The sequence below is a fragment of the Denticeps clupeoides genome, chromosome 4 (assembly GCF_900700375.1).
Source record: "Denticeps clupeoides chromosome 4, fDenClu1.1, whole genome shotgun sequence".
NCBI lineage: Eukaryota > Metazoa > Chordata > Actinopteri > Clupeiformes > Denticipitidae > Denticeps > Denticeps clupeoides.
The window spans coordinates 16009345-16112695 of NC_041710.1; the positions used below are offsets into that span (position 1 = coordinate 16009345).

Genomic DNA, 103351 nt, shown 5'->3' on the forward strand with positions numbered 1-103351 from the left:
TGGACTATTGCCCCCTCATGTTCAAGTGTTTTCTTCATTGGCAGCAGAATGGGAGAGTCACACCCTTTTTAACCGGCCATGATGTGCTTTACAAAAGCTGCGAGGAGAGAAATCAGACAGAGAATTATGCACAGTCAAACAGTCTGCTTTTCTTTTAACATTTCACAGTTACAGCTGCTCCAGTGTTTTTCCAGAGAGAATTCAGCCCATGGATCCTCTACACATTCATCAAGGATTAGCGTCCCAGTCCTTTTAGTGCAGCTTAATCCATTTTCACCATACTGCCTAAGAACACCTCAGATGAGGACAGGTCACCCTGAGCTCAGCTCTCTTCTCTTTTTAGATTTATTGCACCGGTTGTGATTAGTCATTGCATGGTGCCACTTACCCTCATAATTTATGCAGCCATTGGCATCTTCCTGTCCGGTCATCAGCTGCTCAACCTCAACCTCCTTCATCTTCTCACCTGTTACACAAATATGACACACATATCTAGAATGCCATGTGCCTGTCACATCTCCATTTCCATGGTAATGACGTGCCTGGGGTGGTCTGCTCTCCTATCTCATGCTGATAAGGCCTGAGCTTCCTCTTGTATACATTTACCACGCAAGTTAATGAGTTTTTCGCTCTGTGTATTGTTTGTGCCTTTAAAGCTCACCAAAAATTCTAGGTGGTGCACAATCACATGATCAGCAGCAGTGACTGCAGGCAGAAATACTAATAACTCTGGTACCATTTCATTTCGCTTTAATATCAACCCGTAGAAATCTGCCCTGAAAAAATGGTCCAGAGCTGCTTTACATAAACCTAAATTCACAAAACAAGGCTCCAGCAGGTGTAGCCTGGGCGGACTGAACATTTCTGACTTTCACACTCATTTTAACTCTACTTATTGAACAACACCATCTCTATGTAGAATTTAATTAACATTATAATAGCGTAATTGACCTGGCATTGTGATTGAGAGTACCTTTGTCTGTTCTATCATTCTTTAAATGCCCTTTCATTCATAATGTTTTACCATATTTTTCATGTTTCTAAAGTACTTTGACTTTCCAGTGTATGAAATATGCTATTTAGATCCACTTGCCTGGCCTTTTTAACATTTACATTTTATTAATATTCTTTTTCATGCTGCCATCAAGCAAAGTGTTGGCACTATTGTGATGACCTCATCTACATCACACAGGAGACTCTGGTGTATTATTGCTTAATTATTGTGTCAATGCTCTGAAATAAATAAAATAAAATCTTTTATTGGACAAAAGGCAGCTTGCTACTTTAATCTACAAATCACCTGCCTCAGGCCAAGGCTTGTACCCAATCCTCAGTCCTGTCACCATGTGAGCAGAACACTTAACCTTGTGTTGCTCGAGGGGTCCCTGCACTGAGTGGAGGACATCTATCATTTCAGCTCACCGAGGGTAGCCAGCACGTGTCTCAGCTCAGCTCCCATGACTGTGCCGTTGCCTTCCTTGTCGAACACCCTCAGGCCCTCAACAAAGTCCTCAAATGTGCCACGGTCCTTGGCCTTGCAGATATGCTGGTACATTGGCAGGAAAGTATCAAAGTCCAGCATCTTTGAGTTCATGTCTGTTGACAGAAGACATCTGTCAGATGGAAGTACTTCCTGTAAATTTCTCATCTCAAAAACTTTCAATCAGCTGTAGAAACTGGTGTTCAGTGAATTTAATAATGAGTGCCATGTTTCTGCTTATGAACACTACAGGAGCTCACCCTCAGCCTTGGGCTTTCCCAGGACATGCATCACCTCGGCATTGGTGGGATTCTGACCCAGAGCTCTGATCAGATCACCACACTGGGCGTACGTAATCTTCATCTCGTTGGTTGGCGTTCTGTCGAACAGCTGGAATGAGTCTTTGAAATCTGCGTTCAGAGAGAGACAGTCCGGGTGTCATTTGTATTACTTGCACATACCACATTTTCAAAGGCCCTACTCCCAGCATGCATTGCAGCCTGAAACCACTTGCTCCCAGGAGCGCCCCAGCAGATTGGCTTTGCATATGAGAGGGGAAATCAAAGGCTAGGCCTGACATTCTGCACTCCATAGCGTAACCTGCTCTGGTTATCTTCAAAAATATCATTAAGTTGCAAATGCCATTGCCCTTCATTCCAGCAGAGTCTGCTAAAATTAAACCAAAAAGCAAATGTTAATAAATGCCAAACTGTGATTAATTTGTTGGACCTAGGTGGAAAAGAAAGCTGTTTTCAACAGCTGTATTAAACAGTCGGCTTTTCTTTATACAAAGACATTATTACCTATGTAGAAAAATTCTACATTATTTATTAATTTATTTGTTTAAATAAACAAACAAACACATATACACATATACAATACATATTTTCATAAATATTCAAAAGATTAACTGAACTGCACAAGTAATCTGCACTCATGTTATGCTGACAGGATGTGCTGAGTATATTACTGAAATTTAATACTGCTGATGTGTGGGGCATACTTAATTTTTCTGTCTTAAACACCTCCTTTTTAGCACTGGGTCACTTTTGTGTCTTTGTTTTTCTCTGTCTGTCCAGCCGTCCATCTGTATGTATGTATCACTGCCTGTCTGGACTGTAGAATTATATAAACAGTCTTATAGCCCTCACTGTTGAAACTCCCGCTGCCGCCCTGATGCTGGAAATGTGGATTCGGTCAGAAATCCTCTGAAAGTGCCCTAGATTTAGCGGTGTGAGTTTGGTTTTGTTGGGGGAAGAAACCCATTTAAAGCTTCCGGAGGATTCCATGGCTTACCTTCAATTTGCTCCGCTGTGAATTCGATCTGAAAGGGAGGCAGAATAGTTGGAATCATTAGGTGCTGCTTAAGAACAGAGGTTCCAAAAATAGACACATTGTTTACGGGTGGCTGGCTGGGCATGTGGAAGAGCTTAGGCGCCCCCACCCCGGCCTTGTGAGCTTGACCCTGGTGGGGTACACCACTTTGTCAGATGGCTCGCGGATCAGGTTACACACATCCTATGCTCAGGGCAGATTTATGAGTGACCTTCAGCTGCGAAGCCATTTACACGTGAACCCCTGCAGCCCCCTTATTTTGCCACCTTGGTGCAGCAAAGGGATGTTAGTGCCGGTCATGAAGAATGGAAATTTATGTAATTCCATTAATACCGTTGACCTCAAACAACTATGAACTACAGTGTGATGTTAAATTCACCTATATTATGTATTTGGTTTGTTAATGGGATGATTTTTTAATTAGCTCAATGACATCCAAACTTAAAAAGAAGAGACTACTGGCAAATTTCCAAAGTGATTCGCTCCCTAGATGGAAAACTAATGAAGACAAGAATAGCGTAATGTTCCCTCCTCAAATTTTCTCTATAACAACTGCGTTGTTACAAACAATATAGTGAGCAAATTCTAATTAAAAATCTATACTTTTCATCTTGCAATTAAATGAGGCCAAAACTGTATCAAGTCAAATGCACTCTGAGATATTAATGAGGGAACAATGTCCACAAGCCAACGGGGCAAGAGCTGGGGCTGACAATAATGCAAATGTATAAATATTACAAAAAAGTCTGTTTCAGCAGTTTTCCTTTGGTGAGCGGTTCTGCCAGTGGGTGGTCTTCGATGGAACAGAGTAATGAAAATCACATTGTGTGGCTTTAACCTCACTGCTCTGGAATAGCTATGGTGGCTTCCGAACCCGGGGAAAATTCCATACCGTGGAAATGAGAGGGGGGAAGGCGACCATGAGAATATCTTTTGTTGCTCTGGCCTCTTGAAATGTGAACCATGTGGTTCGGTTCTCTTACGCTGACCATAAAAGCAGAGAGTTGCGCTGCTAGACACTTGAGGGCAGAATATAATTGCAAAGCATTGCAAAAACTTTTGCATATCATCTAGATGGTTTTGCGAGGGGGTTTTAAGACTCTGGTGGTGTTTGGCAGCATGCACTACACAACCCCGTCACATGGGGTCTCTGAAGCTCCTTTTAAATCAGTAGGAGAAAGGCAATTTGACGCTGCTCGGTTATCTACATTGACCAACTTTGCCTTCAGGTACTGTGACTAAAATCCCAGGCAGAAAAAACTAACAAGAAAAATTGAATAATCGACAGTCAAATGCCAGTTAGATAACAATCGGTTTCAGAGAACTCATCTCAAACACTCGTCTCTCTGGCATTGTCATTAGAGTTTGATTTTCAGTACCTGCACTTCCTTGGGGTCGAACTCGGGCTCCTTTGGGGGCTCAGGCTCTGGGGGCTTGGGAGCAGCTGCTGGTTTGGGCTCTTCCTTCTTCTTGGGTGCCATGATGAACGAGCGAGGGTGATGCTAGCTACAGAGGACAGGGAGGAGTGATGCAGCTGGAGCTCACACAGACTCTGGTGACATGGGCCTTATATCCACGCCCGACCAGGTGTCCCCCCCACCACCCCCACTGTGACCCGAATGACTGCCAGCAACAAAAGAGGAGCACTATAAAAGGACATTGCTGCTTGTTTCTATTTGAGAACATGGCTGGCAGGCTGTGGTTTCTGTCAAGGTGCATAGTTTAGACACTGAAGCGACTAATTTTGGTAGAAATATGACGCCAGGGCAGACATCACTTAATTAACAAAGCCAGAAGCATCACACTGACCATTTTAATTTATGTGTGTAATCAAGTTACGTTTTGACACAATCTGCTTTACACCAAAACAAAATGACAAAGAGACAGGAGTATTTTTGGTAATTCTGTAATTTTTCCTTAATTAGCACACTAGTGGTGTCAACAAAAGTCAGATTACGCTTATTTAACATGCTTTTGCCAAATTGTATCTGGTACACACCAGACAAATTCAACTTTTTACTCATCAAATATATAGCCACTGCACACAGGTCTGATGGGGAATGGTTCTGGCGCTGTTCCGGTGTACATCGACACTGCAGACTTCTACAACTCCACCTTCCTGCAAAAGCTCTCCCATGTCTCTGCAATAGTCAACCTAATGACTGATAGGGATGACAAGGAGTTCAAAAAATTGACCTGGGACTTTGTGGACTGTTGTCATCAGAACTACCATCAGATCAACACAAAATTAAGTAGACTTCCACAGGAACAAACATATTCCACAACAGCCAGTGAACTTCTAGGGTACAAAAATTAAGAATGGGAAAACCTAAAAGTACCTAAAGGCGGTCTGATCAATAAACTGTACTGGCATCATAACACAAGGGCAATCTGCAGAAAGGGCAGAGCTGTACCTGCTGTGGACGCTCAGGTCTTCTGTAGTGCAGAGGATACTCCTAAGGATTTTTTTATGATTTTGTGGTGGCATCAGCCATCTTTTACGGTGTAGCTGATCCAGAGGGCCAGCTCTGTTCTAGGCCCAGTGGAGGCAGTGAGTGACAGGAGAATGGTGGCTAAGCTGCCTCCCACCCCATGCAGGAGACTCATGATGACACTGAGCAGCTCCTTCAGTGGTACTGCAGTGGCTCCTGCGTCCACAATGTTGGAAGGAGAGATTCAGAAGGTCTTTCCTTACAACCGATGTCAGAATCTACAACAAAGACCTTACATTCACTGACTACCTAAATAGCACAAATCTTTTTTAATACACTCATCCACAGGTTATTTATTTGTGTAGTGTATTATTATGCTGTTGGCATAGTTTTTATGCTGTTAATTTTTGTTGCTTAAATATAAAAACATATCAACACAATCAAGATATGTAACAATGATAAGGCACTGGTGTTACTTCATAATGAGAAATATGCCAGTGTTGTGCCATTGGAAATCTGAAGATTTCATTATTGTTAGAGTTAATTCACCAATGTGATGAATGTATGACATTTTGAATAAAAATTATGTAATTTTGCAAGGATTAAACTATATCTAATGTTTACATAAACATGCAAAAAGGGGCAAGTTTTCAGATTTTGTATAGACTAGGTGTGTTTGTAAATTCACACATCTAAGAAATAAAGATTTTCTACAATGTGGATGATTTTTGTTTTCAGACATAATGCAAGTGAAGGCATAAACATGATGTAAGACTAGGAGATCTATACCTGAAATGATTTCATGGATTAGAAACCTTTGACCCCGGTTCATCATCAGTTAATTAACCTTTGCCACAGAGGACCATGCACAGCAGAATTGATCACTTTGGATCATTAGTGATCACATCATGCGTGAAAGGGCTTGACAGGTTTAGAAGGGCTTGAATCCCTGCTGCTTACATTACATTACATGGGGGTGTTACTAGACTGAAATGTCACATTGATTGCTTCCACCCCAACACAACCACCATAGATCATTTTGTCTACTGTGTCAGACCGTGTCATTAACCCGTGACAGAGTTGTGACATTTCCTTTACAATGGACTGGATGATCTTTTAAGTCCATATGATCATAGAACATATATTGAAAAAGGGCATTATCTTATTCAAAAAATTATGATGTATAATTCAATGTTAAAATGGCAATGACAGGAATGCACAACATAGGTTTTTATAAGATAATTTGACCGGTTTCAAAAAGCAAATAAGACAGGTTTTAATATTTGTTTGTAAAGCACTTAGTTGTGATGAATGAATGATCTTGATCCAGTGTGCTATTAGTCAAACATGTCTTATGCTGAATGAAAGTTCAGAATTGACATTTAACATATACAACTTTCAATCTTTAAGATGTCCAGGCTTGGGGTCACAGTGCTGCATTATTCATGCTCATTTTCCAGTCACACGTTTGCTAGACTGTAGCTCACGTTTGATGGGTGGTCACTAGTCTTTTAACACTTTTGACATTATTCAATCTGATGTCCTACACACATCAGCAATAAGCACTCAGATAATAAACTACTCCTGAATAATAGATCAGAAGAATCAAATGCCTTCACAGTCAACAATGGAGCACCCAATACCATTGTGGTCTTTTTACAAGAATGATGATCTGACTTTACAGTATTCTTCAGTGTGATCCCACAAGCAACATCATTCCACTACAGCAACATTATTTCACCACAGCAATGTACTGTAATGTACTGTAACTGCAGTGTTTATCCATACCCTGATCCATGTTTTGTCATTGTTATGCTAATAAAACATCTCAATAAACTCAGCCAAACATGATCAAAGCCTATTTTTATTTTACAAGGAAGCTAGACGCCTCAAGGAAGCAATTTCCTCAGTCTGGCAACTAAAAAAAGAAAGCTATTGCCAAAAGCTATTATTCAAATACAAAAGCTAGTGCTAGAAATGAGTATTACTGAGCATATGATGTATTGTTTGCACATAAAAACAATATTTTTTGGTTTACAATGGTCAGTAACTTATTACCATTATAATACACTGATCAAATGGTATTATTGGGGCTGGCAATGGATGTATACAGCTCCAGATACATGTGGCCATTATAATAAATAATTAATTACTCACCAAAAAAGGAAAAAAGTTTCTACAGTTCACTCTAAATTCACTTTCTAAATTCAGCTATATCAGAAGCATTTCCTAATATGATACAGACAGCAAAAGTGCTGTTGAGATTAATTTGATCTTCAGAATTTTTCGGCCCCTCCATTGTTCTTCTTTGTACACCCATGCTATCTGATTTCCAGTGAATTATTTCAGCTGGGACACAAAGTGGAATTAATCCCTTGTGAATATTTTACCTTCTTTCAATCTGCCACACACACACACACACACACACCCTCATGCACACAAATGGAAACATTGTGTGTGTGCCAGTTGGGGTATATATGGTACAGAGCTTGCATAACAAAAGCTCTCTGCCTAAGACTATATCAGGTGATTGGACTTGAATGGACGATCACAAATGTTCCTGTCGTGAGCTCCCAAAGGGAAGGCTTGTCAGCCATGCAGGACCTGTCTAGTTCGCTATTTTGGAGTCGGCCTGTTGTCTGCTTGGTATGTGGCCTGGGGTGTGGGGATGATTTACAATGCCAATTGTTATTTTGTCCCTTTGAAACAAAACCCAGTCCCAAATACAACCCAAGTGCTGCAGCTCATGGAGTGATTTGCAGTGATTAAATAAATCATGAATCTGGTTACTAAATTTGTGCTATTTTTCTTGAGAACTGACACCAATTAAGAACTATGGGTGAAATTATAGCTTGTCTATAACCCAGTGTATTATTTTAAGTCTACATGCTAGGACAGAGGTGACATTGAGCTTTGCAAAAACTTTAGCCAGCCTTTATACACCAAGGGTGGACTCATTTCTTTCTCCATGGTAACCCAGATTAATTATAAGGAATGTAATATTAGACTACATAATCATTGAATTGTAAAAATAATGAATACAGCACGAGGAATGCAAAAAAAGAAAAAACAAAAACTGTCTGCTGTCTGTAATGTACTGAAGTGCCTCACAAGAGTTGGATAAGGCAGATGAAGATGAAGAGTTGGATAAAGCAGATGAAGATAAAGAGCTGGATAAGGCAGATGGAATGGTATCACCGATGCTTCTTTTTTTTTAAGGCAAACCCCTGTCTGTCTGGTGTATATCAAGGATTAACATAACACTTCTATTATTTGTTTTTAACCATCTGAACAGCATCACACACATTTTATTAGTGCTATGCTGCTCTACAAATTAATATTGTTTTTCTGCAAGCATGGCTTGTATCAATTTGACTTTAGGGGAACAAGATTAGGACCCTGTTTGCTGTTATTAATTTCCCTTGTTACAGTATTATGGGTTGTATGATGCTGAGGCAGCATTGCCATAATTAGCCAGAGCCCTCTTATCGACAGTGAAATGTGCAGTCAGACTGTTGGGTTTTGATTTGACCCTCTGGAAGATTCCCACGCTAAAGTGTTTCATGTCATTTTTTGTTCCACTTCTTAATTAAGAGTATTACACAATCAAACAGTCACAAACAGAACAGCTCCCCCTGGGCTAAATGTAATATTATTATTTATATGCATTAAATGCCCAATTCTGATGATGTACAGAGGTTAATTGGGTTGCAGTCATAAGGGCAATGAGGATCCAGCTCCAGCATGTATATTGTGTTGTTTTTTGTTTGTTTATGTATTTAAAGAAAAAAAAGATTACTACAAGTGGCTGCTAATTAGCTAAATTTGGAATCAATCAGATAGCCAATGATTTATTGAGATCTCATTGTGCTTGTGCAACATAGTGAAGTACGTCAGATCTTGAAACAGTTGACTTGTGATTTTAGCAAGAAGCACACAGCTGCTGTTTTGACAATTGCCAAAGGATCCTAAATGTCAAGACCAGCACTGACAGGAGTGTGTGTGTGTGTGCATGTGTGTGGGTGTGCGTGTGTGTGTGTGTGTGCGTGTGTGTGGGTGACCCCCTACTGGCACATCAGAAATGGAATTCAGAACATTATTCTGTTAATATTTGATTATAAAAAAATGTCTTCATCTCCTTCTTTCATTTATTAGCTGATTAGTGGGACTATTGTCTCCAGTTCCTTTATGATTAATTTCCTCAGACAAGCTGGCTTCAATACCTACAAAGACAGGAAGGAAAAGAAAATGTAAACATAAACATGCAATCACAAAGATGACATATATTATATTGCAGTACCTGCTGCGCACCTGAAACTAACTGGTGCTCACCAGAAAGTACCTGGTGCTCAACCAATTAGTACTTCCCGTGGCAAAGGTATTTAGGATTCTTTGGCTCAGCTGACAGAATTTCTTCTTACAGACTGACACCAGTGTCATAGACGTTATGACTGATGAGGAATTCGAGCAGTGTTTTGTAAGATATGTCCAGCATTCAAAGCTATTGACATGAATAAGTCTTCATCTTGCATGCTCTTCATAATGTGATTAGACTGGACTGTCTGGACTATGGTCATGTCTGACTGAGCTCTGATTGAGCCCACTGTGCCATGATTGCACTTGTGGATTTTATAAACCCAACACTGATATCTAATTTTCAGACTTTATTAACCACCTTCTGTTCAGTTGAATAACTTTCAGACTTAAAAGTTCAGACTTTTAAGACTTTCATAAAGTGTAATTTAGTATAGGAATCTGCATATATGAAAGCAGCTCTTGGATTATGTTTGTAGCTCTTGGATTATGTTCACACTCACCTAAGAAATTAAATTGCAGTTTCCCTTTTCAAAATGCTTATTTCTTTGGACCTGCTTTTTGTATTCATGGTAATGCTGTAAAAATCTAAGCAAATTACAGACATGCTGTCAATGCGTTATTATGTAAAAGTAATTAATGTCATGATCCGGTCTGGAAGGGGTTACTCCGGACCGGAGTTTCACGTTAGTCCTGTGTAATCGTTTTCACCTGTGTCTTATTGTATAAAGCTACCCTGTTCGTTTCGCTTCTTCCTCATCTTCGTCGTCATCATCTCCGTTCACCTGGCATGATGGTTAAATGCAGAGGACACATTTCACTGTGTGCACCGTGTGCTGTGCTGCTGTGTATCACAATCACTTCACTTTAAAAAAAGGTGATTGCGGATTTAACACCAACCTTTTAACTCGCCGCGAGGTTCACGCCCTGCTTTTCTAAACTCTGTTCTGTCTCCATTCCTGCTTTGTCAATTTGCCTAATTTTATTGGTTGCACTGAAATGAATCACATCGTGCAGCTGTCAAAGTTCTACAAATATCTACCACTACTGCCCGGAGCGGCGCTTTACTCATATCAGGCAGCCATAGTCACTACCAGCACTACTTTTTAACATCAAAAAATTGAACAGCAATGTTATTATGATATAATTGCACTGCATCGGTGCAGAATTGTCCACATCGGCATCGTGATGCATCGATTATGTGATTAATTTCAACACCTTAACATCTGGTCACCCACTTAGAAAAATTAGATGCTAGATTTCGTGATCTGCAAACAAACACTTTGTGGGAGTTACCGTTTCAGGACCTATGCAAACAGGCTATGTTTGAAATTCCTTTTAATGAGACTGCCAGAGAAGTTAACATATCGCTTTTTTTCATGCCAAATAGGAAGCAAAGTTCAGTTAGTAGCCTACAACAATACACTGCTAAATTACACAGTTTTTTAGCGGATTGTGCTAGGGTCATGGTTAAGATGAGGGTTAGGGCTGTTCTGCCATGATGTGATCGAGGTGTTTTGTGTGTGTTTCACTTTGTCTGTGTGGGTTGCGCTATTCTATGTTTCTGATAAATGCTGTAAATGTAAATGTAATGTTTCTGATTATGGTTCTTTTTTTTGCAATGTTGATGATGGATTAATTGCAACGTTTCACACTGTGATTAATGCGGTAGAAAATATTGAGTGTGAGTCTTAGTCAAGTCTTAGTCAAAATCTTCTTCAGAAAAAAAGACTAAATCTGAAATAACGGGAGTCAAGGAGGTGCAGCAAGGTTCTTTAATACAGAATTCAGCAGTCGTGGTCCCGTGGGCGTGCGCACATTGCTCATCCCAGCATGTGCCTTAAGAACAACATTAATTTGCATTACTAAGTCCCCCTGGGCCCAATCCCCCAATATTCAGACCAATTCATTTGTCCGAGATCATCAGTCCATCCCTTGTTGGGCTGACCACCAACATTCTTAAGCCGTGACTGATGGTATGAAATCTGATATATTTCTGTGTGCTCAAGTTGCATGTGTGTGAGTTCTTTCTGCATGTAAGGCTTAATCACAATGTACTTGACAGATCTATCTTTTGCTCTCAGGAACCCGTGTACAGCCAAGTCATAACAGAATGGAAATTTTCCTCAGTGAGCCTCCATTATGTGTGTGTGTGTGTGTACGCACTATACAGGTCTCTCTGTGTGTGTGGGTGTGCTCACATTCTCAAAGGCATACAACAATTGTCAATACATGATACACTTCAATACACTTCAACAAATGATAGCGCTCAAAAATACAAACTGCACCCAGCTGTGACTGTTGGGCCGCCTTCTTCTGTGCATTCCGAACCTCCCCATAATTTATTTAGCTTTGCTGGGCCCTGCAAGTTTTATCTTGGTTCTTCCCATACCTCCCAAGCCTTGGACTCAGAGTAGAACCACTGCTCCTCCACATCAAGAGTAGCCAGTTGAGGTGGTTCGGGCATCTAGTCAAGATGCCTCCTGGACGCCTGCCTAGGGAGGTGTTTTGGGCATGTCCTGCTGGCAGGAGGGCCCCGGGGTCGACCCAGGACACTCTGGAGAAATTATATCTCCAGTCGGGTCTGAGAACGCCTTGGGGTCCTGCCGGAGGAGCTGGTGGAGGTGGGCTGTCTGGGATTCCCTATATGAGATGCTGCCCCCGCGACCCGGACCTGGATAAGCGGAGGAAGATGAGGACGAGGACGAGGAGGATCTCATTTATTTTTTGTATTCTGAAGGAAAAGTATATAAACGTTTTTAATTCTGGTATTTCCTAATAGTAATAATCATTTATATGTGTTAGCATTGATCTACAAAATAATAGCTAAACAATAACGCTACAGAAAGTCTACTTATATCTAGTGTATGGCACCATTAACAAACTGTTTTCAAAAACTAAAAGGGTCTATATGAAAGACTGGTATTCTGTATCCTTTCTATAACCTTCACATCTGCCATTTTCCATTGCGTGTCTGTGCTCTGTGATGAGTTTGTGCCATGGACTGCCACCCAGTTTGTGTGTGGTCATGTGATTGGTAAAATGGTGTCATGTGAATATTGTTACTATGTCTGAATGGTGAAATTTGTTAGATCTACTGGCAGCGTCTGTCTGGCAAAAACAATGTATCATGTAAATGGTTTTAAAATGTAACAAGTCATGTTTTGCCCAATGTAGCAAGTAAGAGTACTGTCAGGATCCGGTCCGAAATGGGGGTTACTCCGGTCCAGGATCCGGACCGGAGTTTCATTGTTGTCCTGTGAAATGTTCCCTAATCGTTTTCACCTGTGTTTAATTGTATAAAGCTGCCCTGTTCGTTTCTGTCCGCTGTCAGGTCTTTGACGTTATGTTCCGTGTTCACCAGTGTCTTCGTCTCGGATGTCTCCCCTGTCCTGTGATTCACTAATTAAACCCCTGTTCCGTGATGTCAGGTGAAAGCGTCCTTCATTCCTCGTCCTCCTCTACGTTCACCCGCCGCATCATGCCCGCATGGACGTGACAAGTACAGCTTCTAATTCACAAATGTACTCAAGTAAAAGTAAAAAGTATTTTCTTGTAAACCTACTCAAAGTACATTTTTATATACTCAAGTAAATGTAATGAAGTAAATGTAACTTGTTACCACCCACCTCTGGGTTTTAACACTGTTCTGTACCATTGTGTTCTGTTTCCGTCTGTGTATTTTTATTTTATAGATCCCTGTTTTGTTAGTCCTTAGTTTTCCCCCCATGCCTTGATGGATTCTGACATCACATCAAAATAAATAGAACATTTTCAACTACCCTCATATTTCATAACCCAGTAACTTTATTAACAAAAGTTTATCAGTAAATGTTAGTCCACTCATCAATAAATGGGAGGAAGCATATTCTGTAAGTCCCTCTGCAGCCCACCCCTTCAGATGTTGTCTGCCGTTTAAAACCACAACTTTTTTGCTGCTTTTTTTTTTTTTTTTTTTTTTTACCAGTTAGCTGGTTGTATGATTACAGTTTCAAGTAAGTGGAAAGCAACAGTGTCAATTTTGTCATGATCTGGTCCAGAAAGGGTTACTTTGTCTGTTGTCATGTGTAATGTTCCCTAATCGTTTTTACTTGTGTCGATTGTATAAAGCTGCCCTGTTCGTTTTTGTTTGCCGTCGGGTCTTTGATATGTTACATGTTCAACAACGTCCCGGAAGTCTACCCTGTCCTGTTCTTCACTAATTAAACCCCTGTATCGTGACGTTGTGCGATTGCGTCCTTCTTCCTCGTCACCTCTTCGTCCTCCTCTCTGTTCACCTGCCTCGTCCTGCCTAAAGGTTGTGACAAATATATGGGGAAGCCACACATCTGTCTAATTACAAAAAGAGTATTCTGATTGTCCTGAATTTTTCAATTTTACTTCAATTTTTCCTTCATACAAACCCAAGGTTCAGTACATTGTTCAGGGACATGATGGCAGTAAATTGAAACTGAACACATGACCCTATTGTTCAACTAGTAGCGAGTCTACCAGACAAGATTAACACATCTGAAATGCTGAGTACTCACTTGTCTTGTAAAGTTCTAGTGCCTTTGGGCCACCAGGTGGCATTATATCCTTGTTTGTCATGGTCTTAGTCCCAATTAAACATGTGTTCTTAATATCCCAATTAGACTCTTCTATTTAAGCTCCAGTGCTGCTCCCTTGTTGCTCATCTGTGCTGCATGTCCTTGTATGTGATAGCTGTACCATTTAGTTTCACACTCAATTGTGATTTGTGGCCCACATGCCCATTTTATGTTGTATTTTGTGCAAAATCATAATGAAACTAATTAAATAATTAAATTGTGCATTTGTGTCTGAGCTGCCATATTGCAGTTTAGAAATGAGCACTAGAATGCATTTTCTGTATCAAAGCTGGTGGAGCATTATAATTTCTTCCTGACACCATGAAATTGTTTTTTTCTCCTCCGGGAAAAAAAAGAAGACTGAAAAGGAGTCTACTTATCTGGAACAAGTGCATGTTAATCGCATTTCTCTGTGTGGACCCAGGGACATAAATTGGACCTTCTCAGTGAATAAATCTATGTACCTGAGGCAGGACCATGAGAAATACATTGCAGGTAGGTCAGGTTTAAAAGTATCAGTTAGTGAGGATCACAAAATATTGGCTTGGGAAGGGCTTCATCTGCTGCCCCTACAGGTTTGCTATAAATTCACAGCCTGTTACCTAATCATTTCAATTTATCAGTTTCCATGTCTTCCCTATGTTAGAGACTAATTGGCTAGTAATTTAGTAATTAGAGTAAGTGAAACGATTGTCATTTTTTATTTTTAGTAATTAGTGAAGGTGAAGTGATTGTCATTGTGCAGTGAAACACTGCAGCACAGCACACGGTGACACAACGAAATGTGTCCTCTGCTTTTAACCATCACCCTTGGTGAGCAGTGGGCAGCCATGACAGGCGTCCGGGGAGCAGTGTGTTGGTACGGTTCTTTTCTCAGTGTCACCTTTGCGGTTAGGGGATTCGCTTCCTTTCCCATTAGACCACCGCTGCCCCATGTTGTATTTTTACAACATGGGACAATTATTGTAATTATATATTATATATATATATATATATATAATTTTCTTTACCCAATCACAGATTTTGTGCTTTTCTTGACAGCAAGTGCTACAGCATTTTCATTCTCTCATGGTCAATTAATGGTCAAATACATAGAAAGTAAAACCTTTGAACTGTAATATAGGCTCCCTTTTAAAAAGCTGTAGTCAGTTGCTGCTGTGTTATGTACAGTATGTACCAGTGGCAGCTGTGGACAGATTACCCATCTGTACCATCTGCAATAATGATAATAGTTCTGCCCTGTTGGGTTCTGAATGGGTTTGGGATTATATAATGAGATTACACTCACTAAAAAAAGCAAAAAGAAATATAGTCAGCCCACATTGCAATATGTGATTAGACATCATGAATAAAAATTTTGCTCTTAACATGAATAATGGTGTAGTGATCAATAATGCAAATAAATTGATTTCTGAAGTGTGAGGACCACTAATGGAGGGATTTCCAAGTAGAAAATTATAGGTATAGCTATATAGACCCATACAATAATACTTTTTCTTAATGTGACAGATGAGCTTATTTGGCAGTTACATTTACATTTACAGAATTTATCAGACGCCCTTATCCAGAGCGACTTACAATCAGTAGTTACAGGGACAGTCACCCTGGAGCAACTTAGGGTTAAGTGTCTTGCTCAGGGACACAATGGGAGTAAGTGGGGTTTGAACCTGGGTCAGTTAAGTCTTAGGTCAGTTGGAGGGAACATGTTATGTGGTCAGCCCAAATAGATGTCACAATCTTTGTTTCTCATACTGGAGTTTTGTGTTAACCAATCTAATTGTTCACTCAATACTTCAGCTTTGTCCTAAAATATTAATACATCGGTAGAACAATGCTGAATGCAATGTTCTGCTGGGAAACCTTGGGTCCTGTATCCATCTGGGGCAGTGTTGGTCTAGCAAGTAAGGAAGCGATCCTGTAATCTGAAGGTTGCCAGTTTGAATCCCTGAACCTCCAAGACGCCACTGAGGTGCCCCTGAGCAAAGTACCATCCCCACACACTGCTCCTGTCATGGCTGCCCACTGCTCACCAAGGGCGGTGGGTTAAAAGCCAAGGATTTCGTTGCTGCAGTGTTTCACAATGACACTTCACTTTCATCTGTATGTTACATTTGAAGTATACCTCTTCCTTTACATTTTTTTTTTTGTAATTCATTTACCTACTGCCATTACATGTTGCTCATTACTCCAAAACATTGAATCTGACATACCATGCATTTGATCTCTAGACTAGGTTATGTCAGTGATTTTTTTCGTCACGTTCTTGTTTTTTAAGATTCAGTGGACATCACAAACAAGAGTTCTTGTGACCACCCCCACTACCAAACTAAACATGCTTAAAAACAAGCATTCTGATGTGTGAGATAGTGAATGTGACATTTTTTGCTCCTCGAAATGGGAGATGCTGATACTTAGATTGTCCTCAGAGACATTTGAGTGGTAAACTGTCAAAGAAATCATTGTTTACTTTATTGACCCTAGTCTGACTGACGATGTTCAGCCTTTTGGATTTGATTCAGCAACCCCAAAAGCCACAGAAACTCTCTGGTCTGTCACAAAACTGCTAGTGGGACAGAGGGAAGCAGCTACATGGTCATCCAAGCAAAATATTTTTTTTCTGGCCAAGCACTAATCTGAGCAGAGATTTAAATAGAAACTGAGATAAAAATTATTGGTTTTATATCTATTTGCATTTTGGTTATTGGGTCATGTTGTTTGCCCTGCATGACCTCCAGGTAATGCTATTGATGGAACTGTCAGACTATCTTTGCTTGAATCTATATATGATTATTAATATTTGCCATCACTACAGGCAGTTCTGTCTACTTTCGATAAATAAATAAAACAATTAAGAAATTTACTGACAAAGCTGGACATGCTGAAATTATGTCTTTGACCTGAGTTCAGTGGCACGTGCCTGTCTGTCAAGTTTGTTTTGAGAAAATGTCTCACAGATTGCCCCAAGCACACATGAACCACAGAAGTAAAAACCAAGGTTTAATAAAAACAGTATTTTTTTCTGTATTTTCTTTCAATTTTTGCTATCTACCTACCAAACTGAGTATTATTTCACAGTTTATCTGCATTTTATGACTTGACAAATGGTTTAAATTGTTGCACCATTGGCCTCATACAATGGACCTACCCACATGCAAGAACACATAAATAGGTCTGTGTAGGGATAATCACGATAATAATCACAGAATGGCCAGTGAAACTAGATGTACTGTGCATCCTGAAAGTATTCACTGTGCATCACCTTTTCCACATGTTGCTATGTTACAGCCTTATTCCAAAATCTATTAAATGTTTTTTTTCCCTCAGAATTCTACACACAACACCCAAAAATGACAGTCGGAAAATAAGTTTACCTGATGTTTTGGCAAATTTATTAAAAATAAAAACCAGAGGAAACACATGTACATAAATATTAGCAGTCTTTGCAATGAAGCTCAAAATTGCATTCGGGTGCCTTCTGTTTCCCCTGATCATCCTTGAGATGTTTCTACAGCTCAATTGCAGTTCACCTGTGGAAAAAAACGGTGGAAAGGCACACAAACCGTCTATATAAGGTCCCACAGTACACAGTTTATGTCAGTGTACAAACCAAGCATGAAGTCAAAGGAATTGTCTGTAGACCTTTGTGTCATGAGTCACAAATTTGGGGAAAGTTAGATAAAATCCTTTGAAGGTCCATGAAGGTCCCAATGAACACCCTGGCCCCATGATTCATAAGTGGATTCATAAGTTCAAAACCACAGAGCTCTTCCTAAAGCTGGTCAGCCACTAAAACTAAGCAATCAGGGGAGAAGTACTGTAATCAGGAAGGTGACCCGATTGTTGCTCTGTTCGATCTGCGGACAGAGGAGAACCTCTTAGAAGCACAACCATCTCTGCAGCAATCTAGCAGTCATGTATTTATGGTTGAGTGGCCAGATGGAAGCCACTCCTAAAAGGCACATGGCAGCCCACCTGGTGGCACCTGAATGACTCTCAGACCATGAGAAACAAAATTATGTGTTCTAATGACCCAAAGATTGAACACTTTGGTGTGAATGCTAGGCATAATGTTTGGAGGAAACTAGGCACTGCTCAACACCAGGCCAATACCATCCCTACAGTGAAGCATGGTGGTGGCACCATCATGCTGTGGGGATGTTTTCCAGCCCGGGCTCTTGAACTTCATGGATCATCTTTCAGCAGGACAATGACCCTAAACACACAGTCAAGATATCAAAGGAGTGGCTTCAGGACATCTCTGTGAATGTCCTTGAGTGGCCCAGCCAGAGCCCAGTCTTGAATCAGATTGAACATCTCTAGAGAGACCTTAAAATGGCTGTGCACCATTGCTTCCCATCCAACCTGATGGAGCATGAGAGGTGCTAAAATGAGGAATGGCAAAACTGGCCAAGGATATGTGTTTGTTGTTTGTTACATCATATTCAAAAAGACTTGAGACTGTAATTGCAACCAAAGTAGCACTGACAAATAATTGAGCAGAGGCTGTGTGTACACGTGATTTCTCCATTTTCTTTTATTTTTTATAAATTTGCCAAACCTCAAGTAAACTTTTTTCATGTTGTCATTATGGGGTGTTGTGTGTTAAAAATTAATTTAATCGATTTTCGAATTAGGCTGTAACATAACAAAATGTGGAAAAAAATATGCGCTATAAATACTTTCCAGATGCACTGTATCTTATGAAGTATTAGTATACAACCAAAACTAGCAGCACTACCATTGTATAGCTTACGAGTTACAGTTGTGGGTTGGAATGTAGCAGTCATCTATACTCATTTCTACATTACAATCTTACCTTCATGACTATTGTGCTCATAAAATGCTACACATAAACATCACAGTAATAGTCGACTTGCAGTATTCAGATCAAATTCAGGTCAAGTACAGAAATCTGTGTTGCTGTGCCTCATGCTTCTGAGGCCAGGGGCATGAACCTGAGCCCCGTTTTTTAATTTCCATCTCATTGATCATTGCCCTCATGCTAAAGGGAGATTGCAGTGGTTAAAGGTATAAATTCTACTTTTCTCAGAGAGCTGACTGATAACCTGCAATACCCTGAAACAGTGTTCTTCCACATGGGAAGAGTTTTGAGCTCACAGGTTCCAGGTTGTGTCTGGTATATCATATTCTAATATTGGCTGGGATTGTGGTGACATTGTGGTTAAAAGGGGGTCAGTGGTGGCCTGATTAAGGAAGTGGACCCATAATCAAAAGGTTGCCAGTTCGAATTCATATTCGCTGAGGTGCAACCTAGCAAAGCACCATCCCCACACACTGCTCCCCGGGCATCTGTCATGGCTGCCCACTGCTCACTATAGGTGATGGGTTAAAAGCAGAGGACACGTTTTGTTGTTTGCACCGTGTGCCGTGCTGCAGTGTATCACAATGACTTTCACTTTCACTTAAAAATAACATTTACAATTAAAACCATTTGGAGAAAGCCATAAACAAGGTTCTTTTGTCCTTTTAAACCAAATCAACATTGTTTTCAGCAATACAGCAATACAGTTCACTGATATTTGACAAATGCATTGGGACACTTAACACTTAAACCAACAGGGAATGTAATTTACATTTACATGTATATTTAATACCCAGATGCCCATATCTAGAGTGACTTACAAACTGTAGTTTTTTTTCAGTAGTTTTGTGTGTTCCAGTAGTTACAGGGACAGTCCCTCTGGACGAACTCAGGGAACTCAGGCAATGGTTCAGCTGTTTAGGAGGGTGATGGTGAGGGAAAAGCAGATAAAAAAAAGTCCAGGGTGTGAGGCATCTGTGATGATCTTCTCTGCCCTTTTCCTGGTTCTTGAAACAGGTCCTGAATGGAAGGCAAGGGGACTCCGACGGTCCTTTCTGCTGTTTGTACAGTCTGTTGTAGTCCGATCCTGTCCTGTTGAGTGGCTGCTCCATACCTCTACAGCATTTTATCAGCATTATCAGCATTTGTGTCATCAGCATTTATCAGCATTTGTGTCATCAGCATCAGCATCAGCACTGTGATGAAGGAGCACAGGATGGACTCAATGACTAGAGTGTAGAAATGGGTCAGCAGCTCCTGTGGAAGACTGTACTTCTTCAGTTGTTTCAGGAAGTACATCCTCTGCCTTGTCTTTTTGACGATGGAAGAGATGTTGGTCTCCAAGAAAATCTCCACAGAAGACACTGGGCTGTCTGATATTGAGAGGGGGAGCAGTGTTGAGGGACGCCTCCTGAAGTCACTGTCAGTTCCAAGTTGTGCCAAACACAACCAAACCCAGGGTTGACCATCTCACTACCAAACAGAATCATGATTTGTCCCTTGATAGAGCATTTTTACTGCTCCACAGTCAGGTGGCTGAGTGCTTTACACTACTCTTGACTTTTTTTTCCCCAAATGGCAGATATATAACTCACAGTTTACCATGGAAGATCCAGCTTGTATGAAATCTCAAGAATCATCTTATTGTGAAATTGGCATTCTATTTCAGCATCAAGTGAGCGCTTCTGAAGAAATGTTTTTATAAGGAAACTGCATTGATTAATTAAGAGGAGTTTGCCAATAATTTTCCAAAAAGAGAAGCATTACCTCGGTGTTAACATCACACAGGACCTGTCATGGTCCTGTCACATCAACACCGTAGTGAAAAAGGCCCGGCAGCGTCTCTACCCCCTCAGATGCCTGAGAGACTTCAGACTGCCCTCCAAGGTGCTCAGGAACTTCTACTCCTGCACCATAGAGAGCATCCTGACGGGAAACATCACAACCTGGTTCAGGAACAGCACCATGCAGGACAGGCGAGCCCTACAGAGGGTGGTTCGATTAGCTGAACGCATCATCTGTACCAAGCTCCCTGACCTTCAATCTATCTACAGCAAACGGTGCTGGACCAGGGCCAGGAAGATAGTGAAGGACCTCACCCACCCCAACAATGGACTCTTCTCTCTGTTGCGATCAGGGAAGCGGTTTCGCTCCCTGAAGTCCAACACAGAGAGAATGAGGAGGAGCTTCTTCCCGCAGGCTGTCCTAGCTCTCAACAACAACAGTACATAGAACTCTAGCACTTTCACCTTCAATCACTCTGGACTCTGCACAAATCACTTTACACAAAATCACTTTGCACAAAATCTTTGTGCTTTTTACTTTACTGTTCTTTTTTTTTACGGCTCTTTTCCTTAAACATTGTCTTTCACTCATTTGCACACTTTCACCCTACCAGTTACACATATTTTATGTTAAAGACGTAATATTTGGTTATGTTTGCAATATTTGCATATTGGTTCATTGTATACTTGCAACATTTGCAATACTGTGGTCTGCAGCAGTCGCAAAAAGCATTTCACTGCATATCATACCGTGTATGACTATGTATGTGACAAATAAAATTTGAATTTGAATTTAATAATAATAACAACAATAATTATTATTAATTAACCACTGTCACCTCTGAAAAGAAAAATGGCACTGATTCTGTCTCTACATTTAGATGTTTTTAGGGTAGTTGTGGACAAGGTGTCAGGATATACAGGAAGCACTGGTCCTTCATAAGATGGCAGCTTGATGTGATAGAATTTCTGCAGTCGTGCATGCTAAATTTGTTTCCAGATGGCGTAAGTACACAGATTTCACCTCTATCTCCTCTCCTGCATGATTGTCTGAAGAGAAAGAGTGGATCAGGACTGGTTCAGCTGTTAGGGACTTCAGCAGACTAGTGAGGTCATCAAAGCAACAATCTGTCAATGGTTCAGGTGGCACTTAGTGAGGTTCAAACATGGATCATTGTTCAGGTAGACATAGACAGCACTGTCTGTGTAAGAAGAACCTTCTTTCAGGACCTTCTCTGTAATTCACTAATTTATTTTATCACAACAAACGCTGCCTCTCAAAACCAAAAAAACAGAAAGATTGTAATGTGTGTATCATGTGACTATCCACCCACCAGCCCGGTCCACATTTGTGTCGATTGTTTTTGTGACAAAGCTATTATGCTTCTTGTTACTTTTAGTCTCTGGATTAGTTCCACATCTACAAATAAATGGAAATGTGCAGCTTTGACATTTATGAACAAAGCTGAATTGCTCAAAATTCCCAATTAGCCAAGGACATCATAATGAGGCCGATTTAGCTGCCTAGCAACCTGTTTGTCTCCTGTGTATTTGTCCATGCATTTAAATAGTGCAGTCCTCCAATTAAATGAAACAGCATTGAAATGCTGTAGCTTGCATATACTAAACAGGTTCTGATGTCGTTTCTTTTGGAATCAGAAAGAGCCAGTTGACTCACTATGAGGATTATGTGAAGAACTGGCATGTTCAAGGGTGGTAGTAGCCTAGTGGGTAACACACTCGCCTATGAACCAGAAGACCCGGGTTCGAATCCCACTTACTACCATTGTGTCCCTGAGCAAGACACTTAACCCTAAATTGCTCCAGGGGGGGACTGTCCCTGTAACTACCATTGTGTCCCTGTAAGTCGCTCTGGATAAGGGCGTTTGATAAATGCTGTAAATGTAAATGTAATGTTCAAAGTTCAAAGTTAATGTATTGCCAGCACAACTTTATACATTTACAAAGTGTGATAAGACAATGTTTCTTCATAGCCTCGATGCAACAACATGTGATAACATTAAGACAAACACAAACATAACATTAAGACAAACACAATACAATGCAGTGCAAAAATGACAAAATGCAAGCATATACAAAAACTATTAAATAGACAGAAGAATGAATACATAACACTCCAGTACTTTTGAAGGTGGAGAATGAAAACCTTGGTGACTGATATTGCACATGATAATTATATTTCCCAGGTTAGATATAGAATTTAAGACATCACTGGAAGAAGGATGAATTTGCAAACTCAATACTATACAAAATTTTATTTTTTCTCTTGTGAATATCCAGTTATTGTGAATAACCATTCAGAATTCACTTAAAAGCATGCAAAAATACACCAAAAGCCATAAAAAGAAAAACATCAAATGAGTTGCAAAACATGGCAAAGTGATGAGAACCTAGCTTAGCACAGTTAAATCCCCAGGCAGTCAAAAACTCAATATGAACATGTGGGATTTAGCTGTCAGGATTAGAGTGCGTTTCACATACGGGCCTTACAGGCACCGAAAGGCTCGCTCGTGTGTCCTTCCCATGACTTCCTCTGGTTCCTTGTCTAATTTAAAAATGAACAGCTTCCATAACTTAAAGAGGCTTAACACAGGCATCATGTAATGCTCCCTCATCTGTTTCGCTGCCTGAGCGCGCTGATGGGATATGGGCCTTCACAGAGCTTTTCTGTAGGTGGATTCTAATGTGGCCAGATGGCATTCAAAAGATCAGGCTGGTGAGTGACAAGATAGGACCTAATGGGTACGGATGAGAACAGTGGCTTAGATAGAACAAAGAAGGTTCACTGGCCTTCGTGTGTCACATCTGTGTGTTCGGTTGGAAAAGCTTGAAGAGGTCAAATATTTGACTCTTGACAAATTACATGAATTGATTATTTAAGAGGAGCTCAAACAATAACATACATGAATGAAATGATTGTAAAAGGCCATGTCAAAATGCTGCTGAGGGAATGGAACAGGTTGGTGTATTTAACACGTCCGATTTGCATGAGGTGTCCAAAGCAACTATGCAAATTAGGATAATTGTTCTTAAAACAGCTTGACTTGTGATTTGTGATGCCATAAAACTGTGACAAAGCAAAATAAAAGTCACAAGAAGTGGTCAAACTTAGAGAGGGGCAATACAACAATAAAAAAATAACTGTTAGAAGAGGCAACTCAAATGGTTGCTCAGGATGAGGACAAAAGGTGAAACTTTAATGCACGTGGAAAATAAGAGGATAGACACAAAATTGACGTCCCACAGGATTCAAATGAAACACACGTCAAAAGTAGGTCATGTGGCCTGTGACTGCATGTAAAACTTTAGGGAAGAATGTGGGATAGAATGTGATGCACCTGATTTCCATAAATGATAAATAAAGAATTTATAACAGAAAAAAGAAAGCTAATTCTGAGGAAATAGTGAGGTGAGGAACATTTCACTTTATATGGCGTTGTGGCTTTGCACCTCAGCTCAGAGGCTTAGCCAGGAGTTCTACTACACAGGACTTCCCAAGATAGACTCTTTCATCTGTTGTATGAGCATCACACGTCCTTATGGTTCTTATAGTCAGGTATAAAAGCCTTCTTATCACCCTGTTACTGGCAGAGTCCCAGATCACAGCCTATTGAGAAAATGCGTTCCTCTTTTTGGGCTTAGTGGCCTGTTTACTGCTGCATTGTGCTTGTAAGATTGTGTATAATGTTTTTTTGGTGAATTGTACCAAATAACAGCTTCCCAGAATCAGAATGTTTTGGGATTCCATCTTTTGGTATATATGAAAAATACCGAACTTAATTTCATTACTTGTAGTGTAAAAAAATGCACTAAATGATAGAATATAATGTTATTCATAGACAATACACATTAGACAGGTTATATACACAATAAAAATAATAATTTAGGGCAAACAACGTGAAACCCAGTTAATAATCAAAAAAAGAAAATACCTTTAGAATACATCTGCTGATACTTTCAGAAAAAAATTAACTGATCTCATGAATCACATTTTCTTTAAAGGTATGTGAGTCACTTGTCTGGGGAAGAACCTCTTTATGGAAGAAGACAAGCTAGTGTAATGCCTTGACCAATTTTGTGCTACAGTATGTTATGCTGGATAACCTTTGTGCCAATGTACATGGTAAAAAATGCCGTACAAATAACAATTGATTGATTGAACCTTGGGTCCTGCATACTTGTGGATGATACTTTGAAAGATACCGCCATTCATTTAGACAGTATTCTCTCATGCATCATAAATTGCCCTGCCCAACAACAAAATTGGTCCAGGAATAGATTGAGGAACACAAAAATAAGGTGTATACCAATAAAGCTTAATCTAATTTGCTAAACATTGCTGTATTCTAATTGCATATTGCACTCTGGCAACCCATTTAGGTTTACATAAAGCACCATATGAATAAATTGTATGAAGGTTAATATCTGTGCTTTTGATGCCATTGTGATGTGATTTAGCACTGATGTTCTGTTGATCCTAAAACATCATTTACATGTATGCAGTTTTGTTGTGAACGACTGACGGTAATGATTTCAGTGATATCACGATGAATCCTTCTGACCTGGGTATCACGCCAATTAAACATGACACATGCCTCTGTTGCAAATACCACTACATACACTGCTCTGTGTTCTTTTCTGGCAAAACCGTTTGTCCCTCTCTCTGAAAAATCAGACACACACACGCTTTCATCCAGACAAAAGGACACAAACACACCCTGGGCAGGAAGAGGGAGAACCAGGGGGTGTGAACTGTGACCCCTATAATTCCTCACATGATCAGAGGAAACTGAACTGGCAATCCAGTGGCTACAGCTCGCATAATGTTAACATTTGGAAACCACTGAAAAATAGCATGAAAGGGAAGTAAAAACTAAATGGTTTAGCACACACTTCCCTTTCTTGTTGCTATACAAGATTCATGTTCCTGTTTCCTATTTGGTAAAAATACATATGTGTGGACAGACTGCATGCATATTAGCAGCAATTCACTGTAGACCAGATTAGAGAGTCTAGACTCTCTAGTCTAGGGCCTGTGAGTGTCCTCTTCTGGCATCAGGGCTGAGGAGGCTGCTGTGTGGACTTCAGCATCTCGAGTTGAAGTGGAAGTGCAACTTGGAGGTTTACTGGTCAGCGGTTGCTGTTTGGTTTTGTTTGTTCACAGCAACAGCTAATATTATTTATTTGGCTCACTTTGTGTTGCCCTGGTGTGCTGTGATGATGGGCAGCAGCAGAGTGTAATAGACGTGTGTGTGTGTGTGTGTGTGTGTGTGTGTGTGTGTATATATATATATATATATATATATATATATATATAACTTGTCATTGTAGATATTATGGAAAGGAAACACGTTCATATTAAATGGTCCTGAACACAGTGATAAATTCCGCTTCAGGGCAATGTAATGTGTATGGGATGACCCACTCCATCAGGGTTTACATTTCATTGTGATCCCTTTGTGAATGACAGCTGTGCTCACAAAAAAATTTTATGCAAAAAAAAAATAAGTCCCACTCTTAGTAGACATCAGATGCTGTAAATGCTGTAAATCAGATATCTTTGTCTATAAAGGCTTTGAAATAAGGTTATGGTAGACTTTAATGTTCAGAATTTGTAGTGTACAGAGCCTCTGAGCTGAACACACCTCAGCTTCGACTGAACTGTTGGCCTCTGAGCAACACTGACCGCTCTCTCCAGAGGATCACCTTCAAAATTGAGCTGCAGCATGAAATTTCTCCTTTATAAGAGTGCAAAGGAGCCAGCAAAGACCTGCACTGCTAAGATCACAAGTGAAAAAACTGCAATGCTTAGTTCACATTGTATTTGCTGTGCCACATATTGGGATCTCTGCGTTAATTCTATTCTGTTCTAGTGTAGTCTTTGTTCCTCTCTTATACTTGAATATTGCATATTGAATATGTTCTGTTGGAAAATGTTATTTTCTATTAGTTAATGATTCCTTCAAATGATATGGTGCTCTAAAGTCTCTGATCCAGCCAGCCAGGTTCTGCCAGGTGGCTACTCTGACGTGTCAACTTTCCTCAAGTCCATTACTTAATTCTGGCGCATGACACATTTATACTCATATCCACATCAGGTGTAATATTTGCACAAGTAAAAGCAAATGTCACTCACCATATCTTGTTACTTTATATTTTTAACATCCTGAGATTGTTGCCACCATGAAAAAAAAATTCTTTATTGCTTCTCCCCAGTTGCTGCTTACTGATATTGTTTGCACCAGAACGCCTACGCTCAGTTCAGGAGTTACAAAAAGATGTTGCTGTGCATTTCTAGTGTTCAGAGGGACCCACAGAGGCTCGCTGCATTTTCAAAGCCCACCTAACAGATTCAGATTTCTTCTGTGCTGAGACAGGGTGAACTTTTGCATCTTCACACAAAAAAGTTCCATTAGAATATTTTTAATATACTCTCCTTTTATAAACGAGGCAAACTTGCACATTTGCACAAACTCTGGCATGCAAGTTACAAAAGGATATGCTCAGTGTTATATTGAAAGGTCATAGAAGAAATAGTTTCATATTTGATTATGCGTCTATTGAGAATATGTAGTATTTTATTATACCAGCATTTGCAGTAAAATTATTCAGGAAGCAAGCTCTCAGTTGGATAAAGTTAAAATCATTACCATTGAGTGTGATGATAAACAGTCTGTGTTAAACTGAAGCTTCTTATGTGGGGAAGCAAAACACACATATACACAGTAACATTAACACAATAGAGCACATTATGAAACATTTTAGAATCCCGATCTGGTTGTTTGTACCATTTCATGCAATAAAAGCATAGCTAAGCAACAATGATACTGAATGTGCTTACCGCAGTCATTATCCAGGATGAAGAAGCCCTGTGTCAAATGATCGATTTATTTAAAACAAGAAATCTACTTTTCTTAGCCTGAGCCTTTCCATCCTGAATATAGCACAGTGCCAGTTCTCTTCTGCTCTCGCACAAACCTCCCAGATTACTTCAGACGTCTCCCTGTCTGATGATTCCAGTTTCTTGCCTGTAGAACGGTTGGGGGGAAGCTTCAAACCAGTCGTCTCTAGGTATGGAATAACAACTGGCGCACATTCAGAAGGATTTCCAGTAGCACCACATATCAAGGCAATTTTTCTCTGAAAATAACTGAAGGTAGAGAGTGAACAAGGTTCAAGGTTTTATATCGAAATTCTGAGTAAGAAGCTTATGGAAAATATGGAGCAAGGATTACTTTTGGGAATTTGTAAAATAGAAATTGTACCCTACATGGCCTCCTTGTAAAATGACAACAATATATATGTGTGTGTGTGTGTGTGTGTGTGTGTGTGTGTACATGCACACACACACACACATGTGCATATGCCATGTTAATAGTAGGATGTGTGTGTGTGTGTATAGTTGCTTGATATAATTCATATTATTATAACTAATACATATTGCTAAATATGCTTTTAAGTCACTAAATGTCACTAAAAATCAGTGTATGCAATGTTTAAATATTAAATATGTATCATACGCATAGAAACGCGAGTGTAAAAACACGGGGCGCCCATTTAAAAAAGCGGTGCTCCGCATTGTATTTACATAAATTCATTAGTTACACGCATCAAGGAAACAGCCAGTTCACTGACGCGCTGCCAGCGGCCAGCCCGGCCGCTGAATGTGGAGATTGTGCGGAGGGGGCGGGGCCACGGCGACGCGCAGGAGCGGCGCGGACCAATGGCAGCGCTTCACGCGGGCCCGCTGATACCTGCCTCCTTCCATCGATATCGGCCGCGCCGCCGCGCCAGCTGTCGGCCACATCTGGGCTGGAGGCGTCCCGGAAACTTTACGTTCGGGCTGCCGCGACGCCGACTGAGGGGGTGGTTGTTCTAGAACTTTTTTTTTTTTGTCCGTGTTCGAGCGCACCGTAGCCGCCGCCGCCGCCGCCGCGTGTTCCCACCGCCACCGAGCACGACCGCTTGTTATTAGTTGTTAAAGTCAAAGTTCGGCTGCTGAATGAACGCTTCTCGTCAGCGTGTGGCGCCTGTACGGAAACGTGAAGAGGACCGTCAGGTAGTATATTTAACTTTCGCTGCCGAACACAGCCGCGTTTCATCTGCCACTGAAATAGGAAAAAATCGAGCTTTTTTTTTTTTTTTTTTTTTTTTCAACTTCACCCCCTCCTCTATTCAGGCTGGAAGGACCCCAAAATAAAGCCCCCCGGTTTCTACTCCACAAAGAATCATTTGAACTTCTTACCGCAGCAGCAGAGGGACATAAATAGTTGTGACATGTGGATGTAATTTCAGAAAGAAAAAAAAGACAGATGCTGAGGAGCAAAAGCTCGGTGGCGGCGCGCCGAACGATGGGGAAGCAGCGGAGACGCGGCGACTGAGTCTTGGGGCGACTGCGGACCGCAAGCCTTCTTGGTTTTTTTTTTTTTTGTTTTTTTCTGAGACAGATTGTAGAAGTTTTCAGATTTTTTTTTTGTTTTTGCCTGGGCGGGCGTGCGTGTGAAAGTGGAGCTTCCACCGGCTTCTCGGGATGGGATTCACCTTGCTGATCCACAACCTCTCCCTGCTGCTCTGCGTGTCCCTACTCAGCTTCGTCTACGGCCTGGTAAGTTGTGGCTCAGTGTCACCCGAGATGACATTAAAGGCCATTTTCCAGTGAGTTTGTATTGGAGTGTTCCACGTTAAAGGTGCTCCAGTTATTTTCACACTCGGTGTCCAGCTATGAAGTGCAGCTAAGCCTCTTAATTCATTCAAATACGCAATCATGTAAAATATAAATGGCCATTGTTAATAATAAATTTGCCCTGCTCCCCTTCTTGCATCCACTGAGTCGGGACATTGAGACGCGCTGTGACTTTGCTGCTGTAGATGTAGAAATGGCATCTGGTAAATCCACATGCCGCGTGTGATGGTCTTTATTTCAGTTTAGGGTGTGGTGGGGTCTCTGCACGATCCCATCCATTGATGTGGCATCGCGGAGCGGTGCGCTTCGTTTTTTGCTCTGTGGATGCCTTGCTTATTCAACAGGCAGCGAAGCCTGATAAGTGGGGTAAGGCGTTCGTGCCCAGTCAGTCATGTGGTGGAGCAGGGATGTGGCACAGCTGGCTCTCAACAGAGCCCTATGGGTGTGGGAGTGACTGGAGTACAACACACCATTATTATTCTCTTTTTTTACAATAGATTCAATCTGCTGTCTGTCGGTCATTACGGCAGTCATGGGGTTGTCATTCCTGGGGTGTTACATAAAGAGTTACTATGTTTTGATAAAATTCCCAAATTTGTTGGTTGGCCGTGGTTAATTTGGCATGTTCAGGCTTTCTAAGCGGTGTTGTTGCCACTGGTCTGGAGGCCCCATTTTGTCACCCGTGGAGTATTCTTTGTCATTTTAGAGCACAATTGAAGCAAAATAGCTTCATGTACTGTAGTCAGAGACACATCCTTTTAAGCCAGTGTGCGGCGGACAAAAATTGGGAACGACCGCTGCACTGTTGTCCTTCATGAGACGTTTCCCTTAATCAGAAGTAAGTCACATGAACACAACTGAAGATAAAACATCAGGCACATACATCTGGTTACCTGGAAGCAGCCTGTGTCCCTTTTTTATGATCAAGTTCCACTTCATTACCGTTCAGTCACAGCAGCTGCAGAGCACAGTTATTTGATGTTAATGCAGATGCGTTTCTTTCATAACAAGCACAGCAAAGATTAAATGGGTTGCAAAAAAAAAAAAAAAAGATGTCAGTGGAGTTGAATGTCAAACATTTTGCAAATAACGATTCTCATATGCGATGATAGCTATTTTTTTTTTTGGGGACCATAACAGTGATTCTCCACACTGTTATCTTTTTGAGAAGATTTCTGAAATGCCAGTATAATATAATCTCTAGGTATAATCTCTGAGAAATATGGTTTGCGCTGCAGAGTGCAACGCCGGCAGAGGCCTTTGATATTTGGTCTTTAAACTACATGTTTACTGAGGACGCCACAGGCAACAATGTCACTTATGGTTAGAATACCTCCGCATTGGAGACTTCCTTAGGCCTAAGCAGCTGCACTACCGCTTGCATTCCCTTTTCACAGCGCTTGATTTGGTTGGAAAAAATGCACAAGGTTCCTCACACAAAATGCCATATCCACACAGCACAGGCAATCTGTGTTGTTAGTGTAACTTACTACGCCAATTCAACTATCAAGAAAGAAATGCCGCTGTGAGGACCCTTAGTGTGGCAGTGAATAGGAATGTTTCGCATTTGTCATCAAATATTCAAATCACTAACTGTTCATTTAATCAGTAATTAAGTAATCAAGGACGCGCACATTTGCTCTTCGGCTGTGTTACATTATTCCATTTTAATTTTTTGATATCTTGTGTATAACAGCTGTTGAGATTGCTAGGGAGAGAATGGAGCGTTCAGTTTTTTTCAGTTTTCTGTATGTTTTCTCTTATTTGAAGATTTGGAGGTATTCATGAGTAAGCATGAATATCCTTGTAATTGCTGCAAAGTGCGGCTGACTGAAGACGTTAATTTTAAAAAGGAGACTCGATACTGATGCCTTTTTTCATGCGCTGGAAATCCGCAATCAATTCATATCAACCATTTTGGACATGAATGGGTGAAACTCATGTTTTTTGCAGTCACCATGTCAGCTTTGACCCTCTACAAGAATCCTTGCTGATTGGCTTTCCAGTAGTGTGTTGTACTGGGCACAAATTGTGATGATTGCAATCAGACTGGAATTCAAGCTTGGTGACCTTGTGGGGACTTCAACGTCAGTGTCAGTGGTTCAGTTGCGTGTTTTATCATGATGGTGCTTAAACTATAATCACCTAAGAGAATAAAGGACACTACGCTATACCATGTTGCTTCTGCATTCCAAGGCCATTGATTTGTTTTGAAGAATTTGACACTGAAGCACATCAGTCCATAAGGTCAGTTGAATTATTGTATTCTGACATTCAGATGCTTCAGTTCTTTGTCGATTTCAGTTAAATAAAAATATCTGACAAATGAATCACTGAAGCAGCATACCTTCAGAAACTGTGTATATGTGTGTTAGCTTATGTTTGTGTGGCAGCGGGCACTTTCAACCAGAGGTGGGTAGAGTTGCCAAAAATTGTTCTCAAGTATGTTAGTATAGTGTTGTCTTACAATAATATTACTCAAGTACAAGTAAATCTGTTGCCATCCAATTCATGTGTTAAAAAGACTCTTGTTTTTTATTTTACATTTAAATTAGGTACTTCGGTAAAAAGGCCATTATTGCCATTTTCCTGGCAGATATCAATGTAAGCATTCTACAGGATTGGCAAATTAAATATAATGGTGACAAAAACTTTACTGTTTTATAGTTCTACTGTATGATTATGCCAAACCTGGATAGTGGGGTGATTTATTGAGAATTTAACCTTGTTAAGATACAATTTGGTAGAAAGTTTAAACCACCTTGATTTAAAAAGAATTAGCATCATGGCATCAATCCATAAATCTGTAGCAGATTGTAAATGCTACTGAAGATTAGGATTTACCTCCCTAATGTCTTACCTCAGGGATAATACGCTTGGATTTTGATCCCAAAATTGAATGCATTAACAGAATGAATAACATCCTGCATGTGAACAGAGGTCAATGGATTAAAAAGTACAGCGCAGCACTTTCCTGTGCACTATAACAGCAATTTATGGAAATAGGCATGTTAATAAGAAAAAATGACTTGGCCTACATCTACGTGTAAACGTGGGTTACAGTAGTGGCATTGTTTTTATTATTTAGACAACTGCCTTTCATTAGCAATGAAATGTCCAGAAATGTCCTTGTTTTCTATTAAAATACGTTAAATCACTTTGAATAGAAACCCACATTGTGGGCAAGTGTAAAGTAGGCTTCTTTAATCAGTGTTAGTGTTTAGTGTTTTTAACTGCAAAATTAACTGCAAAATTGTTTCTAATAATCAATCAAAATGAGTGAACACAGCATTCCATTGGAATTTATTTTGCTGATAAATGACCTCTTTGCATTTATGTAGATATTCCACTTATTAACAGATATTTTTAGGTACCTTAGTCATAGTCAATAATAACAAGAATTAACATGATTTTGGGTCAATAATTATTCTGTAAAATAGGGGGAGGTTTCTAAATGGTATTTGATATGGTGAGCTAAGAAAAACTATACATCCATGTAATTTTAGAAAGGCACAAGTGTTTTAAGCGCTCACTTTCCGAAGGAAAAGTACATTACTCTCACACTCATCCTGAAAATTCTGGGGATTCATGTAAAATTCCATTCACATGTACATGTCAATGGAATGACTTTCTGTCCTGCGTAATAAGAAGCTGTCGCAGTTATAATGTGTGGAGACAACAAAAACGAGTTCTCAGCTTTCTCCATCTAAAACTGGTTAATTGTTAGCTAGTTGTCTCACGTTCAACAGACTGGAGTGAAAGTTCATGACTCAGCTGCAGAGCCGGCCTGTTCATAGTACAGACTTCAGTTTCACTGGCCTGGTAAGGCTATACGATGGCAGTGTTTAACTCAGGAAAACGTTGTTTACTTGACTTTCCCTGACCTCCTTGGCTTTTTTTTCTTACAGTTCCACCTCAAGAATGTGGGAGTGTGAGTAACTCAATGCCACTTTTACAGCAGCCTAAGTAGGTGTCACGGCCAACACAGATAATTTAATGAGAAATATTTTCCCTGTGCAATTTTGGATGTTCTCCTCTGAAGCTAACTACATCAAGAGACAGGGCTCTTCAGAGACAGTCTGCTGTACATGCCCACGCTAAATATTGTTTAATTATCTGTTCCAGAAAATGATGTTATCTCCAAGTTAGATTTAGCAAGGTGACTTTGAAACTACAAATACCTTTATAATGCCTCTTTGGGAAGGTTAAACGTTTTGAGAAGGTAAAATGCAGCCAGTGCTGTTGCCTGTGTGTTCGGAGATGCTCAGTAAGACTTTTCCATACTGATTTCCATACTGTCAAATGTTAATACAAAAAATACAAATTCTAACCCTGTCTAGTTGGACTGAAAGAAAGAACTAAAAAAAATAACATGCTGTATGATGCAAATAGCACATTTTTCCTACTACATTATTGACATCTGAGCATATTTAAATCACATAGTGTTTGAAGGAACTAGTTAATGGCACCATTTTTGCCCAAGACATTAAGTTGATTGGGTGTCAGTCAGATGTGGTTTAAAAAGAGTGACTAATCTGTTCTTTTGACTTAATCTGGAACAGTTGAAGCCTGAAAGTGGTTCTTGCCACATGTGGACAGTTGACAAATGTTTGTGAGACTTATGTGGGGAGGATGGCTGTCTGTGACAATTGAGACTGCATCACATTGTCAGGCCTCAGGAAATCAGCTTTTTAGAAGCAGCATTTGTGATATTTTTTTGTGTTTTTTTTAGATGTGGCTCATAGAGTGGCACATAGTTACCTTGATTTCATACTTTTCATATTGATTGGCTAACATCAGATGCACTATTCTTAGTAGTATATTAAATTGTTCTGTAACATGTTATGCTTTTGTTAAGATCCTGGGGGATTATCTACAGCTGTGTTCAGTGTGACATTTTGTGCAATTTCTTAATGCTGAAATAATATAAATGTATACTGATGCTATAAAAGAACGGCAAATATTTATTGCAGTGCAATTATTCATCTGCTTGAATGTTGTGATTGTTCTGAAAACCTAGGCAATTATGCAAACAGATCACTATTCTTATGATCACATTCACAAACAACATACTCACTAATATCATAGCATAACTGTGAATTCATGTGCAAAAGGACATAAAGTACCATGAGGTAGTGCCATTTCTATGAAGTGCACATTATTTTTAAAAATGTACCTTTTGATAATTTGGCCCTGCTGACTTGAAATTCTTTCTGAAATAGCATGTTGAGAGTTTTTTTTATACAATCTGTGAGGTTAATCAGCTCTCTTCACCAAGATTCTCGTAGCAATTTGCATATTTTCTTGCCATGTGCTCAGGTCCTCAAGACAACAAATAGAAACTTCTTGTTTTCAGAGGCTCATTCATATTCATATAATGAGGGACCACTAGATGGAGCTGTTGATTATGAAAGCGAAAGTTGAAAAAAAATATTTAGCATCTTGTCATCTCTAAAAACTTTTTTCAAGACTCATTTGAACAAAAAGAATGAGAAGTCAGAAAGAAGGAAATTAATAGTATTTTTTTTCACACAGCGCTGTGCTGGACTACTTCAAAAGATAATTTGTTGTATTCTTGTCTCCTCATTTCGTTTGCCAGTCAATCTTATGGTCCTGAAATTCCAAGTGCTCCTGCATATTTTAACTCACAGCCTGACTAAATTGCATTGACATGTGAAAATTGTCATGCACACAACTTCCCTATGAGCAGTTCCCTGCCCACTCAACCCGCACACCCATTTTTGCATTTGCATTTCAAGCATGCCGGCTCACATCACAGATAGATGGCATGTGCCTTTTAACTCAGCATTGACGAAGGCTTTAAAAAAATGGATTTCCAACAAGGTGCAGAGATTGTTGTCACAGCCAGCAATCCTGGATCTTGTTATTTATTGGATTGGTGATACAGTTTTGCATTCGGGCTGAGCCAACCTCTTGGCAGGGGCCTTATTGCAGTGAGAGGGGAGGATTTCTTAAAAGGACCTTTATTAGTTTCATTGCAAACCTCTGGGGCTTATGGGGTTTGTAAGTATGCACTGCGCTGCTCCAGATTTTCCAGTGTAGAGTTAAGAAATCCTAACTCTGCCGCACAGGCAGAATACTAGCCAATTCAAATCCCGCTTCAAACTCTGAGCTGTAATGGGTGCAAGAATTAACCGTAAGGCTCAATGTGTCTTTAAATGGGCTTTAAATTGAGCTCATGGTCCTGATGTTTACACGCTGGCAAGAGTTTATAAAATTGAAAGACATTTCCAGTGCATAGCCAGCATCTCCCAGGTGCAGATTTAGAATTCAGGTCAAATGAATTGTTTTTCTGCTCTGGGGGCTGCTGGGATGGCGCATGGTGCTGATACAACGAATCAGTCCCCGAATCCCTTCACGATCCAGGTCTCGGTGCAGCCCTCTCTTCACCGCACCGAGTGAAGGCCGAACGTTTGGGTGAGTGAGTCATTGACTGCGAACATGGCCTCAGTTACGTTGTAGGAAAACACAGGGTCTCATTTATTCGACGCAGCCCCGTCTCGGCGGCCCGACATTAATGCGTGCAGGGACCACGTACAGTAAATGTGTGCTATCAGTGTCTCAGAGTTCACATTCCTGCCTGTTGATATGAAGCCTGACTTTTTACCCTGATAAACTTCTGCCACTTTAAAATGTTTAAGTTGCTGATAGAATACATGTAATGTCTGTGTTGTGCATTTAGTAGAATGATGGCTTCAAATCAAATGCTTGTTGAGTAGACTACGGGGCGTGGGTTTTGGATAAAGTGCAGGATTAGAGAACTAAATGCTGGAAGAATGTATAATGTCTAGCTATACAGGAGCTATAAATAGACCCAATATACACTTAAGTGTATCATGATAATGTTTCGGAAAAGGGGGCTGTTTGATCTAAAGAAATAAAAGCTGCACCAAATGTTCACATATTATTACATAACTTTAGGATACTAGTCTTTTCTCACGGCTACATCATTTTCACATGTTCCTGCTTTCACACACCTCTGTTCTCAGAATAGCTTTCCCACAGTTGCTTATGTCATATGGTGAACGTTTATTGCTCAGGTTACAAAAGACCCTAAACAGAGCCAAGACTGTTTAGTCTAACTGTGGAAAATCTTTATACCCACCACAGAACTTTGATTTCTGAAGCTCGGGGCACTTGGAGGAGCACCAAATGATCCCATTACATACACACAGTCACAACCCTCCCAATATGGCTCATATTTGACTTCATTCACAGTACAAAAGCTTCACAAAAGATTCACACAAGGAATGTAGTACAACTATGATATCTGACACGCAAATCCATGAAGCACTCCATATTTTAGTGGGGCAGTGGTGGCCTAGCGGTTAAGGAAGCGGCCCTGTAATCAGAAGGATGCTGGTTCGAATGCCAATTCGCCAAGGTGCCACTGGGTTCCACTGAGCAAAGCACCGTCCCCACACACTGCTCCCCGGGCGCCTGTCATGGCTGCCCACTGCTCACCAAGGGTGATGGGTTAAAAGCAGAGGACACATTTCGTTGTGTCACCATGTGCTGTGCTGCAATGTTTCCCAACGACAATCACTTCACTTTCACATCTGAATCTAGCACCAACATGGCATTTTGTTGGGCTGAAAAGACACATGGAAGTGATAATATCCGATGATTGTCACTCTCTTTACGGTCCCTCCATCAAATGACCAGCTGCTTCTGAATGAGGTTTCTAAGTCAGGGCTTATACAGCCATGAATACATTAAAATAAAACACATATTCACACCATCCTACTTCTGTTTTGCCCTTAAACAAAATTTGCATAAACCAAACCAGACAAACATGCCAAAACATGCCAAATGTTGCAAATGTTACCTCAGCCCTTGTATGTTTTATGAATTTTAACAAAAGAAAGAAAGACTTTCATAATTTGTTTACATTTTTATTTGTCCTTTAACTTCAAATATTGAGTGATTCCACTCCATTCCACCAATTTAAAGAGTGTGCGCGTCCCTCATTAGGCCAGGCGAGTCAAAGTCTGTTTTTGTTTGTGCCTTCAGCATTGCCATAGGACAAGTTTCTACATATGCAGATTAGCTGGTAAGGGAATATTAGTCATTTGTTTTTGCAGAAGTGGTTCAGAGTTCTCTCTCAACCTGTTTCGCATCTGCCACTAACAAGCTACGGGCCCAATGACATGTTTCAAAGATGCCCGTGGATCCCTGCAAACACTAAAGAGTTCAGATAAGCTCTTGAAGTCTGTGGATTCTCTCCAAAAATGCCCTCCCCTTCCTGACCCGCAGACTCAACAGCACTCAACTGGTTATTCTGCTGCTCTTTTATCCTAATAGTTTTAGGCAGCGAAATAGCGCTGATTGAATTAATTGCACAATTTCTCAAATGTTTATCTTCTGTTTGACCTTCCCAACAAGGTCCACTCACAAAGACCTTTTTAAGAAGCTAATCAAGGGGGAGGAGATAGGGATAGACACCTAGCACAATTAGCCACCCCCTGATTATCGGGCAGGCCCACTGGCCACTGGATGTCGGTTCCACAGTCTTAATCAGCTGCTGCTGCACAAATTTCAGGCCGAGCTGAGAAACTGCAGTCATGTTGGCGCCGTTGGAAGCCTGATGCCAGTGTGCACTTTTACTTGTACATTGGCTCTGTTATACACAATTTCACTTATCCAGCCACACACTGAGGAGGCGGAACCACATTAATATTAAAGATGTAGCGAGAAACCTTCGCGAAGCCGCCAAGCTGCATGACACTTAAAAATGACATGCATTGTGTGTTGCAGTTAGAGCTTGCTGTCCTATCATATAATTAGTAAAAAAAAATCTGGTTACTGCAGAATTCTGCATCATTTATTAAATGTTTCTCGCTTTTAGACCACAGGAGCACTTACAACCCAGCGGTACAATTGTCCCCATGTCTACTTAGAGGAGAAGTATTTCACTAGATGTGTTTTTGTCTGGTTACATTTTGAAATTTTGTACGCAGTGAAGTCTTTTTTAAAACGAGAGTGGAGTAGTGTTGAAAACCCTTCCAATCGTATTTGGAAGAACACACCATGGCTTGTTCTGGAAGGAAACGTTGAAACAGCAGGGCAGGGAGGTGTTCATTCAGCCATAATCACATCCAGTGCATGACCTGATGTTCCCATGGGAAAGTGGCATTACATTTAAAAAAGGTCCTCTGTCTCTTCTGGTTAATCTCACCTCCCATAAAAATGGAAGTCACAATAAGTCGTTGAGAAGCATTTTTCTCGACAGAGGCGCCCGTTGCCCACTGCTGTTACATTTAATAGCTGCATTTAAGGCTTTTGGAGATATTTTGATAAGAAAAATGGGCTGGCAGGGCGGATGACATGATGTTCTGTATTTAGTTCTTCTAATTGGTGAGTTTTAATATCCCTGTTAATAAAAATAACAGTAATTCATTGACAGCGTCGATGTCATTGAAGAACACTTGTTTTGTGATAACCTTTTCAGCCAGGAGGATCTTGTAGGTGGGATGACTGCCAGCTCCGGTGCGTTAGTCAGTATGCCCTTTCATTCAGTACAATGTGACGTTGATTGCAGAGGATTCTTATTAGAACTGGATGGAAATAGCTTAAACGGGAGGAGATTTTCTTCCCCTTTTTAAAGTTTGGAAATACAAAGCCTGTTAATTGAAGCACCCTCACAGAGTAGTCTCAATAATATAAAAATATCCTAAATAATATGGGTTATTTACTATTGGAAATTACATTTTCTTTTGGTGCTCTCCTGGTATAAGCAAGTCATCCCATCATCCCTCTATTTCCCAAAGCTCACAAAAAACAATGATGTAAAATGATTACAGAAAGAAAGTAGGATTTGGAAAAGCAGCTATAATCATTGTAATCATTAATAATAATTTCAGTCAAGCCATAACCAGCTTTAATCATGTTTGGTTATAATAAGTATATTTTAACAGGTACTGACTTTCTTTCTTTAAATGTAGAGACGTTTCATTCTGCATCCACAGAACTTTGTCAATCTTCACAGACATACCTGAGTTTTCCAGTTTCACTAAGACCTGCATAATGAATAAAAAAAAATGTGTTTAGTTTGTGGTAGATAAGAGTCATAAGAGTCCAGAGGATGAATTTTTGGGTCTCTTTTAGGATGTCAGAGCCTTTTGGTGAGGTGTAAGGTATCACTTTAGTAACTGACATAATTCCAATTAATAATTTCCAGCGAGGAACAAATGAACACAGAGGCCATATAGAAAGGTTTGTCCCAGGTTTGTTATTTGGACATCACTCACAATAGGTAACCATCACCCTTTCAACTTTCAAACACATATCTAATCAATTCACATTAGATTTAAATGTTTCTATCACTTTTGAAGCAAATTCCCTCAGGGGGTCATGCTTTATTAATATTACAGTAATTCTGTTTTGTGAATTGTATTTCAGCTTAGCAATGCATTATGGGAGATGGTGGATGTCTTTGATCATGTTATTTACGACAGTGTTTCTTTCTAAACATAAATCATAATCCATAGATTTAGATTAATTATGCAACTGCTGCTAAATCTGGGAGTGTAATTTGGGAGAATAAATCTGTATCATATTGCAAAAACCTCATTAGCTATTTCTTTGAAATGTACAGGAGAATAATGGATTTTAACATGATGAAACTGGACACTACCTTTTCCAGTCACTTATGCTATGCTATGTTATAAAAGATTTAGTACCAAAAAAAGTTTCTTCTTTTAAAGATTCATGGAGCCATTATGACTTACCTGCAGAGCTGGAAAGAAAACAAACTTTCTACATACCTATCTGCCTTGGACTGGAAGGTCACCTTAATGCTTGGTCCACTGAATACTTGATGAAATATTTTCTCCCCAAGGCTGCAAAAGGAAACCATTAAAATTATTAATGTAAGAATATAGACACACTTTCTGTATACGTGCACCTAGGAACAAAATGTTTAGCAAGCTGATAACTGCAATCAGGAAACTTATTTCAGGTCTGCACTAGACTGAGGACCAGGTTAATGGATGGCTCTCCATCACACTGGTACCATAAATTACACCATCGCATGAATCGTGGTTCTTTAGCATGCTGTCATGGAAAACAGGTATCACTTTCCACAGCATAGTTTATTCCATTACAGCTAAATGTCACACATGATAACACTTCCAATAAGGCAAGGTTATCTATGTCAAGTGACTTTTAGAAATATTTTGCATTATCTCCCAGCATTATCAAAAGTTAATGTAAACCTGACCTTTAGAATTTAACATCAGTGACCTATTTTACATCAGTGACCTCTTCTAGCTTGATGATATTCATGTAAATGGCTGGTCTGCTAGCACTGTGGCGATGCCTCTAAAACAAGATGAATATGGGATTACCATTACATTATATGACTCAAAAGAACATCTGCACAGCATCTACAAATAGAAGCAGCGCTCTGTAAAATATATTTTTAAAGCGTAATCCAGATAATGCATGTCTCGTCAGGATCATGGTCCATGTGCTAGAGCCTCGACATGCTTCCTTTTAACGCGTATAGTATTACTTGTTGTCATGGCAACAATTTGACCATCATTACCATGCTTTACCATTCCTCGTATGCCCGTTAATTTACTTGACTGTGTTAATCTCCATTAGGACATGAACTGCCAAGTTTTTGATTGTCCTAAAATATCCATGGTTAGTGTGTTAAGCTTTTGATGAAAATTAAAATACACTTGTGGCATGACTTTGGACAGCAGAACATATACTGTCTATTAAAGTTCTTATATAACATGAAAGGCAAAATGCTCCATTTTCAATTAAAGGGAACAGAGCTGGGAGAGGCCAGTTCATGTCGGCAACACACAATGTTTCCACGTGAAACAAACTTGTGTTCTTCAGCTGTATCTGGCCTGGACAGGGTATAATTAGGAGCTGAATGCTGCTCTAAGTCAGAATGTGGTTTTGCAAGCATTTCCAAGGGACAACCAGTCTTGTGGCTTTTGGTTTTTATCATCAAATGCAAATTGCACAGTTGAAGAGGAGTGGCACTGAGTCATAGAGTTTATAATATCCAAGAACCGGCTCCCCTAAAACATTCATGCGGCGCAATATGTCAGAAGTTCTTTTTTTTTCCAGATTGCAAACCTTCCATTAAAAACAAGATTCAGTAGGACGGTAATTTATAAGATCCCCCTCTCTGTTAAAAAAGAAATAATCCTGATCTTGAAATAATGGCAACAAGGAAGGAACTGTTGAGTGATACCGTCAAAGTAATTCCCATAATGCAATGTCAATATTCTCAACATACACATGATGAAGTGTGATATCCAAAGGGATGTCTTGCCTTGTGTGTTCATGCAGGAGTATTGCACACATGTTTCCTTTCTTCATCAGGACACATAAGGTCATTGAGCTGTTTAATTTGAAGGCAGCATTTCAGTGTCAATAACACATAAATTTCTTTTCCTGCAATAAAAATGATTGAATGTTTGGTGGTTGTATCCTGAAATGAACCAAAGAAAATCTGGCCAATTCCTGTTCACTGAAAAAAGTAAGAAGAATGTTTTGCTTGAACTAAAGTGCAAAATCTAGTCAGGAAACAGAGGCTAAGAGACAATAGATCTTACCTCAAAGATCTATTCTTTTTGAACTATGATTAGCTTGTTATGCAAAGGTTAGATTGTTGGATCTTGTCTCATAATTGTGATTTTTTTTTTTTAATCAAAAGTCTAAGCAAATTTTCTTGTTGGTTATAATAAGGGTGGAAAATACTGGGTGAAATAACCCAGTTAGGAAAAAAAAAAGATTTATGCCTTGCACCTTTAATTTACAGCTAATTTTACCTGTGGCCTTTTAGTTTAATTCTGTTACTCATGGATGATCCATTTGTATTATCTATGACCCATTAATCATTATAATTTTATATTCAAGAGTAATACTCTTTTATAACTTGAAGAGCTTTTCACAATTCATATTACAGTAAATGGTGCGCTAAATAACTTCTGAATCTGGTCTGTTTTTTCCAGAGCTGTTTGCATTGCTTCTGTTATGTCAGGCAGAGAGTTGAGAAGTTCTGAAGGTGGCCAAAAGCATTAATTTCTTAGAGACCAAATATTTGCTTGTTAAATACCACTGCTTGATAAAGCCAAAGGAAGAGCTCATTACAAAATGAAAAGAGATAAAAAATTAGATTTGACATGCTAATCTGCAGTAACAATAGACCAGCTATTACCTGGGTCTTTGGAGCGTGTAAGCCATATTTCACTCAGCCAGGGGGGTGCTACCAATTTTTTAGGCAGAGGGTCTTTGTTTCCAGGGCACGTTCCGTGAAATACAATTTAAAATGGAGTGTGAAGTGATTATCTGCTTCAGTGATATGTTCATACAAGAACTGTTACCCTGTCCATTGAGAACAGATTCATCATGTTTCACAGATTGTTACTTTAAATAATATGTTGGGGCGACAGCAGGCATGTGCTTTAAATGAGTCAAAAAGGTCACATGATTTGGACACTTTACAATGGTGTGACAAATCCTGTGCAGAATGGTGGGTCAATTGCAACAGCCATTTTTCCTTTGATAGTGCCATTTGCCTGACTGAAACAGCCACTTGATTGCCAGCAGAGTGAACCAGTTTCTCATGCTATTGATTGCTGGGAATAAACCTGAATGAAATTTAGTGCCAAAGTTGCTTTATTGACTAAAATTTCCATTTGTCCCATCTTGCTCATTCTGAACTCTTTAAACATATATTTTACATGAGAGAGTAGTCTGAAGCTTAAGCATTTAATATGCATGCAGACAGCAGAATATGGTATAAGGGTTTAAGAAGGTTAATCTCTTCCTGTTTTCCTGTTCTTTACCAAATGAGCATTAGGAGATTTTTATGACTCAACTGCATTTAAAGACTAAATAGTGTGGATGAATGTAGGTTGCATTAAAGTGTGTGTGTGTGTGTGTGTGTGTGTGTGTGTGTGTGTGTGTGTGTGTATGTGTGTGTGGCCTGTACACACAGTACAGGCCAAAAGTTTGGACACACCTTCTCATTCAATGTGTTTTCTTTATTTTCATGACCATTTACATTAGTAGATTCTCACTGAAGGCATCAAAACTATGAATGAACACATGTGGAGCTATGTACTTACACACACACACACACACACACACACATACACAGTACAGGCCAAAAGTTTTACACACCTTCTCATTCAATGTGTTTTCTTTATTTTCATGACCATTTACATTTGTAGATTCTCACTGAAGGCATCAAAACTATGAATGAACACATGTGGAGTTATGTACTTAACAAAACGTGGAGACCTGGCCTCCACAGTCACCAGACCTGAACCCAATCGAGATGGTTTGGGGTTCAAGACTGTTGGAAAACCATTTCAGGTGACGACCTCTTGAAGCTCATCAAGAGAATGCCAAGAGTGTGCAAAGCAGTAATCAGAGTAAAGGGCGGCTATTTTGAAGAAACTAGAATATAAAACATGTTTTCAGTTATTTCACCTTTTTTTGTTAAGTACATAACTCCACATGTGTTCATTCATAGTTTTGATGCCTTCAGAGAGAGTCTACCATATTGTGTGTGTATGCATGTCATATATTTATCACATGTAAATTTAGACTGTATGAGAGGGAAGACATCATTACATTAGCCAACATGTCCTGTCCTGTTCAGTTAGTTGGCCATTTAATGTTGGTGATCAGAAGGGGGTGGTATAAGTGTAGGAAGTTTTTTTTTGTAGGAAGTTGACTTTTTGAAACATTTTTATCATAATAAAATATTATACAGAACCACTAGATGTTGTCCTGTTAACATCATATGTCAATGTGTTTTTATTGTCTCTTTTTCAGACAAGCCACTCACAATATGGTGGCAATGTCAGCGTGTGATGCTGCTGATCATTAGGAACCTACTGACATGCCTATTTTATATTTCTTAAAAAAAAAAAAGAAAAAGCCAGAGCTGTTACCAGTACTCTGAATCGTCATATAGGATAACCAAATGGTGTTGGGTCAGAGGGGGAGTGGAAACAGTGCAAAATTAGTTATAAATTAATGTCAGTATTTTAAGGAAATGTTTTAAAGGGCAATTTATTAATTGATGAGTGGGCAATTAGATTATCACAAACTGTTGGAAACTTTGTTCAGAGAAATGGTATGGTCCAGGCCTATAAAGGCTGGCCCAAGTTATTAGTTAGGTGAGAGAGATGATTGGCTGTTTATTATGTATTATTTATTCCTCAATGTATTTACTTTGTGTCATCTTCCCTGCCACCATCACTGCTCAGCTGTCCTGCACAGGGGGATCTTCAGGTCCTTCCATTACAATCAGTCATCATTAATTCTGGAATAAAACCTTTAATCCAAACTGTTTCAAACCAAACCCGATTCAGCACTAATCTGTGTATCATTGAGGTAGAACCTCATGCACCAAGCTCTGCATAAGCAATACTTTGTATATGTTTAATTTTTACTTTTTTTGAGAAAGAGAGAGAGGACATACAAACGTCCCAAAGCTAAATCATGTGGTGTGTGCTTCTATCTAACTTTTTTTTTTTTATGTAAAAAAAAATGTCATTTTACTCATGGCCTGTTGCCAGTGGGCTCTACAGAAAGAAGACTGTGTGTTTGAATGAAAAGCTGTAAATAAGAGCATGCACGCTTCACCTTCGGATGCTTGTTTACTCTAGTGGCTGGGAGTGAAGCCAGCGGAGGCAGTCATTTTCTAAAATAATTGTGAGGCGCAGACTAATTACCCGTGATCCTCCTCTGGGGAAGGCTTAATCCAAAATGATACCCCTGTATCTTGATATAAAGGCAGACGATCATTTTGGCTCAGCAGGGCACCAGGCACGCTGCTCTTCTTTTGTCAGCGTATCAGACTTTCGCAGGATGCCAGTGTGTGTTTGTGTGAGTGTAGTGGAAATGCCTGAAGTGTGTGCGAGTTAAAAAATAAATTCGCTCGTCTCACTGACTCACATCTGGCTTGTGTTTCCCGAAACAGCAGCTGACATCTTTACAAAGACTTTTTCTGAATAAAGCCCAAACATCAGTGTCTCCCTCCGTCTGTTTGACTTTTTTCCCCCTTCCCTCGTTGTTCTGTGAGATGGGAGGAAAACAACGGGAAGTGTCACAACACAGCAAGCGAATTAATTGCAGAGTGGTCCTGCCCTGTAGAGCAATGGCTGAAATTTGGCTGGCGTTAACGTCCGGTGAAAGGGCCAAGAGCGATGGCGGGCACATGATTGTTGTTTTGGAGGTAGAGCATTTCTCCCATCTGTCTTCACTTCCCTCTCCTACACCAACTCACTCTGGGCTCATCGAGACTTGTCGTCTGTTTCCTCACTTTTTGAGTTCAGGGGTCGCATCTGTATTGTGTTTTTTATCCTTGCTTTCAGCCAACTAGTCTTTAATAGCTGAAAAGTGAATGCTGATTGTGGGGAAAAACTGATGCCATGCCGCTAGGGACTTGGTCTGCACACAAATCGGCACTCCATTGTACGTTAATTCTTCAAGGTTAACTCAAGCATATTACTTACTCTAGTGGCATTTTAACACGGCCTCTGCATAATTTTACACTGGTCTGTAATTTGATGTGATTTATATTCTCTGCCCTGGAATAGGCGATGGAACATTCTATACTGGAGCAGCCAGAAAAGCAAATAAGAAGTATCTCCCCGTATTTGCTCATGGTGAAATGTTGTTCCATCTGTGGTTGTTTACTGGGAATAGCCATAAATGTCTTCCCTCTGTGCCTCCTTTCAGGGCTCAGAATGGACTTCCTTATTTCCTACCTGAAAGCAGAGAAAATATTGATGGATCGAGTATTATGGTTTCAGGTGCTGTGGTTCCACGGCAGTCATATATATTCGTAAGATCAATATTATACTTTCAAAATAAACTGCCTGAATGAAGACACAAGTGCCAGCTCCACCAATGGAGGGCTGGCTGTTCCACGGGGCTGATTGGTGAGCTTTTTTTAATGATTGTCGTTCGGCAGACATTATGGCTGAATAGCCCCAGAGAGACAACCATGATTAAAAGACTCTGGGTTCCTCAGAATGCTTAGGAAACCTCATGTTTAATAAGAGAATGGATAAGAGCAGAGGCTCATCTAATTAAACTCACTTTTGTAAACAAGTTTCTTTGGATTCTCCCCCCCCCCCCTAAATGAAGTTCCTTGGCATGCCCTGATTTACTTTCAGATTTACTTTTTTATCACGGACTTTGTCTTAACAACTTAAGACAAGGCCAAAAACACCTTGCCACTGGACTGTGGAAACACATCGACGTCTTGCAGTGTTGCACTTGGCTTGACGGCTCCCACATGTTTGACATCAGTTTGACATTAACACCTTCTGCGGAGCCTCGGTGGTGACGCTGTGGCACACAGCGGAGTCAGTTTCGAACTTCAGGCAGAAACGCCGGTGTAGCGCCTGCTGAGTGGTTTCCTGCTGATGCATCCTTTAAAAGTTAGCTGGCTGTGAGGAGGAGGCAAGAGTTGTGCTTCTCTGAAGTGGATGACGTTACTCTCCAGGCTGAACATGGTATTCTTTTACAAAGGTTGTGTAAAATTACATTTTATATAATATGATACTCACATAATAGAAGTTAAGTAAAATACTAAATAACAGTAAATAAGGAAACTTACTTAATTTATTTTTTAGAATATATGCCTCTATATATTTTCTTAACTGTCTTGTGTATTATTATTTTTGAATAGAACATAAAATAAATGTCTGTATTTCTTTAAAATACTACAAAGTGTCAGTGTCACCAGGCAGTGCAGTTCTTATGACAGGAAAATGGAAAAGTGTAATGGCAGGCTTAAAAACAGAAGAACAGAGCACTTGTGGTTACAATTCTTCTTTCAACATTGCAGAAAAGCAAAATATAGCTGCTAAAATAGCTCTCGTTCATCAAAACAGGTAATGCATGTGCAATTAAATTACAAAAAATACAGACATACAACAGACTTTTCAAGCCATAAACCACAAAGTTAGTCTATTAGAATTTATTTTCTAAATTGTTATCATAATAAACAAATATCTAGCATAATTTCCACAGGATCTGGGTTGTTAAAATGTTGTGTAATATTTGTCTTTTGGTATTTCGGTGGATATATGAATATATATGTATTTTTCATTCATACAGCATCTGTTTAAAATGCTATTGTGGGCTTGTGCAGAATCTCTGATTCAGGTCAAAATGTTTATCAGCGCAGAATTCAGCCGCTCTGAAATGGTGGCGATTATGAATGATAAATTCCGCCATAAAATGCTGTTCTCATTATCATATCCAAACACACTGTGGCACAGTCCGGCCGAGCCATGCGCTGCCTTTCAGCTGCTAAATAAATGGGGGGCTATTCATTACTTGTATTTTTGCTAGACTGGTGTAAAATAGCGTATTTACTTTTCACCAACGTGTGACTTCACTGACATGAGAAGAACTTAAAACCTGTCACTGACAGACAGGCCGGGCAGCGGGTGTACACCTTGCATGCGAATAAATGTGCAAAATAAACACAGCTAGTGATAAAGACATGTCAGAGTCTCTGTAAGAATTGTGCTTATTTATTTATTTTGTAGTTTTTTTCAGCTAAATTCCGGAACGTTGGCCTGCAGCGTTTTATCAGCTCTTTCCTTTCATCTCCTGGAGAATATATGTGTGTTATCTGATTCTCCATCAGTTGCATCAGAGTACTTCTATCCTTCCAATCACGTTCCGAGGCAGGCGGGTTAGAATGCGTCATTCAGACAAAATGCAGGCTGTAACCTTTTTTTTTTTTTTTTTTATAACCCGCTTCTTGGCCACCTTGTCTTGGAGTCAGATCAGATTAGGGCTTAATGGATGTCGCCTGGTGAGAGGCTTAGATCATCTAACGTCCAGCTGAGTCTATCAACAAAGAACGAAAACGATCCTGTTTACACAAGGCCTGCACCTGACCACACAATTCTCCAAAGCCTCCCTCTGACAGGAATATGAATGTGTTACCAACTTAACAGTTTACATAAATCATGTGGAATTAGACTGAAGGTTGTAGCCCGTTCTCAAGCTCAGGCGAACAAAAAAAAAAAAATCATTCAAACTCAACAAGCTGCCACACTGATTTATGCTCTGATGTTGCTTTTGTAACTGAGTGAAAGTGAGGAGTGAAAGTGAAGTGATTATGTCATTGTGAAACTCTGCAGCACAGCACATGTGCACACAACAAAATACATTTAACCCATCACCTTGGTGAGCAGTGGGCACCTGGGAAGCACCTCAGTGGCACATGGGTGGTTCAGGATTTGAACTGGCCACCTTCTGATTATGGGTTCTCTTACTTACCCACTAGGCCACCAATTGTGTAAACTGTGCAAATGCTTTAAGCCATTAATCAGTGGCAGTGATGACAGATCGACAAATGTGTCCCACTATGGCAAATGAATCGTCATTTTTTGTTGCTGCATATCGGAGCAGTTATTGAGCAGAACGTACAGATGAAAAAAAAATTATTTGTGCTTCCTACAGGCTGATGCTGATGATGTCCTCACCAAAGAGGAGCAAATCTACCTGCTGGTCAACGCCAGGCGAAAATGCGAGAGAGCCATCAAATCCAAACACAAGGTCACAGGTAAGATATTGGTTGTTTTACTTCATTAACTTCAGTTAAGGTGCAAAGGCACAAGCAGAATTGGGCACACAAGCTTATTTAAATCCAGATGTCAACTAACATTTGGGCTCACAAGATTTGGCATCATAAACTCAGGCAACATAGAATTCCATTCCTGTGTCATCCTGACATGAAAGAAGCCACTAAGTCCATGACAGACTATGTGGTGGTGGCAAGTGAAAGCCTATCATTTTGCTAACAGGATATCTCTCATGTAATCTAAAATCCTAAAGTGGGTGGGGATTAAAAACCATTTCAAACTGTTAGTCTCATTCAGACTCATGCTGAATGCATTTCTAATTCCAATTACACCACAATTTGTTCCAACCTCAAATCGTCTTCCTGCTGCCTGTGTTGTAATGCGAGTCACAGTTTGTCACATCAGTGTTTTTAAGGCCACATTTGTTCAACCTTGAGTGCTGCAACTAAATAGTGTAGAACTCTATAGAGTGGATTTTTTCTTATTTATTGTTAAATCAGCCAATTTGTAAGAATTATTTAAATCATTAAAACATTGTGGTTGAAATAATTAATTATAAATAATTGCAATGTTTTAAATTCTTGCCATTCCTGTAGTCATATTTTGAGGGATTTTCATTTTCAGGAGCTTTCTGTAGGACTCAGATAGAGTCTGTAACTGGGACACTCAGGGACGTTAAGCCATATTGCAGTTAGGTCTGCTGTATGCTTGAAATGCAGAAGGTGAACTTCAAATTAATGTCGTGGCAGAGAGCCCAATGTTATTGGAAGATACTTTTGTATTATGGACCATTCATTATTATGGTTGTAACAATGAGATTTGGCAGATCAAATGAATAAAAAGAAATCAATAAACGTGTGATACCTGGGGGAAAAAGATCACTGTTTTTGTTGATTTGACATTTGCATTGTTCTGTTAGGGAGCCTCCACACAGCTACAGAAAACATGTTGTTTGTGTCCTTGGTCTGACAAGTGAAATTCCTTCCACCCATATCCATATAATCCATATAGATGGGGATTAGTGGGTTTACTGGGATGATGACAGTCAGCATTAGTGAATCATTTGTAGTCTGGTGATCTGCTGGGTGTGAAGTTTAAGTGAACATATTTATTTACTTAAATTAAATTTATTATCAAGTGGTAGGGCCTTTATTTTGGACATTTATCATGGACATTTTGATTTAGTTCTTATGTGCAAAATACATTTTGTAAAACCATTTAAAAAGTGATGCCTGTAAATTATATTTTCTGTAAGTTGTATTGTTACACTCCTGTACATCATCTCCATAATTAGTTCTGTTATGTGAGGCTGCCCCCATCATGCTAGATAGCTGGCCCATTTTACATTATACTGTATTGAGAAAAAATATTGCCTCTCATTTGAAAGCCTACTGTACTGTTCAGACCAGAATATGTTGAATGTTTTTAATAGTAGGAAAAGCCTTTTAAAGTCTCTTGGGAGCCTCCCTGATGCCCTCATTACCCAGTCTATAGATTACCCGGAGTGATGAGGCATCTCCAACAGTCCTGGTGGTGCACTATTTCCACTTTCTTCTCAAAGATGATCTTCAAAGGATCTCATAATGTTTATGAAATTTTTTCTACCCCTTTTCAGGTCCTTGTGGGCCATGGTTATTGAAAATGAAACCTTCATGGAAATGCAATAGAAATGGGGGGTTAAGTAGCTATAGGTGAAATGGACAATTGTGGTTTATTATAGATTCTATTCATTGTCACTTATTATCATCAAAATCTAACTTATTAAAACAATGTGCATTTTTTCCCATCTAGAATGTAGACAGATGTAGAATGTAGAGTCGAGGTAGAAAGTTATGCACAGATGTTATTATATCCATTTTGGTTAATTTTGGAATGGATGATATATTGGAGGCAGAGAGTATATTTAACCAAATCAACTAATCAGTTCATGCCACTTTGCCAGCAGGATATTAGACAGGAGCACATACTGAATACTGACGGACAGGTGTGATGGTGAGCAGTTTGAGTCTTAAATCTCCTAATGGTGGTATACCTGGCGATGGCTCACATTCACTGTCGATGTAACATCATCAGACTGAAAAGCTACTGCACACACGTTCCTGCCATCACTGGGACAACTGGATTCTGTTGAAAATGGGACATATAATTGGTGCCTCCCCCTCAGTCAATGTCATTTTACCCCTGTCTGAAGCTCATCCTCTGTCATGCCTCTGTAAGAAAGAAATGAAAAATTCAGTTCGCTGCATCAAACCATTGAGACGGCAGCAGGGAGCTCTGTGTTCAGTACCTGCTGGCATAAAGCTACATGGCGGTTCCTGACAGAGGTTATAGAGAGTGCCACATCTAATAAGCATCATGAGGGGATAAGCTGTCATTGATGTCATTGCTGGGCGGGTTTGTCATGTGTCTTGCTTTTGTGTCAGTCATGCAACTCTGGCAGGATTAACAGAAAATACTTATTTCGTGGCCAAATAAATGAAGTGCAACTAATTTGAAAATACATGTTATGTATTTAAATTGTATAATTGCATTTACAGAAACTGTCATATTGGATATGATTTAATTTGCATTAAAATATAATGAACTATTTTCTAAACCAGCAGTTTATTTCATGATAAAATAAAAAAGATACCCCTTCAACCATTCAGTCCCAACCAAGTATGAAGATATATTTCAGAAGAATATATTTATAAGATATATTTCAGATGTTTTTTGATTGTTCGTAGATAACACTGAGCCACACAGTGCTGTGGAGTTTTCATGCCCTCCCTGTTTCTCCAAAGACATGGTGACTCTGGATTTGTGACTCTACTTTATCTACATTATCTACAATGATATATAATTAATTGTTAGATGTGATTCCTTTATTCATAGCTTTTAGTCCTACTTTAAATAAAATAATACAAGAAATGCCTCTCCGATTGCTAATGGTGTGGTGAAAGAGCAGATCTGTGTCAGCATTTGAGAACCAACACCACATAAGTTCAGTGGTAAAGCAGTTATATATAAAAGCCAGAAGCTAATTTCAATTTTTTTTTTACCCTGGTCTGGGATATTTACAGAGACAAGTTTGGACCTACAGCAAAACTGGAAACGCATGGCTTTGTGGAGGCCCCATGCTTTTATGGAAACCTCAGTTTCCTTTCTCTGTGGTCAGCACAATTGTTTCAAAGTATTTCTAAATAACACATGTTTAGTGGGCCATTGTCTTTGACAGACTATGTTATTATTTTCTACTCATTTTTTGTTCTTTATACTTATATTAAATTGGGTGACTTTGTCAATGGTTCAAACAGGACCTTGTGAAGAACACAACAAACAATTGGGATTGTATACTTCAAAAGCCAGGGCCATACAACTGGGAAAATCTCCCATCTCACACAAGCTGTCCTCAGCACTGTACCCCATAATTATAGCTCTGTGCTGCTTTTTTTGGCATTATTTATTATATTCACTACTGAAACAGTGCTTTAATGCAACTCACTGGAAGGCCAGAGAATAAAAATTGGGTTAGGTTCTCATGGCCCATTGCAGTAGATGCAGTCTTCTGTGGCTTGATGCTTGCAGGATTGAAGGTGTATTCTTGGCAGCAAACAAGCGTGTAAATTTAGCTTCAGTATATATGGACCCATGTCCTGATATATTTCTCCAAAGGTGTTGGTTCTACTTGCCATATGCATGTACCAATTGGAACAGTGCCTGGTCGTCCACAAATCAGGGACAGTGGTCTCACTCACATTAAGGCGTGGGCCTTGTTAGACTATCTGAGCACCATCAACCTTAATGTCCCTTGACATGTCTTGAGACACTGCTTTTTTCCAGGTATCTGCTTACTTTTCCAGGAGGGGAAAAATGTCTGAATTAAGGTTATTTTAAAGCTTGGGCTGGAAAATGCAGTGGCAGTTAAATAAATGCTGCTCTCAGCTCACTGCTTACATGCACACTTTTCAATTTTCATGTCCTGTTTGGGCCAGTTAATTAATTAGTTCATTTTAGATATAATGCAAACAGGAGTAATAATTCATTTATGCTGATTATTATGATGTGATCCCAGTTCAGGCAGCATGACATTATTTCTAGTAAAGTGCTTTATTGCTTATCTTTTTATGCAGCATGGGGGGGCGGACAGAAAACCACCTTGAGACTGCCCTGCTGCTTGAGGTAGTGTTATGAGCAAGAGTGCGTCAGGTCTGACCTGCATACCTGATGATGCTGGGCTCTTATCTTGTGGCTGTTTTCTGACCCCTTTTGGAAGGTTGCACATGTCCTTACAATCAGGACTGGGAGGAAGAAAACAGTGGCAATAGAGGAGGTGTAACTCGTGCAGAGTTACAGAAACATGACATACCGGACTGTTTTGAAAAGCAGCCTACTGTAACAGTTTACTACCATTTAAATTCTGCTGATTTGTTTTCAGGTGTATTTAGCCTAAACTTTTTTGTCCATCAAAGCACTATCTATACATTGAAGTATTTATTGAAGCCTTATATAATACATTTTTGGGGAGTCTACACCAAAATGTAAGACAGAATCACTTTTTCAGAGGTATTTTAGGGTACAAAATTGATTTATATTTAGACCAATATTGTAAATATATTACAGCTTTTGAAGGGCATCTAAAAATGTAACCCATTATTCCACTGGATGAAAAGGAGGAGGTGCAAATGCTCATCATGTCTGTTTTAATAAATGGAATGAAAAACTGGCACGATGGCTACAAACAGAAAACAAAAAAGATTAGCACACAGTCAACATGAACATTTACAATGCATGGCAACCTGTGTTTACTGCAGGCATGCTGATAAAGGGTCCTCAAGCTGTGAATAATCATGACCCAATCAGGACAACAGATGCCAGCTGGCTAAGCCCAGTCTCACCTTGGCATCACAGAGCCCCCCTCTGAGGGCGCAACACAGAGGCACCCAAGAACAGTTATTGGCGGCGGACCCAGACCCTCGGGCATCTACCCTTGCTGCGTCAGGAGAGGCAGACCCGAACCCTCGGGCGTCTTCCTTTTCTGCTGCCAAACCTGTCCACGCTCAGTCAGTGCAGTTGTTTAGGAACCTTGTTGGCCCTGTCCTGGTTAAGCTCATCAGGCGGTGGGCTAGGAACAGTGCCCACCCTGTAATCCTGGACAGCCAAGCTGGGCTCCAACCTCCTCTCCCAGTTCTGGAGCCCTAAACTGGTTAGCAGGGGCACCATCTTCTGGACTACAAGAAGGTGAATGGGGAAGACACAAAATACACACACAGACAAACAAAAAATTGGGTCGTTCAGCTCTGGTCCTGCTGGGTCAGAAGAGGTGGAGTCAGGACTCATTGGCAGCTGGACAGGGCTGCTTCCCACCTCTCTGTGGAAACTGGAGGGCGGGACCTCAGCACTGTGATGGGAAGTAAAAGGCTGGTGGTCAGCCTCCGGCTTGCCGTTGGCTTCTTCAAGTAGAACTCGGGTGTCGAGGAGTATGGAGCAGAGCTTCTAACTAGTCAGTGTGGGCACTGTGGGGTGCACAGTCTATGCACAATCGTCCCACCAGTCAGCCACCTCATCACTGTCATCTGGCTCTTCATCCCAGAACTTTGACCACAAGTGGTACCAATCCCGGGTTAGCGTTACTAACCTGGCTCTATCTATCAGGTATAGATGGAGATGGAGACCTTTTCCATCATTGTAAAGATAGTTGCAAAATAACCCAATGCTCAGCTGGGTTTAGATATGATTATTAGAGGTCATGTTCTATTCATTTTCTTGTGGATGGGGGCATCATCATCATCATCATCATCCATCATCACTGTTTTCAGGATGGAAATGTTTCATCACTGCTTAAGGCTGATCACTCACAATCAGTTTGATCAGCTCACAATTGTTCTGCAGATCCTCTTTTTTCCAAGGGTATAATTGGATGCCAGGGAGAGAGAGTATAAGGGAGAGCAGAATATAGATCATGATTTTGAGCTGTTACTATGGCTATTGATGGGCTATTGTAGTGAAAAATCACTCCAGACCATCACTCCACACATCCAAAGCACCTGCCATGTCACAAAGTCTGTGTTCAATACAAGCAATTTCTATTTTGATTTTGTTTTTTTAATCAAACGTCCAGTGTCCTTTAGCTGCCATAAAATAATGTACAATGCACCAGTTAGACCAGCATGAATCTGCAAAATCATTAGCTATTTTGCTTATGTGAGTGCAAGGTGAGAAAATGAGCAACGGAGCACAGGAAACTTGCTGGACGGTGCAAAAATGGGTGGTTACAATGTCCTTTAGATAATCAGAATAGGGCCCTTATGGAAAAAATAGGACCCTTATGGATAAAAAGAATTTCTACTTCAGATGAAGAACCCGTTAGAAAGTTCAGCTTTTGTTAGGGCAATTAAAATGCCATGGGGTGCTTTAATGTGGTGCGTTTCAGAGTCTTGCAGCTGTGATTAGCAGGCTGACTTGGAAAGGAGAGCCTTTGGTCAGTGAGTGACATGCAGATGGATGCAGACTGTGGATTGCTGGTTGCATGTGCTATCGGTGGGCCACCCTTGGTGTTCCGAGCAAACCTCTAGTTAGCTCAGCTATTCTTAGCACAGGGAAGCTGTGATGGATATTTTGAAACCTTGGCTCTGTGTGGTATGAAATTAGCAAATAGTGTGGAGTTGATTTTAGCTATTCTAGTCAAGCTGAAGGTGGTGGCTCAACCTCGGTGAAGGCCAGGCTCCTGCTCCTACTTCTGTGCACCTCAGTGAAGGCCACGTATTTGTTATTATTTCTCATTTGTGCCTTTGGTCAGGCACAAGTCTTCTTGGCTCCTGCGAAACAAGGTTTCCATTGACAGAGACACTGAGGTTTGCATGGGTCGGACACTGGAGGGATGTGGGTTTTCAGGCCCAGGGCTCTGTAGTGTGTGAAAATAGCTCAGCGTTCAAACTTTGTGGTCTGGGCGTAAAATAACACCAGCAATCGCCATAAAAGCCTGCATATATCAAAAACGCCACACAATATGCACCATGACATCTGTGATGCAGGATCCAGAGGGAGTGTGGTGAGGAAAAACTTTATGAAAACCTCAGATGACATCACCAATAACCATACCCCCTCCCAAAAGCACCCAAATACAAACATCAGCATTTATATTTAAATCATGGGTATTGAATTTAAAGGAAATTATGTATAGCATAGATATTTGCAGCCCTATATCTGAACCTTGTGGTATTCATAGGTGGTCCAAGAGAATGTGGTCATTATTGTAGTAATAAATGTATAAATAAATACATTTCAATCTTTCAATTGGATTGTCTCATAAAATTAAACCTTTGCTAGCAGCTCCAATGGCATTAGTAGGAAAATCATTGACACTGGAATGAGGAACTGTAGATCTAGAGCAAAGAGTGGATGGTGGGATTTTACGATTAACTAGTTATTTGTGGTGAGTCAGGGGCAGCTGGTTTCTATGGGGTAAAAAAGCATTACACTCCTTCTGTCAGGAGCACCCCGGGTCTCCATTGAGTGTGAAAAATACCATATCCAATTTTATTTCTAGAGCAACTAATGCAGCTTCAAAGTCTTATTTTAATAAGTAGGGGTATTAAAGCATGGATAAGGCATGTTGATTGAAGCATCATGCGGCAGTTGCTCTGTCAGAATCACTCCAGTGATAAATCCACTTGGGTTAAAGATGAGCGTTGTCTAAATTAAAACTTTTGAATCAACCTGCATCCTTCCTCCTGCAACCTGCAAACATCCCTTGCATTTGTTTTCCATAAGCACTGGGTATTTTTTATTTTTTTTGCTCAATTACTGCCATAAGACAGAAGCTCTTTTGCTAGTGCCTTCGGCTCAGCCCAGCAGGTAGTGTGATAAGTTGTTTGCCGACTGGAACTGTGATAATTGGCAGGACTGCAGGTTGAATTGAACCCAAGGCCTGTCTGGCAAGAATTTAAATTGCTCTGTGGTTTTCTGAATGGCTCTCTCAATATCTTGTGAAATCTGGAAAAATGCATTTCTATTGTTTAAACAACTTATCCTATGGGTTAAAACATGGTTCAGAAAGTCCAGTGGGCTTCGCTCTTGTTATATTTAATTGTATTTTTAGAGTGCTGGGCCATGTAACATTTATCAAAATTAGGTAAAGGGGCCACACTTTGCATATTCCTACATACTTTTAGTGCAGCAATGAATATACACAGAGGTGTAACAAATGTCCTATTTACCTCATTTTAAAACTTTTTAAAACCGGTCAATGGATTTGACGTAATGGACATTTCTTAAATTGTAAAATATTGACATAGTGGTTTTTGGTTATGTTCTTGAGCCATGGAACCAATATGGAAACTAATATATGTACTTTCTATTCATTTCACTAGAATTTATGACTATGACTTATTTGTGGTTGCAATAAGCAGGGTTTCATTGTTTTCTTTTGTTTTGTTCAGCTAATTTTATTTATGAAATAATATCTTTAATGTCCAAGAATACTAGAAAAAAAGCTTTCAAATTATGAAAGGTTGGCTTGACCCAGTGTGGGTTTTTCATTTCTCTCCCAACAAAAACAAATGCTTTTATTCGACCAGGCTTTTGATGGGTGGTGTTTTTCATTTTCTTCAATCTTGCCTTGCCATCAATGATCACTAGTGCTGCATTTGTGGTTGAATCATGTAATTAATTATCCCTGTGCTAGTCCTGTGACGCTTCGGTGAAAGACTGGAATATGTCTGTCGGCTTTGTGTTTCAGAGGGTTTCTGCTCTCCTGAGTGGGATGGCATTGCATGCTGGCCTGAGGGGTCACCTGGAAGGATGGTGTCCACAGCCTGTCCTGAGTATGTCTACGATTTTAACCACAGAGGTAAGTGCCAAATGAAGGAAACATGTAGGAACGAGTAAGTATCATGCATTAATAAGAAATGAGTTAAGAGTCTACAAAGGTGCAAGATAAATATTTTACACTGTCCTGTGACCTAAAAATTCAGTGAAATATGCACATCCGTTTTCATCTGAAGCCACTGAGAAATGAGATTAGATAGAGCCCCTGTCATATGGTCTCTTAAATCCAATCTGACGATGGAAAGAGGAGGGGGAAAAAATTCCCCCCAAATTCCCCACACATACTCCTGTTGTCCATCTATTGAAATCTCGATTCATGGAGTAACTACATTCCTCACATGATAACCATCCATTTGATAGATAGAATGGCATAACTGCATTGTGTCTGTGAGATTGTGGGCTCATTTGCCTAATGCACAGCGTTGTCATGCCCCATTATGCTCTTCAGACAATGGCTTTCGCTGTGCGGATCAGAGGTCACTCTCTTTCCTCTAGGACACGCATACCGGCGCTGTGACATGAACGGAAGCTGGGAGCTGGCCGCTAGCAACAACAAAACCTGGGCGAATTACAACGAGTGCGCCAAATTCCTCAGGCCTTACAATGAGAGTCAGGAGAGGGTAAGGTCCTGAACACATACACTTTCATTACTTCCACAACCTCTGCTAATCAGTTCTATAGATGCGTAATGAAGGAATTCCTTAATGCTTTTTACACTGCCAATGCAGTTTTGGCCATGTGCAAAAGCTAAATCCTCATTAGTTTGTCTTAAAAGCGGATTGAAAGAGAATTGCTGTTTAATTTAGTGTTTACTCTGCTGACAAGTGCTATTTATCTTCTGGTGTCATTGATGTGTCACCTGGTTTCTCTTATTATTAGTTTTGGTTTTTGGTTAGGGGGGTTGGGCAGACATGACTACACAAGAGCTATGGAAAGAACATTTTAATGTTCAAATGAGCAATGTCACCAGAATGTCCCCTCTGAAACTTCAGTTGAAAACCACAATGGCACCAGCCTGCCCACAGCCCTGGCTGTTTTTCCACAGGCTCACACACAGCATACACAGAGCAGACAGGAGCAACGAGGAGTAAAAATAATGTCTTTTCACATAAAATTATGCACATATATTAGTAGTGCATAAGAAGAATATTCTGAAAAAAATGCTATTTGTTTTTTAGAATTTTATTTTAAAAAGTTAAATTTTAATATATACGATATTGATTATATAAAAAGTGTTTTTATGATAATTAGTATTGACCTTGTCAAGCAAAAAGCCATTGTCTCAAAATATTTGAGTATTACAAATAAACACGTTCAACATCTTCAACACAAAGGTGTGCTTCTATAAAAATAAGCAATACATTTTTTTTTTAAATACAACAGATATGTGACAAGCACTCAGGTAAGTTTGTTTCCAATGATTTTAAGCACTCATTATGCTGCTACAGTTGAGGTTAATAGTCTATGTCAGATGTGTGAATGAATTTTTTCATTTACTTTAGATTTTATCTTAAATCCCTTATACCCAGCTCATTGATGAAACTTTTTTTAAATGAGCAGTCTTTTTTAGTTTTCCAAGCTCTCTATAATTTATCGTCTCCCATCTGCAATGCCAGATCCAACCAGAGTTTATTGGACGGAATATCTTTACATTTTGAGACTCTCATTCTGACACAGAATATTTTACGCTGATGTGTTCCCAAGAGTCGTGGCAACAGCTGATTAAAAATTCATGCGCACAAATGAAAACGTTTTATGGTGCTATGGCCACACACTACAGTGGCCCAGGCCGCACACTAAATGATAACAGGCCTCTGAGCTCCAGTTACATCAGCCTCCAGCCGGGCCCGTCCAATTCGCAGCATTGATCCAGCGAACGTTGCCGGTGCGGTCAGCACACACAATGTCCTCTGGCTGGCTGCTGCTTCAACGCTCCCCGCCCTGTTCTGGTCGGCCTCTGCGCTCAGCCCAAAATGTTTTTGTAAGAAACCCGTGGTTATTCAAGCTGCCTTGGTTGCCCGGTGTCTGTTCCCTACCATAACAAATGTTCACGTTCCTTGCGGAAATGCACAAAGAAGACCTGGGTTCCTTGTTCTAATGAAGTCTGTCATGAATTTGATCCATACTTTATGATCGTTTCCCCAGTTTTGAATACTGGGGGTTTCACGTAGGAAGTTGCCTTCCAAACCATGGCATGACTCTTATAGAAGTTATTTTTATCTTTTCTTCCACTCTTACACAAGAACCTCAAATAATTACTGGCCACTCTTGCAAAATTATAGCTTGTAAATGGAAAAACAATATAGTAATTGAAAGCAGATACATGATAATTCACATGAATTTCCCTCCACAGCCTGCTTGGTAAGATGTGACTAAAAAGACTAACAGATAATAGGCTCAAGCATGTTGTCTCTCTGACCAACAGGAGGTGTTCGATCGGCTCTATCTCATTTACACTGTGGGATACTCAATCTCGCTTGGGTCCCTCATGGTCGCCGTGGTCATCTTGGGGTATTTCCGGTAAGTAGTGACCTGCCTCGCTCTGCTGACTTCTCACTGCTGATTCTGTTCCTAGAAGAACGAAAGCAGTTTTAAATTCACTCCTCCAGGGAATCTTTACAAATTGAGATTAGCTGGATTAGTTCTGAAAAAATAAACTTTGAGTGCTGCTAAATTTCAGTTCTGGTAGGCATATGTTAGTTGGTTGTCATCCTTGCAATGTAAAATTTGATGAGGTTATGTAAATGCAGATGCATATCTGCATAGATCAGTTTCCCCAAGCAAATAAGAACAGAAAAACCAGAGGTCCGTCTGAAGACTTTACCTTTTTCCTCATGCACATTTGACTTTTGCAGGCCATGCCTGACTCTGACATTGGTGCCCTTGGGCAGCTCTCTAGTACATCCACCATCTTGTTGACATTTTCTCTTCCCTTTTGTCATTTCAGGGATGCACATGAACAGGCAGATCATTCTTATCTATTCCTCATTGTGTTTTTAGTTAAACCTGTTTAATCATCAATAAAGCGTGATGTGTGTGTGTGTGTGTGTGTGTGTGTGTGTGGTGGGTCAGGTGAATTCATTTTCAAAAGAAATGTCTTTGAAAAAAGAGGCTATGATCAGCGCCTTAGAAGATTATTCATAATAGGAATGTTTTAATTGAAGGAACCTCTGCTTTCTATATATTATCATTGTGAAGAGACAAGTTTCAGCGTGTAACAAGCCAGCCTCTGACCGTTTAATTATTTTTTAAATTTGGCAATGAAGCTGAGGAAACCCAGGAAGCCCACCGCAGGGAAATTAGTTTAATAAGGTCTCTGGTGGCCAAAGCCGCGTACCACCCCCCTCTCCCCTTTTTCCGACGGTCTTTCCAGGCCACTTTAGCCGTGCCCCGTGTTCAACATGTCAGCGTACCGGTCCTCGGGCGCACGCTCTTGCCGATGTTAGCGGCGGGCGCCGGGGGACTTTTGCACATTAGCGCCAGTGTTCCGAGAAGCCGTGGTGCGCCACGGCTCAGCTGCCCTCCGCGCTCCCTCCGATTCAATACTCCCCGAAGGAGCCATGGTCAAATAGCTGGGCAAACGAATGTGCTTCGGCAAAGAGGTTCCACATCAGCACCTCACCTGCCAGAAGGCTCTGTCCTGCCCCAAAACCGAGCGTATGCAGCCACTGATCGGAGCGGCTACTAGTTTACTCACAGGCGTGTGGCAGGAATGGACGTGTCCTCCTTTCATCACAGGAGCAGCTCACAGGAGCACCTCACAGCGTCGCTCCTCCAGACGTCTCAGGGGAGACTTCTGTTTATCATGGATTTATTTTACTGCTTAATTAGACAGTGTGTTTTTAAAATAAGCAATCGCCAACCCCAGAGAGAGGCCGGGGTTTATTCATTTAGAGGGTGACAAACATTAATGCTGTCGGCGCTGAGACACCCTGTCCCATGGGCCTTTCCGATTTAATAGGCTGCTCGCTTGCTGCGCAGGATCACTCAATATCTTGATCCTCCGATCAATATTTTTTACCCTCTAAATTACAATAATACAGCTAAAACACCTAAGCTCCAAACAATTACCATATGTTTGGATATGTGGGGGTAGAATTACAAATGGTATTAATGGCATTTCTTTAAATGTATAATAGGCGTTATGATTACCCCTGATCCTGGGACAGAGCCAGGAAAGTGAGTTGCTTAACCCTGTAAACGCTTTAGTATGGACCTCTGGTTTCAGACCAAAACAAACAAGCGGGTGGAGCAGCGGCCAACGGCAGCTTGTAGTCATTTTCGGGGGGTGGTGGACCTGCAGACGGCACCATGGTCTTGTGCTTATGGTCTTGATAGCTGGTGAGGGCCATTTGTGGAGGTTTTGGACTCGTGATAAGTGATCGCTCATAGAGATCAGCTGGGGAACGGATAGGCCCTGGATCTCTGCAGCACATGCTTGCAATTTTGTTTTTACAGCTCGCGCTCAGCCCTGCATTTCAATATTTGTGCTTTTCAAGCCCTTAAATCCAAAGAATGTGTTCAAGTCAGCGGGCCGCTCATCTGGCTTTAATTAGGATGCGTTTTGTTCATTTAAAAATGCCATTTGGAAAAGGGGGGTGCGGCCACACAACTGTTTTCTCTCAGATTTTAGCTACTTATAATTTCATCTCAGGAACCAAGCTGATACCCAGCTGAGCTGGATTTGTGGAAAGTTGTAATGAGAAACTTCCACACAGTGAATGGAGTGAGGCAGAAGTGAATTCATCTCTCACTTACCATGACATCTGTGTTAACCTCTGATGCCCCAGGGTGTGGGTCAGACATACCGCATACTTTTTATAACACTTTTTTTTATGCCTAGTTTGCCACTATTTTTTTTAAATAAAAGCACCAATAATCCCTCTGCATGTTAGGTTAGCTAGCGGGAATAATCCCAAAATGACTGCAATGGAGATGCAATGTCAGTGGACATGGGTTGTGAATAAGTCTGATTATAAAGACAGAAACCTCATAATGGAGGCAAAAATAGGAGCTTGAGCTCAGTGTTGCCAAATTGGGCAGTTTTGAATTAAGTGTTTATTTTACTTATTTTACATAAGCACATAAATATTTATCAGATCGTTTCAGTGTTTGTTTTGGCACATATGGATGATTATGGAGTGAAAAGGCAGGTATCTGGCAGCACTGTGACGTATTGAGAGAGGCAGGTTTAAATAAACCAGAATCAGGAGGTTGTTCCCATCAGAGCAGTCAGTCATCACCGTAGGCTCATTTTACTTTAAACTATAGAACATAATTAAATAACATCTCAAGGGTAATTACATGTTGAAAACAAGGCTCAATGCCTTAACCTTTGATAGATGCCTTATGTACAAGTATTTTTCCTTTTTGTGAAAAAAGTGAGAAGTCTTTTTCATTTATTTATTCAATCTATTGATTCACTTGTCTTTCTTTCTGTCCATATCATCAATTCAATTAACCTGTGACCTCTGGGGAAAATGTAACTAGCATTTTACATTTAGTAATTTTTAGCACCATTCAACTGAACCTGATTCCAGGTCTATCAAGCTTAAGAGGTTAATCTGCTCTTGATTAATTACGGCACTCTGCATCTTGAGGCACTCTTTGTTCTCTCGTCCCTGCTGTTTTGTCTTTTCTGCATCGCCAGCTTTCCACTACCCTCGTTCCTTTCTCTCCCCAGGCGACTGCACTGCACCAGGAACTACATCCACATGCACCTGTTTGTGTCCTTCATGCTGCGGGCCATCAGCATCTTCGTGAAGGATGTGGTGCTGTATTCGGGCACCGCTCTGGAGGAGATGGAGCGCACCAGTGCCAAGGACCTGAAGTCCATCACAGCTGCCCCACCGAGGAACAAGTCCCAGTTTGTAAGTTCAGCCTTAGCAGAACAATGACGGGACTGATTTGATCTCGCCACCGATGTCCCTGTATCCATTTTGTTTGTTTGTTTTGATCTCAGGTTGGATGCAAAGTTGCAGTGACCCTCTTCCTTTATTTCCTGGCTACTAATTACTACTGGATTCTCGTAGAGGGCCTCTACCTGCACAGCCTCATCTTTATGACCTTCTTCTCTGACAGAAAATATCTCTGGGGATTCACTCTTATTGGTTGGGGTATGTATTCCTTCTTGTGTGCATTCCAGCTCATTTTGTTCCCCACAGTCCCGCAGCAACAGTCCAATATCCGCCAGTCAATACTGTGAACATTAACGCTAGATGTTAACAAAGGGATAAGACTATGTTTAAGGAATTGGCATAATTGATTTATTTGTATAGCACCACTGGCCTGTCAATAACGTTTGCTTGATTGCGGCCAACAATCGAAACTTGGGTTTGACAGTTGTGGTGGTGGGTTCTGAGGCCCTACAGTTCCTGCATTGTACACACTGTGCGTGGTAGATGTGTATGCACAGCGCATACAATGTGGATGCTGTGTGTTGCCAGTTTTGCCTCCACACTTGTCAGAGGACTCTGCTGCCACATTACAGGTTGATGAGTCCTCTCTATTGTAGAGTCACCGTCATGGCTTTAAGTGAACTCTACCATACAGGAAGTGCTAGCCTATGTAGGAATGTTTTGTTTGCCGTGTAATCCGTGACCTTCCCACTCTGTGTTTCAGGGGTCCCTGCCATGTTTGTGACTGTGTGGGCAAGTGTTAGAGCCACTCTGGCTGACACAGAGTAAGTAACGTGACCATTATGATGGATTTACAGTTGAAATTATACTGGGAGTACAAAAATCAATATTATAGGAAAGCAGTATGAGGTGGAATATACATTATGGTCCACAAACTTTTGGTCCATAAATATTCAAATGCAAATTGAAGCTGAATGTCTGCATTTAAATCACCTTGTTCATTACTTTTCAAATGTGGTGGGGTGTGGAGCCCAATTTTGATGTCCCAATTTTATGGACCTGACTTTATATTCCACATTTTCATAATATGAAAACGTATATTCACTATATTCCTGCTTTTTCATAATATTGTTTTTGCATTCACAGTATAAAAAGTTCAACTGTGCATCCATCATATCAACCTGACTGTAAAAATATCAGCCGTTCAAGTCTAATGTTAGCAGTTGGTTGCTTAGATGTATTAAGTTGGTTATTAAACCTAAGAATTCAATTAATACATGTAGAGTATCATATTATTTTATAGGATCTCTGACAAATATATAGGGAGATAAAGCACATTTTGAATGTCCCGGTTGGAATATGAGATTAATGTGTGACTCTCTTTTAATAAACTAGGCTAAAAAGCCAAAGAGTGTTACAGAAATGTTGTTGTTGTTAGATAGCAAGTGCATGTTGGTTTCTGGCACAAAGCTGTGAGTAACAGTTCGTTCATGCCCTGCTAGTTATGAGGTGCTGGATTGGAGTTTTTTTTTTTCCAGCACATTCTACACATGCTGGATTTGCCCCATCTGTGTCACACAGGGATGTTTCAACACATAGCACATGCCCATATGCATAAGTGAGTCTTGGCCATCTATGACCCTGTCAGTTATTCACCAGTGGACCAGACCTCATTGACTGGCTCATTGTGTTTCAAATATCCCACATATGCCAGGTGCCACTTTAACAAGACTATCATTGATATTCACTTCACCTGTCATAAAATTATGGTTTATCGGTGTGTATATGAATATATAACATGTATATATCAATACACTTTGGTGCATCTGATTTTAATGTCTTTTGTAGTGGCTGGAATTGAAAGGTAATTTATCTCTGTTGACCGACCTAAGTATTTCATGAAAAACCCTGGAGCTCTGGGCTGGTTCTATATATGTGAGGGCTGACAGAAATGTGAAGGGGGTACATTGTTGTGACAGAGGCTGGAAATGGGATAGGTGGGGGTGCTCTGGATAACTGTTTTTGCCATGTAATTGGATTGCACTTTGTCTGGTCTCTACCTGTCCAACTTGGGTGTCCCACCTGAAGGCTGAGCTTCAGCTGTTTTAGCTCTTATGGTCACTGAGGCTCACATTGGTGCCACAGGCTCAAGGATCAAGGATCAAGGAAGAATCAATTCTCTTCCAGACTGAAACTGGGAGAAGAACAATGGACTAGTCCCCCACTGACTATACAAATATAGATATATTTTTAGTTTTCACAAGTTGCTATGATTTTGACGACAGAGATTTGCTGCTTCTTCAAAGCCTCCAGCTGCCTACTAGTGTGAACCTACAAGAGTGAAAAGAAATGTGCAGCGAATTGAGCGGGTTTAAAACATAATTGCCATAGCTTCCGCATCACCTGACGACAGTGGCTGAGAATTACAAATCAAATGAACATTTTAATAAAAATGTAATAAAACAAATTTACAAGATGCAACACACTTTAACTAATCACCAAAACTACTTTACAAGCAGCAAATCATACGAAAAGGATAGGTACTATAGACTAGACTTTGCTGACCACTCATTTATCGCACAAGCTTGACCTGACCCGACCAAAACCAAGCCCGACTAAAATAATAGAAATTGAGCCAAACCCTACCCAACCCAAAACTACAGCTCTACTACCTACTGAGAAACCTGAAACTGGGTTGTTTGTATACTAATGCTTGATTTGGATGATTGAATGTTTAGCTGGGTGAGGGAAAATGGGGGATCTCTGCACACAAACACAGCACGGAGGGAAGGAGTGAACAAGAGGTGAAACCCAACATCTCATCTCCTTTTCCAGTGGATTTCTCAGCTACTGTAGTAAATCTTATCCATTTTCAGTTTGAGGGTAATTTATTATTTTCTCAACTTCTTAAAGTTTGATTTAAGGGGGCAGGCATAGAACCGGACCCACTGAATCTGAAATTGACACTGAGAAATGGAGTAAACTGAGAAATGGAGAGGAAGAAAGAGGAAGATGAAAGGAAATAAAAAAGAAGGAAATCTTATTTTTATTTAAAACCCCGACATGCTTCTCCTACAGTTACCTAAATGCACCTTAAAATACGATCACCTTTTGGTTTTGGCAGGTGTTGGGATCTCAGCGCAGGTAATTTGAAGTGGATATTCCAGATTCCGATCCTAACAGCAATTGTGGTGAGAAATGTTTAATATTTGTTGTCCCCATATCATTGTTTTATTGTTGCATAACTCACATTCAATTACCTTTTTGTATCTCCTGTTGTAGGTGAATTTTTTGCTGTTCTTGAACATCATTAGAGTTTTGGCAACAAAACTAAGAGAAACAAATGCTGGCAGATGTGACGCCAGACAGCAGTATAGGTAAGAGAGCTGGGTAAAGCTCTTTTTTTATTTCTTTTGTTTTGCTCATTAAGTACTCTTAATGAGCTGTAAATAATATTGATTCTCATAATGGTTTTTGTGCTGTATAAGAAGAAAATGCTCTGCTAAACCTGTCTTCTTCATTCCTGTTTCCACCTCAGAAAGCTGCTGAAGTCCACGCTGGTGCTCATGCCACTGTTTGGCGTTCACTACATTGTGTTCATGGCGATGCCGTACACCGAGGTGTCTGGTGTGCCCTGGCAGATACAGATGCATTATGAGATGCTCTTTAATTCCTTCCAGGTACACAGGAAATGACACTTTACATATAACATGTAGTTGCTGCATTACCAAATTATGATTAATACAAAAAGAAAAAAACTGAAAATCATTTTGTGTCTTTTCCCACTTTTGCAGGGATTCTTTGTTGCAATTATATATTGTTTCTGCAATGGAGAGGTAAGCACATGTGTGACATTTTTTATCCCTGGTGTTTTTTCTGTAGTGTTAGTTGTTCAGGTTACCATTATGAGAATATGCATGAATATTATAGTAAAAATTAAGCCCAGCCAATGCTTGTGTAAAGCTAGTGTACCTTTTGGGCATCGTTTTATACCACACCAATTACTAAGAGACAGGAGGTAGACAGAATTGTAGTGACAATTCCCCCCACATTTCTGTTATGTAAATTGTGAGCAATATCAAATCAGAGAAAGATAATGCCACAAGAAAAAAAATCTCAGTATCTGTAAAATCCCAGTGTCAGTTGAAATATTGAAACATAAATCTGTCATGACATGACTTGACTTGTATTATTATAAGAACTTGATGAAGTATGGATTCACAGTATGTGAAAGACAACCAACACAGCTAAACAAATCTATCATTTACTGTCTTCTGTCACAAATTTACTGTCTTCTGTCAAAAAATCCTGCTTTTGCAGGGGCGCTTTCTGCACATGAAATGATAAACCTGTATTTCATTTGTTTGAGCGGAGCCCTATGGATTAAGAGAATAGTGCATTCTTGAAGTTTTGATTTTATGAAGTTCAGAAACCCCTTATCTAGTTAAGACTGTGCTCAGTTTGTTGTTCTATGGTGACCAGGGGTTCAGAAGAGCGGGAGTGGGTCCCCAGCACCAGGAATCATCTTTCTATTCATAAAGACATTACCTAAATTATTCCTACTGCCCTCAGTATAATTAGATGTATTTGCTTAAGAAGAGTATTGGAGGAGAGAACAGATTATCTTCATTCTGAATCATCAAGCATGATATATATTCAGAACATAAAATATTCTGTAAATGTTTTTGTTTTTAAAAGGTCCAAGCTGAAATCAAAAAGTCATGGAGCAGGAGGACACTTGCCTTGGACTTCAAGAGGAAAGCCCGTAGTGGCAGTAACACATACAGTTACGGACCCATGGTGTCTCACACCAGCATCACAAATGTGACAGCCCGGGGGCCGCTGGCTCAGCACCTCACCACACGTCTGGGCCCGGTGACAATCAATGGCCACCGGAACCTCCCGGGCTACGTCAAAAATGGCTCGGTCTCCGAGAACTCCATCCCGTCCTCTGGACACGAGCTGCATATTCCAGAGGAGGAGCCATCTGTTGGCCTGCGGTCAGCACACGAGGACAAACCCTCACCTGTGGTGGAGGAGGAGCGGGAGACAGTCATGTGACCCATTGCCAACACCTGACACACTGTGTTTGTTTTGACTCAAGAACTGAGGGATACAATTTTTTTTACATCATTGAGATGACATCTGTCAGTGTGTGTCACAAATATCTTTTGGGGATGAAGGAACAAAGGTTGAAATGTTATCAGGTGGGACGTCATGACTGCCACCCTGTCTGGACCAGTGGAGGTCAACGACTCATTCAAACTATGAAGGTTGCAGATCAATAATCCCTCTGATTCTGATTACTACTAAAACTTTATCCAGATGGTATTTCTACATCTGGGGGTGATGAGGACATGAGTGAAGACAATGGTGTCACAATTATGTCACATTTGATATGTAAATATCATACTGGTGAGTGTAAATTTGAAAACCAAATCAAAATATTGCACTTCTTTCCTGTTTAGATGATTCTTTTTCTTGTGTTGTGTTTTTTGTACAATTGGTTTTTGACATTGGGTTTTGTGGTTTAGATTTTTTTTCCTCTGCATAGCTTGAGGAGGACATCACTGTAGTCAGATAAAAAATATTAAACAATGAAGACTAAATCCAATCACAGAACCATGATTAATTAACTATTCCATCCAATAAAAGGGCCCTCATACCAACCCAAAGCTGACGAAAGCGCCCCCGTTTCCAAACACGAATGTGAATGATATTTACATTATTCAAATGTGACATGACTGTGATGCTAAACTGACCACAGACGTGCCCTTCAGTAGGAATCTGCAGTCAGCTTTTTCCCAAAAAGCTTTTATCAAAAAGTCCAATATTCTTAGTTCTGTAGATTAAACCAAGAGTGGTGTTGATTTTTTGGCATGTTGCCCTGCTTTAAGCTGTCAGTGTTTCCTGTTCAATGGTTCAATGCGTCACGCCTCATCATCTTCTGCTCTGAATGCATAGAACATCCCAGTAAGGGAAACTGCTCATCATGGTGCGTTATGATCCACAGCAGGACAATGTAAAGATTATGGCCAGTGTTCCATGAATGAGGATGAGCATCAGTGTGCATTTTGCCATTAGGGTACAAACAGAAGCAGTATTATTTATTTATAAAAGAGTTTGATGTCAGTGTTATGGAAATGTATTAAGCATTTTTGTTCCACATACAAATCTGGAACACTTTCATTGTTAAAATGTGTTATCATTTTAATCATCTTCAAGTCCACCAGGGTTTGTTCCAAATATTGTAGCTTATGGGCTGTATTTCATCATAATCATATAAGATGTAGCTCATGGTCCTGTTTGCTAATGTCCATTTTGTAATCTTCAAAATACTTGAATAAAGTGCTGATAATCTGCATGGTTGGTTTAGTGGTAGGTGTGGTCCTGAGATGTCTACATCATTAGTGATGATTGCTGACGTTCCCTGTGTACAAGGGGTAGTAGGGCTGTAGAGAACTGAAGGAAACAGAAGAGAAGGGAAGGTAGCTGGGCATCTTTTGCATTGACAAAATGAGGATGTAGGGTTCAAGAGAGCAGTCAATCATGCATACAAGCTCCTCCCTTCTTAAACTAAATGTTAATAAACAATTTGTAAATGGCTGTAAATTGAGAAGATTGAAACTCTGTGATATTATTGAACATACCATCAGCTACATCTTTAATAGTGAGAGGAAAATACAGCCCTAAATCAACCTAGAGAGAGATGCTTTCAGGCAGATTTTTCCTGTTACGTTAAAGGTCCCCATCATGAAAATTTCACATTAATATGAGTTTCCCTAGCCTGTCTATGGTCCTGCAGTGGCTAGAAATGTAAAGAGTGCTTTGGCCGTTCTGCCTCACCGTTCAGAGAGCAGCAACTCAGATGGCCGGATGTGGAATTTGGCGCCTTATGTCGTCATAAAAGGTAAATTTGTGTTGTGATTGGATGTAAAAATGTATTTTTTTTAGTTTTGCTGTGAGACTCTGAAGAAAACAATGGTTTGATTAAATTTTTTTGGAAAAGCGGAAACACAAATTCCTGTCTGTGCCAAACACTGTGGTTAGTGAATGGTGTTCTGCGAATGCCCCTCAACTTTTATTGGCCACTCTCCTCCTCATGCTGCCTCTCTTCTCATTTGCATTTAAAGCTACAGACACTAAAATGGCGCATCCTGGGGAAATCTCATTGTGGGACTGGCTAAAATTTCAGAAAGAGACTTCAGATACTATTAGGATACCACTAAGACCAATATAAAAGCAAAAAAAATTATGTCAGGGGACCTTTAATTTTTGTCCTTAAACTGGTTGAGTAGCTCTTAGGAGGCCATCTCTCTATTCCAACTATTCCAACAATTTCATTCCCAAAGTAGGACCATTATTGCAAAAAAAGATTCTCATTAAAGGTTGTTATAGACTTTCCTACACGGTCCTATGGTATGCTGCTTCTCATATAAAATTATGTATAAATATATGCTATATATGTACACACAAAAGTCACAATGTTTACAGAGACCTCCATGTACTCATGAGCTAAATGAACATTGCTATCATGAACATTATGTAATGTGATGTAACTATGACGGACATTATTTTGAGTTCATATCAGGGATTTGGAGACACGGGGGGACATACATGTCTCCATCACATTCCACTTCTGTGGCAATTACGTGCCAATTACCTAACAGCCCCTTGTTCTGTCCACTGATTCTGGTCTTTACACATCCTCAGCATTTTTTGAAAGTTCTCTTTGACCTTACAAATATTTTTTTTCTCCATTAGAAAAATGTGTAGATGCTTGTGGGAGTATGGCACAGTACTTGTTGCAATGCGCTCTTCCATCTCATCTATATGTTGTCATCCCAAAATGTCCATACCGGAAAATCGAAGAGCACGAGAATTTAGATAATGGTCTTCACATTCAGGAAGCATGAGGCCTCTGTTGCTCGTCCTCGAAAGCTGTTGTTGAAGCTTGCCTCATCTCCAGTCCTGTACGTCGTTACGCAGTAATGTGAACCAACATCTCTGGCCAGACTACAGAAATTCCTCATGGATGCTCAATGAAGTCTGATGAAGTTTATATCAGCATTTTGCCATAAGTTTGGCAAATTAAACAGTTTCATTTCTTACCAGTTGAAGTGTCTGATGGGAAAAAAACCACATATACACATAACACAAGATTTTATGATCTTTTGCAAATTTTGTGAAGGATCTTCATATGTGAAAGCTGTCATAATAGCGTCTGATATCTATTGTTCATGTCATCGTTGTTAACTTGGTTTTTATAAGAACATATTGCAGTATTTAGTGTCAATCATTGTATTGTGAATATGGAAATAAAATAATGCTCAGAATTGAATGCGCCTTCTTTTCGTGGATCAAAGTGGATGTATTGACCATTCATTTCAGATTCAGTGAATGGGTCACTTAAGACAACAGTGTGCTTTTGGACTACGTTGACTAGGGTTTATACTGCAGAGCATTTTTTCCAAATCTCCCAAGGGCTACAAATCTCCCAAGGACTACAATGGCTCCAGAGTTAGAAACTCTTACTGTGGATTGAGAAATGGTTGCACCTCACCTATAACTGTACTAGACGGAAACCTTGAGTTGAAAACAGATCTTGTGTTTCCTCAAATAAGAACGCTATAAGGCAGGGGTGCTTATGTCACTGACCTGTGAAAGTTCTCCATCATTATGCAAAAAGTATGCTTAAACTCAAATAATCTACAGGGGTAATATATGCACATTTCCAATACTCATGTTGCATCCAAACACAAATCTTTGATGCCAAACATTGTTTTTGTCTCAAACTGACCTTTTAACAGCAGTGGGACGACAGAGACAAGTGTACAACAAATACATTTAATATTTACCATTTACAGTAAAAAAGACATACTTTAACAAAAATAAAAATGCTGTGTATAAAAATTTAGCACAGTTTATCATGGAGATAAGTTTATCAGTGGTCATTTTTTTGAAGCGCCTTTTTTGGCCCCGCCCTTAGCTCCTCCTTTTGCATCACTGCCTCCTTTCTCTCCCTTCTCTCCCTTCTCTCCTTTCTCTCCCTTCTCTCCCTTCTCTCCAGCTTTCTTCTTCCCCCCGCCACCATCTTCTTTCTTTTTCTTGGTTGATTCCTCCTTTTCCTCGTCTCCTTTGCCCTCCTTCCCAGCCTTTCCTTCCTTTTTGTTGCCCTCCTTCTTCTTGTCTCCTTTTTCAACTTTTCCGGAAACTGTGGGGACCTCCTCTTTTTCCTCAGCTTTTGCCGCTAAGTGAAGAGAAAAGAGAAACATTGCTTTTCAACACAAATTTCATGTGTGAATGTGAATGAAATCAAACAATATTGATTACTGAATTTTCTATTTGACTGGACATGCAATTTGTTTTAAAAAAGGGTGACTTAGGGATAAGGGTGACTTAGAGATGCTAAAGTGAATATTTTCCTCGTCTTTCCCCAGAAAGACAAAAGGATACAAAAATGTACTGCATTTACTGATTGGAGCGTACTGAAAAAGATTTATTTCCTGGTTGCTATTAATGCAGTTCTTCACTCCTGGCATATAGCTTAATCTTAGTGCCTTTCATAATTCAAATCCCCCGCCGCAAGGCCTGGGTCATTGTCCTGTGGTTTCCATTACCACACTGCCCTGTCTAATTCTGCCCTTTTGTTTGTTCTTGCCATTTCAACTGAGATCTGTCAAAAGACCAACAGACAGCAACGACCACAGACCAAAATAGACCATGAGCCGAGTCATTTGTTTGTTTGGATGTGGGTGAGGGAGTTTCCAGCAGACCACATTTCAGTTCTAACGCAAAAACAGCACCAACTGGTCACAAAAAAGCTAATTGAAACTGGCATTCTGACCACAGCGCACAGGTCTGTGATGCAATACACATTTGCACCTTTTTTGGGGTGCATGTTTGGGTTTCAAACCTTCAAAATCTATATTTTCTGCTGGTGTCATTTTGTGGCCAGTGAAGAACTTTGTGTTTTGTTTGTTTTCTACTCTGAATTTATTAGAAATAGAAGGTAAAGTGATGGTCAGCATCCTTGGTTACCAGACTATCCTGCTCACTATCCTGTTAGATCACAGAAAAATGCCCTTCATACAACGTATTAGCATTTTCTGTGATCTTTTTACTGCCTCTTCTCATTGGGTCACACTGCCAGACAGAGGTGACCTTTTCACTTGAGCTGATAATTTGAAATAATTTGATTAATATATTTTTTATATTTTATTCAAAAATATTTTCATATGCCTTTTAAAGTCATTTGCTGCAAGTTAAAGTGTTACCTAAGAGTCATTAAATGCACAGTGTAGATCATCCCCTTGGTTAAGTGAAATCATGTGACCACAACCTGCTGATGATTTTCCTGCCTTCCTCTACCCCTGAGTATCAGACTCACTAACTACCTGGGAGAACTGAAAACAAGTCTTGGATTTGGATTCAGGGTTTAGTGTTGCCTACTGGTTTGGAAAAAGAGAAAAACATTTTCTACTCCACCAATTGTACTTTTTGCAGCACATCTCCGTGCTACATAAATGCTAACATTTATATAAAATGTGTGAGTGGTGTATGTGGCGCTTTATCTGAATTTATTTGCCTTTGCAACAGATGGTTGGAGTTCATGTGCTTTAGCTAATACTACTCTTTTTAAAAAATTATCAGGACAATTTTCTGAGCATTGTCACATTGAAAAACACTGATGACTGTGATCCATGTCAGTTAAGCTACAGTGCTGGATGTACCGCAGTCTATGGTATATTAATTGTAAACTGGGTACTGAGATTTTTATGTATCTTGGCTGCACCAATGTCTGCTGCTGTAAGGTCATTCCTCAGCGGATTCTGCTTAATTCAGATTCTTCACGTATGACCTAATTACGGCTTCTGCAGTTGTGGTAGAATCCCGCAGATATTATTTGCATATCATCCAGGATAAAAAAATATATATGTCATGTCTCTTTACAGAGGCCACAAGTAAACAACATGGGTTCAGACTGTACAGCAGCATACATTTACATAGTTTTTTTAAATGTCATTTATAAGGCACATTAACCTGATTTTATGTCCTTGTCACAGTGTCCAGTTAAATTCATTCCTTCATTTTATTAAGCCTGATTGTGGACTGCAAGGCTTTCTTTTCGATGCAGTGTTTATGTCTCAGCCTTTCCCTCATTAAATTAACATGGATGCACTCATGATAAACAAAATATTTTGTTCCCACACAGGAGCTTTGGAGATTAATGAGACTTCCTAAATGAGAGGCCTGAAGAAGCAATTTGGCGCTTTTAATGAGTGGTCAATTGCGATGTCCTTTACAAAGTAGGCACAGAGGTGGTTTGTGTTTAACTGAAATCAACTGTTAGAGAGCGAGTACTATTATGTTCTATGGTGTGAGCAGTGTGCACATTTGCGTGACAAAACATGGCAGAAATGACCTTGGAAACCAGAGGACACCTATAATTTATGTGTTTGTCCTTCCAGCTGGAAAAATGTTTAACTGCAGAAACTCCTCTGTTATAAGTAACTCAAGTAAGTAAAGTAAAAATAAAGTGAAGTGATTGTCACATGTGATACACAGCACACGATGCACACAGTGAAATTTGTCCTCTGCATTTATCCCATCACCCTTGGTGAGCAGTGGGCAGCCATGACCGGCGCCCGGGGAGCAGTGTGTGGGGACGGTGCTTTGCTCAGTGGCACCTCAGTGGCACCTTTGTGGATCGGAATTCGAACCGGCAACCTTCTGATTACGGGGCCTCTTCCTTAACCGCTAGGCCACCACTGCCTGTAAGACACCACTGTAAGATGTGTCTCAATAACGGAGAAGGAGAAGGAGAAGGAGAAGGAGAAGAGAAGAGAAGAGAAGAGAAGAGAAGAGAAGAGAAGAGAAGAGAAGAGGAGAGAAGTAGTTGATAATTATTAATAATTTTATTTTAATTTACAGGATATATGATACAGAATGATTGCACACAGCTATGGGACAACAGCAGAGACATGCTTCCTTTCTAATATTCCCACTAATGACACTCATGAATGACATATAGCACTGGCCACCTACAGAGTAATGGTATTGCATAGAAAATGTCAGATGTGACAGCAGGAAGTAGAGAGATGGGGGACAGGACAGCAGAGACAGGGGCATTAGGGGCGGCCGCCAGCATCTCAGCTCGTCAGGATGGGATTAGTCACCTCCTCTTCCTCTCTGACTACAGGTAACTGGCTACTGCTGACGGAGCGAGCCTGTACATGCTCAGAGACTGTCTGAAGGGCAGAATCACTGCTGGCAGCTAAAGAAGAGAGAAAGAAAGAAAGAAAGAAAATGGCAATAGAAGTGTTCAGCGTGACACCAGAGAAAGAAAACAATTGGAAAGAAGCAGCAACTTTTCTTTGTAAAATAAATAAATTAGGGAGGCTAAATGGACAGACACAGATGAGATCATGAGTCCACGTTCATATTTATAATATTTTACCTCTGTGACATTTGGTCATGTGAACTTTCTCCCTTTCCCTTTTTATTTTCACATGGTAACACACCATATAAACATATAATATTAAGAATTTATATTTTACTCATGTCAACAAAGTGATGCTAGATTTTGTGAGCATATGGCTTAGTTTCACTGTGTGTTAACACTTGCATTGTAAACATTGTTTTTAGGATACTTGAAGAACATATTTGGAGGATGATAAAAAAATATATGTTTTTATGGATGCAACATAACAGGGTATTTTACAGGAATGTCCTGGCCCTGATTCCTCCAATACAGTCCCTGACAAAAGGTTTGTCGCTTGTGTACAAATTGACCTCAAGTGCTGCTGAAACATATTTCTAATCAACAGCTCAAACATTTTATCCTCAACAGCTTTTTAAATAATGTTTCAGTGCCAAACAAAACTGTCAAAAAGTATTCTAATATTCAAAGTCATATCAACCTGTGACTAATAATTGATGAAGTAGGTGTCAGGTGTGTATAAAAAGAAGCCCAGACCTTCACTAGACCTTCACATCAACTGCACCTAGACCTCTGCAAACATGCCTAAGATTCACCCTGAGACTAAAGTGTTGATTATCAAGAGGCTGAAGACCAGATCCACTGCTGATGTGGCAGACGCCTTCAATATGTCTCAGCGTCAAGTACAGAGGATTAAAAAAAAAGATTTGAAGCGACTGGAGACGTTTTTGACAAGCCCAGGTCAGGCAAGACAACTGCTCGGGAGGACCGTTTGATGGCTCGAAAATCCAAGGCCAGCCCATGTTCCACTGCAGCAGAGCTCCACAAGACCTGGTCACCTGAAGTCCCTGTGTCAACCAGAACAGTTTGTTGGATTCTGCCATGGTCGAATCAGTGCCCAGAAGCCAGCACTAAACAAAAGACAATTGAAAAACCGTGTGGCATTTGCCAAGGCCCATAGCCTGCTAAAAGCATGGACGCTGGAAAAGTGGCAGAAGGTGGATTTTTCAGATGAATCTTCTGTTGAATTACACCACAGTCACCACAAATATTGCAGGAGACTTACTGACTTACTGGAGTAAGGCAAAGAAGATCAAGATGCTCCAGGATTGGCCAGCCCAGTCACCAGACATGAACATGATTGAGCATGTGTGGTGTAGGACGAAAGCATGGAAGATGAAACCAAAGAATATTGATGAACTCTGGGAGGCATGCAAGACTGCTTTTTTTGCAATTCCTGATGACTTCTTCAATAAATTGTTAGAATCCTTGCCAAACCGCACTGATGCAGTCCATCCATGTCATGGAAGGTCATGGAAGTCATACAAGATATAACATTTGGATCTCACAGCACCACTACTACCACTACTGACATATTTTTGTAAGTTTGTTTAACTTAGGGGACAAAACTTTTGTCTTGCCAAAATTAGATGAAATGGTAAATCTTTTTTCAGTGAAACTAATTCATTTCAATGCATTAAACATCATTTCGTAGGGATTTAGCTTTTTCTAACACCAATTAATTAATTAAAATTCAGGTTTATAGCGGGTGCTTCTACAAAATAGATAAGCGACAAGACTTTTGTCAGGGACTGTATATATTTATTAATCATTCACAGCACAGAGTAATGAAAACGTGTCTGAATGAGATGACTGGACAATCAGGATAAAACCAAACCATAACCAAGCATGACTGGTCAGATGGTGAATTTAGTCCATCCTAAATAAATGGGCTTTTTAAACCAAATTTAACAGTGTGGACATAATCAGAGTAACTCTCGCTGAAAGGAACATTAGTTATCCTCAAGCAATGAGCAGAAACATTCCATATCTGTCACTGCAGTTTAATCTGCAGCAGCTGTGTTATAATGGAAAAGCAACAAGCATATTTCCCCCTTTTGTAGTATTTAAAAAAATAATTATTGACTCGTGAGGTATCACGAGCTGCCTTACCCCCTGGGATCTCTGTGAGCTCGTTGAGGGGTGGGACGGTCTCCAGGGTGTTGGCATAGGTCTTTGCTGCCAGTCTCATTGCGTGCCGTGCCTCGATCTCTTTCTTTGTTCTGGGAATGCGGCATTTGAAGATACAGCAAAGTAATATCACTGTGGAGAAAATGTAATGGTTGGCAAATGATGATGGAGCCTCAGCAGGACAAAAAAGTACACTGGGTGTGAAATTTACTCGAAGAAGGTGGCAGCGTGAAAACATCGCTCTGGTTACTCAAACAAGCATTACGCCTCAGGTCAGATTTTCACACTGAGTATTCAGAAAAAGACCCTTGTTACACTCCCACCCCACATACTGTAAAGGTGTGAATCCCTCAATTCCACAGAGTCAAGCATTCATACATGCATCAATTCATCTGCCATATCTAATCAAACTGGATGAAAGATTTTTATACTATATAAAATGTATATTATATTACCAGATGTAATATAGTAATATAGTGTATAGAAGGGTCTTGGTCTTTTTTTTTATTTAATAAGTATATAAATACTGTCTTCATTGAGAACCATGGGGCAAAAAAGTACTTGGCAGCCACTAATTGTGCAAGTTGTTCCACTTTAAAAAATGAGTCTTTTCATAGGTAAACTTCAGAGAATGTAAAAAAAATACAGAAAATCACAATGTTTGATTCTTACAGAATGTATTGATATAATGGTGCAGAAAATAAGTAGCATCTACAAATAAGCAAGAATTCTGTCCTTACTTTAAGAAGCTCTTCTATCCTTCACTTGTTACCTTGTTGTAATCTGTACTTGTTATCTGTATAACTGTCCACACCTTCAAACAGTCAGACTCCAACCTCCAACCATGGCCATGGAACAGAGAACTGTCTAAGGACACCAGGGAAACGATTGGCTTATCCCAGTCTTGTGCAGGTGTACAATCTACAATAGACAAGCAGCTTGGTGAGAAGAGATGAACTGTGCAATTATTACAAAATGGAATCACTGAAAATCTCTCTCCACCTAGAACTCCATACAAGATCTCACCTCATGGGGTACAAATGATCTTGAGAACGGTGAGGAAACAGGCCAGAACTACACCCAGGGAAGTGGTCAATGATCTGAAGAGAGCTGGGACCACAAAAGCTTAATATTAGTTACACACTATGTTGTCATGGATTAAAATCCTGCAGTGCTCAAAAGGTCCCCCTGCTTAAGCCAGCACATATCCAGGCCCATTTGTCAGAGACCTTCTGGATGATCCAGAGGAGGAATGGGAGAATGTCATGTGGTCAGATGAGACAAAAATAGAACTTGTCATTGGAAGGGGAAGAATACTGAGTTGCACCCCAAGAACACCATACCAACTGTGAAGTATGGGGGTGGAAACATTAGGCTTTGGCGCAGCAAAGACTGGTCTGTATTAAGTTAAGGATGAATGGGGCCATGTATTGTGATAATATAATAGAGAATCTGTGCCCAGCAACTGCCCAAAAAAATCACAGCTCTTCACAGAATCACAGAAGATCTGCATAGAAGAATGGGCCAAAATACCAGCTACAATGCCTGCACACCTGGTTGAAACCTACAGGAAACGTTTGACCTCTGTCATTGCCAACCAATGTTACATTTTAAAGTATTGAAGTCAACTTTTGCTATTGACCAAATTCTCATTTTCTGCACCATTATTTAAATAAATTTAAAAATCATACAATGTAATTTCCTGGATTTTATTTTTCATTCTGTCTCTCACAGGCTTAATGTATGTCCATGTTCTCTCCCATTACCTACCAATAGCCAGAATGAACATGGAAAAGATTCCCACAACTTGCCATAACCGCAGACCCCAGAACACCACAGTCTCTGAGGTGACAGGATCTGGTTTCTTGGGTGGAGGTGTTGGCAAGAGCTGCAAAGAAAAAAAGCTGTGATAACAGTGCATAAGAACAGTGCATTTTAAATTTCTCTCAACAGCTCAATGTTACTCAGGGCTGATTCATAGATGAGGGGAATGGGCAAAGAAACCAGCAAAACCCAACAAGAGCAGAATCATGAGGGGGTTATGTGACAGCAGATGTTGGCACATTGAGATAAATGCATTTTGCCTACTTATGAGTTCATGAACCCACCGCAAGAAGACCAACAATTAAATAAAACAGAAAAACACAGAAAGCATGGTTGTACAAAATGTTTTGTAAAAATGCCTGTTTAAGGCATGTTTAAGGTGTGTTTAAGGTGCAGAATTTTATCTACCAACACATAAAGATGCTGTTGTTATTACCAGAAGAGAGGAGCTTGTATGGTTGTCCATTGCTTCTCTTTCTCCTAGGCCTGGCCCCAACAAATTTGGAGGCATAGGCAAGATTTTAATGAGGGGGGGGTTACAGCCAAAATGCTGCTTTTTAAGTGGCCTCATAGGAAAGTTAGGTATCATAATTATTACACTACTACACAAGTAAATTCATGTGGGCTTGTTCTTTTCATATTAAGAAACATTAATACCAAATAGCTTTGAGAAACCCTTTTTTGTCCTCTGTTTGTGGTGCCCCTGGATGGATGGTGCCCTATTGTCCTATTTTGCCTATGCCATGGGTCGGTGTTGTAACAGATCAGCATACTTTGTCACAATAGCATACCGATAGAATATAAAAATGGCAGGTCTTTGTAGTGTAAATCATTTCGCATGCACACGCACACACACATTTCACCCGAAATATCCCATATACTCATCTGACTCTTATTCCTCAGAATGTTTTCGGTTTACACAAAAAATTATTTGTACAAGTCAATTCAGATCATTGAATACACATTTTCCCATTTGTACAAATATCTCTTTTGTTGTACAGAAATAAAAAAACACAAAAAAAACGAGTTGTTAGTTGATGCAATCATGAGAACATCTCATAAACCATTGTAACATTTGTTAATAGTATAAGATGCGTATCTCTCCAAAGAGAAACATGTGTGAGGCCTAATAAACTAAGCAAGGCTTAATGTGTCAGTAAACACACAAACTGATTTGATGCTACAACAACTGTTTGAACAGTTGCACTCATAATTAATTGTATGAGAAATTTGATCTTGGCTGTTTGGGTAAACCCCTTACTTTGGGACACTGCAGTTTCATCCAACATGTCTTAAGAAAATTTATCAAATGCTATGAAATTGGAGAGTGGAGGGGATTGCGGGGGCAAGTCTGGCAAAAAGCAAATTGCAACTCTTATTCCATATTCTCAGTTGTATTGAGTTGTGTGCCTTTGCTGAGTCTTTCCAAGAAAAATGATTTTATGTTTTAAGCCATTCCAGTGAAGATTAATGTACAGTGCATCCGGAATGTATTCACAGTGCATTCCACATTTTGTTGTGATAGCCTTATTCCAAAATGGATTAAATTTATTTTGTTCATCAGAATTCTACACACAACACCCCATAATGACAATGTGAAATTGCGGTTTTGGCAAATTTATAAAAAAAAAAAAAAGTACATTAGTATTCACAGCCTTTGCTCAATACTTTGTAGATGCACCTCTGGCAACAATTACAGTCTCAAGTCGTTTTGATTATCCTTGGCCGGTTTTGCCCATTCCTCTTTGCAGCACCTCTCAAGCTCAATCAGGTTGGAATGGAAGCATTGGTGCATAGCTATTTTAAGAGATCTTTAGGTACCTTTTTCTTTAGGTACCAGGCAATCTGCCTATTACTAAGAGATGGTTGTCCTTCTAGAAGGTTCTCCACTGTCCACAGAGGACCTCTGAAAAAGTGATCATCATGTTCTTGGTCACCTCCCTGACTAAGGTTCTTCTCTCCTGATTGCTCAGTTTAGGTGACTGGTCAGAAGAGTCCTGGTGCTTTTTAACTTTTTCCACTTTTCCACTGGAGGCCAAGGTGCCCATTGAGACCTTTAAAGCAGTATCCTTCCACAGGTGGACTCTAACTAAGCTGCACAAACATCTCAAGGAAGATGAGGGGAAACTTTGCTTTATGTGTAAAGGTGCAGGGATAGAGATATTTTTTTAATTAAAGATTCATGGTTTTGTTTACTGTGAAATTTGTGCCCAATGCATACAAAGGCCAAACAAAGCCCTGATGCTGTGGTCAAAAGCATAACATGCATGACAAGCCTCCCCATCATGCTTGATGTTTCAATCTGGACAGTCATCATACATTTGATCTCCATTAAAAGGGCAATGATGGCCATTCCAGGATCTGAAGCTACAAATCCACACCAGAATTTTGATTCCAGCAAGCAACTCGACAGTTGGTCCATGACTGAACTCACTATTCAACAAGTTTGGATGACACAAAATCCTGTTCTGGATTTGTATTTTGAAATACAGTTTTCTCGTACAACCAACTGTATTGGCACCTTCAATTTTTAATATCAACTATGACAAACTATCACTGGAATCGAGCAGCACCAAACAAGCACTTCAGGTGAGTACTTTAGACTTTATTATGTCAGCAGTTTCAGTTTGACCGTGAAAGCCACCAGTGCCTAAACAAGGTTTTCAGTTGTATGGGTTTTATCTAGAGTAAATGAACTCCTCTGACATTCCAGATCCATCGCTAACAGGACCACTGGCTTAAAGACAGGCTGAGGAGCCCCTTGCTTGCACTGAAATGTTTTTTGGTTGTGGTCATTCTTCAAACATCTTATCTGGACAACAACAAATAATGCAATCGCAGAGTGCACAAAGTCTCAGTGTCAGCTATTTTATAGAACATTCAATCACACACACTATGGTGAGGAATGAAAATCTCCAAATGCATTTTGTCCATCGCAGATGTTGACTTCACTCCAGTCCTTTCATATTTTCAATGAAAAATACATTTAAAAGCAATTTCAGATAGATGAAAGGTAGATTTTGTATTGCCTTGCAATCTCCAAAAGTTGGTATATTGTTTCCATTTTTTTCAAATGGACCCACACAGCTGTCATGCTTGAACATGGAAGAAATGTGTCCTCAATGTGCTTGCGTTTTTAATTGAAATTCAGAACACTGGACCTGCTGATTCCAATCTCTGGGTACTGATCAAACAGGCGGTCACTTCTCATCCTTTCAGAGCATCAAGCACTTCTTGTATTGAGCCTCCTCTCATCAAAAGAAGAGCAAGACAGGCATACAGGCTCTTTTCATTTCAGAATCCTGAGTTACTATTGCCATCATAATGGCTGAGTCTCTTCCCATCCTCCAAGCAACCTTTAAACACACATGCTCAGTCATCTTCACCTCCCAGCACTGCAAAAATGTCAGTTGTGCCTCCTATCAAGCTTGGACGTCCTGACTACACTACAAGGCATTACACTTTAACATAGAGCAGGTGGAGGAAGACAGACGACCCCTGTGTGACCAGCCATTGCATTGGCAAGGTCTTTTTCTGTGGCTGCAATGCTCAGGTGGTCCCGGGACCAGCAATGAGGTGGGCTGGGGAACTCAGCTGTCACCTCCCTATGCATCGAGTAATGAGGCAGGCCTGAGAACTCAGATGCCACCTTTCCATGCAGGTCCCACTATGCCCCTCTCCATGATCCATCCTTGCACCCCTCCTTCTTTCAGCCTTAGCGCAGGAGCCCTTAGCCCATACTGTGCCTCTCCAAAAATATTTAGGACAAGGGTTGCTGATTAAGGTGAGATGTGCAAAAGGGGCAGTGGTGTGAGGGATGGTGAGAGTCCTTCACAAGCAGGGGTGAGTCCATCTCGCCTCCAGGAGACACTCTTGATACAATAACACTTTAGTTTCGGACCTATTCAATTTTTTCCCACTTTTCTGGGATCCTTGATTTTACATTGACTTCCATTTTTTTGCCCATTTGTCCCACTCGCACACAGATCAACAGTAAGGGCCGACCTTTGAAATCTTGCCTCTGGGTGACCCAATTAATGCTTCTGTTTCAAACCCGCACTCGTTTTGCCTGCTTTTTTGGCATCCCTTCATGCTCATTGACTCGCATTAATTTTGGCTTTTTTTTTTTTGTCCTGCTTGCACATGGATTGACCAAATCCCATTTACTTAGTCCACTTATGTTTACTTATAATGCTTTTTTAACTGTCCATTCTTCCTGTTTCAAATTTATTAAATAAAATTTTTTGTAAAACATGTTCAGATGCACAAAAATTGCTACAATAAGTATTTGGCAGCTACCGAGTGCAAGTTGTCCCGCATAACAAGGTGAGTGAGGTCTGTATTCTCCTTCCTCCAAGCAGATCTTCTCAAGCGCTGTGATGGGCAGTCGCTGGACTCAAATTCTCTATTAGATTGAGGTCTGGCAACTGGCTATGTGACTCCAGCACCTTGTAATATACTGTTTATACAGATAACCAGTTAAAACAGATGCCATTAATACAGGTAACAAGTGAAGGATGGAAGAGCATCTTAAAGAAAAAGTTGTAAGGGCCAGAATTCTTGCTTAAATGTTAATGTAAAATACTTTTTTCTGCACCATTATACAATATTACATTAATGTAAAAAAATTATGCAGGACAAGGGGGTCTGAACTGGTGTGAATGACTACATACCAGTAGCACTCATTGCAAAGTGTTTTGAGGTGCTGGCCTACATGAAGAGCAACATTCCAGTAGGGCTGCAACAACGAATCGATTGAATCAATAAAAATCGATTACTAAAAGAGTTGGCAACGAATCGATTCGTTATGTCGCGCGACGCGGAGACGTTTGATTATTAAAAAAAAAACTTTATTTGAGCGCGGAGCCGAGTGAACACACTCGGTCTCTCTCGCGCACAGATGCTAGCAGAGTTTGCCGCCTCATAGACAGCGCGGAGCAAAAAAGAAAAAAAAAAAACAAGCGGAGGTAGAGAAATCTGACGCGAAAATATGCAAAAGCGACATGGCACGGCACGGGAGCACCACGGCAATGATCCAGCACCTGAAACGCAAACATGTGGAGTGTTTGAGGAGGAAGAAGGGAGTTCAGCAGCAGAGTAAGTCGCTACAGAATCCTACTTTTGTTCCGTTTTGTAGTGAGGAACGTAATGTCCCTGGTGCTGGTGTTTAACTCGCCGCGGAGGAGAACTAGACGGGGACTTACAGCGCCACCTACAGGTGTGGAGGGGGGATGAAACAGCGTTCGGACTGTTCTCTGCGTCTCCGCATGGACGACTCGCCTATTGTGTCCCTGAGCAAGACACTTAACCCTAAGTTGCTCCAGGGGGACTGTCCCTGTAACTACTGATTTTAAGTCGCACTGGATAAGGGCGTCTGATAAATGCTGTAAATGTAAATGTTTACCCGTCATCCAGCTTGACAGGCATGACAAGTTAGCGTTAGCGCGTTAATAACAGTAGTAAAGCAGGGGTGCTACAGTTACTTTGCACTAAAAGACTAAAGACATGTTTTTATTCACTAGCCTTTTTTGGACCATTCATTTTTCAATCTGTTGTCATGTATAGCTACACTGCAAAAAAAGCTTTTCTTACCTAGTAATTTTGTCTCGTTTCCAGTCCAAATATTTAAAAAATCTTAAATCAAGATTACTAGACAAGAGAAAATTAAGTGATGCTTAAAACTTCTGTTTGAGATTATATCTCATTAAGATTAGTTTTCTTACCCCATTGGCAGATAATTTTGCTTGTTTTAAACAAACAATCACTTAATTTTGAGATGTTTTATCAGATAACAAGACATAATTTCTTATGCTATTTCATGTGTCTAGTAAATGTATCCTGATTTAAGATTTTTTAGAGATTTGGACTGAAATCAGGACAAAACTACTAAGTTAGAAAAGCATTTTTTGCAGTGTGTGTGTGTGTCAGTGTGAGAGTTTGTGAGTGCACTGTAGTGTAGAGAACAAGTTCTGACATTCAAACAAATCCTGTTAAATTTTCTGATTTATATTGTTCTTTATTTTTTTATAAATTATTTATCGTTCTGGCAGCTCAGGTGGCACTTTATTTAAAAAAAAAGTCTATATTTGGCAGATGTAAAGCATACATGTGTATGTTTTTTGTGTTAGTCCATTTTTATTTTATTTTATTATTATTATAACAGCTTAAGGAGCAACATGTTTGTGCACTTTCTAAAGATTTTGGTTCTGTTTTTGAATAAAGGGTTGGAATAGAATGCTTATTTTTGTTGTTGGTTTTTTTTTTATCCGATTCTACGATTAATAATAATAAAAAAATAATCGACAGATTAATCGATTATTAAAATAATCGTTAGTTGCAGCCCTACATAATAATAAGATGCCTACCGGCCTAACAGGTCCACATCAGACACCATTGCAGCCGCCCTTCACTATTCCCTCTTCCAAAACAAAGACTTGTGCATTAGGGACTCTTTGTTGATTACAGCTCTGCCTTCAACACGATCATTCCCCACAAACTGACTGCCCTCAACCTTGCAACCCACTCTCTTTGACTTGCTCCTGGACTTTTTGACTGCCAGGCCTCAGTCTGTCAGGATCGGTAACAGGACTTCAGCCAGCATTACCACAAAAACTGCCGTTCCACAGGGATGTGTCCCCAGCCCCGTCCTATACACCCTGCTCACCCACGACTGTGTTGCCTCCCACATAGACGACATCGTCCAAAAGTTTGCAGATGACACTGCAGTAACTGGTCGCATCACTGGAGGGGACAAATCAGCTTACAGGAGAGAGGTGGTTGGCCTGGTGTCGTGGTGTGAAGACAAAGGAGATGATAGTGGACATGAGGAAGAAAAGGAGACCTCATCAGCCACTGTTTATCCGGGAGCTTGAAGTGGAGAGAGTGAGCAGCTGTGAATACCTGGGGGTCCACATCAGTGAAGACCTCAGCTGGTCTCAGCTGTGCTTCCTGAAGAGGCTGATGAAGTTTGGAATGTCAGTCAAGATCCTCAGCAGCTTCTACAGCTGCATTGTGGAGAACACTCTGACCAGCTGCATCACAGCGGGGTACACTAACACCACAGCTATGGACCGCAAATACCTGAAGAGAGTGATAGCAACTGCAGAGAAGATCATTAGGACTCTGCTGCCCTCAGTACAGAGCATCTACCATAGTCCAGAGGAGAGCTGCCTCCATCCTCAAAGACTCCAACACAGACCGTTCACACTCCTGCCCTCAGGACGAAGGTTCAGAAGGGTGAAATCTAGAGCCTCCTGACTAAACAATTCCTTCTTCCCTGCTGCCTCAGACTGCCAACAGCTGACCTACCTCAGTGTAATTTTTGGACATCATGCTGTTTTGCACTATGCTCCCTTGCACATCCTCTACATCTACCTCACTTGTAATTTTCTACTCCTTGCACATCATGCATACTGTAATTTCTCATACTGTATTTTTTTCATACTGTAATTTCTGCTCCTTGCACATTTCTTTCAATTTGAAAATGCACAATTAATATTTATTCACATCTGCACTCACTAAGTTTTTTATTATTATTTATATTAAACTCTTGACTCTGCATTTGTATGTGGACATCAAAGGAAGAAGTTAATTGTAGAGAGAAATGTCATTTCTTCTGTACACACGACAATAAATGTCATGAAACCTTGAGGAAGAAACTAACATATTGTAGCGAATGGGCTCCGTGATGGGGAGAGAAGAGACATTGACACAGCGTAGCTCAGAGAAGCCTTTTATTTGCCAGCACCTTTAGAACCAGGTACCGGCACAAGAGGTCAACAACAGGGCAACAGGGAAGGCATTCACCCAAGATCATTATACACCCCCTGCCTGCTACCTTTAATCCCAACTACCAGGCAACAGCCCACTAATTTCCCCAACACTCACCTTAACAGTGGGTAAACCTTGCCTCACTAACCCCAGAGGCGGCCCTTATGCTAATTAGGGCAGCCCTATTGGCTTCCAACGCTACAATATAAATGGTTCAAATTACCCACACTGACCAAGCAGCAGCTGGGGGTGATTCGATCACTTGTGTGCATGTGAAAGCCAGTACCTGGCTAGCTCAGGTCTGCTAAGGCATCACAGAGCCACCCCACAAAGAGGCGGGACGGAGGTGGGCAACGACACTCAGGCACCGCACATCACTGACTCAGGGACAGAGGCGGGCCCAGACATTCAAGGCCCTCCGAAGGCCCATCTGCCTTCTGGCCCCTTGGTTGGAGCCCCTAACCCATACTGTGTTCCCCAAAAAATACTAGAGAGGGGCTCCCAGCCATCTTGAATTTGGGGGTCACCTGACCAGTGCCAGACTCATCCATGAGGACTCCACCTGCTATATGAGAAGAAGGGGTTTGCTCTAGCTCCCCGCTGCCACTTCAGGGCCAGTATGGCTACTGTCAGCTCCACTGCAGTTGGTGTGTGCCACCCTTGTTCTGGGATGGGAGGCAGCCGACTTACAGGCACGCTCGCGGAGCTTCCAGTGGAGCTGACTGTCTGCTACTGGCCCTCCGGTCATCTACAGTCAGCACAACTGGAACCGGAGAGTACAATTAAATGATTATGTTTAACTATGGAGGAATTAAAATCTCAATGTGATATGTCCACAGCAAATTTCTTTGTATCTTGTCGAGCAATCCTTGTTGATCATCCAAATCTGTGACTCTTGCTTGTTTTCTCGATACAATGGTGTTTAAAATAAACAGGATAACGTGCATGGCTCATCTTGGCCGGAACGCAAGTACAATTTCAGCTGGTTATCATGTCACTGTATTGTAAGACAGATACAATAGTTGTCACATAAGTGTGGTAATAACATTTTTCCATTTTAAATGCTTATCCAGCATTTTGTGCTCATTCAGCATGTGCTTACGAGAGAACAAATTACCACCTCATTTACACGGGTCCAGAGTTTCTTGGCCTATAGTATATGAGTATATGTATATGACATGACAAAAAAAATTAAGAATCATCATGTGCAAACTAAATACGTACAATGTGAGAGAAATACAAAATAATGATTAGAAAACACCACAACATCATGGTTTTGTTGCCCTTTTGTGCATTTTATTTATGTGTAGTTGCCATGAGACTGTGCTGTATCTCTCAGCCATGTCCTAGGTACTCTGGCAATGATTACAGTCAATGGCACTGCAGAGAGAGAAGACATTTTGTAATCAGACACATTGCAGATTGTGATGGAAAAACAATATTTTTCTAATTTTTCTAATCTTTTGTCTATGTGCCTCAGGACACTGAAGCTTGTTGAATCTAAAGGATATTTAGTGGCTGACAGGAGTAACTAAGGACTCAGTTGTATTTGGCTGAAGCGCCTTTTTTTCCATTGCCTGTTTTCTGAGTACAAGAGATATGGTTAATCCTCCACTACTTTGTCCTTCATTTGTAGAAACAATGCTCATTTTGAAAGAGGGAGCACATCTGTTGTTACCATTTTTGGAGATAAAATGACAGTGCTCTTATAGAGGTTTCTAAGCGTTTGAAGAGAAGATTATTTCAGGCAAGTACTTTCAAACAGAAAGTTCGTAATTACCTGCAGAAAAAAGAAGTTCATCCATTTACACCTGTAAAACTGTGGAGAATAGTATAAAACTCTCTTGACACACAAAGCACTGTATTAAAACCACTACAACTTGATGTTACCTGGCTGAAAGAGGCATGGCACAATAGAGGTTAAAAAGATGAACAGTTTCTAATTCATTAACACCAGTAAATTATTATTGCAGTTACATGTGAATATTGTATGTAAAAAGGTGCCAATGTTACAGAGAAAACCAAAATGAAAAGAAGGAGAAAAGATAGAACTAGGAGAAACAGAGAAAGAAGAAAAAGGCTCAGAAGCTGGTAGGCCCAGGTCCTTATGGAAAAGAAGATGGAAGTCCCCAGACCACAAGTGAACATTCCTTTATACATTTGACCCACAGGAAGTTGTCACAGGCCAATCAGAATTTGTTGTTTCTGTCTTGTCACACCCCCGGTGTCTCCCATCTGTGGCAGACAAAGGCAGAGCGGGGATATCAAAACAAATAGCTGGCATTTCACACCTCTTACTCGGGGAAGGCAATTTGACAAAGATATGGAAAACGGAGGTGATGAACCTCCACGCAAAACAAAGGTGCAGAAACGTCATGGCCCTGCTTACAACCTGTACCATTACTGCAAAGAGGAAAGGAAACAACACATCACTTGACCATTGTGTTGTGTTCAAATATTTTTATGGTTCAATGGAGAAAGAGGTGCATACTGTGAAGTAATGTAAGGTTTAACCCTTATGTGGTCTTCAGTGACTTTTTCACCTTTTTCATAATATAGTTGTTTTTAAAAAAAAACAGCATAGTCTGAATAAGTGTGTGATGTGAACTCATAAACAATGAGAAAACTGTACAAATAATATATATTTATTTGTATTAAAAAGCTTGACATGAGTTAACAAGACCCATGCTTCACATGTAGCATTGTGCTTAGTTCCAGCTCAGAAATAGTGCCCAAAATGTGTTAATTAAATTAGCTTTTCAGATTAATTTATGCAAGTTAGGCTACATAGGCTACAGTATTGAAATATTACTATGGAGCTGTAGTGAGCACACAGTTAAAACATTTATAAAGAAACTTCACAATGTGTAACAACAGGTAATCATGTCTTTAATCTTTTCCAATGTCCGGCACCCTTGTCAAAAACCAAGGTGCATCCAGCTACTTTATCACGGTTGACATAACCCAGACAACTTCAGTGACCTTTCGGGACAAAATGCCACCAGCAATCAATACTGCAGGTGCAATACAGAAAGGCCCCACGCCCACAGACTGTAGTGAGAAGGGTAGTGGCTGTCTGTGCAGTCAGACGTGTTGAGTTAAAGGCAACCGGGAAGACCTTGCCAGGCGATTGCTCAAAGAATTGTTAAATAGCACCCAAAATAGCCCAGCGGATGCTATTTGCAGATGCTCTTTTAAACTCACAGTGCAGACCTGAAATGTGAGAGCCATCTCCCCAATTATGAAGCCACAGGGGACATTTGAACCACAATCATACAAGAGAAGAAAGAAAACTTTTTGGCTGCATGACAGAATAATTTGATAAAACACTGGAGAGCACGTGGAGAAGGTGTCAGGTAATTTGTCACTGGACTCAAACCACTGGAGATATTCTATCAATCAAAGTAGCCCAAGTGTCAAAAGTTGGTACATCTCACCACAATAGACACTTGAGATATTACTTCACACCATGTCACTTTTGACTGACCTGGAGAAGACCTCAACAGAATATGACATGCTATAAGCCAACAAATGGAAGGCATGACAAGCTCTTGTCCAAGATTTGCAGAAAATGAAGTGGCAACACTAAACCTAAAAATACCCATCATCTAGGAATTATTTTTACAAAGAACAAAATATGTAATATCTATTGTATTCTGCTTTGGGCACATGGTAAATGATGCCATTTAGATATTTTGCTGTGACACGTCAACAGTTTTAAGATTTAAAAAACAACTTTGAAATCATGCTGCTCGCAATGGGCCACTGATCACTTGGGGGTCTGAACCTTAATTTGGTGAAAACAAGACAAGAGTAGCTCAAATAAACATTTATTACAACCAATTCATACAACAATTCATCTCTAAATGTGATGCGTCAAACCAGATGGGCTACAGCGGTTGAAGACCACAACGTGTGCCTTTCCTTTTGGCTAGCAGGTAATGAAGTGGACCCATAACTAGAGGGTTGCAGGTTCGTATCCTGAAATGCCAAGGTGCCATCGAGGTGCCACTGAGCACAGTACCATCCCTATGTACTCACCAAGGGTGATGGGTTAAAAGCAGAGGAGAAAGGCATCATAATGACAATCTTATCTTATCTTACAATTAAATGTATTCAAATGCTACCTGATAGAACTTGTGGATGTGTACATGATCCCAGTTACAAGCAAACACAAACTGATCCGTCAGACAACATGTAACAGGAAATTATTGTGTGGAATCATAACATTTCAAGTAAGTCAGGAAGACTGAAACTAAATTGATTTACATATACATTTACACATACATATAATCGTATGGTGTTAGCTGATTTATTGGCTTGTTTTTGCATTCTGTCATCTGATTAGCTTTATGTTGGATTTCTGGTCACTGACAAATGACTAATTGTTACGTCCCTGGATGTGTGTCTAGCTGTGTTTTTGCATCCTGTCTCTTTTAGGTTGACTTCATGGGAGGAGTTGAAGCCTTCCAGCTCCACCTACAATCTGCAATTGGTCACCTCCACCTATATAAAGAGACTTCAGATGGTGTTTGGGAGGTCCCCAGGGTCTGCTAGGCCCTTACTCTTTCGGGAGGTCCCCAGGGTCCCCAGAGATCTGTAAGGAGCTCCGTTGGGGATCTCATTCATGTGTCTTGTTGCTTTGTGTGATAGATCCCTTTGTTGTTAGCCTGTTAGCTGTTAGCCTGTTATGTGCCCTTTTTGTTGACTTGTGTGTGTTTTGAGATCCCTGTTGTTATCCCATCCCTTCCTTTAGGCTGTTTTGATGTTGGTTAGCTGTCCTGAGTCCGCTGTCTTATTGAACCTGTTAGCACACTGTAAATAAAAGCACTGTTTGTATCGTTTGTTTGGTTGTAATGAAATTTTTTTCTGTGCCGAACTGGCACAGAAAAACGTATTGCTGTCTTTTTATGTCAATAAAATACTGTCGTTGAACAGCTGTTGTACTGTAAATAAATAAATATTGTAAGTAAATATCATTAAAAGTGTGCATACCTCTCAGTAATACATGAAAGGTCATTCAGACATAAACCACACACCCTCTTTAACAGATTGCTCAAAATGAATTAATTAACATGCAATTGTCAGTTAGTAAATAGGAAATAACACCTTGGTAATAATGCATCAGCTGACACAGCACAGGAAGGGTCATGTCAGGAAGGACAATTTGAGCTTGGACAGGGTTTGTCAATTAGTATTTCATAGTGTTTCTTACACATTGTCCTCCTCACTCCTTATGCAAATCTCAGAAGAGTTGAGGCATGATCTGTACAAAAAGCCTTGTTCTCATGTTTCACATATGCAAAATGAGTCAGACAATTTGCAATTGCAGCTATCCCTGAGGGGCATCCAGTAACTCATCTTTATTTGACCTAATGTTTGTGTCTACACAACACAGAGGAAAAATATTTTGGTATGCAACAAAAAAGCATCATGTGTGATGTCCTCAAAGCTAATATCCATTGTGCAAAGCGAAAGTGAGGTTATTATTGTGAAACACTTCAGCACAGCACACGGTGACACAACAAAATGTGTCCTCGGCTTTTAACCATCACCCTTGGTGAGCAGTGGACAGCCATGACAGGCGCCTGGGGAGCAGTGTGTGGGGACGGTGCTTTGCTCAATGGCACCTCAGTGGCACCTTGGCAGATTGGGATTTGAACCTTCTGATTACGGGGCCACTTCCTTACACACTAGGCCACCACCACACCATATCCAAGCAGAGAAGAGAAATGGATTGAGAAATTGTAATGCACCTGTGTTCCAAATATATATATATATATTAGAGGTGGGCATAGATTAATTTTCTTAATCTAGATTAATCTCACTGTAATCTTGGCATTGATCTAGATTAAAAATGGCTCGTTTGAATTCTGCCGAAGGCATTCAGAATATGTGTGCTACCCAAATAATGACTAAAAGTAAGTCTTTGAGAACGGGTTTCTCAAGCCAGGTGGCGCATTAAACCAGGGGCTCATCTCCTGTTTCCAAAATGCATCACAAACTGCTTGAGAAAGCTGTTCTACGAAGATAATTGGTGATGAAAATAAATTATGTTCAATAAGATGTACTTGTGTTTACCAACTGTTTATTCGGTTAAATAGCTGCATCCATGTTACTACGTCACGTTTGATGTGGTAATTTCACAGTTCGAAGACTCATTCTTGCCCCCTACAGTGCAATTTGGCTAGGTATACATCCGCGCTAAAATATCAAGGTGAAAGTCATCATAGTGTAGCGGTTCTTCTTCTGCATTGTGTAACTTTTTGATTTTGTTTCTTGAACCACAAATGATGAGCTGACACCCAAGAGATTTTCTGTACAAAGTGTATTCTGTATAAAAAGCAAGGTCGTGTCAGAACATCGCGTCTTTCTGCACCTCTCTCTAAAATATACAGTATTAAAAGAACATAAAAAAAATATTCACAAAATAACACACATGCTAAATATTCCTAATATGTTCATAAATTAAAATGAAAGAAATAACTTTTTGCACACAAACCCCACGCCTCACAACTCACACCATGTGTCCAAGAGACCTGAACCGGGTCTCAAAAACAAAATAAAAGTCTTTAGAAAATAAGAAAATAAAAGACACAAGAAAGAAGAAATATACTTATAAATCTAGTGTAACCATTTAACTCCGGCACAATAGTATAGACCCAGCTCCCAACCCAACTTTGTGAATAGACTAACGGCGATATTTTTTTTTATCACCCGATAAGAGTCTCACGTTAACGCAGCACATTAACGCCACCACTAATATATATATATATATATATATATATATACACACACACACACACACACACACACACACACACACACACACACACACATACATATACATATATATATATATATATATATATATATATATATATATATATATATTCTAAAAGAGATTTCAATTAGAATTGTTTTTAGTAAATGTTCCATTCTTTCCTAGATACTGATATCATCTAAGAGAAAATACTAATGCAATGCAGGACATTATCAAGCAAGAGACAGGCTTGCAGTTCTGACTAACTGTTCTCATGGGTTGTCCAAGTCAAATTAGAGCAACACAAAAATGCACAAATTAATCAAAATATGCAAACACAGTAAAATCTTTAACACAATCTTAATAACAATATAACATTGTACCAAAGCAGACAAGAAAATCAAGGTCCTTGATTTCTGGCTGTGTGCTGATTGGTCCTGCACACGTTGCTAAAGTAAATGTGAACTAGCCTTTTACTCAAGGCAACAAACCAGTCAATGCACTAGGGGCGTTTAAATATTTAGCCAAGTAGAGGAGCCCTTCGTAGACCGAACAGTTTGTAAAACTTGAAGAGGCTTAAAGACTCCAACTTGACATATAATTGTGGCCCTGCTAGTCACAGCAGGACAACTGCTGGTAACGTAGCCTGACTCCCGCCTGCCATCACTGTGAAACAGAAGTGTTTCCACGCGGTTACCTGAATATAAGGTGCCCATGCACGTGGGACAAGCCAGTGAGATCAGGCAAGGCCATGAGAAATGCTGTATTTGTTCGGTCATGGTCATTGTTAGCATTTTAGCATTCTCTCAGTGACCTAGCCAGTTAGCATTAGCTATGTTTTAGAGGGTCATTCTGCTGAAATACAAAGGTGTCCTCTGTTAATCAGCAAGACAAATCTCATTTGATGCTTTTGCAACAAATTATGCAAATTTTATCCCACAACGCTGAAAGGCATATTGTTTTCAGTTTATCGTATTACTCAGTTATAAATAATTTTTAGCAATGTTTTTGACATTTGTACTAGAAAACAGACCAATATGGCTGATCTACATATTGTCAACAATGGTTTTGTTATGTGACGTGTTACTTTAACACGTGGTGTCAGATGATCTCTGGGTATGTGATATTAGTCACAAACAAAAAGCCATAAAAATCCTCCTGTGATTAAGAGGAAAAAGAGCGACTAATAGATCTAGTTTGTATGAAGCCTGTGAGCACAAATCATTGACATAAAAACCAGTCTGTGTCTTTTTATGACCAACCAACCCTGCCGCCATCTGAATTTCATGAGCCAAAACCACACCGGAGACTAATGCAACCTTGCTCTTACCTCAGGATCGGGGACCTGGGACGCCACTGAGCGGATGTAATGAGAGAGGAGAGCTGCCACCAAGCCCAGCAGCCCCAGGACTAGGGGGAGATGCGTAGGCCACGCCGCCGCCATTCTCTCCCTCTCGCCCGACTCGCTCTCTCTCTCTCTTCTGCTCTGTTACCGTCCCTGCCCCCTTCTTTCTACTGGCTGCGGGAGCACAGGACCAACAATGGGTCCAGGTGATTGATGTCCCTGGCAGGGTGAGCTCTCAGTCCTCCCACACACTCCTCTGCGTCTCCTTAGGCCCATCCCAGAACACGCTGCACTCAGCCATTCGCTTAGGGGCCATTAATTAATTAATGGTCCGGTGTCGCTTACAGTGCACCATGCCAGGAATACTAGGAATTTACCAGAAAGCAGGTGGAGGGACACCTCTTGTCATGACATGGAGAGGACTGAAGCTTTGCTCATTGGATCAGAGCGATTATGGCACTCTATAATGCAACAGCTGAATGATCTGTGGAGGCCTGTTTCTGATGTTTTCACAGTAATGGGTTTTCTGCTGTGTATTAGTCCTGAGTCAGATCCCTGTCTAATATCAATTTCAACTAAACATCAATTGGAATAAAGAAGAATTAATGTGTAAAGTCACAGTAAATTTGTTTTAAAAGCTGAAACTGTCTCATACTCCTTATATCTTCTCCATATATCCAACATCTTAGCTATGTAGCATATGGCTGCTGGAGGAACTCTTTAATTATGTATGTTTGTTTTCAACTTAATTTTTCTTGTGCCTCATGAGTTTGTGCATAATAACTTTTCATTAATATGACAAGCTTATTTGAAATGCAAGTATTTCATCAAGGTATTTCAGTGTTGTCCATCATGTTTCAGTTTCCATTTAACTAAAAATTTAATTAGTTGATGCTTAACACTTGTTTTGTGTTTTAACACAGTTTTGTAGACTGCAAGTTTATATTGTCATCACATAAAAATGTGTGTTTGTCTAGAGCTTTATAGGGCGAATCTGCAATATTTTCACTTTTACTTGTCTTAATATTTAAAATGGGTATTCAGATAATGTGGAACATCATTTAATGTATTTAAAAACCTGTAGACATTTGAAACATGGTTACATTTTGCGTTGCAAACTTTTTATTAATTTAAATTAAATTCAAGGCAAATTATCATAACTAAGACATTCAAAGTTCAGTTTGTATATGTTATATTGAACAGTGTATCAGGCTTAATTAAAATATCCATACATTGGACCACAGTTGACTATTATTACTGGCTATCATATGTTAAATTTAACAGCACTTGTGTAGCTTTTAGACCATTGCCTTTGTTGTCCTGTGCATCACACCTTCTTGGTCATTTTAATTTCATATATTGGTATTTCATGAACATTATTGAAATGTTGCAAAGTTTTGAACTTATTATACATATATTTGGTGTAATAGTTTTGTCTGAATGCTTGTAGAGTTCACAGAACTTTATTGTGGAAGTTAATTTTAGCAAGCAAGACTAGTTTTCTGTGTCCCATGCATAACATGGCAACTGCTTGTATGGCTTTTGTCATACCTTTTGACGTAACTTAACAACCCAGGAATAAGGCACAACAAGTACTTCATACATGTCAGACTTGTTCATAGTTCAGACCTCTAGATATGGGGATAAAGTAACTAAAGTTATCAAAATGTCCCGTGCATTACATAGAAACCATCCTATAGACTAGATTTAGAATATGAGAACATGAGAACACACACACACAGCCCCTGTCACTGCACACCCCTTCTGACTCTTCCTGCATCGCTCTCTGCCCCGTGCAGGGAGGCGGTCCCGGACTCTCCGGTAACCACTTACTGCACCCCTGGGTGGTGCCTTCTGGGCACATGCAGCCCCTCTGGCTGTACGTCCCTGCTGGCAATATGACCAGCTCCGCTCCCTGTACCACGCAGGGAGGCAGTCCCAGACCCTCCGGCGACCATTTACTACGCCACAGGGTGGAGCCTTCTGGGCATGTGCAGTACATCCATAGTGCCTGTGTTTGGGCTTCGCCGGACAATCCGCTCAGCCCCTTCTGCATCCGTTGGGACATGCAGGCCCTCTTTCTGTCTGTCCCAGCTGGATCCTCATGCCTCCCAGGAGGCCTCTGGATGCACACCCAGGGCCATGTCGCTTCCCCACCCACCCTCCCCTCAGGAGGAGCACCCAAACTGTACTGCACCCCCAAAAAAACTCCACCCACCCTCCCCTTTGGGGAAGCACCCCCCCTGGCTGGACAAAGGGGTGTTTTTGGGTTCGTCTACCTTGCCCTTGACTGGAGCAGTCGAGTAAGAAACTTCCTCCCTGGGGTTCTGCTCCGCTGCCTGGTTGCCATCTGGCCATCTTCTCTGCTTCCGTTGCCACTTCCGGGTTTTTCAGATCACCCTGGTATCAGAGTCATACCGAGGCACTCTTCGCCACAGCTTGACCCTTTTTCACCGGGAAGAAACCATTCAACCAGTACTTGGGGGCCGTGTCTCACTATCGCCACTCCCTACTGGTGTCCGCACTCACCACAACTGGCTGAGTTCTTCTGCATGGTTCTCCTCTGCCTATTTGCTATGTGCTTCAGTTGGAGGCTGCAACATTCTGTCACGTCCATGAGCTGACAGGGGAATGAAGCGTAGAGGCAGGATTTTATTAATAATAACACAAACAGAAATAAAACAGCACAAGGGCCAACAACGGGGGAAAGGGGGAGAACAAAAACAAACCCGCAGGTGTGTGGCGATTGCCAAAACTGAAAACAACACATCATACATTGCACGGTATACAAAAAATGTTGCAGCCCTGACTGGCTGCTTCGAAGTTCCTTATAACCAGGCTCTGCTGTCATGCAGATTGGTGCCAGGTGCTTTCCCAGGTGCACTCAATCGTGACACAAATGGTCATTTTCATTCATATGAATAATACAGGTTATATTTGTGTATTATACAGTGGTTTGGTAGTAATAGGGTGGTAGTAGCCTAGTGGATAACACACTCGCCTATGAACCAAAAGACCCAGGTTCAAATCCCGCTTACTACCATTGTGTCCTTGAGCAAGACACTTAACCCTAAATGTCTCCAGGGAGACTGTCCCTGTAACTACTGATTGTAAGTCACTCTGGATAAGGGCGTCTGATAAATGCTGTAAATGCTGAAAATTCAGAAAATCACATTGCATGATTTTTATCTAATTATTTTGCATTGTATTCCATGAAATAAGTATTTGACAACCTACCAACCAGCAAGATCTGATTGTTCACTTTTAAGAAGCCTTTATTTCCTCCACTCATTACCTGTATGTTTGAACTCTGTATAAAAGTCCACACACTCAATTAATCAAGCTCCATCCTATTCACTATGGGCAAGACCAAAGAGCCGTTTAAATACACCATGGACAAAATTGTAGATCTGCACATGGGTCAGATAGGCAACAGAAGAAGGTAACAATTGTTAAAAAATGGAAGAATCGAGGGCGCAATCCCCTTCAACCCTTCAAACATGATCTTAGGACTAAAATAGAATATTTTGGTATGAGCTCACTATGTTTAGAGGAAGATGAGTGAGTACAATCCCAACAACAACATGTGGATACATCGTGCATTGTGGGTGCTTTTCTGTCAAGGGGACAGGATGACCGCTCTATACTGAGGAGAGGATGGATGGAGACACGTATGTACAATGAACGACCGGTCAGGCTGGGTCTTCCACCATGACAATAGCCTGAAACACACAGCTAGGAAGCTGCCTTTTTGGTAACTGCACTGAATTTAGACAGCTTCTAATGTGATAGGTCTTGACATCAGGGTTATCAAGGAACACGATTATATATTCTCTTTTAGTATTCCACATAATTTTGGTGAAATAAATGACTATCTAGCTGCCATCTAGCTGTGCCTGTGTCTTTCTGTTGCAACCCTGTTGAGGGCAAAATCAATAATCCCAGAGTTTTTCGAGGTGGACATTGAATTTCTGGGTCACCGGTTTATCTGGATAACATGTCTCTGATAGTGAGTCTTCAGCTCCACTGCAAGACCGCACAATTCGACTATTCCCCTGCCGACTTTGATTCTTATCATGGTGTCATCTCCAGAAAGCAGACAGGATACTCCAATTGGGAAACCCAGGCTTGCCCTGCTGTTCACACCTCTATGCTTACATTTGTTTGTTTCAACAGTCTGGTCACCATGTATGATGCAAAATGTTCACAAGTTATTTGTTATTTGTTAATAATTAGTGAAAATGAAAGTGAAGTGATTGTCATTGTGATACACTGCAGCACAGCACACAGTGCACACAACAAAATGTGTCCCCTGCTTTTAACCATCACCTTGGTGAGCAGTGACAGGCATTCTGGGAGCAGTGGAGGAAGATTCTTTGCTCAGTGGCACCTCAGTGGCACCATGGTGGATCGGGATTCGGCAGAACGCAAACAATCAAACTAAGGGATGGCACTAAATATGAAGAGGACAGGAAACGACAAACAGGTAATATAATCACTCAGACAAGCACCTCCACCCTGTCCAAAGTCTTTATATCTATTCTAAAATACTAGATTGTTGATTATGCTTTCTGGGTGTCACCATTATGGAATGGTAAGCTGCCATGTTTCATAATGCAGCTAGAAAATATGGATGCTAGAATCAACACTTTGAGGGGATTCTGACTGATTAATGCATGAAGGTTTCCTCTTGGTAGAACATGTGTTTCAAATTTTCCATATAATCCAGACATGCACTGACACATTAACAATTCCATGCATGGCTGTGTAAATTGCACGACACTGTATGTCACCAGAGCCAACAAGATTATTTCAGGTTAAAAAAAAAGCCACTGTGCTCTGTTTTTCAAAGCCTGTAACATTCTCCGGAGTGATCTGCTTACCATTTTCTCAAATTTGATTTTAGCGAGAGGGAAAGCAACATGAGAATAGCTACGTAGTGCATTGTACTCAATGTACATGACTTCACAGCATGATTGACAGGCAACGTACTTCTTTCTTGTGGATGATGCACAAAAAGAGAAGAGCTAATTTGTGGAACCTTTCTTTTTTGGGGTGTTTCACTTCAAAGAGACCATCAGAAGAGCATCTAACCAAATAAGCAAATGTATAGAAAAGGCCTTTAGTTTCCAACTCCATCTGAGGACAGGGTTAAAAATGCATTTCCTGTCCCGACGCCACTGGTTACTGGGTCAGAACCTTGTGTTGAGGAGATGAATGTGTCTGTGTAACAGTGCATAGAGTCATAACCATGAACCTCAGTGATCCTAAGCTGTCTAAATAGGACTCACACTGTCTGGGGCAGAAACACCATCTGCATCAGCAACCATGATTCAAACAACTTCTCTTCTCCACCTCTGCAGAAGGGGAGAGCGAATACATTATCTACTGTAAACACTGGTCAGTTTTGCGCTTCAATTGTGCTAAAATACATAAATAATCTGCTCAAAAAAAGTAATATAACTACAAGCTTGTTGACTAGCTCTATGTTTCTTGTCAGCAAACTATGAGGAATAACCCAATCTGAAAAAGAATATTGTGTATGCACGCATAGTACAGTTGTTTGTTTGGGGGGGATATTTACTTTTTTGCAAGCAACTAGATTATTACTACAGAGCCCTTTAAGTACCATGAAATGCAAAAAAATGTATCATGTGCGCACAAGTTTCTGTATCAAAGTTTAAAACTGTTGTTTAATATTTCTAAAGCTTCTATAAAGTAGCCCACAATAACTCTTGTGTCACTGCTTGTTATGTAGGAATTCAGACAAATGATTTTATATGAGAAGCCGTCGATGCACCCCTTAATACACATTCAAAAAGGTTTTTGTCATAGGAATCAATGTGCAAAATATAATTAGGTCCCTTTGAGAAGTGCTGTGTCCTGTGAAATATTCCCCGGACTTTGTAATTGTTCCTGGACAATGTCAGTAATACAACCTCTGTATTACAAGACTGTATAGTCCTTCCGTTGACTGAGCCTGTTTTCTTTCAGTATGCACAGAAAATGAGTCTGACTGATTAAAACTCTGTGTCTATGTGAAAGAACAGGAATAATTTCATTGTATGACATTCCAAATTTTATTATCTGTGTCCTCTAAATCATGAGGGGTGTATTTTAAGTTTTTTGAGATGTAAATGTAACTCTAGATGTAAACTCTAGATCAGTGAACCAGCACTGTCTTACCCACTTCTAGCATTGTGTCCCTGAGCAAAGTGAAGTGAAGTGAAGTGATTGTCACACGTGATACACAGCAGCACAGCACTCGATGCACACAGTGTAATTTGTCCTCTGCATTTAACAAATCATGGCAGTGGGCAGCCATGAGGCGCCCAGGGAGCAGTGTGCGGGGACGGTGCTTTGCTCAGTGGCACCTCAGTGGCACCTTGGCGGATCGGGATTCGAACCGGCAACCTTCTGATTACTGGGCCGCTTCCTTAACCGCTAGGCCACCTCTGCCCCAAGACACTTAACCCTAAATGTATCCAGGGGGGACTTCAATTCAAAGCAAAGAATCATTATATGTCTTGACTAGTGTTGGTCTTGGTCTTGCCTTAGTGTGTTTTGGTCTCGATCTTGGTCTTGGTACTCTCAAGTCTCTGCAGTGTCTGGTCTTGGTACCCTCAAGTCTCTGCAGTGTCTTGTCTTGGTACCCTCAAGTCTCTGCAGTGTCTTGTCTTGGTACCCTCAAGTCTCTGCAGTGTCTTGTCTTGGTACCCTCAAGTCTCTGCAGTGTCTTGTCTTGGTACCCTCAAGTCTCGGCAGTGTCTTGGTCTTGGTACCCTCTGGTCTCGGCAATGTCTTGGTCTGGGTTTAGGCAGTCTTGACTACAACACTAACGATGTGTTACATGGTACTCTGTGTTTACATTCTCTTGTCTGTTAATGACCCAGTTCCACTTGGCTACCTGAATAAGAGACACATCCAAATGAAAGTTAAATGTGAATGTGATTGTCATTGTGAAACATTGCAGCAGAGCACAATATTTTCAATTGGAATTGTAAAGTGTCGTGGCCCTCCACAGTTGTCCACCAGGTGAAGTGGAGGAGAACGGGCATCATTGGCGAAGTGATGGTCTTGTAGAGGTGTGACACATGGAAGACGGGACTTACATGCCAAGACCAGGGCAGGGACAGCTGATAAGCGACGGGGTTGACACGGACTCTGCTGGACTCTGAATGGCCTGATGTAGTGGGGCCCCAGATTCTTGGCCTCTGATGGCATAGGTGGACCTCTGGTTGACATTCAAACTCAATCCCAAGGGTGGAAGATCATTGCTGGCCGACGTTGCTGGTCTGCTTATCTCTTGATGGCCTCCGCCATTCAATCCACGGCACCATGGACGAGGACCCAGGTGTCTTTCAGCTTGGCGAAGCCGCATATTGACAGCTGGGACTGGCCCCTCCGTGGTGTCGGTGGGGAACTAGGTGGGTTGGTGTTACAGGTGAGTCATGTGGGTCATGGGCTGGGCAATCTTGCTGTAATTGT

At 40.4% G+C, this 103351-nt stretch overlaps 3 protein-coding genes across 3 annotated transcripts in view; 1 reads left to right on the plus strand and 2 right to left on the minus strand.

Moving 5' to 3' along the window:
* The window catches only part of myl13 (myosin, light chain 13), a 4514-nt gene extending 143 nt beyond the window's left edge, over window positions 1-4371 (minus strand). Inside the window, exons 1-6 of the mRNA XM_028975764.1 lie at window positions 4195-4371; window positions 2777-2804; window positions 1741-1890; window positions 1423-1596; window positions 389-466; window positions 1-97 (exon numbers count right to left, since the gene is read on the minus strand). The exon at window positions 1-97 is cut by the window's left edge and continues 143 nt beyond it. Coding sequence (XP_028831597.1) covers window positions 69-97; window positions 389-466; window positions 1423-1596; window positions 1741-1890; window positions 2777-2804; window positions 4195-4296 — 561 coding nt within the window. The 5' untranslated portion in view covers window positions 4297-4371 and the 3' untranslated portion in view covers window positions 1-68. The remainder of the gene's footprint in view (window positions 98-388; window positions 467-1422; window positions 1597-1740; window positions 1891-2776; window positions 2805-4194) is intronic.
* A 24219-nt stretch (window positions 4372-28590) lies between these two features.
* On the plus strand, window positions 28591-72089 carry pth1r (parathyroid hormone 1 receptor). The gene is made up of 14 exons (XM_028977848.1): window positions 28591-28836; window positions 28957-29382; window positions 48961-49063; window positions 57802-57912; window positions 58386-58510; window positions 60316-60410; window positions 63574-63760; window positions 63853-64006; window positions 64512-64572; window positions 66873-66939; window positions 67031-67125; window positions 67287-67428; window positions 67543-67584; window positions 68447-72089. Exons 2-14 carry the CDS (start codon window positions 29308-29310, stop codon window positions 68807-68809), a joined length of 1620 nt encoding a protein of 539 aa, XP_028833681.1. The 5' UTR covers window positions 28591-28836; window positions 28957-29307; the 3' UTR covers window positions 68810-72089.
* A 610-nt stretch (window positions 72090-72699) lies between these two features.
* tmie (transmembrane inner ear) lies at window positions 72700-96116 on the minus strand. Its single transcript, XM_028975698.1, has 4 exons — window positions 95849-96116; window positions 79932-80049; window positions 78144-78293; window positions 72700-72998 (listed from the first exon to the last, which is right to left on the minus strand). The coding sequence occupies exons 1-4, from the start codon at window positions 95960-95962 to the stop codon at window positions 72700-72702; spliced, it is 681 nt and encodes a 226-aa protein (XP_028831531.1). The 5' UTR covers window positions 95963-96116.
* Window positions 96117-103351: the final 7235 nt, after the last annotated feature.

Bases quoted from the DNA above. Each gene is read 5' to 3' on its own strand.
- pth1r (XM_028977848.1), top strand. From the start codon at position 29,308: ATGGGATTCACCTTGCTGATCCACAACCTCTCCCTGCTGCTCTGCGTG. The intron at 29,383-48,960 runs GTAAGTTGTGGC...TGCTTCCTACAG, and splicing joins TCAGCTTCGTCTACGGCCTG to GCTGATGCTGATGATGTCCT. The intron at 67,126-67,286 runs GTAAGAGAGCTG...TTTCCACCTCAG, and splicing joins GACGCCAGACAGCAGTATAG to AAAGCTGCTGAAGTCCACGC.
- tmie (XM_028975698.1), bottom strand. From the start codon at position 95,962: ATGGCGGCGGCGTGGCCTACGCATCTCCCCCTAGTCCTGGGGCTGCTG. The intron at 78,294-79,931 runs GTAGGTAATGGG...TTTTCTCCACAG, and splicing joins CATGTTCATTCTGGCTATTG to TGATATTACTTTGCTGTATC. The intron at 72,999-78,143 runs GTAAGGCAGCTC...CTCTTCACTTAG, and splicing joins GCTCACAGAGATCCCAGGGG to CGGCAAAAGCTGAGGAAAAA.